This window comes from Cajanus cajan, chromosome 7, assembly GCF_000230855.2.
Source record: "Cajanus cajan strain Asha chromosome 7, NIPB_CcT2T_4, whole genome shotgun sequence".
NCBI classification, from domain to species: Eukaryota; Viridiplantae; Streptophyta; class Magnoliopsida; order Fabales; family Fabaceae; genus Cajanus; species Cajanus cajan.
In genome coordinates, this window is record NC_138523.1 from 50056943 (window position 1) to 50201121 (window position 144179).

The following is a 144179-nucleotide window of genomic DNA, read 5'->3' on the forward strand; positions in this document are numbered from 1 at the left end:
AATTAAATTAATAAAAAATTATTTGATGCATCCACTAAATTAATTGATTAATATCGCAAAATTAATTGATTGATTACTACAGTATGCATGATCATTCTGTTTTGGTGATTTAAATTTGATATGACATTTTTATAATTATACCGATACCATTTTATTTTTTCCTATTTCTAAAACATCATATACATTTATTTTTATTTTTATTTATAGTTTCATTGTCTTTATCAAATATATAATTTAACTTATATAGTTAAAAATAAGAAAAGTGAAATAAAATAAATAATAGACAAGAAAAATAAAAATAAAAATATTATAATTACAAAAAGAATTATATAATATGACTTTAATTTTTAGTAATATTGAACAGTATTAGAAAAGTGTTAATAGTATTTATGAAAACCATTTTGTAATGTAATTTGGACATGAAAGTGATAACGTAAAATAAGAGCCGCCGCTGACTTTGTCAACATAAAAAAATGAATTGACAGTTTCCTATTTTGTAGTGCAAACACAGAAAGATTTGTTGGTGAAGTTTCTGACATTTGTCACAACCCTACACTTTAGTTTCCACCTTTTGACCATATATAACACAGAGACCCACACGTCACCGTTTCACTTTCAATTTCAACGTCCTCACTCCACGACACAAAACAGGCCGTTTATTTTCCTTCCATTAATCTCATTCACGGTTTCTACACTTCCCTCACCGCCATGACACGCCTCAGAAAACTCGGCGCCGTCGTCGCCACCGCCATCGCCACCGCCTACGGCACCACCGTCATCCTGCACGAGCCTCTCGTCTCCTTCAGTGACTACGGAGGCGGTTCCCGCCTCGAGGCCCTCCGGAAGCGGCTGCACGCCCCCGACGCCATCGTGCCGTCCAGGGAGGTGCAGCAGGAGGCGCTCCTCGCCGCCGGAAAGTCCAATCCTCTCGACGTTCTCGTCATCGGCGGCGGCGCCACCGGTTCCGGCGCCGCGCTCGACGCCGTCACACGAGGACTCCGCGTCGGACTCGTGGAGCGGGAGGATTTTGCCGCCGGAACTTCGTCTCGATCCACGAAGCTCCTTCATGGAGGTACATTGCGTAATGAATTATGATTTTGTGTTACTGATGCTTTTAGCAGTGATAGATATATATATATTTTTTTCGTTATTTTGCCTGTTAAATGACTTCATATTGCGCTGTGCGATCCTTAGTTTACAAGCAGCATACAATCCTTTATATTGCGGCTGCAATTGCAGTTGCGATGAACCTTGACGTGGTGGCCGTGTCATGGATCGATTTCCGAAACCTTGGTTATAAGTTCAACATGTTTTTTTTTTTTAAATTGTCATTTGGTTGTTTGGTTAAGTGTGATGATATCATCAATGCCTATTATATTATCTATCTCTATCTATTCTTTCTATCTATATATACTAATAGATAAAATGGAATATTTCTTTCCATAATTCTTTTTCATCGACTGTATCCTTAATTTTTAAGAAAAAATAAATATTTTTAGTAATCATGATTAATCAATTCTAAATAACCATTTACACTATTATATATATATATTTTTATTTTACTTTTAAAAATATTTAAAGGTACAAAGTGTGCCTTATCCCTAATACCTATAAAGAAAATATATTTTGATAATCATCTTTTTGATTTTCACTTTTTAGTGGACCATTATATCTCTTGGATGTAAAAAAAAAGAATTTATATCTTTTCCAAATAACTATCTGCAAATTATAATATTTGTCTATGTATAATTATTAGAGTCACGAAGTACCTCAGCCATTCTAATACCTATTATAAAGGAATAGGTTTTCATAACCCCCCTTTTAGTTTTCATTTTTATATTATATTGGACCCTATTATCCTTAGATTTAACAAAAAAATTTCTTTCAAATTTTTTTCAAAAATAAATATATATAGAGGCAGAAAATGTCTCTTTCCCTACTAGTCTATACATCTATACATATTATAAACGGATACCGGAGATATATAACTACTTTTGGTCTCCACTTTTTAGTGAAACATTATATTCCTCAAATATAAAAAAAAAAATAAAAATTTCTTATATCCTTTCTGAATAATTATATGCAATCTTCTAATAATTTTGTTTATATATAAGTATTAGAGATACGAAGTGCCTCTACCTCTTTAGTCTATTATAAATTCTATTATAAAGGAAATATATTTTGGTCTCCACTTTTTAGTGGACTATTATACCCCTTGAATATATTAAAAAAAATCTTATATCTTCTCTGAATAACTATCCGCAACTTTTAATATTTGTTTGTGTATAACTGTTAGAGGCACAAAGTGCCTCCCCCTCTAGTCCATCATAAAGGGAATAAGTTTTGGTAATCATCCTTTTGTTTTTCATTTTTGAAGTGCATCTTTCCCTGCTAGTGTATGAATAATGTATTTTGATGATTGATAATGTTGAAAATGAATCTCGTAAAGAAAATGATAAAACTAACTGTATGCACATGGAACAGCATCAAGCTGTTTGGCCCGGGTATATTCCAGATTGGACATTGGTGCAGATTGGACATTGGTGTCATGTTGTTTTTTAATTGGCTAAAATACATTTTTGGCCCTTTATTTTATTTTAATAATTCCTTTTCATCTTTTATCTTTCAAAGAATTCCTTTTAATACTTTAATATTTTAACGTTGTCCTTCCAAAATATGATCATTTCAGTTTTGGGATGCTATTTTGAACCTTTTTTTTTTCTTTACTGATTTAAGACATTAAATTTGTCCTATTTACTTGAATTAAGAAGGACTATGGACATAGTGAAAACCACCTGAAAAGTAAGTCTCAATTAACCCAAAAAAGAATATGATATCAGATTCAATTTTTTGATTGAAAGAATTTTACTTCTTTTTTCCTCTGGCCTTCAACTGCAACTAATCAAAGTGATGTTTTCGTAATTAAGCACTTGTTTTTCCTTTTTTGCTGAGATTAAGAAGCATACAGGGGTTAAGCCCTTGAAAATGGGGAAAGAAGGGAAGAGACAGAAGATATAACATGCAAAAGTGATTGACATTAAAAAATTGTTAAAATCTAAACACTTGCATCATAATTTATAAAATCTCTTACGGATAAAGTTGGCTACTGCCTTCAGATATTTTTAAGAACATCCTAAGCGTAGGTTCTCAGTTGGAGTTCTTCCATGTGTTGATCTGTGATTTTGTTCTCTAGGTAGTTTTTTTATTTATTATTTTTAAATACATCCATAAATATTGATGCAGTTCTTTGAAAGGAAGTTTGGGTAGAACTATGATTTTGAATTAGTATTTTGCAAGTGAAAGATAACGAATGAAATGTAATTAGTAAACTAGAAATATGTAACCCACTTTAGGATTTTAAGTTTACAGATACCCAAATCAAAGGTGATTGTGGTTCCCTTTTTGTAGAGGTTTGAGAAGCGTCTTTGGTTATGAGTCTTAACTTTTAACATAAGATTTGCAAAGGCCTGTTTGCATCTTAACTATGTAGATACCGAACTGCCAGAGTTCATTTATCTTGGGACAACAGTTTATTAAATTTATACACTGCTTTATTTTTTTAGATTAACTTTTCTAAACGCTTGATCTAAACCTAATATGTCAGTGTTTTTATGAACTATTAGGTGTTCGATACCTGGAGAAAGCTGTCTTTAACCTTGACTATGGGCAATTCAAGTTAGTGCTTCATGCACTTGAAGAGCGTAAACAGGTTATTGAAAATGCACCACACCTTTGTCATGCATTGCCGTGCATGACGCCATGTTTTAGCTGGTTTGAAGTAGTGTACTACTGGATGGGCTTGAAAATGTATGATTTGGTCGCAGGAAGACAACTGTTGCACTTATCAAGATATTATTCTACAAAAGAGTCTGTTGAGCTCTTTCCCACTCTGGCAAGGGAGGTCAAAGATAGAAGCCTAAGGGGCACAGTTGTTTACTATGATGGACAGATGAATGATGCACGACTTAATGTTGGATTGGCTTGCACTGCTGCTTTAGCTGGTGCAGCAGTGCTGAATCATGCGGAAGTTGTATCCTTACTGAAGGATGATGATGGAAAACGGATAATTGGTGCACGAATTCGGGACAATTTAAATGGTAAAACTTCCTTTTATTTCTCTGTTCTGGAGACACTGAAGGATTGCACTGTACTTTTAAAACATAATTTAGGATAATATATGAATAGTTTAAGGAGACTTAGATGTTACATGTAATACACATGCAATCTGAAGCATTATTGTCCCACGTGGATTTTTAGATTGAACCACCTTCACAGTGAGGGTCCCCCCTCCCTTAAAGGAGTAAACTGTTAAAATCTCTGCAGCTGGAGTAGAAGTATTGATCTTAGATAAGTCAAGTGTGAAGCTCTAGATTTTGCATCATGGAACAGTTTTTACTTGAAGTTTCCTATGCTGTTATTTTTATGCACACAGTTGATTCACTTACTGAGCAATTAATCAATGTCAACTATTTATCATGAATTGAAAGATGAAATATTATTTAATAGAAATTGAAAGACAAATGACTTGCCTCTGTGTGTGGGATGTATGTTAAAACAAATACATTACAGTTTTGGGAGCACATCTTTATCTTTGAGTTTTAAGAATCAAAATTAAATATTAATTATTTGTAGCATGATAGTTAATTACGTTTATTTATTATTTTACATGATGCAGGCAAAGAGTTTGATACATACGCAAAAGTAATTGTGAATGCCGGTGGACCATTTTGTGACTCTATAAGGAAAATGGCCAACAAAAATGCACAGGAAATGATTTCTCCAAGCAGCGGGGTGCATATCATACTCCCTGATTATTATTCCCCTGATGGAATGGGCCTAATTGTCCCTAAAACTAAGGATGGACGCGTTGTTTTTATGCTGCCATGGCTAGGAAGAACAGTTGCTGGAACTACAGATTCTAGTACTAACATTACTTATCTCCCAGAACCACATGAAGATGAAATACAATTTATATTAGAGGCCATCTCCGATTATCTTAATGTTAAAGTATGTTATACTTGCCATAGATGACTATTTTTACTAGTTATTTCCCCCCCTTATATTTTCTGAAAAATTGGTGCGGACAGAACTCAATGATGTCATGTTTGATTCACGAAATTCCCACCCACTAGGAAAAGGATTTGGTTGATGTTATTGTGTTTTTCCTCTCTCTTATTTCTGATGTTAGATTCGGAATTAAAAGATCTCATAGATATTGCTTGTTTGGAAATATGTTGGATTGTCTCAGCAAAAAAAGACTATTTAACATCATATATATGTTGGTTCCATTTTTAAATAATTTAATTTGGTCATTGTGGGAACCACCTCCCTGTTCTTTCATTGTTAATTGGGTTTTTCCTTGTAATTATTGATTAAATGCAAGCAAAATGATACTAAAGAGTAGCCATTCAATCTAGATGTCTTTTGTTGTCTTTGAAAAAATTAACAATTGCATTTTCCATATTACACTGTTTTAGGTACGCCGTAGTGATGTTCTTTCTGCTTGGAGCGGCATTCGCCCATTAGCAGTGGATCCAACAGCCAAAAATACTGAGAGTATCTCAAGGGATCATGTTGTCTGCGAGGATTACCCTGGTTTGGTCACCATCACTGGTGGCAAGTGGACTACCTATCGTAGGTAACTATTTAATGGGCAGCTGAAGTTGCTTTGTTGAAGTCTGTTCAGATGTTGTTTCACTAGCCAGTCATATTGTAAATCATGTTTGCAATCTATTTACTCTATCTAATGAGTAATAATATTCAAATATAATTTAGCTTATACGGTTTTAACTCAGTGTTGCCTTTCTTTCTCATCAGCATTCCAGCAACATCAGTTTTTTTCTGACTACAATGTGTTTTCAGCATGGCAGAAGATGCTGTTAATGCAGCTATAAAGTCTGGAAAGCTGACCCCCACTAGTGGATGTGTGACCAACAATCTCCGCATTGTTGGTGGTGAAGGGTGGGAGCCTTCTTCTTTTACAGTTCTTGCTCAGCAATATAAGCGCATGAAAAGTACACATGGCGGTAAGGTTGTTCCCGGTGTAATGGATTCTGCTGCTGCAAAACACTTGTCTGGTGCATATGGATCATTGGCTGAGCGTGTGGCTGCCATTGCTCAGGTTTGCTTGTATTACTTTATATTTCATATTGTTAATTTCATTGAGCAACAAATATATACAAATGCATCTTAATGTAAAATAGAATGTGTGATTGTTACCATCTGTGATCCGGTGTCATGTTAGCAAGTAGCAACTTTTCCATTTAAATAATACCACAATGCTCTGCTTTGTATGTTTTCTTTCCATTTGTTTTTTTATGTAGTAAGCCTTACGGCTGTACATTTTTTCTTGAAAATACTATGATGGTGTTTCATTTTGGATTAGTTTGTTATTTCAGAATTTTAAAGATTGAGCCCGATTTTGTCTGAATATGACACCATCTGTACCTATTAGGGATATATGAGATTATGGTCCAAATAGAAAACGCTCTTGTATGTAACTCGATTTCTTGAACATGTACCAGAGCAGACATTGGAACATGAGCATAGGGTGTTTTCTTATTATTTATTTATTTATTTTTCCGTTGTGGTTATTCTGTTATTATCCAAAGTATACATCAGTTTGTGCATATATTTAGTCTTACAAGTATGACATAAAATTATGAACTGATGTCTATTTTGATTCTGTATTGTTTTTGTTTTCTTCTTTTAGAATGAAGGTTTGGGTAAACGACTTGCCCACGGTTACCCTTATCTGGAGGCAGAAGTGGCCTACTGTGCTCGTAATGAGTATTGTGAATCTGCTATTGATTTCATTGCAAGGAGGACTCGTCTTGCTTTCCTTGAAACTGACGCAGCACGAAAGGCATTGCCTCGTGTGATTGAAATATTGGCAAATGAGCACAAGTGGGAGAGTTCAAAGCAGAAGGAAGAGTTGGAGAAGGCTACAGAATTTTTGAAGACTTTTAAATCCTCAAAAAATGCTCAGTTCCATGATGGGAAACACAATTAGCATTGTACCTCTCTCTGCCACAGTCATCAATCAATTTAAGGAATCAAGGGCCACATTTTAGTTTACCCCTCAATCTCATATTCGGATTCTGTTTTCTGCTTTCCATTCCCACGCCCCAGTAATATTTTATATTTATTTGTTCTTTTAACAATTCAGGTTATACAAAATAGAATTGACTTAAGTGAAGCAGTTTCGCACAGTAATTTTATCAGTTGTGTTAATATCTGTAAAAAATGATACCAGTTTTTATAGTTGATGAAGATACAGAAATGAAAAGTTCTTATTGAAAATAAATGAAATCATTTTTTATATATTTTATTTTCAAGATAATAAATGTTTTTAATAAAAAATTATGCTTTTGCATATTTAACGTAACCGGGCTTTTATTAGGATCACGATGATATCATCTTTAGTTTATCTTTAAGTATTAGAGGATAAACCAATTCAAAAGACTAGTTTCGTAGCTTAAGTACCTTGTTAAGTATTTTATTTTACTCAGGTTAAGAATTTCACATTAAGAGTTGATAACCAAGGCGTCCTCACTGTTTTTATTTTCTTGTTATTTTAATATTTAATTATAACATTTTTAAAAATAATGTAATATTTTAATGGAAGAAAGAACTTGTCCAAGGATTAATTTGCCGACTAGTATATTAAATTTAACTAATATAAACATAAGTTACCCATAAAACTATACAATCTTTTTCAAATGAGAAGGTTAAATTAGTTTTTAAGTCTTTTTCAATTACATATTTTAATTTAATCATTTAGTATAACATGTTTAATTTAATTTTTTTTAAAAATATTTAATGTTATACTTTTGTTTAAATTGACATTAATGATAATTGTGATTTTTTTTTGGTATGAATGAGAATCAATAGTAAAATTAGATTAAAGAATAACATCAGATGTATATTTTTTAAATTAGAAGACCAATTTAAATATTTTATAAATAAAGAAATCCAATTAAGTAATTTGAATAAAAATATATAAAAAAGTAATTTAATGTCCTATTTATAATCCTCTCATCTAACCTCATTTTTTTTCTGTTATATAAATGAATTTAATTTTTTGTTACCTATTTAACATTTCCTACTATTAGATAATTCCTTATTTTTTTCTTTTGTGATCTAGGCATCTTTAAGAATTAACCAAATCAATCTAAAATTGAAAAAATATTGTGGGGATATTTTTCAAAAAATTAAAAATTAAAACAATTTTAAGATAAATAAAAAACGATCATTATATATAAGTAAAAATTATTTTCTCAATTATTATTCAATTTGATTTCTCTATTTTTAAATATATAATTTGAACATAAGTGTAAGATTTAGTATTTTAAAAAATAAAACAAACCAAATTAAATAATGTAAATAGACTAAATCCGCATGCTTTTAAAATTGAAGAATGTTAATAAATGTTAATATTCTGTCTAACATTTTTTGTGACAATATTAATATTGACTGATATTTTTGAAAATAAAAATAAAATTCATTAAATTTTATGTCTTATTTAGTGAGTTTTTCCTTATTCAATGGTGTAACCCAATAAATTTGTAATTTCTAATAAAGTGTGTAAGTAAAAGAGTGTTGACAAAATTTTTCTTTAATTCGTTGATACCAAAATTACATAGACTTGACCACCCTTAATCCAAAGTTAAAGAATGGAAACATTTTATTTTCTTATTATTTAAATAACTAAAAAAAAACTCAAAAAATACACACTTAGGGGGGTGTATTGGATTAAGATTTTAAAGGACTTTTTTAGTTGAAAAAAATCATGTGGATTTTAAAAGACTTTGCAAGATTTTTATGACTTTTAAGATTTTGTAGGATTTCACAAGACTTTCAATCAGGATTTTAATGGATTATGCAAGACTTTAAGTTAGGATTTTAATGGATTCTGCGGGACTTTGTGAACTTTGCAGAATTTCATAAATTTTTGATATAAAATAAGAATTCAAGATATTTTTTCATACATTCAAATTTAAAAAGAATCAAATATAAAAATAAAAAAGAATAATAATGTATGGATAAATAATAATAATAATTTTTTATAATATCATGTCGTTCTAAATAGAATTCACTTACATATCCATAGCTATACCAGTCTTCCAAACATTAGTATACTCTTGCTCCTGTGTTTTAATAATATGCTCAAAATTATGATTTTATTAACCAGTAATGTTGAAGATGAAGGTTCGTCCATCACTTCAATTGAAAATTCATCATAATGACATTCTTTACGAAGAAAGTTATGTAGTCCCACACATTATAAAAATTATTCTAAACAACATTTCAAATTTTTTATAATTTATGATTTAAAATATTTTATTTATAATTTTATAAATGATTAAAAAAATAGTGGGACAATTACCCTACTCTCCTATAACTAAATATGTCCCTTCATTTTATATCGGTATTAAAGTAGAAATTTACAAACATCAATTGAGAGAAAAAAAATATCTGAAATTTTTTACAGGTACAAAATAATTTTTTTAATTTTTAATTGTTTTAAATTATTCACTCGTGAAAAAATATTGTTAGTATTAAATTCTAAGATAATGCAATGTCTTATATTAATTTTTTTAAAATATAAAAATCCTAATTTCATAATATAAAAATTAAAAAAATAAAATTCATAATAAAAAAAAGAAATAAAATAATTGTTAAGTCATAAAAGGAGAAGGATAATAATAACAAATTCAAGAGAGGGAGAGAGATCGCAGTTTTTATGTTGAGAGGGTTCTTCCCCCAACTAAGATATGTTATTATCTCATTCTTCTTACAGAAATCCTCACTCAAATTCATCCTTTACATATATATATATATATATATATATATATATATATATATATATTGTTCGAATAAATCTAAATTGATTACAAGGTCTTGAAGATCTATAGTTGATTATAGAGATTATAATATCAATTGTAGCTTTCACCTTTCCCTTTTCTTGACGTGTGTTAAAAATAATACTACTTAAAAGTTAAAATTTCAAGTGTTTTCTGTGTTATATAACTGAGGAACAATCTCAATTAAATAGACCAAAATAGAACAAGTCAATTAAAGAGAACGGAGAGAAAAATAAAGCAAGTTAATGACATTATCATTTATGTATAGAAGTTTCACCAAATAGGAGAATGGAATGAGAACAGTAGTACAATATTATATATAAGTAGTAATGCAATATTATTAACAAGAGAAAAAAAATGGAGAAGACATGAGCATAGAAAAAAAAAATAAAAAACTCACTTGAAAATTCTTGAAGCACTTGAAAAGTCACTTCAAACAATCCTCCAAAATCTTATGGGTTTGGATGAGATTGTTTTATGAATTTGGTATTTATAGATACCACTAAAAAGTCCATCAAAATCTCTCTAATACAACAATCCTTTAAAATCCCAATATTTTTAAATACCAATGGATTGTTTTTAAGTTGTAAAAAGTTTCAAATGAATATCAATAGATTTTAATGGACTCTTTAAAAAATCTTGAAAATCTTGATTAAATAGTACTAGATTATTTTTAAGTGACATAAAATCTTAATTGAATAACAACATATTTTTTTACTCAGAAATAATCTTTTAAAATCCTATGAAATCCTGGACCAGTACACCCGCTTATTGTTGTAACTCCTTTATCCTTCCCAGCAAACAAGAGAAAATTGTAACCCACTGCTTCACACAAAAATGGCCTCAACAACGGCCATTGCGGCACTGACTCTTCACTGCTTCTCCAAATCCAACACTCTTTCACCCTTCCGCACCCTCCCTCGCCTCACATGCTCCTTCTCTTCTTCCATCAAATTCAACATCTCCTTCGCCCCTCCCAAGCCCAAGCCCAAACCCAACCCCAAGCCCACTCCCGAGCCCCAAACCGACGCCCCTAACGAGCCCGATGGCCCGCTCCTCATCCCGTGGATCGTCCGCGGCGAGGACGGCAACCTCAGGCTCCAATCCGAGCCTCCCCCGAGCTTCCTCAAGGCCATGGCCACGGCCCAAACCGGAACCAAAAAGGACAAGAACCAAACCAAAACCACCGCCACCTCTAAGGCCCAAAAGCCTCGCGCGACGGCGCCGCCGCAGCATTCCAAGGCGGCGCGGAGGTTCTACAACGAAAACATCCGGAGCTCCTCCGCCGCGCGCCTCAGCAAGGTTCTCGCCGCTTCCGGAGGTGAGTTTGTTATAGCGGTTACAGAGTTTGTTATTGCCGGTGCGAGTTAGTTACTGTAACCGTTTTCAGTTGCGTCGAGGAGAAGCTGTGAAGAGCTTATCTTCGAAGGGAAAGTTACTGTGAATGGCTCCGTGTGTAATACTCCTCAGGTTTTTCTTTGTTTCCTGCGATGAATTTCATTTTCTTCAAATTACGTTGTGAATTTCGTGGTTTTTTTTTGATTTCGCGCGTGTGTGTGGCGGGGTTGCGTTTTGCAGACTAGAGTTGATCCTGCGAAGGATGTTATCTATGTCAATGGAAACCGGCTTCCGAAGAGGCAGCCTAAGAAGGTTTATCTTGCCTTGAACAAACCGAAAGGGTATGTTAATTGTTAAGGTTTTGTTCGGATAAATTTCTCCATAAGTAATGTTAGAAATGAAAACAAAAATGTAAAATGAATTGAACTTTTCTCGAAAGTGAAAATCAACTTATGCACTTCAGTTTTCGGAGAAGTTAGATAAGAGAACTCAGAACTTTTATTGAACTGAATTTGTAAGTGATGCAAATGCAATTGCATTTCTACAGGTATATATGCTCATCTGGGGAGAACGAGTCTAAATCTGTGATAAGTCTATTTGATGATTACTTAAAGAATTGGGTATGTGACATTTTGAGCTTTCTTAATTAATATTTGATTGATAGTAGAGTTTTTAATTCTTTTCTCTTTATTAGTTATGTGAAAGCATTGGATGACTCTTTTTTGAGATGTGATATATAGGATCTAGATCTGTACTTCACCACTTCTTTCTGCTGCTTATGTAGTCTTCTCTTCTCTATCACGTAAAAGCAATTTTTTTCTTTTTGCAGAGTAAAAAGCATGCAGGAGTACCCTTGCCACGGTTATTTACTGTAGGGCGCCTTGATGTTGCTACTACTGGGTTAATTATTGTGACTAATGATGGTACATGATTTGCTGTGAAAGCAGTTTTATCTCCACTGTGTTGATAAATTACTTATGCATGATAGTTTCATCTAATACTTTATGCAATGATGCATGTTTGCAGGAGATTTTGCTCAAAAGCTTTCACATCCTTCATCTAATTTAGCAAAAGAGTGAGTTGATGAGTTTGGTGCGTGTGTGTATGTGTTGTCAATGGAAAGACTTATGCTTCTCTAATGGTTCTTGGGCTGTGAACACAATTTGTACAGGAAGTTTGCTTCAAATATTTTAGATGCGGTTGTGTGTCATAGTGTTTTACTCTTTACTTGCATAGAATGATTGAAAATTGTTAGGTTCTCTCTATATCCCCAAGGCAATCCTAATCTAATGCTTTATTGTGTGATTTAATAACTATGATTTAATGTGTGGTTTATGTTATTTGCTTTTTTGGTATTTGTATTATTATTCCTGGGACCAAGAAAGTCCTTCATTCAAATTAATTGTCAATTCTCTGAAACACCCCGTTTGTTATATCAGATACATTGCAACAGTTGATGGTTTAGTTCACAAGAGGCACTTAATAGCCATAAGTGAGGGAACAACCATTGATGGTGTCCATTGTGTACCTGATGTTGTGGAGTTACTTCCACGTCAGCCAGATATGCAAAGAGCTCGTCTTCGCATTGTGGTAAATTTATCTGTTTTTGTCTGCTATATCAGTTACATTGCCCAATACAAGTTGTAAATTTGGTGTGTAAGGTTGACAAAGTTGCCTTTTTAATGCATTTTTTAGTTTTGTAGGCTGTGTGGTATAGCATAGGTATGGACCTATTGACTTTGTTTCAAATAATGCTACTTTGGATCAATCTTAGGAGAGTCTGGAAACATAATTGGATTTCTCTATCTAAAAAAAAATAAGAAATTATAAACTTCTCTGGCTGTAGTCTTGCTCATAAGTAGAAATGTTTTAGTTGGATAATACTGAATGATTTAATTTTTGCTCATCTTATAAAAACTTGTCAAAGTAATCAATAATGTAGGATATTGACATCCTCATTATCTCAAAATGGCTTCATTTTAGTTTGTTGAATTTTCTCTATCTACTTTTTAGGGCACGTGACATATATGATCAACGTGATCATGAAGAAAGTACAACTGACATTTTTGCTTCATTTAATTTGGACTCACACAGGTTCATGAAGGGAGAAAACATGAAGTTCGTGAACTTGTAAAAAATGCTGGACTTGAGGTTAGCTTAAATCATATAAATTAAATCCTAATATGCTCTGTCTAACTTTCCTCAGAAACCGAAAGTTACAATGCTTAGGCATATGCAATATGCGAAACACGAAATTTAGTGAACCCAATTCCAGTCAAACTGGACACTGTTTCTTTGCTTCAAATTTCTTAGGAGTTTATTTAATTTTGGTAATTGCTAGGCATAACTAATAGATATATAGTGGTGCGATTAGAATTTTTCATGTCAGTATTGTCCACTTTTGATGCACATGGGTTTTCTCACATACATCATCACATATTATCAAACATCCAAATGGTTAAATCTTCAACATAGTTTCATGCTTTCAGAGGAAGAATATATGCCAGGTGGACTTTCTTCACTTGATAGCACTTTCAAAATTTCTGTTATGATAATTTATCTCGGTTGGAAATGGAATAATTCTCTGACCTTAGTTGAATATAATACTCTGCGTGCTGTCTAACTTTCTGTTTTGTAATGTTGAGTAAATTCTTGTTATATGACCTTGCTTTATGTTAAATCCATCAGAAAAATCCCACCAGATTAAAGATTTTTGGTACAGCCTGATGTTGATTACTTTCCACCTTGTCTTTTGTGGTATCTGCTTATGTTTTGGGCTTCAACTTATGGGCATTTTAATTTTGGGAGAGTTTCTATGTATATGATATCTATAGATTGATAACATGCTAAATACTTTTATTTTACTCCATCAGGTAAATGGCTAACTACATGCATTGGTTTCTTGTTTCTGTTTCATATTTCAGATTCATTCATTAAAGCGGGTACGCATTGGTGGGTTTAGACTTCCACCAGACCTTGGGTAATTGTCATGAATCTAATTTCGTCAGTTCTTGAAGTAGTTTCTTCAGATCTAGTAGTAGCAGTATTCGAATACAATTCCTATAATATTTAAATTGAATTCCCTTGTAGTTAAGTGAATGAAAACATTTTTCAACTGTTGTATTTTCAGGCTAGGAAAGTATATCGAGTTAAATCCAACGAATCTTAACGCATTGGGGTGGAAGAGTTAACAAAGTTGCTTCTTAAATTATTTGAGCTAGAAATATTCCTCATTCTTATTAAAAGATTAGAACAGCTCTGAAGCTATTATGAAAATGTTGGTGAACACGTTTGATTTGAGCTGTTGAATTGTTATACCTGCTGCATTGCTTGGAAGAGTTTATGGAATAGTGGCAGCGCACACTACATTATGGACATGAAGCCAATTTGAGGCTATCGCAATCAAGTATCAACATATCTTTGTAGTCTAGAACTACTACTACTTAGAAGTGATAATGACCTTTTCCAATGAAAGTGAAGCCCGGGGATTGCTGGTATGTAAAATGATACAAGTTTAGCCAAGAGCGGTCTGTTCAGATTAGAGGATATGTTGACTACCAAGGGAAAAAGTCCCTAAAATAGAAACTGAAATTGCATGGGGAAAAATTTCTCAATGTAGCCTTATTTGCTATATTTAATGCAAATAGTTTCCTTCAATGCATTTTCTGATTTTCAGTACTTCTACTTTAAGCAAAAATGAATTTAATGTTTTAATTTCTCATCTTAAAATTTTAGTGATAATTTTCAATACTAATTTTCTTCCAGCCTAATCAAACATATAATTGTTCTAGAAATATTAGACGTTAGCACCCTTTTTGTTCGAAGGTATAATTTAGCCACATGGTCCACTTAATACCACGTATATCTCGCTATGTGGAACAAGGAACGATAATTGGGTTAGAACTTCATAAAATTTTAGGAAAATAATATGTTAACTCCTAAAATTTTATTTCTTATATAAATAGGCGTCTTAAATTTTAGGTTTTTTTATATTTAAACTTAATTTTGATTTCATCTCAATTCTTAAAATATACCTATTTTGTAAATAGTCACGAGATTAATAATTGCTTTTAAAAAGTGAAAGTTCAAAAAAAAAATCTGTGATCCATAAAAAAAATAATAATAAATTAAAAAGACGGCGGTGAAAGTTCAATTTAAGTGCAAGAGGATACGAGTCAGATATAAAAATAATCAAGCGGGCGTCCCTTCGACAAAATTTCAATTTTACACTAGAAAAGGCCACAAATACAATATTTTAGCATGAAAAATATACACGTGAATTTTCAGGTTGTTGAATGAAAATGCTCATCACACCCAAACTCAAGACCCCAAAAATAGAGATTAGAGAGCGAGCGAGCGAATTAACCCATAAGGAAAGCAGCGGCAACCAAAATTGACGGCACATTACATTACAAACAACTGGCATTGCCATCACCAATGACAGAATCAAAACCATCTTTTAACTACTCAGTTGTAACTTGCGGTAAGATCGGACATCTGCTTCGGCTTGTTGCATCAGCATTTTTCAGAAATATGAATTTAGCACCCCAACATTCCAAAAATTCTGGTACAGAAACTAAAGAGAATATTCTACATGGATAATATATCAGATACTCGATCTTGTGCGTCAGGAGGAATTTCTCGTCCTGGAACCTGGATATTAAGAAGGTTGGCATACCTGTAGAATATTTGTCAATATAATTCCGTAAAAGGGTATTATCAACTAAAATTTGCATAAACTTACTCAGCAGGTGTGAACAAGTGTATATGTTCTGTAATGAAGGCAACCAAGGCCTGCAACAGGAATAAATAAGAATACTTAGATAAGATGACGTGACAAAAATTACAACCAACATAGAACCATTAGTTGAATTGACTTGCCTCAAATGGCATGTTCAATAGTTCATAGTAGGTGCGGACTCGATCCAGTCTCTGTTGCACTGCTTCACTATCTATGGATGGAATGGCTGCCAGTGCCTGTACCACCATCCAAAATTGTTATGGCTGTAAAATTTCATTGTCTAATTCTTGAAAAGTTATATGCAACAAGCAATGTATATATATATATATATATGTATATATATAGACACACATACACACTCACATCACTGAGAAACAATAATTACCTGTTCCAATGCAATAGCATTTCGGCATATTTGCTGAACACCAAAAAGATTTATCGAGTTCATATCCACCAACGCCTAAAAAGTAAATAAGAGCACTCTATCATTAGCAGTGAAAGAAAGGAAGCGATAGAAGTGATTTAACTGAAATACAGTTCTAAACATACGAGCAAAAAATAAAAAACTGCAAAAAATATCACACCTTAATAGATGCATTTGCTGCAACCCCACATATTCCACCAAATATGTAATTCCGCTTTGCATTTGAAATAAAAGGAGCCATTTCCTCATCTCTTCGTGTTATCTGGGGATTCCATTTACAAGGTAAATATACAGAGTGACTTGCATAAGCATATCCTACATCCGAGACACTAAACATGAAGAGCAGACTCTGAAATTCGTCTGTACATTATAGTAGACTGTTTACTTTTGAAATTGGGATGAAAGTAATATTTCATAGTCTTCAGTACTAAATCAAATAATTTAGAATTTATGGATTAATTGGTTTAGTAAGATGGTATTACAATCTTATTCAGTTTAGCTTTAAAACCTTGTGATATCACGGTATTTAGTCATTCCTGCATTCCTTAGTCAAGGAATATACACCTTCTCCTAAATCCAATATTCAACTTGAATGTTCCGAAATAAATATGCCTATAGCCTATGTAAAGCTGTTAAATCTTGTATTACACATCCTCTATCCAAATTTGTGTCATACTTGACTTTATCTTCATCCTTTGACGCATTTACCTATCAGTTGTCAGGTATAGAAATTGAAAAAAAAAGTACTGGAAGCTCTATAGGTTCCGAAGTGAAAGGAAACAGTTCTTGAAGAGATGAGAGCTCATGAGAAGAAACATACTACAAGTATTATGCCACTACCAATTGGGAAGAATACTGTGGGTTATAAATAGGTTTTCACAGTGAAGTATAATTTTGATGGCATGGTGGAAAGATACAAGCCACGATTGGTGACTAAGGGATTCACTCAAGATATCTAAGCACCAACTTGGGGGTGTAGGAATTAAAGATATTGCAGATTTCATCATTGTTATTTGTTTTTATTTGTTTCCTTCTATTATTTCTTGAATCAAGAAGTAGACCTCACTGCAAAATTTCTCTATAAGCAGTACATTTGCTGCAGAATAATATATGAAAGTTTCCCTATTACTTTCTAGTTTTTACAATAACTATCCTTAAATTTGAAGAATTCATTAACATAAGAAGGTTTATAAATCAGGATGATCATGAATCATCACAAGGCTACGCAGAAACTCAGAGAAAGTTACATGAGAATCTTCATGAAGACAAAGCAACATACAAATATAGAAAGACGCACCTGTGCAGTGAGTGAAATGATGAAATCATCTGGCTCTTCGGCATCTTGGTCATCCAAGTATTCTGTATTTGCCATTTCCTGCTCAAAATTGTGATGCTCAGTTAAATTTGGACATGATTAACTACCAAATATTTATTCCTTACACAACAAAGACAAATAAACTCACAAGTGACAAACCTGCATATGGAATATTGTTTCCAATTGCATCTCTATACGTAACACCTTGAGGCAATCAATTGCCAGTTTCCTATAATCTTGAGCAAATGAAGCTAGACTCCTTGTAGGTGCACTATCTGAACGACTGTGATGGTATTTTCCTCCAACATGATTTGATGTTCTTTGAGTTGTCTGTCCAAGCCTGCAAGTTTATAAAGAATTTTAAGTTCCACAATTATGCTCTAAAATTTTGATAAGAGGGGTCTTGAGCATATGATGCTCAATATCTCTCGTTAATGAAACCAGTAAAACGAACCCAGCTCCATACTGCTCATTAAGGAAAGAAAATGGTATGATGCTGATTATATTATATCATTCAAACATGTTATAGGTGGGATATCAGTATCAGTAACATGGATTTACAGAGGAAACATAGATCAGAAATTTGGAAAATAAATGTAGATTGTTCCAAGTTGGTCTCACTCTCCTATGTCTCTCTACTAAGTCCTCCCCACCTCCTTTTCCTTTAATCCCACTCCTAACTGAATCTGCCCCCTTGGCCTACCTGCCAATGGCCAGGTTGTTACAATGTGAACCCACCTCTTTTTATCACATTTCTTTGTCCGCCACTTTCCACATGAATTGTGGCCCAACATATGGGGGGCATCTATCAGAGATCCAAGGAGAAGAAATAGAGAAAATAAGATCTTAATACTCTGAATGTGTGTTACATTGACTAACACAACATCCTTATAAAGAGTATGAGTATGAAAAGCAGCTTATACCCTTTACTTAGAGTGCACCACATGTAAATCTTATATTGGCTACGACACAATAAAATAAAAGCTATTTCAACAGTCATCATCCCATTTTTCCCCATTTGCCCCATCATGAAGGAAATGAATAATATATGATACAAGATTTAAAAAACAACAGAGGAGAACAAGATCTCTTCTAGACAAAAGAAAAAGAAAGCCAGTAAACAAATATTTAACACAAAGCCCCAACCTTATTACTGTATGCTAGAGGAACTTTCCTCAAAAAGAAGGTATGCCAAGCACCATTGAGCAGCCAAGTGAGGAAATGTCTCAGGGTTAATGAGGCCAACATTTCATTAATAAAGATTGCAGAATTCTTTAACTGAAAATACCACACTATAGAGAAAGCACTGCACAACTCAGATAAAATTGACTTCTTTCGAGCAACACCTTAATCAATTATAAGAAGTTGAAGAACAGACTCTCCGCTATTAGAAGGCAATAGCCCACAAACTCCTGGTCACAGAACAGCACACAAGACAAACATTCTGAAAATATTTGGATCTCTTCATGAAATAACACACTCCTAACTCCTTCTAATTTTATTGTGTTGAGGTTGGAATCTACTATTGAACAAAAAACAAAAACATCATCAAAAGGTTCAACTTGTGCACTTTGCTCTGTTATACCCTCCCCAAAATGCATGGATATCCCACCAGAAAATACATACAAGGTTTGCCTAACTCATAAATCTTGCCATCAAATAATCTTGTCAATCAAATAGGGGAGGTAAACATGTAAAATGTGAGATTGTAACTTGAAAAGCAAGATTTACCCATAAAACAATAATATTCAAGAATAAAAACACAACAAATACATAAAAATAACACATGACCATAATAACATTTTCCAATTCAAAATGTATATTAGATGGAACTTGTGATTTAGTAAGAAAGTACAACTTGTCTAACAAACGAGTAGAAATTGTAGAAGCAGTGCAAATCAAAACTCCATAGAAACAGCTTAGAGGCCTAGCTAAAATGCAAGCCGAGTAGTCACAAACCTTTGAAACTTTTGAACCAAATCAGAATGGTTGGTATGCAAGCCAGAGGCTCAGGAAGCAGAGTCATCCACAAGTATAAACCCTATTGAGAAAAACTTATGTCCTGCTTATCCTAGATCATTTAAAAAGGATCACTCACCAATTATTCAAACACCAAGCCCAAAAGTGCTGACCATTTGGGTAATCCTCACCTTACAAGCAGATTTTGTAAGTCTGAGTTAGCCCCAACCCACATTCTAAAATGGTATCAAAATTATTCTAAATCTATTTAAAAAGGATCACCCACAATTTATATAAGCACCAAGCCTAATAGTGTTAGGCATAACAATACTAGGCGTGAGGAGGTATATTGAAAAAAAATTCAAATACTACATTGACTAGAGATAAGGCCAACTAAGAACATATAAATGGAGCATATCTCTCACCTTACAAGTCGGATTTGTAAGATTGAGTTAGGCTAAAACTCACATTCTAAGATAGTATTAGAGCTAAGTTACTAACCATTTAAACACGCACCAAGCTTAATAGTGTTAGGTGTGAGGAGGTGTATTGGAAAAAACTGAAATCCTTCCTTTCCTAGATCATTTAAAAAGGGTCACTCGTCATTTATTTATGCATTAAGTCCAATAGTACCGGATGAGTGTATTGGAAAAATTCAAGTTCCACATTGACTAGAGATAAGGCCTATATATAATATATAAGTGGAAGATAACTATCACCTTACAAGTCAGTTTTGTAGGGTTGAGTTAGGTGTAAATCAACATTCTAAGAAACCCAATTGGATCAAAGGAAAACATCAAACCCAAGGGATGTTCTCACAAATAGAGTAGCTCGTTAGCAAAGGGCAGGGTTTCTTGGCTGCTTTTGTTTTGGAGGGGCGGGGGAGATCCCAACAAAGCAAGTTTCTTTCTAGGAAAAGGATTGTTCCGCCACCCATAACCTCCAAATCATGGAATCTACAATCTAAATTGCAACTCTGACAGCATTGCATGTTTATTTGCTTTATGCACAATTTAAAACATTATCGAGATTGCAAGCATGAAGAAAACCGACCTTTCAATAGAGTCTGCAACATACTCCAACGAGTCACTAAGGGATGCCAACAAAATAAGTTTGTTGTCATCATGGATTAGGTTTTCCTGAAACAAACATGCAACAGTCACTAGAGAAGCATAATAAATAGGAGGGGGGACCCCCCAGGCAAGGAAGCTTCAGTAAAATTCAATACTAAAAAATATGAATAAAATTATTATATCCTCAATGAATAGTATTCTGTTAGTATACACAAAAAAATAAACCTGCTTTATGGGACGCAAATTTAGCAGTAATTCACTTAGTTCTAATTCAGCCTCAATTGTTTCAGCATCAGATGAATTACTTTCCACATTAGACTGACCAAGCGGATTTGGTAAATATACACTTGAGGGTTCAAGCCTCATCAATTTCTCAATATCATGCCTCCCAATAAGCATATAACTCTGCTTCTCAAGAACAGCCTGTAATATAATTGAGGGAAAAAAATGTTAAAAAATAAGCAAGTGTAGACAACTATTTATAGATACGTCAATGATCAACTAGCAAAAATGCTTCAGCAGTTAGGTGCAGGTACATAAACAGATATATATCTAACAGTCTCAGGAACATACATAACCCAAAAGCTTCAGCTATTGGATGCTGGCTGAGGTGTAACCAGACAATAGTTTGGGGAGAGGAGTGGGACTATAAATATCAAGGGCTTTTGAGATCCTACATTGACTATAGATATGGTTAATGAAGATCTTATAAAGACTTGAACAATCTTCACCTAAAGAGTTAACTTTTGAGGTTATATTTGACCCATCCCAAATTCAGGATGATATCTAATGGAAAGCCACCTTAATTGCTGATTATAAGAGTTGGTGGCCGATGTCTTGAAAATGGTTACCTATGAAGGAGCAGACCAGAAAAGTTAAGTGAATTGTCGTAGTGTGCAGTCGTTGGAACGTCAAGGAGTGGATCCTACATCGACTAACAGATAAGGCCTATGTAGTACTTATAAAGTTTGGACCATTCTTATCATACAAGCCAGTTTTGAGGTTGAGTTGACCCTAAGTCCAAATTCTAAAATGACATCAGAGCTATCCTAGACCATAGCCCTAAACATGAGGGTGTGTGTTGGACAGTCACCTCTAGCCCACCTTATTTGTGGCCTATCTGAGTAAGTGGCCTATGTCTAAAAAAAATGGCTACCTACAAAGGGCTAAGTTAAGCTTCATAGTGTTCAGTTATCAAGATGTTGAGTTAGACCCTAAACCCAAATTCTAAGAGTATCAAAGTCTATCATAGACATGATATTAGGTCATCCTCAATTGTCCAAAAATCTACCTGACTCTGCAGTTCTTCCAGTGCAATCTACTTGACACTGTAGCTATCCCAGTACAAAATAAATAAATAAAAAATCAGTCCTAATGTCCAACTCTGGGTGTCTAGCTTTTAAGGTTGTGTTAGGCTCAACCCGAATTCAAGATGTTTAAATTATATTCTAAAGAAAAAGAAAAAAAAAAGTTATGTTGTTTATTGAATTTTAGAAAGTTTTGGAGGGTGCTACCATACCCATGTAACAAATTAGTATGGCCTGTTGATTATACCTTTGACCCCAGAGGGATAATCACCAGATCATACTTTAGAAACTTATTTCAATTAACAAACAACACCAGCAACAAGGATCAAACTCCTGACCATTTGGTCATAGAATTGTGTTAGCTTCTTTATGATGCTAAGCCAGTGGTTGTTTCAAACAGGTGACTTTGTCCAGTACCATGAGGATTTGGCATATTTCTAACAATTCTGCTGTTTGTGACCGTATTCTCTGATTTTGTTTATATACCTTGAGAAGATTGGATATCCTTCATAGTTGGGTAGTTGCCTTTCATCTTATTGAAACTTTTTTATCCAAAAAAGGAAGAAAAAAAATACCTCCATGTATGCAGTTCGACATCTTTCATAAGTCCTTTCCAGAAAAGTTTGCACATACTTCACAAGATCATTAGCAAACTTGGGCATAGCTTGTGCCCAACCAAGCACCTACAATAAATTAGATGTGAAAGTCAGGGAACACATCCATGTTCTCTTACCATCAAATGAAAAACAAATCATCAAAGTACAGTTAATAAAACAATGTCCAAACTCAGAAACAATTAGTCCAGGAATTATATAGGAGAATAGAACATGATATCTTAGTAAGATTATTATCCAGGTAAAATTCACCTCCTTTGTCAAGTGATCTATGGCCAATAATCCTTGTAACACAGGTCGACCCTTCTCAATTGATGGAGTGTAAGTAGTAGCCACATGTGCCCTTGGACGAAATGCAGCTGGACCTAAAAGTTTATATGTAGAGATCAAATCTTAAAACAAACTTGTGATGGAGCCATCTGATGATAATTTAAATACTAATCTCAATCAGTCATCAAAACACATTCCATTTTTTAATATGAAAGGAGAATTAGACTAATGACTCTAATAAATTTATTTTGTTTTGTTTTTGAATAACATGCCTATAAACCAAATGAAGTATGTTATCATATAAAGTTGTGAAACTTCTTTAGCTTTTAAATTTTAGATTGAATGGTTCTACCAACTTCAAACATCACTATACTACAGTATGGGGAAGCAACAATAATAAAGGCAATGAGGAAAGACAGGTCCTTTGGACAGTTGATTCACCACTCTATGACAAGTTTAACCTTTTTTATTTGCAAGAATTTTTACAAACTGATCCTCTATATTAATTCTCCAAACAAATTAACATGTATTAGTAAGTCCCTGCTTACAAGAATATAATTACTGTTATATTTCATCTTTAAATCAACTGACATTAAGTGAATTTTCCTAATAAATATATAACCTGCACCCCAAGAATTGAAACAGACAATGTAAAACTCTCTAACACCCCCTACCCTCCACAGATGCCTAACAGAATAGGTGATTCATGAAGAATGGCTACAAGCTCTGCTACCATGTTATATTTCATCTTAAAACCAATTGAAATTAAATGAAATTGCCAAAAATATATATCATATATAACTGCACCCCAAGAATTGAGGCAAGCGATGTAAGACTCTAATGCTGCAAAACTCCAACACCTAAAACACTAAACAAACTCAGATGCATGCTCCATTTTTTGTGTCTGAGAATGGAATTGCCTTAGGACAGGATAATCCAGCAAGGGAACAAGTCTTGGGAAATGATAACTAGAACTATGGTAGATATAACTTGGAATTACTTAATTTACACCCACAGTTGAGCAATACCAACTTGTTTAGACTGGGATACAGAAAATCTAAAGGAAACCAAATTTGCTACAGTCATTTTTTTTTTATGTTTTGGGATGGATAATATTTATCACACAAGTAATTGTCAATAAGACCTTCAATTGAGAATAAGCATTTACATCAAACATTTCAGACAAAGCTAACTTCAATACTCTTTAACACATAATTGACATAATGCAACTTAGATGTTTCAAAAAAAATAATTAAGATGCACAATAGACCAAAATAGGAGCCAAGCCTAGTGCTCAAATAAGAGATACAGAATGAACAGTATAAAGACTTGCTCGATATGGCTTGCTGTACGCCTTTTCGGTAGTCCACAAACATAGTTGGTAAAAAGTGGTCTTTCACAAAGTTCTCCACGAAAGCTTGCAACCCATCATTGCTGCAATTTACAAAGTGGACAACCCCAATTAACATTAATGAGTTAGAAAGCAACAAAATTTGAGCTTGAAAAGAAGTATCATTGTTGTTCAGAATCAATTAGCAAGAGATTTACAGTAGAAAGAAATACATTCAAGCACAGTAATCCAAAACCAGATATAAAATTTAACATCAAACTAATGGAGAAGCAATCACAGGGGTAGCTTCCTAATTTCATTCTATTACCTTAATTTATTAGAGTTATAAGTCCATTTGATGGTTAGGGTCAAAAGTCCATTGGATTCTTGGCCTAGTACTAACAGAGTTACACTAGTATCCGACTTGAACACAACAAACCAATCCAATCTCACATTATTTAGAGCACTGGTATGATGGTCTTTGTATCCTTGACCACTAATCCATAGGGAGATGTCAAAAGCCCATGTGGAGTAGTTAAAACCATCTAATTTTTCAGTTGATAGTGGGAAATTCAAAAGCTGGCAGCTTTGGGCTTAGGTGGATCTGGGTTAGAGGATGACATGGTCAAAAATGAAAGAAACAAGCCAAGTAAATGAAACTGTAAGGAAAAAACAAATGGACAAAAACAAAAGTCTCTGGATCACGATGGGGGCTTGGGGTTAGGTTCCCAGGATAGGGTGACACCAGCACAGAAAAACACAGACAGAACAGCAGCCACACATGGCGGCTGCAGAGGTTTTTTGGTTGGACAGAGTTGATGTGCGTAAAGGTGCATCTGAACTCTAACCAGGAAGATTACCAAGTTACAAAGTTACTTTCAATAATTACCTCCATAAATTACTCAAATCATTCTGCACTTAAAATTTGGCTTCAACTAGAGTGCATATCATATGTTAAACATGCTACCACAAAATATTTGATGTAGAAACCAACAATGTGCCACAATCAATGAAAGATAAAATAAAATGAGCATGTCACTTCACACAGCTACATTTTAATTTCACACAATTTTTTGTAACAAAAAACTGAACAAGAAAGCAGCATTTTGGTTTAACAAACATGAAATCAGAAAATAATATAAAAAAATTGAACAGACAAAGACCAAAATGTTGTTAGCTCACCCAAGTTGTGAATACTTTGTTGGCAGCATTGAAGCAAGTTTATCCGTGAACTGCACAATGAATCGGGTCAGGAACAAACACAATAAGGAAATGATCAAAACTTTACATCAGGGAGTATAGCAATCCAATATGCAACACCTGAATCACAGGTCGGTATATGGATGCTGCTAAATATATGCCTTCCTCAGGCAAAACTGCTGCAGAACCATAACCCTCTTGTAGCACATTGGGGCCCTTCCTATTCCAACCTTGGCGAACAAGATCAACTCCTGAATATTAATGCAACCAGCCATAAATGTTCAAAATGAAAGAAATTAGCAGCTGAATAAACAAGTGAATGATAAAGAAAAACATGAGTCTGTATCATATGCTATAAACTATGGTGTTTTAGGGACAATGACTCGTCATTAGATCATAAACTGCTAGTAGAGAATAAAAATAACATCAAGAAGTAAAGCTATTACAGACATGAACCAGGTCAGAAAAATTGTACCATAGAAATGGAGTATCTTCATAAAGTGAGGGAATAACAATATACGATTGTAGGCACAAATAGCCAGAAGGCAAATGTTCTCTAATATCAGCACTTGCTCATTTGTGTTCTATCACAAATTACTAGCAGTCTTAAATATAAATAATTTTCTTATCCAGATCAAGACAAAAGATTCATACTGTATATCATGCTTATTGGACAGCAGCTTTAATCATCCCAAATGTTTAACAATTAAAAAGAAACTTGGGAAACAGAACAGACTCTCAAAATGATGAAAATGCTGAACAGAAAAACATGCTGACAAACACCCCTGCACAAATATTCATTATTTCCATTTCCGACATTGCTTCGTGCCATCAAATAAACCATATAAAATGCCCAACAGGCTCTTTTTCTATTTAAAAATAGAAATTTTATACAGAAACAAAAAAAGAAAAAGAACAGCCATTGCATGGAAAAAATCCTCCAAAAATGAAATCTAAACAAGGAATGCGAGAAACTAAAAAATGCAGCAAGGCTGTCCAATCTCTCAGCATGTAAGAAGCACTGATATCAACTGAAGAACTAATTTGTCCTGTAAGATCAAGTTATTAGGTAACTAAAATAATGTATAAAAATAATGCAAAAAAAGGTAATAGTATACTGTAGATGAGGTGAAAGCCTCAACCCAAATGATACTATGATACATTCATCAGAGTTACTTGTGAGTTGTGATATTTTGCAAATTCAAAGTGCATCATTTCAGACTTTACCCAGCACTAATCACATGTTCATCCAGTGGATGATAACAATCTTCTGCCACAGAAAGGCATTAACATATTTTTAATTTTTTTTCATGTTAATAATGAGCAGCACAAAGCTACAAAATAATGCCACTCGTACAAAATTTATTCTCAGACTCCTAAGCAGACTCAACTGGATCATTCAGAAAAAAATTTATAGAGGGACCCAGGTGTTATCCACATCCAAGAATCTAAAATATGACTCATCTGGACTATGCAAGCATAATTCCAAAGCTCAATTATCAGTTCTGTCAATGAATTTAACTAAATCCATCAAGGAGAGCCTTCTTTTATAAAGTCATTGGTACATCTCTAGTGTGCATAATATGTGTACAAATTATGCGAGTTTCATCAAAATTGTATAGCATGTCTTAAAAATAACCATTTAAACCTATAGCAACATGGTTCTTTCATCTGTTATAAATTGAAAATTCATTTTACTTGTTGTGTAGAATTTATCATACCCTGGTTAGGAATAGATATTGTAGCATCTGTAAAGCGAAATGCAAAGGTAAGACCATCTTCTGATCCATCCCTGCAATCAATAAGAAATGTTAATCATCAATACGTCATAATTTGACTCAAGGTGGTGTTTGGTATAAATTACATACCACTAAATTCAAAATAAATAACAATTTCAAATTGAGCAAAGATTGCTGTTAAATCTCATATTAAAGAACAGTATAGATTCAATTCACTTGCTTTTTATTTTTGGAAGGGACTTTGCTCGCAAGCCTAGCTGTTTGCACAGCAGCATCAGCAGATGCAGCTTCAGGAGTGGCCCGCAGAATTTCACATATAAGTTGTTGGCATTCGCTCTATAGAAACATGGGAAAGGGATATCAGACGAAAGATTAAATAAAAATTAAACAACATAATATTGGTCTTGCCAGTCTCATAAATTAGCGCCCCTGCCATTAACTGAAACAGAAACTTAATGTGTTTTCGCCACAAATGATCAAACAGAACATGAAAGTAGAACACAATGCTACACTACCCACATTAGAGTCATCAAAAAATTCATGCCTTAATATTAATCAAATAGGACATGAGGGGGTAAAAAGCAAGACCACATATGTGTGTGTTGCAACATAAAGGCAAAAACCATCAGGAAGTGTAATATTTTATAATTGTGTCTAGAAAGTTGGCACTCGCCAACATGCATGTCAATACACTGGTAAATTTGTCAGATATAAAACCATTCATATTAAACCTTTACTAAAAACTTTAAGGCCTGTTTATTTAGAGAATATGGTTTCTATTTGATTTTTTGTTTCCATTAATAATTACAAAAAGGTCACCTTGTTTTATTTTGTTTTCTTTTCAAGGATAATGGGTAAAAAATGGTGAAAACAACATTTACTACGCAAGTCTTTGAATACAAGACACAAAGTAAAAACAAATTGACATCTTCATAACTATTACTGAAAGTAGGAAACATTTTCCCAAGTCAAATAGGTCCAATGCTTTTATGTTTTAACAAAGTTGGTTGCTGAAGTGGTAGCAAAGTTACAAAGCCTCTACAACCAAGTAGTCAACGGTTCAATACTTGTGGATCTTACTGGCTTATTCATCATCTATATAGAAATTGGATTCAAGCACAAGGACAAGGTAAGCCAGAGCATACCTTGTGCATTGTCCACACTTCAAACTCAAAGGTCTCTCGCATAAAGGGGGTATTTTAGAAATAAAACCACTCATCACCTATCACTTAACAGCATAAGCTTTTTAGGAAAATTGGTCGCTGATAGTGTCTGATTTATTTAGAGTACAGAGAAAATTTAAGTGTACTAAAACTTCTATAAGCTATCCAACAACCAATATCTCTCTTATATTGTTAAGGGTTTGTATCTTAGACCAAGATACCAACCATCATAGCCATACTAAATTGTTGTTGATATTTTTTTGAACTTCTATCATCAAATATCTTGCAACTAAATTTGCCAACACATATTCTACCTGTAACACTGTCAGTGAGAAACCTATGCTGTATCCTCCGGTGACTTGAGATGCTTCAGAATCAGGGTTCCAATTTATATCTACTGGCAATGATTTTGGGGTATTCATTTCAGCATGCTGACTGGCTTTTGCCTCCAAAAGCTCCCCAACAATGACATGATTCTCTAAAAAGTGACACGTGAAATGGAAAAATTTTAACTTTAAAGAATAATGACTAACCTAGAAAGGAGAATACATAAAATTATTGCATCTCACCAAATATTCGAACAACAGCATCCAAAATTGAATCAAGAAGCTCCTTAGCAGCAACCTGTGCTTTCCCACCAGGAGCCATAAGAGGTGATACGGGGCTCACAGCCAACAGAGTCCCAGAAATAGATATTCCATTCTTACGCTTCTGTTTTGGCAACTGATAACTTTCCAGTTGACCTTTTATGAAGTGTAGATTACCTGTTCCAGCCTGGGAACCCTGACCAATGCTAGACCTTGTTGAATTCAAAAGCTCTGCATGTGCTTTAATCTTGGATGTAATTATCTCGTGAATTGTTGGCCGCAATCTTTGGCTGGGTATACAATAAAACCAGCACAGCTTATACACCAACATAAGCAAATACAGCAAAAAGGATAAAAATAAAATAAGGTGAGACATAGACAATACACACACCCCAAAGACAGATAATGGTAATATGGAAATAATAACAGAAGAAAAATTTAAAAATTCAAACATCCTTATTCATTTCAGCAGCATGTTATCACAACAATATTTAGATTACCAATAATTAGTTGTCAATAGACTCAATACAAAATTATTTCCTTGTTCATGTTGATTCGTTGTAGGAAGCATATACAGATATAATCAGAACTGCCACATTCTTGATCATATAATGGGCATGTAAGACTAGAGCTCCAAATGTGCGAAACAAGAGAATGCAACTATTTTTTGTTGTCAGAATTGAAGATTGAACAATCAAGTAGAAGAGAGGATTGATGTATCCAGTAACATGCAGACATGTGAACCACTGTATAATGCACTTTAAAGATGTAATGGGAAAATCTGACTATGATACGCATTGAGTATAGTTCTATTGTGCCAATAAGGTGATTTGTATTTTAACTTCATGTTTGTCCCAAAACAAAACCACTAGAAGTCTAGAACATATACAGTTATACACAACGGAAAGAAACCCCAACAAGTATCAATCAGGATTGCACCAAATTCTCTTTCCAGACATCTGAAGACTATTGCACAAAATTCAACATATATCTTTCATATTCCTTCAGTAGCAGCATTCTTAGACTTACAAACGCTACTAGCATCAGATATCACCATTATGTTGAGCATAATGTAAAAATACCAAAATAGTTCTTCATAAAAAGCAAAGAATAACATTATCATATTAGGTCCACCGTTATTTAATTTGAAGAGAATATAGGAGACTGACACCTACAAATTCACAACACTTCTAATTGGGAGTGTACCAGCATCTATAATGTATGATTTGCGTGAATTAATATGTCATTGTTTGGGATAAAAGGAATAATGTTATTAAAGTGATAAAAAGCTTTTAAAAAAACAAATAACAACAGATCACTTGTTTTAAATAGGATTAATGGAAAATAAATTTGCGAAAGTGGTATTGATGATTGAACATATATAAAATATAAACACAGATGGAGTGCAGAGATCAAGCTAGCAACAAAAGTTTGCAAGTTAGTTTGAATAGGTGCTTAGTTTAAAAAAGCATTCCAAATATTAGGGTTCAAGCTTTGAGAGAAACCTTTTAAAACAAAACTGTAAACTTTGTATTATTGATTAGATCAATTGCTAATACAAGAGAGAGGAATATATATACAGTTGTAACTAACCAACCCAAACCCAACTAACTCTCCATATAGAGAAGGACACGTGTCCAAAGAATAACAGAGAAACAGAAACAAAGATATACTCGTACACCAAATCTTCAAAGTTGTAATAATGAAATGCAGTTAGAGAAAAAATACAAATGCAGGGTATGTGCAAAATAATGCAATATTGAAGCTTATGTTAGAAACGCCTGTTGATAAAATTACAAGAATAAAATATTATGAAGATAACAAACCATATAATAGCACCAGCAGCTGCAACTTTGCCAAGCATGCAAAGGCACTCAACCATGGTCTGTAGATACTTCACATGAAGCGGAGCATCACTCTTTCTAATTGTTTCCTATCCACAAGAATCTCAGAACGTCAATTCAAAAGAGTACAAGTCACTATAACTCAAGAAGCATTGTGAATTCAATACAATTAAGTGGCTCTTACAAGAAATTCATCAGGTGTCGAATTCAAAAGCCATGTTGGCATTTGATGAAGAGCATTGTTGGAATCCTTTGGTACATCACTACCATTGATTCTTGTTGTTTCCTCATTTGAATCTGCCTCATCATGGCCATCAAAAGACCTGAAACACACATTTGACGGTATTTAATACATGTATAAATGTGTATTCAGCAACCAGAATCCCAAAACAGGCTAAAGATACATACTGGGGAAAAAATGGGAGATTATCTCTCTAAATTAATATGCTATTGGGAAAACAGAGTTACATCAACCTCAAACAGTAACGAGCCAGGGGAAAAAAAAGTAATAACATACCAAATCACACTATCAAAGATAGCATGGAATAGTATTATCAGTATACCAAAATAACATGGAATAAAATCACAAGTTCACATTACCAACATTTCTCATCATGTACTGTGGGAATTAGCTTGCTTAGTTTTTGTGAGAGAACTCTGTCAGCAATCTTTTCCATTTGTGATAAGTAAGACAATGTGATAGTAATTGCATAAAATTTGTCTATGTACTATAAAAGAAATCTTGGCCATCAACAGTAATGTACAATAATTTAAACAAAAAAAAAAAGTATGAAGCTTCAATAGAAAATCAATACATGATTTATGTAGTACAAAACAAGTAGAAAAATAGTATAAATATGGTTAAATTCAATTAACTAGTATTACCCTCCATCCACTGATCCTGGCCTATACGATCCATCGATCTGGAGACTATTCTGACTGTCACCTTTGAGTAATCTTGTTCTTCGAGACAGGGGTTGTGAATTATGTGCAGCAAGTGCAACAGCAGTGGTGGTTGGTACTTCGTCATCATTCTCTAACAAAGTTGAGCCAGCAACACTGCATAAATAAAGTTCAAAATACATTTTTCACAAAATAAATAAATAACACAACTTAAAACTCAAGTTTAAATACTTTAAACTACTCAACCAGATTAAAAATTTGCTGAAATTGTACATTCCAGGAACATCCTCCATGACATCAAAATGTTTCCACACAAAAACACATGCAAACAAATATAAACAAAAATAACTAAAGAGAAAATAGAGCTTCAGAGTCTGCATGTAAATAGCATGACAAAAAATATGCAGCAAATATGAGCTACAGCTAAAAAAGCATTTCAGAAATGTATAATCTAATATCTCATAGCATGATGATTAAATATAGACATCAGACAGGAAAAACAAATATACCTATATTCACCCTTATTGTATAAATGGGCATGCAAATCCTCCAAAACCTTAAAAAAAAGGACTCCACGTAACTTTGTTAAATCAGAACGGACATCTTGAAGTGCCCCAACCTGGGTCACACATAAAAATCATTATGACATACAAAAAGCACATAGAAATGTTCATAAAAAAGAAAAATAAATAAATGAGAAAATATGAACAGTGAGAAAATTCTCTAAGGAAAAAAAATCAAGCAACAATAATCTATACATGAGATATAGAATAGTCACACTGGGTATAAGTTCAAGACAAACTAAACAAATAGAATTTTTAAAGCCTTCCTTTGCCCTTTGTCAGAATCTCTGAGGATAGGCCAGAATAGAATATTTCCTTGTATGGACAGAACTAAATACTATAATTAAGAGATTAGGCCACCTGACAGATTTGTATTTATTGAACGGAAATCATTAACCCTTAATAGTAGGAACTAACTGTATACGCAGCAGTTTAAGAATTTCCTTGACTAGACCCTTTTTATTCTATTTAAAAATAACTGCACTAGTGCACTTGTAATCAGATTATCAGAAAACATTTATCTGACACCTTAACATGTTAGAAGAAAGGATTATTGTTATCATCTCTCTAGTGTTTTGCTCCCAGAGTTACAGCCATGTTCGTTTTAAGGGAATATTCATTTTTTATATGCAGATAGGTGTCACAGCTTTGCTGTATACTTATATCTTGTAAGGTCTGCTTGGTTACATGTCCTGTTTTCACTAATAATTACAAAAAATGCCACCTTGTTTTCATCATTTCCTGAAATATTTGAAAACAGAAAATAAAATGAAAACAAGGTGACATTTTTGTAATAACAATAAATATTTTATAAAAAAAAAAAAAAAAAAACTCAAACCTAAGCCTTTTTGGGTCATTGTTTAATTTTTGGCTTTAAGATACAGTATCCTCCCCCTACTTGTACATTCCCCTTTACTGTGTGTTAGGGTATATGTTGCTAGATCTACATATATTTTGTATTATATATATTTTTTGCCTCTGTACAAGACTGCTGTACCAAGGGAGATGTTGTCATCCCTTTCACCTTTCTTTTGTATTTTATCTCTCATATATATAATATTCAGATGTGGAGGTGTGTAAGACACACCCGATTTTTATTCAAACTTTCAAACCTCAATTCCCTTTACTATGAAAAAAAAACTGCGTTTAACAAGAAACTAAAAATGGAAGCCCTTTTTGCAAAGCACTCTAAAAATAGGAATATGATAGTAAGTTAAAATCTTACATTTTGGAGACCTCGCTCTAGCATAAGTATTGATTGCACATGCAATTGAATTGCGGCATAAAATTGCTTCTCTGTAATGAGTTTCTCGATGCGAGCCGGAACCTGCAGGTTAGATCTTCAGAATCAAAACCATCTATTAAACTGATAATTTTAAACAGAGTAATTGAAAAGAAAGCATGTGTTAAATTATTATCAAACGAAAAACTTGGACAGAAATCTCCGTATCCATGCAAAATGAATACAAGCACACAGATAATTTGCTCTCATCAAATATTTTTCAAACAGATATTGGCTCTTCGGTGCTTGAGCATTCAAGTCAAGTAGTTATTTGATTCAGTATTAAAACACAGTTGACCAAATGTCCATAGTTCTTTGTCATCATCAGTCAAATAATTAGAATTTCAATGCATAACAGTACTAAGTTTTAGTAACATACGCATTAGCCACTATTTTAACCTCATTCCAAACCAATTGGCTTTCACATGGGTTGTCATGTTCAAAGCAAGCAATTACTGTCCTCGGACTTAAGGAATTGAGTTTTAAGGTCAAGTGGTTCTTTGGCAGTTGAAAATCACAAGATTTCAGATAAAGAATTCTATATAACGACTTATTCTTTTGCAGTTAAAGGAAAAGTTTATATAAATGTCAAAACTGCACATACAATCATGCACAAACTGCATAAGTAGCCCAAAGCAACTCCAGCTCAGGGCATAAAAAATCAGAGCAAGCAAGCATAAATTTAAATGGTGGAAATGAGATTGCCTTATTCTCATCAACTGACAAAGTCACAAATGGATCAGAAATGTCTAAAATAAAGGATGGACCTTAGCAATGTCTTCAATTTGATCCAATAAGGATATTATATGTCGCAATGTAACTGATCGATACCATAGTTGATGCAATTGCTTATTGCGGGCACTAAGGCGCTTCTTGGCCTCTGACAAATCTACTTTTAAGACAGATATACTTTCAGTGGATTCACTGAAGAGCTTCAAGATCTGGGGAGAAACAAAATATTTATCAAACAGAAATTTGTAATGATGGACTAGTAGTCAGAATTCAGCTACAATTAAGATTTAAACAAGGTGAAAAGGGGAAGAAGCTGAAGAAACCCAATTTCCATTGAAACTGTTTCAAGTTTTTCAAACAGAAAAATTAGGAACACAAACAGTTTCAATTTGTTATTAAAATATTAAAATAAAATGTCCTTCATTCTATTTACATCTAATAATTCCTTCCCAACTTTACTTTCTCAAAATACAAGAAATCCCAGTTAAGATTGTTTCTTTGTTTCTCTTATTTTAAGCTTAAATTCTAGACCTTATAAAAGAAAGCATCCTAATATTGTAATTATACAGAATCAATTAAAAAAAACCTAGACTAAGTGTTCATAAACAAGGCAGGAAAAATAAAAAAGCAATTTTACATAATACATTAAAAAACAACCGTAAACATGAGCAGTGGAATTAAAAACAAGTGTGACCTACAAATGCTTGAAATAAAGCCAAGTATAAAATGTCATTATTATAATTAAGTATATAATTTGACCTTTTCCTACTAAAAAATTTATGAGAAAGAATGATGCTGACAAAATTTTTAAAATTGAACAAAGCACCAGCTGCTATGCCAATTATCTAAACTCGACATTGGGGGGAAAACTTTATTCTGTAGAGGATCTAGACATGAATACACATAATCAAACACCCAGTACTTTCAATGGCAAAAGACCCACTTGCCCCTGGTTCAATGTATATTAATTGAAGTGATCAGAGAAAATGAAATTTAAAGAAACCTGGGAATAGTTTTGGATAGCTCTGTTGAAGCCACTATGATAGGAATGTACTACTTCATCCACAACATCCTCAATAATATCACTTTGCTCCTTCAAAAACTGGGCAGCAGCATCACGATCTTTTGATGTCAAAATGTGAACAACATGAGGTAGTGAATCAAAACGAGCAGCAACCCAACTCTCATCTATTCTAGAGAGGTCTTCTCTCAAATACTGCATTCAAATGGAGCATGGAGACTCGGATTACCATGAATAAGAATAGAGTGTATGCATGACTTGGTGCAGAAGAAATACCATAGGTCTATAACAACAAAAGCTTCAGAGCAAATAAGTTAGACTTCTAATTTATAAGTTTACAGTCAAGACATCTTTGGTGTGCATAACAATAAACCATTCATAGAATGCTAAAAACATGACACATTGTTAATATACGTACAGATAAATAGATAGACCATTTTCAATAGAATGATCCCACATTCAAATTGTAATTGTAAATTGAAGTTATCCTGAGGTATCTATTCCATTATCCAGTAGATATTTAGGGTAAAATGCTTGATTTATATCATTGTTTTGAACTGAAACATGTGGGCGAATACAAGATTACAAGAAAAAAGAAAAATAATAATTGCATCAAAAGAATACTGGATACATGTCTCTTCTAGGATCCTGGGAAATGGGAATACAAGATTACACGAAAAAAGAAAAAGATAATAATTCCATCAAAGATTTATTTATCTACAGTCTAGCATACTACAATATAGAGATTTATAGACAAATGACTTCATCATTCGGAAAGATAGTTGGGTTTATTGAATGAGGTTATGAAGACAAAAGGTTTGGTCACCAATGGCATTTTCTCTTGTTAACAATGATCAACCAAAAATGAGAAGTTCAAAAAGGGAATCTCATTCCTTTCTTGTTTAATTCAATTGTTGACAATTGAGTTGGATGATGCTGCAAGGAGCAAAGTCTGGATTGATGTCTTGGTCAAGCATTGAATGTAGTACCAAGCAGTGAGGTTTGGCACTTGCAATTTGCATATGATGTTATTCTTTTCCTCCTATGCAGGATAGATACTCCTGTTAATGTGTTTTCCATGCTTCAGAACTTTTGAACTAGTTTGGCATACACATTAACTTGAGTTATTTTACTGGTATAGCAGGTTCTTCCAAATGTAACAAATATAGCAGTGTGAACCATTTTGCAACAGCTTCTCCTCTTTGGGGTTCCTTTGGGAGGAAACACATAATCAAGTTCATTAAATGTTAAAAGAAAAAATTGAGAAGACTGTTAAAAGACTTTCTCGAGTCAGGTGTGGATGGCTCCAAAAAAGTTCATTTTTTAGTTGGAAGTTTACGTTGACTTTTGAAACTATGAAGAAAGGGCGGAATATGGGTATCTAGCTTCAAACAATATTGCTTTAGACAATAAATGGTCGTGGCATCTTCCACCAAAACCATATTCTAATAGGCAAAGGGTGATCAAGACTCAAGAGTATGTGTTGTCGACAACATCAAAATGGTGTGGATATCAAGCCTAAGAAGGCTGCCACTCACTTGAGCCCTTGGAAATTTATTTCCCAGGTATATGACTCTTTCCTAAGCTAATTAAATTATGGATGTCTCATTTCCATTTCAAGAACAACCATTGGCAACTCCAAATGGAATGCACAAGAAGAAAGTTTCCCCATTTAGAGAGTAAGTTGGGAACAGAAAGAGGATTATCAGCAAAAGACTTAAGAGAAGTCTAAAGTCCAAATTCTACTATAGACAAAAAAAAAACAACTAATAGAAACCAAGAAGAGATTTTACTTCCAAAGCTTCTCTGTCAGTATGATTTCAAGCAAAATAGAAATTCCAAGAGATGGAAGAATTTGGTAGAGAATAGATGCTGGTAATAGGATGGCAATGCAAAGGAGACAAATGATAGAGGACTAGGAGGGGGAATGAATTGTAACAAAGATGATCCCTGACACATAAACCTTCACAAAATCCAATATAAAATCCCAAAATCTTAAAGAAACCAAAAGCAGGAATTAAACATACAATCTGAGATGATATCCAGGAATAAAATGTGTTACACTGACTGATTCCCAGCATCACCCTATTCTTTTGCATCGTATAACAGGTCCACATTACATGATGCCCAAGGGAGCTTTTGTGTTGATCACAAATGTTATCATCATGTAAAGCATTAGAACTTAACATGTAATGGAGTACATCATCATGAAAAAATTTCTATTAAACCAAGTCATAAAATGTGAAACAGCAAGAGTTGAAGGGTTCTATCATCTATGACACCATATTATTCACAAGACTCAAAGCCAACTAGCTAGATAAAAATAGGATGCAGGTACAACAGGCCACTTATTAAAGGTTATCAAATCTCTCAAGAAAAAAGCCCATTCGTTTGAAATACCTCAGAAAGGTTGTTGGAAGCATGGAATGGGATAAGGTGCATGGGCCATTGGAACTGATGGTTTTACTGTTCCATTTTTGGAGCTGTTTAAGCTTGGGATATTATTTGAAAGGGGAGAAGAAGTCTTTAAAAACATTGTTGCTGTGCTCTGTTAAGAACCAAGATGAAATAAATTGAAAATAGAACCTTGGACAAAAATTCCTCTTCCTTCCGCCTTTATATTGCAAGGACCTTATCATGGAAACATAAAGGAATTTTGTTCACGCTAAACTATGGTAGCACACCAAACAAGTGAAATTTTCCCACAACACGTACAATTATATCAGTCATCTATGAGCACCACAGCAGTAAGCCCAAAAGATATTAAAATTGGACACTTGCAGAAAATCCCTCAGCCAAGAAGGCTGCTAATCTCATCATGAATACAAATCTCAGAAGGAACAAAGTATAGCTTACATCTTTGTCAGCAGGCAAAGGTAACTCGTCAAAGATTCCCATATTGAGTCTTCAATGTCTCCACACACCATGAAGATAAAGGATCCAGCAAACCCACAATTTTAACTGCCATGCATGAATATGAGTTAAAAGAATTAAAAAATTAAAAAAAAATCCTTTAATATAAAAGTCAGGCACTATCTACTAAAAAACCACAATTGCACTCTAATAAATAATAAGAATTTGCTTGACTTTAACTATAAATGAGTCATCAAAATTCTTAAGCAAAATTACACTATTAAACAATAAGACTTCGATATATGCACCAGTCTCTTGACGATAGAACATAGTTTAAAACAAAATTGGAATAACAAAGACATAAAATAACAATGGAAAATATAAGAATTATCGGAAACTTTTCCTACAAAAGGCTTTTTTGAAGCAAATCATAAGGTCTTAAAATCCAAATAAAAGATAGTTTCAACTTTAAAAAATAATGAACATTCTTCTGAATTCATGAAGTTGAGACTAAATAAATAAATAAATAGAAATATATATATATGTATATATATATATTATATAACAAAACATTATTGTTCCACCACACAGAATAATGTGTAAAAATAAAAAGCAACTAAAAGAAGAATATTGCCAACTTATAATTGTTTATCAAGTATAACAAATTTAACAGCCCAATTTAGTTCCACCAAAACACAATCGATTGAAAAAGTTGTCCCCAGGCCCCTGCCCCGACTCAGAGTTAAAAACTTCACAAGAAAACAGCCAGGTCTAAGAAGCCAGACAAAATACTCGTATACTTAAAACTCCAAGCCACCAGACCCAAGATTGGTGATTACAAAAGAATACCTCTAAATCCAACTTTCGTAGCATCCAATAGTAATCCGCATATTTGCTTGAACTTCAGATAACCTGAAATTAACAAAATCACAGTATAACAAACAACAGCAAATGAATTTCAAATTCAATGCAAGTAAAATAGCATTCGAAGTTTAGTACTTTGCACTTACAGTATCAACTCTCAAATATTTATAAGAGTTAAATTTCCATACATTGTCGATGTAAAAATTATTACACTATTAAATAACCAGAATTTTGTCAAGTATGACTTTTAAAGCAATTATTATAAAATTGAATAAACTTACCAGGAAATATGTGATTGGATGTCAGATTACACTATCATAACATTCTAATTAAATATTATTTTAAAATGCCTATATCAAAAAAATAATATACGCACAACATAACAACAACTCTCAGTCATTTCGCAACAACTAAAAAACCTCAGCAACAAAATGTTTGAGAGTAACAATAATTATTTGCAGCGCAGTTTCTGACAATAATTAATATTCAATCAGCAGCAAACTCCTAACAAAACTCAATCCAGCATAACATTGAAACGACCTAATAATCAACGTACAATTAGTCTCCATTACTACGGCGATATTAACTAAAACACCAAAAACACGATTCAACTACTACGAACAGGAGCAGATCCCTGATTTCCGCTCACGCGCGCACTTCAGTTGAGCTCTCTAGCAATTCACTCACACGAAACAAACGAGGCGGTGTAATAACACAAAAGCATTCGACAATTCAGAGTGAAAAACTATGGAAAGAAGCGTTGGTAAGAATTCGGAATATGCATTAAGAGTTGGAAGATCTTGACAAAATTAAGCTCGAAATCGAGATTGAGTGTGCGTGCTCGGTGAATCGAAGGTTTTGCGAATCGAACCTGGAGCTGGAGGTGCGAGAAGAATGAATCAAAGGCGAAGAATTGAGAGTGACGAGGAGGACGCAGAGAAGGTGGAGGAAGCGCGTGAGGAACAGACACTGAACCTACGGAAAGAAAAGGAGGAATGATTTGATTGACTGGTATGAATATTGGGAATAATAAAACACGCTTCAGGAATCATAGCAATTTTTCCTTTTTATATATTTTTTTCGTTATTATTTAATTATAAAAAAAATGAAAATGTCAATAACGTGTGCCATGCCACTATGCGTGAGTTTCGAAATAAAAGAAAGATTCAAAATATTTACGCAGAGTTTTTATTTAACTATTTTATGCAGAGTTTTAAAATGGTTTAAATCCACTTTTAATTTATGTATTTTTTGTGTGTAAATTTAGTTTTTTAAAAAATACTATAAATTTAGTTTCTTAATTTTCAAGCAATTTTGATCTTATAATAATGTATTATCTAAAATTTAACAAAAATATTAAGGTGAAACATAATGATACTACCTACCACAAATACATAGCTACTTACGAATGAAAATAATAATATTAAAAAAATATTTTAATAGATTATAAAAAATATTTTTAAAAAACAACTCACCAACACTTTGGCATTTGACAATTATCGATAGATAATCATAAAATAAAATAAAATAAAATGAATGTGAATTTTTTTTATTGTGATGAATCAAAATTTACTCAATATATAACATATTTTTAACAATACATCTGCATGATATTAATAAAATTTGAGTGGAATTACAATGATTTTGAAACTTCTGACGTTGTGTGTAGAATTTAGTATGCTTTACTGATTGATATCCATGAAAATAAAATAAAATATGTATTAGTAGTAGTAATAATACGATAATTATTTGCACAATCTCTGGAATTGGGTTTGAACGTTTGGTACTGGTGATACATAATCCCGTTGCTCGTCATTACTCATTAGTTAGTATAACTAATTTTTTTTGTCTTCCTTCTATAGTAATCTAATGATCAAATGTACAAAACAAATGTCTTTGTGCCAAAAATAAAAGTCAAGCGTGAAACTCAATTACAAGAGAACAAAAGTTTTGTATGGAGATTAATTTAAATATGATTTGTTCAAAATTAAATCAATAATAATAGATCAATGTGTTATTTATCAGATATCTAATGATATATTAGAGATCAAATAAATATAATATTTTAATAAACAAATAAAGAGTAAAATATGTTTTTCATTTCTAAAATAAAATTCAATTATACTCTTTTCCAAAAAATAAAGTGTACTATTATATTTTCTCTAATTTTAAGAATATATCACTTTTGATTTGTAAAATAATTTAAATAACACTTAAAAACAATTATTAAAGTATTTTATAAACTATTTTTAAAATTAAAAGCGATGTATTTTTAAATTAAATAAATTAAAATAGAAACAAATTGAGAAACTAAATCATAAATTAAATTTATTAGAAATACAAAAAAAGTTTTTTGCCTGTCGATAAAATAAAAACTTAATTTATTTATTTTTTGTCATTTTTCCTTTTAATGTCTCTTTTTTTTCTTTTATTGTCGGAAAATGAAGATTCAAAATTTCAATTTTCAATCTCTTTGTTTTGGTAGTGAAACCATCAAGGTGGCTTGTTAAAGAAAACGTGGTGGCGTTGAGTATAAGCTGGTGGAGCGACTGTTCAGATTTCATCGTCAACGAAGCACCCAAATGAAATATTTAATATATAAATTATAAAAATAAATAACTAAATTATTAAAAAAAAATAGAGAAAATAAATTATTTATGAATAATTAATTAATAATCAATTTTTTATTAGTAAAAACAAATCTACCAATAATTTTAAAAATAAAAAAATTGTTGATATTAAATATATAAAAAATGTGATATGTTATTGATTTTTTTTTTCTTGTCTCATAGCACTGTATCATTTAGTTAATTATTGTGTCTTACCAGTAATCATGTATTGTGGTATTTGAGGTGTGTTGTTGAAAGACTTTAAAAATTAAAGAACTCCTATAAAAGGTTTTTAGGTGTTTAGAGAATTTATTTTGGCAGAGGTTCAATTTGACCCTAAAAAACAAGTATATAAAATATATTTTCAAATTGGAGTTTCGTGAGCCTATTTATCGGAGAACTTAGAAAGACAAACTATAAAAAAAATGGCTTTAGAACTCTAACTCATCTCTTCTTCTTTTTAGACTCCTTTATGGCATAAAAAAATCTATATTGAACATCTAGTTGGTGATTCAAGGTTGTTGGGGGCAAAGAATCAACATTAGTGCGAAGTCTCAAAGTTACTCAAAGCTTAACTTCTACTTACTCTTCTTCTTCTTTTTCCTCAATCCTCTTCAGATTCAAGGTGAGGAAAGTTAGAATTAATTTTTGATTTAGTCTTGAAGTTGCATGTTGCTTGATTTCACTTACAAATGTGTTGTGTTGATTATTTTGGATTGAATAAGTGAAATTGAAGTTTTGGCATGTGAAACATGTGTGAGATAAATTTTGATGATTTTAATCAATTGTGATTACAAGTAGTTATATTGGTTGAATTCGAGTTATTTATGATGCATATGTATGTTTGAATGCAATGCATGTTGAGTTCCTAATTTTTAGGTAAGAGAATGGCTAATTCATGAGTATATTATATGCAAAACTCATCATCGTGTCGGGCGTAGCTTTATGACCTTGGACGTGGCTCTAATTAGGAAGTTTTTGTCTCACTTATGTTGGGTGCAAGATTGGTGGTATTGGATGTGAGGGGGGAGAATAGCCTTTGCCTTGGTCATTCTAGACATAGTTTGAATGGTGTTGAAAGGTGAGAGAATTGTCTTTGCCTGCACTAATGTCAGACACTAATAGAATAACGTTGAACATGAGAAGAGAGAATTATCTTTTAATGCAATGGGATTGAACATGGGTTTTTCTATATCGAGCACAAGTTGAATGACATCAGACATGGATGAGATAGAGTGATTTTTGTCTTGATGGCGTTGGGCGCAAGGTTTGTAGCATCGGGCATGGTTGTAATGAAAACTTGTTGTTTGAATGATTATATGGTGAACATTAATATGTTAGGCGAATCTATTGTATGTTGTGTGTTGACGAGTGATATTTGTTCTATGTATATTTACATGAAATAATATATATATATATACGTCGCGATCTCGGTTGCGATGCGAGATCGCGACGATATATATATATATATATACACACATATACATACACTATTGAGTGTGTATTATGGTGCAAATATATATGTATTGTGTTAAATTTTGAAATCAAATTATAAACTTTCAATTCCTTGTCATGAATTTCTTTGTGACATACTATCATTATTGCTCCATTTTTTCGTTACATAATGATCTTTAGTGATAAGTCATAGTTTCATACGAATATATTATATATTTAGTTATTTTTTTATGCAATTGTGTATTTAATTATCTATTTATACTCTTAGGTTTGAGAATTAAGTTCATAAGTAATATTCTAGTATTTATTAGAATATTATTTTTCTAATTTGTTTAGGACACCAAAAAATTTAGAATCAACCCTAAAGAAAAAAAAAATCGACAAAAATGATAAAGAGAACAAAGTTACAAATGGTTGAGTAAAAATCATGTCACACTCACATATAAACGTTTGGGGTTGAACATTGGGAGAAATCGATTGTTCCACGATGTCAAGAGACAAAATGTTGCATAACTTTTGTAAAACGATTGCATCAGTAACATGTTGCATCATTCCGTAAAACGATTTTATGAGGCTATTAGCTAAGTTATGTGAATTCGTACAACTTTTGGTTATTAGTAACATATTGCATTATTGGGTGTTTGTAATTGTAGTGAGGTGCACTATTCTTTGTGTTTCATTGTCTCCTAATTGAAAAAAAATAAATAAAAATACAATTTAGTTTTATATGTATATGAACAAGGGAACCTTTTAAATCTCTTAGCACCAGACACGATACCGAATTCAAAAAAAATATTTTGCCACCATGCTTGTGTCGCATAAGGCAAAGGTTTAGAGATAGATTATGCAAATCCTCGTAAGGATAGTTTTAACAAGGATTGGAAATGATATATAACATACCAAAACACCAATAAATTGTTGATTGGAGTAATGATTAATTCATGGTGAGGTTTGGAGTTTTAACTTTAATCTTTGAATAGAAAAAAAAATATAGAAGAAACAACTCATTTATGAGTGCTTTTATATTATTTTTACACAATGTTTGATTGGAAGAGAATGATATAAGAAGAACAAAATATTTGTAATATTATGTCTAAAATATTTTTACTTATATTTTTAAATTTAAAATTATAAGAATATAAAGATAAATTAATTTTTAAAATCTCCTATATTTCCTCATGAATTTAACAAGAAAATAATTATTTTTTTCTCTTTTTTTAATCAAACAAAATTTTTAACTCCTTCTTTCCCCTCCCTTCCATTCCCTCCACTGAATAAGAAACTCTTAAAAAAATATATTCTCATTGTGAATAAGAAATGTACCAATAAATCAAACTCTAAAGGAGCATAGTTCAAGCAATGGAGATTATTGGTGGTGATCATTTGCAAACATTCTAATGCCCACATTACTCAATGTTTTATAAGAGTAATAATATAAAAATGAGATAAGATGTGAACATGTGACATGAGATTCTTTGTATATATTTAAGAAAGAGAAAGTTGTTATCTTATGTTAACAATTTGTTAGTCAATTTTAGCATAATCAAGTCAGTCCAGACATAATTAAGTTAGTTCACATGTGATTGAGTCGATCTTCACGTGATCACGTTAAGATGATCATGAAGAAATTGATCAGAGTGTGATGAAGTTGACAAAGAACTTCTCCAAAATAATAGTTTCCCAAATCAACATTATGTTATAGCACAATATTGACTTTTTTGAGCAAGTTGATTGTTTAATGGCTTCTCCATAATAATAATCCTAACATTATGTCAACTTTTTTCTAGAGAAAAAGTAGTAACATGTGGTTTCTTAAACCAATATAATGTTTTGAATATTTTTTTTTAATTCCCTAAGCCACTAAGACATTGGGAAAATCCCCTCACACATTGGAAATTAAATGGTATGGAGACATAAATAATAACACAAGTATAAATGGTGAAGACATAAATTTATTGTGGTTTAACACCTCTTACCTATGTCCATAAGAACATTTTATCATATACTCATTATCACAAAATACATTATAAGTTATTTCATGAGAAGCTCTCCCATTACACACTTCCTTCTTAAGTAGAGTGATAACCCCTCTATTTTTACAATGGGTGGTCACCTCTCTTAATTGGTGGTGTCTATTCTCATCACAACATTTTCTTTTACAATATAAATTTAAGACTACATTTATAAATATCTCACCTCTCACCTGCATCTCATTATAATAATGATTTTTTTAAAAAGAATCATGTCTCATTGAATTTACCTTTTAACTTTTTACATACATACATACTGATAAAAAAATTTAAATATTATTTTCAAAAATACTCAAATAATTAACAAATGAATATAAGCCAAAATTATTTTAAAATGTGTAAAAATCAACACAACGCATGCAAATACATGAATTGCTATTTGGTTTCTGTTCCACATTTCAATGGAATCACAAAACACTAATAGCAATATGAGTTAAAGGTTACTTAATTATAAAAGTTATTTAAAAATACATAACAATTACCCAACTAATGATTATGCAATAAAAAAAAATCATTTTTCATTAAAATATAATATTTAAGATTATGTTCTATAACTTATAACTACTTAAGATAATGATTATTTCAATTTAATTAGTAATTTAAGAGTAGATGTTCTTCAAATAATTAATTCACTTCATCCTTTTAAATAAGTTATTTAAGTCATTTTAATTTTAAATAATTAACTTAATTTTTACTCCAATAATTTTTTTTATAATATTTAACTCACAAATTTTTTTATCTCTAATATAATATATTATTTTCTTACATTAATACATACAAATGATAAACAAGTTACGAAGAATAAATGTTTATGTAAACGACTTTTATAATTTTAAACAATAAAAAATCATATACATTATATTAAAATAATATTTTATAGTTAGTTAGCTCTTAAATAACTCCAATTAGACATAAACTAAAAGTTGAGTATTAGGTAAATTATAATAAAAATATTTGAATTTTATCCTTTCCGATGATTCTATCTTATTTGAACAATTTTTTTTTGGTGAATTTGTTTTAACAAAATTATTTATACACCAGAACATTGTAACTTTATAATAATTTTTTACTTATTATTTTCTTAACTATACTTTTAAATTTAAATGTTAGCATTACTTTAGTTTAAGTTTAAGTTTTTTTATAACAGTAATTTTTAATTTTTTTCCCATAAAAAAATGACATAAAACCCAACCAATTGAGTTAACACTTAGCGGAGGCAGAAGTTGAACCTAGCAGAAGCAATTATGATTCTCCTCTGAATCGAACTTTCCGCGAAAACGTAAATTGCTTAGTGTTGTTGCAGAGCTACAGCTACCTCAATGGCTCAGATTCCCAATCTAGACAACGCTCCCGTCAATCTCACATCCGTTAGGTCGAATCCCCACTCTTCTCAAATTCATTCTCAAGTTCTCGCCATTCACAATTTTAATTTCAACTATTTTTTTCTCTCGTTACGTTCAGGGAGCAGTCACAAAAGGAGCTCGTCAACATCCTCCGGAATGTAATTTTTGCTTCTGAATTTTTTCACCATTTCTTTTTGTTCGTAGAAGAAAATTGAAGTTCTGTGCCGCTATGTGATTTCAAATTATGATTTGATGTTCGATTATCGACTGTTCCGTCTGTTTTGATTTTGCTTGCTTTTGCTATAATGGCACTTAGTATTGAGTTGGTAAGTGATTGTGATTTTTCATCTCGTGTTCTTGTAGATTCGAGGAAAGAAGTGTTTGGTCATTGACCCGAAGCTCGGGGACTCCCTATCGGTTATCATACAGACATCCATTCTCAAGGCATTTTTCCTATTCTTAGTCATGTGCTGGGTTTGCTTATTTCATAGATTATCAATCCATGAATAATCTGTCATAATTATATTTTTCTAACGTTTTAATACAATGCTAGTTGGTTGTTTAATTGAATTTGTTTAAACTTCAACGTTTCTGTGTACCTATGCCTGCACGCCCATATACATTCAGAAGATCATCTTTCTTTTTCCCATAGACCGTTGTGTACCTATTTTCACTTTTTGATAATATTGAGAGGTCACACTGAATTACAAACAGGAGCATGGAGTTGAATTGCGGCATCTTTCTGGAGAGCCAATTCAAACTGACAGCGGCAAAGTGGTTTACCTTGTTCATGCTCAGCCTAAGTTGATGAGATTCATATGCTCTAATATTCACAATGATGTATCAAAAGGACTGCAAAGAGAATATCATGTTTATTTTGTCCCCCGCCGCACTGTTGCTTGTGAGAAAGTAAGCTTTCGTTGGAAATGAATCTATTTCCATTAACTTGAACATAATGCTTTTTATTTCTAAACATGATATCTCTATGTCTACAGCATAATTTTTTTTTTCTTGTGTAGGTTCTTGAGGAAGAGAAGTTACATCATATGATCACAATTGGGGAGTATCCCTTGTATACTGTACCAATGGATGAGGATGTATTATCATTTGAACTTGATCTCTCTTACAAAGTGAGCTGTGCATATTACTACTTCTGCTCTGTGCTCTTGCTGATTTATTTATTGAGTTTCTTTTAGTGTTCTTAGAATTTGGGTTTGGACCAAACTGAATCTCACAAAACTGGCTTGTAAGATCATGATTGTTTAAGGTTTTATAAGCTCTACTTAGGTCATATCTTTTAATTTATGTGGGACTAAACCGCCTAAGAGTCACATCCCACTGGTTGCACTCTACAACGTCTAAATTAGCCTTTGTAGTCAGCCCCTTCGTAGGTAGCCCTTCCTGGCTTAGGGGTAACCATAATTAAGACACTTCCCAACAATTGTAATTTATTGAATTTATAATTTTATGGTTAGTATTTGCTTTGACTAATTACTGATTCTTGTTTTCCTTCTCTTTTTTATAGGAATGCCAAGTTGATGGTGATACAAGTTCACTCTGGCACATTGCTAAAGCCATTCACAAACTTGAGGTTGTAGTTTTGAATGCATATGTCCTTGTTGATTTTATTTAGATTTAGAACAATTAGCAATTTAGCATCTAACAAAAATGGAGATAATCCCTTTGTCCGTTTATGTAATATCATTATCATCATTATTAACATGAAATCTGACATGATCTTGATCTGTGTGTTACGTACTTGTAATTATTTCATTTGATCTTATTGTAGTATTCTTTTGGAGTGATACCAAATGTGAGGGCAAAAGGAAAAGCATCTGTGCGTATTGCTGACATCCTAAACCGAATGCAAGCTGAGGAACCAGTCAACTCATCTGATGTAATTATGCTCTACTCTTTTTTTGTCTTCAAGTTAGAATAGAAGAACAAACAAAAATAATGTTTAAGTTGTATTGAATTTAAAACACACCATTTAATCCTCTGATTATCTTCTCTATTGTACAGATGGTTGTTCCAGAGATAAATACACTAGTCCTTTTAGATAGAGAGGTACATCCTGTTTTCCATCTCATCCCTATTATTCATAATTTTTAGTGTCTTTGGGGATTTTATGATAGGTGCCCTTGTACTGTGTGATTTATGAATTTGTTTGTTACTGCTTAAAGAGAGCATCTCCTGTCCAATTCATTTATTGTTCATTACTTCATAAAGTTTTGTTCATTACAGATTTTTGTCCAAAAGTGAGCTGAAAATTTGGAAGTTAAACAAATCATTACCAGTTCTTGTTACATCCATTCTTAATTTTCTATTTGAACATTAACTTGCAATTCTCTTTTTGAGGTCCTACTATTTCAGTTGTTTGGATATGAGTTGTTTCCACATGGATGATGGTAATTGAATTTGGGTATGCTTTGATGCAGGTGGACATGGTTACTCCTTTGTGTTCCCAATTAACATATGAAGGGCTACTTGATGAGGCAAGTTAATACAGAAGCAGCCTACATTTTTATGAATGAATATCTATTGCATAAAAGATTTGGTTGTGTTGTTATTTGATATTTGATCAGGCTTTTGTTTTGAGGATATCCCCAAAACATGTTCGGTCAGCTATTACGTTGTGGATTTTCTAACGCATGTTTCGGTGATTTTGTCAAGTAGCTTTAGAATTATACGTAAACTTCATGAATTGTTATAGTACCATGTCTTACAAAGTGGATTTGGGTCTAACTTAACCTTACAAAATCAACTTGTAAGGTGAGGGTTACCCCCCACTCATAAATTCTTTATTTCCCTTATCTCTAATCGGTATGAAACTTGAGTTTTTTCCAATATGCGCTTTCATGTCCAACATTATTGGACTTGGTATGTAGATAAATGAGGAGTGATCCTTTTTAATGATCTAGGATAGCTAAAACTTGGGTTTTTTCTAAAACACTCTCTCATGCCAAACACTATTGGGCTTGGTGCATGTATTAATGGTAGATGACCCTTTTAGAGTGGATCTAGAATAGTTTTGATACCATCTTAGAAAGTGGATTTGGGTCTAACTCAACCTTACAAAACCATGTTGTAAGGTGAGGGTTGTTCCCTACTTATAAACTTGGGTTTTTTCTAATACCATGAATTGGTCTTCAGCAAAAATATCACTATTGTATTATGTGTGAATAGGTTTGAAGTGATGACAGCTATTTTTATTTCTATTTTCTTGAATTTGTATAATTGCAGTTTCTGCACATCAACAATGGCTCTGTAGAGCTTGATGCATCCATTATGGGTCTTCAACAAGAAGGGAAAAAAACTAAAGTTCCACTTAATTCAAGGTAAGTTACATTTTCACTTGCCCTATCTAGTTAGCAATACAATGAGACTGTTTTTCTATGACACGATTACATGAATGGTTTGTATCATGTTTTTTGTCACTTTTCCAATCTGTTCTTCTTTGCCGGGAACTTTTCAATCTGTTAGTGAGTAGGGTAATTTGCCAAATATTCATATTATCTCTCCTTTTAGATATTTTCTGATACCCATATACTGACTTGATTCATAATGGTTTTCTGCGTGATTAATTGAAGTAGATCATATATTTTTATATTTTGGAAGAATGAGAAACAAAATTTTCTGAATATGCTTGTGTGCTTTTCACCCAGCAAAATGGTCTTATTCACATTAAAGAGTATTACTAAGATAATTAATGTCAAAACAGTTTACAAGAGTGCTATTTATATACCACTACTTAAGATGTGTTGAACTAGCTATACCAAGTATCTAGGCTACTTGGAAAAATAAACATTTAAGAAGCTCATTTGCATATATGTTACAGAAAGTAACTCAAACAAAACAAAAGGGACTACTACTTGTTGCATTCTCTTTTTAGTATCATTTTAATGTACACATTGGCATCAATTGATCCCTGTTTCCAACTTCACATAATGGTTTTGGGTTATTGTGATTGTTGTTGTAAACATGATCTCAACTCCAAGAAGGTTTCCCTTTCATTCTTTCCTTTGTTAATTTGATTGAAGGAATCTCAATTTATTGGTATCACATGATATTCGGTAAATACATGGTACTAAGGACTTGATTTTTTATTAAGCAATATTTGAGTTTTGTTGGAATTGAAACTCTTGCTTAGTGGGTACCTTGAATATCTGTTTGCATATAATCAAAGTTGTTAGAGGGTGTAAACCTTGAATGACGCTTATATTACAATAATTTCTTTTATCTGTTATGCTGTAGCAAAAAGAAATATCTTTTCTGGATGCCCATTTTCTCCGAAACCTCTTTTTAGCCATAGTTCAGACATCCATTTTCCATTTCTTTACACTTCTTTTGTTGTTCATTTTCCTTTTGCTCATAGTATTTCTTTAAATAACATTTCCTTGTATGGATTGTGTTAGTGACAAGCTTTTTAAGGAGATACGGGATCTCAACTTTGAAGTTGTTGTCCAGGTTGATTCATTTTTTACCACTTATAGCGTAGTTATCATTTAATAATCTCTCTCTTTCTCTCTCCCACACACAGAGAGGAGTATAGATAAAAAAGTCTTTGGCTCTCTTGTAGTTCCATTTTCTTAGTTGCTGTCTGCAGTATTGCAGATTTTACGTCAAAAAGCTACTTCCATGAAGCAAGACTACACAGAAATGACAACTACTGTAAGTAGATGGTCTTTTACTTGGACATTTATTTTACTGCCAATTTTGCAAAAGTATCTGTTTTTGTAACCAAACTTTTCATGTGATAGTAATAGCAGTGAATCCACTGATGTCCTGTTGTTTCCTTTTATTTCTTTGAAATTATAATACACTAAATTTTCCAAGTAGTTTTGCTGCTATGCTTTATGGTCAGAGGTAATTTTAAAGTTGGATGCTTGTTTGATAGATGCAATAAAATTACAGCTTTAATAAATTGTGTTGAAAAATTTTCAGAAGCACTTTATAAAGTTTTTATATAATTGGGAAAATTAAAATAGATTTGTAAAGACTTTATAATATATTGCTTTCCATGACATCCAGACACAGACAGTTTCCGAGTTGAAGGACTTTGTGAAAAAGCTGAACTCATTGCCAGAGATGACTGTAAGAACATTTTTGTTGTAATTTTGATACTTCATTGAGACATTTTCAAGATTCTCTTTATCAAATCATAATATGCTTTAAATTATTTCCCCAGAGGCACATTAATCTTGCTCAGCATCTTTCAACATTCACATCAAAGCCTTCATTTCTAGGGCAGCTTGACATGGAACATACAATTGTGGAGGCCCAAAGTTATGACATGTGAGTTTATTTTGAATGCAGAGTATTTAGTATACTTGATGGTATTATATTTTAAATTAATATAATTTCTCCATGTATATGAATTAAGTAGGTTGTGATATCCTGTATTTTGGAGGTGGCTAATGCTAAGGTTTATAACGGGAATTTGTTCTAGCTAGAGCCCCTTGCTTTTGACTTGCTGGCCTCAAAATTTTGTGGGGGTAATTATAAAACATAAATTTCATACGATCATTTGCAACAAGTACCGTTTATTGACTTGTATTTAATTGCCCAAGATAGGAACTAGTAGTTTAGTATTGTTGTTTGGAACATATAGCTTTATAGCTTCTTCTACTTGAAAACTTAATGTTTCTGTTTGAGGTATATATTTTGTGCCCTTTTCTTGTTCACCATGAAAATTTGAGGAACATTCAGCTGAGCCCAACATTTATGCCCAAAATTTCATTCAATATCAACTTTCACTGTCAAAACTTACAAACCAAGATTTTAGTAAACTTTGTGGACTGGCATTTTACACGTGAATAAAATCTAAAATGCCATTTGGGAATCGTATCATCAGAGACATCATTTGGAAATTGCCATTGGGATACTGCAATCCAAGCTTTGTTTTACTTGTAAACAATAAGGTAGTGCATCAGGTATCTGTTATCCTGAACTGCTAATAGTAATTTGTTAATTAAGACTTAAAATTGGTTGTATGTGCATAATGTCGTATTATAGTTTTGGTTATAAAAGACAATTGAGCTTTATTTGGTGTTCATAATATTTGACTCCATATAATTTAAAGCTTAAGATACATGTGAAGCAGCTTATACTTTTTGGATGAACTTCAAATGACAAGGAATGAACTTAGAATACAAATGATTCATTTGCAAAATCAAATTAAAATGGTATTGTTTGCTGGGCCATTGTCTGCAATTGACTTGCTGTTGATGCATTACAATCACAGTTTGCTGCATGCCTGCATGTCCATAACTTGAGGTTTTTATAATGTAAACTTAGGCTGTTCATATATGCAGATGTTTTGATTATATTGAAGAACTGATCCATAAGCAAGAGCCTTTGACAACAGTCCTACGCCTTCTAATCTTATTTTCTATTACTAATTCTGGGTTGCCAAAGAAGCATTTTGACTACTTCAGGCAAGCTTGCATGTTTCATTGATATTTATCCTGTTTCATTTTTCATTTTGTTACTTATGTAGATCCTTGGGACTCACTAACCTGATATTATTCCCATTTTTTCCTTTCGTACAAGATACTATCAGATTTTATTTTGGACTACTAAGTGTTTTCTTGTATATTTTTAACTTCCAATTTAGGAGAGAACTACTCCACAGCTATGGATTTGAGCACATAGCAATGCTAAACAATTTAGAGAAAGCTGGACTATTCAAAAAGCAGGTATAATACACTAGGTGTTTAGTTGCAAATGCAAATAGATTATGTGTTTGTTATTTAATAATTAACTCTTATTGTGCATGTGATCATTTTAGGAGTCAAAAAGCAATTGGCTTACTATAAAACGTGCTCTGCAACTTGTGGTTGAAGACACTGATACGGCCAAGTAATTTCTTCTAAATGATGTGATCCTTAGGCATTTGTTTTTTTTTTTTTTAAATTATATCAAGTTCGCGGTCTCAATTTAGATCTTCTATGTGAACATGGTAATGGGTATGTTTGTGAAAGAAATAAAATATGCTATACATATTTTCATTAAATGATAAAAATATAGAATAAGCATCCCAAATCCTTAATATATGCCCATCATTTTAAGGTTAATTTGTTGTTGCAGGCTTCAAGCAATAATTGTCCCAGTTTCATTACCAAAAAAAATAATCCTAGTTTTCTAACCATTGTTGTGATTCAGGAATTGTGTGTATTGTTGTACACATACCAATCTTATTTATAGAGTGAATACAATAAATGATAGAGATACTAATCTCTAATATTATGGAAACTAATCTAATCGTATCCCTAATTGATAGTGAGGATAATAACCATAATATATGTATCCATGTCAAAACCGTGATTGGCGTTGTGTATTTTAGGAAGTTTTATATTTGCTATGCTGTATTTCTGTAACAGTCTTATGCTGCCATTATTAGATTTATTTATGCAAGATTAATCCCGTAATCATAGGGATTTGTCTCCTTAGAATTAACTGTCCATATTTCCTAAAATAGGCTGCAGATTCATGTATATATATAGAGGTTTAATAACCTCATAAATCAATAAGAGAGAATATTATTTCTTCTAAATTTGAGATGGTATCAGAGCTCCCGATCCTTGGGAGTCTCTGACCGTGCCTTTAAACCTAAGTCGCAGCCTTCATTGCTGCGCTATCTTTAACCTAAGCTGCAGTCTTCATTGCTGCGCTACCTTTAAGCCTTGTTGCAGCCTTCATTGCAGCGCAACCCTCTCTACCTTGATTATACCTGGTTATGGCTGAGGTCGTGAATCTGGAAACTGGGGACAGACCCCAGATTGCTGGAGAATTGCAGAATGTTCATTCCGCTTATCGGTTAAATGGGAAGAATTACCTCAAATGGTCTCAACTCATTAGGACCATCTTGAAAGGAAAAGGAAAGATCAGTCACCTGACTGGTAATGCACCTGATGAAACAGATCCCAAATTCAAATCATGGGATGAAGAAGACTCCATGATCATGGCGTGGCTGTGGAATTCGATGGTCCCAGAAATCAGTGATACCTGCATGTTCCTTAAATCAGCAAAAGAAATCTGGGAGGCAGTCGAACAAACTTACTCTAAGGCCAAGGATGCTGCTCAAATTTATGATGTAAAGGTGAAAACCGTGGCTGCCAAACAAGGAAATAGATCAGTTACAGAATATGCCAATCAACTCAAGTCTCTATGGATGGAATTGGATCACTATCGAGTTATAAAAGCAAAGTGTTCAGAAGACTCAGCAATTCTAAAAGAATATATTGAACAAGATAGGGTCTATGATTTTTTGGTAGGCCTAAATCCTGAATATGACCAGGCCCGAATCCAAATTCTGGGAAAAGAGAAAGTCCCAGGGCTTAATGAAGTGGTAGCCATTATCCGAAGTGAAGAAAGCAGGAGAGGGCTGATGCTGGAAACCTCAACCACTGAAAGCTTGGCAATGATAGCTGAAGGAGGAACAATCATGGTTGCTAACCAGAGGAAAAACTGGGTTCCCAGTATGGAGAAAAAACATGAGGAGGTTTGGTGTACCCACTGTAACAAGCCGCGCCACACAAGGGAAAAGTGCTGGAAATTACATGGAAAGCCCCCAAGCCGAGAATGGGGGCTAAAAGATGGAAAAACCTCAAGCCGAGAATGGGGGCCGAAAGGAGGTCCTCCCAAAAAAGGAGGGCAAGGGCAAGCATTCATTGCTAATGGACAAGGTGAAGAATCTGTCCAGCTGAACCATGAAGAGATAGAACGGGTAAGATCCATCCTCAGTAAATTGGAGAAGCCCACAGGTACATGCTCCTTAACATATTCTGGTATGTTTCCACTTTCTTTTGGGCTTAATGCTTCAGATACACCATTTACACATTACTGGATATTAGACTCTGGAGCCACCGACCATATGACCCCTCTACCCAAATACTTCTCCACATATTCCCCATGTCCTAGCAACAAGAAAATTTCCACAGCAGATGGAACTCTTATAACTGCAGCTGGACAAGGAGAGGTCCAAATAAGCCCATCCATGACATTAAAAAATGTCCTTCATGTCCCTAAACTCTCCACCAACCTGATTTCTATACAAAAACTCACAAAAGATCTTTCATGTAATGTTGTTTTTTATAGCAACTCTTGTATATTGCAGGACAAGAACTCGGGGAGGACGATTGGACATGCTAGAGAATGGAATGGCCTATACTACATGGAGGACCCTAATCTGCCTACCAAGAGTCTCATCTCTCTATCCACCATGACCAACAAAGAGAAAGCTCAACTATACCATTGTCGGCTAGGACATCCTTCATTTCGAGTTATAAAAGTGCTTTTCCCTTCTTTGTTTAAAAATTTAAATGTGGAGAGTCTCCATTGTGAGGTGTGTGAGTTTGCAAAACACAAGCGTGTACCTTTTCCCATTAGCAATAAGATGAGTTCTTTCCCTTTTTTTCTTGTTCACACTGATGTATGGGGTCCTGCTCATGTTCCTAATATCTCAGGTGCTAAATGGTTTTTAACCTTCATTGATGATTGTACCCGGGTGACTTGGGTTTTTTTATTGAAACAAAAATCTGAAGTTAGCTCCGTGTTTGTTCAGTTTATCTCAATGATTAAAAATCAATTTGGGGTCGGTATTAAAAGAATTAGGTCTGACAATGCCAAGGACTACTTTAATCTTGTACTAAACTCTTTTTGCCAAAAAGAAGGGATAATCCATGAGTCCTCATGTGTGAATACGCCCCAACAGAATGGGATTGCAGAAAGGAAGAATGGGCACCTATTAGATCAAACTAGAGCTCTACTTTTTCAAAACCATGTTCCTAAGAGATTTTGGGGAGAAGCCCTCCTTACTGCCACCTACCTAATCAATAGGTTACCCACTAAAATCTTAAACTTAAAAAGCCCCATGGAAGTTCTATCCTCATTCTACCCACACTTACATCCTACAAATAAACTCCAACCTAGAATATTTGGGTGTGTATCCTTTGTGCATGTTCATAGTAATGAAAGGGGAAAATTGGACCCTAGGGCTGTCAAATGTGTTTTCTTAGGGTACTCTACCACACAAAAGGGATACAAATGTTTTCACCCCATTTCAAAAAGATTCTGTGTCAAGAGATGTCACCTTCAACGAACAAGAGAGCTACTTCAAACAGCCTCATCTTCAGGGGGAGAATGTAAGAGAGGAAGATGAGACTCTCATGTTTCCAAATATGACATTTGGACCTGAAATTGGGACTAATGGCATTGCTGTCCCTGAAATTGAGGGAAGAACAGAACCTGCACCTGAACCAGCGCCTCCAGCACCTAATGGCGGAAAATTTGGAAAAAATCTGGTATATTCAAGGAGAGAAAAGGCCATTCTAGAATCTGGCAATGTCCAAGAATCCAACCCACCATCATTGCATGAGGTAACACCTTCGAACCCTATAAACTCCAATGATTCTAATGAGTTTGTTTCTGAAAATCTAGAAGCACAGGTGGACCAAACTCTTGATCTACCCATTGCCCTTAGAAAGGGAACTAGAACATGTACCCAACAACCACTTTACCCACTATCAAATTTCTTATCCTTTGAAAAATTCTCACCTACCCATAAAACTTTTCTCACTAATCTCAACTCCACACAAACACCTTCCTCTGTATCTGAAGCATTATCTGACAGCAAATGGAAACATGCCATGGATGTGGAAATGGAGGCGTTAAACAAAAATAGGACCTGGGAACTTGTCACTCTACCTCCTGGAAAAAAACCAGTAGGATGTAAGTGGGTATATGCAGTAAAGTACAGGGCTAATGGGACCATCGAACGTTACAAGGCAAGGTTAGTGGCCAAAGGCTTCACTCAAACCTATGGAGTTGATTACTTAGAGACATTTGCCCCGGTTGTTAAGATGAACACGGTCAGAGTAATATTGTCATTAGCAGCAAGTTATGATTGGGATCTGCAGCAGTTTGATGTGAAGAATGCATTTTTGCATGGAGACCTTGAAGAAGAAATATACATGGAGTTGCCCCCTGGATACAATGGACAGGTTGCTGCTGGAACTGTTTGCAAATTAAGAAAGGCTCTATATGGGCTGAAACAATCCCCAAGAGCATGGTTTGGAAGATTCACCAAAGTTATGACAAGTCTGGGCTACAAACAGAGCCAAGGAGATCACACATTATTTATCAAACATTCAGTTTCAGGGGGAGTAACAATTGTATTAGTGTATGTAGATGATATTATAGTAAGTGGGGATGACAAAAGGGAACAACAATTGTTAAGTGAATGCCTTGCCACGGAATTTGAGATCAAGACACTAGGGAGGCTTAAATATTTTTTAGGAATTGAAGTGGCTCACTCCAAGAAAGGAATCTTCATATCTCAACAAAAGTATATTACTGACTTGCTTAAAGAAACAAGGAAGACAGGCTGCAGACCAGCAAGTACTCCAGTTGACCCAAATATAAAGTTGGGAAGTATGGAGGAGGATATTGCCGTGGACAAGGAAATGTATCAAAGACTTGTGGGCAGGCTTATTTACTTATCTCACACTAGACCAGACATTGCTTTTGCTGTGAGTCTAGTCAGCCAGTTTATGCATCAACCAAAGGAAGCACATTTACAAGCTGCTCTTAGAATTGTCCAGTACTTGAAAGGGACCCCCGGAAGAGGGATTTTGTTCAAACGAAATAAGAGTGTAAGTCTTGAAGCATATACGGATGCGGACTATGCAGGGTCAGTGGTAGATAGGAGATCAACTACTGGATACTGCACCTTCCTTGGTGGAAACTTAGTGACTTGGAAGAGTAAAAAACAGAGTGTAGTGGCTAGATCAAGTGCTGAAGCAGAATTTCGAGCAATGGCCCACGGAATATGTGAACTTCTATGGCTGAAGATTATATTGGAAGATTTGAAGATAAAGTGGGATGAACCTATGAGGTTATATTGTGACAATAAATCTGCAATTAGCATAGCCCACAACCCGGTGCAGCATGATAGAACTAAACATATCGAGGTTGACAGACACTTTATCAAGGAAAAACTTGACAGTGGCATGATTTGCACACCATATGTATCCACTCAGAATCAACTTGCAGACATACTCACCAAGGGGCTGAACTGCACTCACTTTGAAAGAATTATATCCAAGCTGGGAATGGAAAACACCTATTCACCAGCTTGAGGGGGAGTGTCAAAACCGTGATTGGCGTTGTGTATTTTAGGAAGTTTTATATTTTCTATGCTGTATTTCTGTAACAGTCTTATGCTGCCATTATTAGATTTAGTTATGCAAGATTAATCCCGTAATCATAGGGATTTGTCTCCTTAGAATTAACTGTCCATATTTCCTAAAATAGGCTGCAGATTCATGTATATATATAGAGGTTTAATAACCTCATAAATCAATAAGAGAGAATATTATTTCTTCTAAATTTGAGAATCCACAATATCTGTAATATATTCACAATATCTGTAACACTCCCCCTCAAACTGGAGCATATATATCATATGCACCAAGCTTGTTACAAACGTAATCAATCCGAGGTCCTTTAAGCGATTTTGTGAACACATCCGCTAACTGGTCACCGAAGGCAGTTGGAGGCAGCGGTCGGAGGCGGCGACCGGAGACGGTGGTCGGAGTCAGCGACCGGAGACGGCGGTCGGAGTCAGCGACCGGAGACGGCGGTCGGAGTTGGCGGTCGGAGGCGGCGACCGGAAGCGGCGGTCGGAGACGGCTATCAAAAGCGACAGTCAGAGTCGGTGACCGGAAGTGAGTTTGGAGGCGGCTGTCGTTGACGGCGTGGCGACCAGAGGTGGCGGTCAGAGGCGACAACTAGAGGCAGCGGTCGGCGGCGCGGTGACCAGAGGCGGCGGTTGCTAGCACGGCGACCCGAGGCAGCGACCAGTGGTGGCGGTCGGCGGCGCGGCAACCGGCGACACGACGACCGGAGGCTGCGGTTGGAGGTAGCAACTGAAGGAGGCAATCAGCTGTGCGACGACTGGAGGCAGCAGCCGCCGGCCGGAGGTGGCAGCGAGGGCCTTTGCAAGAAGAGAGAAAAATATATTCTAAAAGAAAAGAACCTAAGCTCTGATACCATGTTGTGATTCAGGAATTGTGTGTATTGTTGTACACATACCAATCTTATTTATAGATTGAATACAATAAATGATAGAGATACTAATCTCTAATATTATGGAAACTAATCTAATCATATCCCTAATTGATAGTGAGGATAGTAACCATAATATATGTATCCACAATATCTGTAATATATTTACAATATCTGTAACACTAGTATTGGTATTCTGTTTCTTTTGTTTATTTATTTATTCTGTGATTATACAATCAGAATTTCTCTGTTGTTCAACATTATAATTTGTTTTGCAGTAGCAATTAATGACACTTCTAGTATTGGTATTCTGTTTCTTAATTTGGCTTTGTGTATATAGTGCTCGGTTCATAAGCAGATATATGCATGAAATTCTTGCAAATCTCATGGGGTTCTATTAAGTTGTCATTGTTAATTGTTGATAAGCAACTGTTATACAATTATCTACTTATTATAGTTCTGTTTCACTACTTACTATTAAAATGGTTTCCTACTAGGACAGCCCCAATGATATTTCTTACGTCTTCTCTGGATATGCACCACTTAGCATTCGACTGGTCCAGCATGCCATTCGATCTGGATGGTAAATCTGAATCTCTAATAGTGAAGGTCTCCCTAGTTCTTGTTGAACATGACAATTACCTTTCTTATTCTGTTATTTACCTAAATACGTAATTGTAAATAAATTTTATACAGAAGTTAATGGAACTGTAAATTTCATCACATGCATATTTATATCTGACGTGGCTTTTGTTGAATGCTTTACTTGTTAGACATAGTTTAAAATGCTAAACGTCCTGCTCTGTTGCAAGACATTAGTTTTTTGCTCTGTTGCAGGATATTTTATGTAGAAAACATAATATTACTAGAACATTTTTTTTCGTTTTTTTAAAGAAATAATTTTCATTGAGACAGAAATAGTAAGTTTAAAAAAAAAGGATAAGACATTCTCACAATAAAATACAAAAGAAACACCTAGAAACAAAGTTTGAGACATGTAACAAGGCATGCCAATCTCCCTACATATCTAGCAATGAAACCCCTCTAAAGTCTAAGCAGTCCATATGAATATGATAAAAATGAAGGTTGTTTGATATTAAACAGCTATTTATACCCAATTAGAGTTTCTTAAAGCTTCTCATTTTCCCTTTTGGTGCATTATTGCATGCAATGCATTCGCTTTTGCTTGAATATATCATTGATCGGTTGAGTGATTATATTAAATTTTAAAGTGAATTTATTTGCTTGGGTAGTGAATTAAGCTTAGTTGTTGACCAACTGATACATTACTGAATGTCATTGATATTTTAGGCGTCCTGTTGAAGAAATTTTGAAGCTACTGCCTGGACCTCATTTGGAAACAAAGAGGGTTAGTACTTGTCAAGTTGACCCACTGAATTTTGTTTTAACTCATGTTATAGTTCTCAACTCTTACTGAATGTGTTTTGTCATGTCATGTTTCCAAGTTCTTTAACTGTTTGAATCAAAATCACATAATTACTAATTTTCCATTCACCTTTTTTAATAGTTATATTTTAAATTCTTGCTCTATTGCTTGTACAGGGTGGATTCTCAAATAGCCCATCATTTGACACTTTATCAGGGGTTTCAACCAGCATAGCTAAGTATGCTTACATCAGTGCTAGTTTTTAAAATTCTGCATCCTTTCCTTTATCATTAGTAAAATGCTATCAAAAGAAATGTTATAAATTCCAGGTAGTTGAATGCTAACCATTTCATGTAATGGTTAAGTCACTACAATAAACATTTTGAAATTATGGCTTTAATAATGTTCAGTCAGATTTTGTTATATATGCTATATTATACCCACAATCGTTTACTTGTGGTTATGGATGATATCAATTAGCCCCTAAGCTGTGCTTTAAGACCTTGCAAAATCTACTAACTGTAGGGGGGATTTCAACACACTTCTATTTGTTTTAGTTTTTGGTGATAGGTTCTTAAAAAAGAAAGCTGTTACTGTTAGAACTGGATGGTTTACATTTGACATTGGTGTGTCAAAACTTATTGAAATTTGGAGTCTTCAAGGAATCATTTCTTAACCTTTTTTTTCTCTGGCACTTCACATATTTCAGAGTACCTGATGGAAGGCGTGCCCTGGTGCTTGTTGTCTTTGTTGGGGGCGTTACATTTGCAGAGATTTCTGCACTTCGATTTTTGAGTGCTCAGGTGTGTCATAACTAATGCCTATTTTTGAATGTCTCCTAGACACTATGTTAACCAATACAATGAATACACTTTTCCTATAATTTAAATCTAATTTTTTGAATAGGGTTATCAGTTCATAATATATCAGTTAAACAGACTTCCGTGCTTGGTAAATTTGTGTGGCCTAGCCTGGTGGATGAACAATTTATTTTTTATTTTTGATGGGGGTTCTCTAATTATGGAAATCTGTGGTTGGTGCTCTTTTATCTTCATTCTTCATTGAGCACAGGAGAATAGTGGACAGATATCAGGATAATTGTCTTCAAGACCTTATTTGTGATAACATGACTCCAAGAATGGTACAACGGGTAATCTAATAAGGATCAAATTGTTAAGTTCAAATAATTAAAGTTAAAATAATATCAAAGCCAATCAAAGTTGAGTGGATTTCTAAATACACACTACTTAAAAGGATTTCAAAATCAATTCCTATTTTATAACTTACCAAACACAATTTCTTTTTTGATTCAAATTAATTCTTAACATTTGTTTTCCAAACACATTCTCAGAGACTTCTAGACTCTAATGAATTATTGACACGACTCTCTATGATGCGATATACTCATGCAAAAGGTCTCAAATGTCTGAAACACCGAGTCTTGGAATGTGGAACCACGGAGTTTTAACTGAAAAGACTATGGAGATAACGATTTGGATACAATAATTAGAACTAGAGGAAGGATAAATATAGTGGCTGCAAGAAACAAATGGGTTCTAGAAAAAAGTTGGTCTTTAGATTTACTAGCTTGGCTATCAAGAAGAGATCAACCAAGGTAAATATGGATCTGATATGGTGCATAATGTTAAGTCTGATGTGGGAAGAATAATAGTTGGCCAGCATAATGAAAGACCTTCCATTTGGATGGTTTATTCTAGAAGGAATAGGCAGGACCCCAGTGTAGTTAGTTAGTAGTAGTGTGAGCTAATTCACATTCAGAGTATGTAAGAGGAATGGTGTGCGCATGAAGAGGGGGATTAAGGGGGAAGAAGTCTGTCTAGATCATTAAGTTGGTCGGCGAGAATATAATCAATATATCTCTTAGAAGCTGTTGCCCTGTTTACCTATTTGTACTTACTCTGGGATTTGTTTCCCATTCAAAAATACTTCTCGAGACTATATCCTTTATTCTGGTTTTTAATTTGGTCTGACCTGCTGGATCTAAAGGAGGATTTCATTCCTTAGTGATGGTTGCTGTCCATGCCACTGAAATATTTTTACCATACCCCTCAAATTGGACTAGATACTTGTATCGAATTTGATTTTTTGGTGGATCCAGAAGGGATTATTCAAACCATCCCAATAGGATAAAAGAACTGGTTGGGAGAGAAGCAAAATACAGTCCATAGGGGATACGGTGTTGGAAAAAGAAACGAGGGAAAGCAGGAAAGACAATTTTGGACTTGAGTAGAATATTTGATGGTTAGTACTTTCAAAAATAGGATGAACATGTTATTACTTTCAAAAGCCGAACCTCAGGAACATAAAGATAGGGATAAAAATATATATTTTCAAATGTACCATTATTCAAATCGTATTTCCAATAGTGTGGTGGTGTGGAATGCAGAGTGGACAAGTTGTTTTCATAACGTTTAATATATACGTATTTGATTTGGTTCAATGTTGGACTGTACTGGGGAATTTATTTTGTCTCTTCCTTATATCCTGCTTTATCCAATTAACCGGGCATTGGGAATAAATCTTCTTGATAGGGTCTTATCCCCTAATTCTTGATGTGGTTTATTTTGCAGGAGGGCATGGCATATGATTTAATTATTGCAACAACAAAAATAGTCAATGGCCAAACCTTGGTTGAAACATTTATGGAAAAGCTAGGTTGATGAATGAGTGTGCTTTTGTCATTGTATCATCTGGGTATCTGTTTGTTTGTGATGGTGAGTTTATCTTGATGATGCCTTACCAATGCTGTGCCTAAGCGAGTTACTTTTGGACGATGCTGAACTGATGCTGTGTAGAAAGCTTTATTGATGCTATAAAATCCTCCTCTGTTGATTTTCTTAGAGAGACAATTAGGGGGACAGGAACCTAGTCTTTTGAGGGCTGTCTGGAATTAATGGTATGAGCGCTATTTTTCTCTGTGCTCTATTTCTATGTGGCAAATGATCGAGCATTGTGTGCAATGGGTTTGCCCACTATATTAGTAGTGTTATTCTTCGTTTTAGTTGAATTTGTTAAGTGACACAAGTCCTTTTCCCCCATGGAAATTTAAATGGCGGCAATATCAATTCTAGACCTTGAAATCTCACTTTTGATTTTTTTTTTTACCAATTATACTTTTGGTATGAGAGCTTAAATTTTATACACATTTTGGTTTGACTGTTAAAGTGCTTTTGTACATGGTGGGGATCAACCACTTTAAAACATTTATGTATTATTTACTTGTTTATTTCCCTTTTTTGGTTAATTTTTTCATTTACTTGATATGTATGAAATATGAATATACCTTTGACGCATTATAAATAGTCCGAGGACTTTTGTTCACCTATTTTAAAAATAGTCCACTTTTAGTCCTTATTAGGGAGGCTAACATGATATAAAAAAATTAAGATTCTAAATATTTTCAGATTAGTGGGAAAAACGATCACTTTTAAATTGGGGAACCAAAAGAAAACTATATCCAAAATTTGAAGACAAAAGATATTCAAGCATTAATTAAACTATGCAAATGTATCTTAATTAATTTTTGGTGCACCTACATGATATGATTAACTTATTCTCTCATTGGATTATTGTATCTTTTTATATCATAAACGGGAATAATAGATTTAATTAACACACAATACACAAGGAAATAATCAGATATAATATATATTTTTCTTAACTATAGTATTTGTATGAAGTATTTGTTATTGAAAGAAGTGACTAATCTTTGGTGGGAGATTGTGTGTGTACACAAGGTAGATATCTTCTTCCAAGCATAATTTATTTCAAGTTTAAGATTAGAATTCAAACATTAGACAACTTAGTTAAATAAAATAATTTGTTATCATTTATGTTAATTAATATTGGTCAAATAATAATTTATATAATATATTTTGTAATGAGCATTTTTTTTTTGAGAAATAAGGAGTTGCACTTTTTGTGGGTGCTTGTTTTTCTTGTATTACTGAGTGCTTGTGTACAAATAATATTTTTGACAATTGTATGTGTAATTTCTTTGGTTTGAACTTTATATGATTTTAGTGTCGTAAATTTCTCAAGCTAAGTAAGCTTTTTTTATTTTATAAATTAACTAAATTTAGTCTCCCATCTTCTACCTAAAATCTTCTATTAAAATTTATAGACTAAAACATTAAATTCCATCACAAAATAAAATCTCAAAATTTTCGGTTATCAAACCCTAATCTCATACCTTATAAAATCCTTTAAACTTTATAGAACTTTCACGAACTTTCTTAGTTCTAAATTTTTAAAATTATTAAATATCTCAAATACATCATAAACCCCTAAATATTTAGGTAAAATAATCAATTGAGAGTTTTAAGTAGAAAAATACTAATAAGGGGACAAAATTCACTAAATTTTAAAATTAGAGGCACTTAATTAACTAAAAAAAACTTAGGAGATTAAAATTGCACATAGGATAAATTAGAAAGACATAAGTGACAATCAAACATTTTTCTTAATATTCCATTCATGTCATAATTAAGACACATTTGGATAAATAACAAAGTCAAGGACTTATTTAATAAGAGTTAAAGTGCTTAATTAAATAAACTTATTTCACGATGCTTCACCTTAAAACTCATTGAAATGAGTTTTAAGAAACACTTTTATAAACTTGACCAAACACCTTCAATTTTTCACCTAAGTACTTATATGTGACAAGTGAAAAGAAAATTCTATAAGATCTCTTTCAAATGTCCCTTTAATTGAGAAATTTGAAAATTGTTTCTTTTTTTCTAATATATTTTTTATATATTGGACTAATTTATATATGCATATAAGATTATTTCAATTTAATGATTAATTTTAAGTTTAAATCTTAAATATGTAATTACATTAAATATTTATAAATAAAAAAACTCATTATTCATAATAGCCTTATTTGACTCGAGTAAAATTATTTCTTTTAAAGACACATGCAGTCTCCTCGAAAAAGAAAAAAAGAAAAAAAGAAAAAAAAAAGACACAAGTAATACTGTTAATGAACTAGTTAATTCCAAGGTAAGTTTAGTTTGATCAGAGCTTGGAATCGGTTCCTGGCTTGGTGTATATTAATTGAACAAAAGCATAAGAATACCATAGCTCCAGTCTGGTTGTTTACAGCCTTAAATTTTGGCTTTTACTACAACAGTAAGTTCCAAGAATTACAAACTTCGCTATGAAAGACAATGGCAGAAACTTATTCCATCTATAATCCTCGCGTGACATCTTCAATACACAATTTACAGCATTCCCTATACAGACAAATAAAAACATAATACAAAATTTCACAGTTTACATATGAAAGATGAATACAGTATTATCTCGTGCCAATGGTTTATAATACATAATTCTCTGACCATCTATGAGCTATATAATAAAATAACACCGAGACTAAGAATTTCGCAGGTTATCATCCCCTTCCATTCGTTGCAAGAGTTCCAATATGCTACCAGCTTTTCTCTTAGCTCTATCAGTTCCATTTTCTAATAACTCCTGCAGTGCAGCTTCTGCACCATGTTCTTTTGCTAGTTTTAATTGCAGTGGATCTCCAGTGCATAGCGACCACAAGACAGCGACAGCATTCTCGCGGTTGCGTGGAGAGCCGGTTCGTATAACCTCAACTAGAGTAGGGATTGGCTCCGCCTGACCGATCGCTACCCTGCCTTCATGGTGGTTTACAAGGATTGCCAATATAGCTAGTGCTTCATCTACCATGCCACCCCCAGCATCCTTCAGAAATTGTATCAGAGGGGCTACTATACCAGCTTTTATAGCTCTTGCTTTGTTTCCCTGGTAAATAGATAGATTAAAGATAGCAGTAGCAGCATCCTTCTTACCTCTAGGAGTACCTTCACAAAGTAACTTTATAAGAGCAGGAATAGCTCCGGCAGCACCTATTTGCACCTTGTTCTCGTCTAGAACAGATAAACTGAAGAGAGTTGCAGCTGCATTTTCTCTAGCCTCCATGCTTCCATTTTTCAGTACATCTACAATATCTGGTATGGCTCCGGCATTTACTATGGTCCCTTTGTTACTGTCATTGATCGAAAGATTGAGAAGTGCAGTAACAGCGTGCTCCTGAGTTCGAGGATCTGAAGAAGACAACAAGTCTACAAGAGGTGGTATTGCTCCTGCCTCAGCAATGCATACTCGGTTATCTGCATTCCTCTTAGCCAGCAACCGGAGCTCACCAGCAGCTGCCCTTTGCTGTTCTATGTCGCTACTCATTAGTTTATACAATAAAGCACTAATAGCATTTCGATCACAATCTGAAAGACTGCTTGGACCACACTTCTTTGTTCTACAGCTCCCTTGCTTCTTGGGTAGCTCGATGCCATTGCTTTCGCACCACAAAGCAATCAGACTCTTTAAAACATAGTTAGGGGTGAGGGCTGTATGTACAAGTGTTTGCTGTGTCTTGGGGCAGGTTTTGTGACCAGCATCAAGCCATTTTTGAATGCAAGATCTTTCATATGTCTGCAAAAGAAGGCATTAAGTTAATGAATAATCATAACTTACTGTAGAAAGTGCTACATATGAGGATAATTTCAGATTATACCTGACCGGTAGAGACAATTACAGGATCTTTCATTAGTTCAAGAGATATAGGACATCGAAAATCATCTGGGATCACAGGAGACCTGTGCTTAACTGACAATTTTTCACATTCACTGGTGTCAACTTCTGGATTTTCTTTGAGCACACAATCCCTCAGTTTGCTAAGAAGGGATGTGATCATTTCAAAAGAGTCTCCTACTTCACCGTTTGTGATCAACAATTCATGCAATTCAGTAGACTCTTTCCTTAGGTCATTTATTGTCTTCAGATGCAACTTCTCAGAAAGTCTTTTGAGTATAGCAGGCTCAGGGTCTTTTTCTTTTTGTGCTAATGCCATATCCAGGTCTAGTTGAATATCAACAAATTCTGTTTGAGCTTTGGCTCTTTTGAATTGAGCATGCACCAGTTCAATCTGAAAAGGATTAAAATAGTTGTGAAAAATATGGCACATAAGATGCTGCCCTTTCTCTTTGCCAAAGCATCACTCACAGAAATTTAAAAGCACGTCGGCAATCAAGTATGATTCCTAGAAATGGTAAAAAAAAAGTTGATACGTGGTATTGCCGATCTCCTTCCAATATATGATAAAGGTTTACCTGTTCTCGAACTTCCTCTGATATCTCAAGTTTGTTGTAAGGAATTTCACTGAGCACAGCTTCAATTTTTTCGGTTACTTTTTGGAACTTATCTGCTGTATCATTCCTCTGCAAAGCCTGAGACATGTAAACAATAATTAGATTAAAATTAACAGTAAGGACTCAGGATCAACTAACATGTTTGGTAACAAAATTGAACTAGCAGGCATAGAGCATCTGCAGATTTTATATTGTCTTGCCCGAATTTTAATGATATTCATCAACAATGAAAAATGAAATAGTCAGCTAATGCAATGTACATATGGAAGGAAGAAACTTGCTCAGGTAATTTAAACTTCAAGCATCTGTTCTGTTCAGTTCATAGGTTTTCCTATGCGCTATATAGATTAAAGAAAATAATAGATGAACATTACATATAGAAATAGGAGTACCAATATATATACACATATATACATATTATGAACACACACACACTTCACGGACATGCTTCAAATTCAAGAAACAACATCCACTTAAGTAATAGGACTATCCTGCCATTAAATTTGGGAATTTGTGTCTACATATATTAACACCTTATAATTGAAGAAAGTAGAAATTCTCTTCAACAAAGTCCATCAAGAAAGATACTGGTAGAAAGTTTTGGCATGTCACATACAAATATACAATCCAACACATGAAAAGTTCTGCCAAATATGGTATTAGAGAGCATTGGCGTCCACCATGAAAAGAGGTTTTCCCCTTCGTTGCACAGGGTTCGCAAAGCTTGCCCATCAAGGCATATGATAAAATCTTCACCCCCAACATAGCATCCATATGCAAAAAGATAGATGCATATGATATATACACTCAAGCTTGAGGAGACGTGTTAAAAATATGTTAAAATTCCATCTTGATTCTGTTTCCCCGTTTACTTCGTTTCTCTATTGTAATTTAGTTTTCTTAGATAACTTAACCATATTTAGTTTTTCATAAAAAAAATGACCATAATCCCTAAACTTTAAGGATTGATTTAGATTTTGTGCATATAAATAATAATAATACAAATCGCTAAAAAATATATACAATCACCTACAAAACTGAGTTAACTCATTCCTTTTCGAGAAAACACCAAAACTACACAAAATTCAACCCTCGAGAAGATTTACCAAAACCAGAAAGCCATACATACCTGATAAAGCTTACTCCCTTGGTTCACAGCCTTTAAAAGGGTCTTAGCTGAATCCAAAGCAACCAAAAGAGACTCAAAGCTTTGAAGCTGTTCATCGCTTAGGGACTCATCACTATCCTTCAATTCCTCGAAGAGAGGACTCAACAGCTTCACTCTACGAACCAAATTCCCATACACCCTCTTGCAAAAGTTCTGACACTCTGGCAACCCAGAAATCTCCTTCACGCACTCAACCAAACGACCCATAACCACACCCTTCGAGCTCTCGCTCCCACCCATGTTGAGAAAAAGTCAAAGCTGCAAACTTTGACCACAAGATCGAAGGTGAATCAGAGTTGGAAGGTGATTGAGGATACCCAGATGAGGGAACTGTGGGAAATAATGGACTAAAACGGAGAATTGGAACCCACCATGGAGCTGAAAGAGAAGCTTGTGTTGTGTTAGTTGATAGAGAGAGAATTTGAGAAAGGGAAAAGGAATTGGAAAATTATAGAGGATGAAATGAAAGTGTGGGAATGGAATTGAAATTGCAGAGGATTGAAGAAGAAGCGTTTGTTTAAGACATTGAGGTTTTGGTTTTGCGTTTGACCTTTTGAAAAGGTCATTTGCTTGCCTCGCTCGTAGGTAAGACACAGACTATGAGAGAACCAACGCTGTTCTTTTTCTCTCCTTTGACCAAATTCTTGTTTTGCAACTTTTTTTCTTCTTTCCTTTTTACTCCTAAATTTTATTTTTTTTTATGAATAGAAAATATTACATTGATGGTAAGGAATATCCAACATAAATTTTTATTCATTTATTTCCATCTTTATTATTAAACAAACTCTAAAATTTAAACATAAAATTTTATGACGGTGAAAAAAAAAGACTCTACTTAAAATAAAATTAATAATTTATATACTTATTAAAAATTGTGTATAATTATTAAAAATATAATAAACAAGATAATGATAGACACCAAATAGAAATTTTCACTTTATTAATATATAGATTTTCACTATTAGAATTATTTCAGTAATTCAATTTTTATTTTTCAAATTTCGGGCGACAAAACCAACTAAGATGGACAAAGACAAAGTTGTCAGGTTGAACATTTATGTTGCGTGTATAGAAAATAAATTATAAAAAGATAAAGTTTACCCTAATATTTTGTACTTCTTGAAATAGATTGGATTTGAATATAGAAAAATAATTTATAGTTAAGTAACCATATGGCTATAAATAGTTATAGATACTTATGCTTTTTTTAGACGTAAGTATACATTTTTTAAGTATAATATTTACAGCTGTAAAAAAAAGTATAATATTTACAGAGATGGTTATAATCATAAATTTTTAGACGTTTATGCACTTCTAGAAAATTTAAAGCATTTGTAATTTGAAATTCACCAAATATTTATTTTAAATAATTAATAAATGACAATAGTTATAAAAATAAAAATTAACGGACTAAGAGATAATCTACTTTAAATATGAGATTGACCTAGTATTCTTTGTTATTTGTCCGTGTTAAAATAATGTTTAATCGGTGAAAGTCATGCTTTGTGAGCGCAAATTAATCTTTAATTATCAGTTTTAAAACACTATATGAATTATGTTCATGAATACAAAATATCTTATTAGTTAGTCATTAGAGAGCATGAAATTGATTAATGATGAGTGTTTGAAGGTAAATTACTATTTACAAGTAAAAATAATACAGTAATGTTACACATACAATGAAATTTATACAACTTGTACATTATTACTTTTATATTTATCTCTCTCGATCATTAATAATATATCTTCTATAATAAATGAAGTGATGAAAAAAGATAGATATAAAAGTAATGTTATATAAATCATTATATGTCTAAAAAATTATAATTTTTTTTTTCATAAAATAATTTTGATATTTTTTATTATACTTTTTTTATTTTTCTTTACTCCACAATAATAACATATTAATTGTCAAGGATTAAATTACTTAAAATTTAGATAGAAAATAAGAGTATAATCAAATATGAGGGATCTACTTACTCTACTCAATAAATCATATTTTAATTATTATATATTTTATGCACACTCAAGATCTTCAATAAAAATTAACAATTTATTATTTTAAAAACTGAATCAACTCAAATTCATCATATATATTTCAATATTAATTTAAAATTATATTCAACAAAAAATACTAACATTTCAATTAAAAAAATACAAGTTTTTTTTTAAGCTCCATTGAATTAAACTCGATTAATTTCAAAAACAGTCATCGACATTTGATAATTGAAGGGTTTTAGGTGAGTTATCAGTCGTAAATATTTTGTCGAAACTGTGTCAATAATGATTTTAAAAATTTCATACCAAACGGCAGTTTGAAAAATTCTAATACTTTGCCAACATGTTGCACGATGCAGTCAAATGCGTATTATTATATAAAGACGCGTAGCCAGCAAATTAAATAAAAACCGAAATCTTAGCAGCCTTGCATTTTTATTTTCTTTAATCAAAACAAAAGTGAATAGAAAAGAAGTATTGTATGCGTCATTTTCCATTTGACTTTTGACATGCCTTTACTCATTACTCATCCTTCCCTACCATCACTTCACTTGGTTGCGTAAAGGAAATGCAACTTACATTCTATTATAAATAAATCCTGCTATTTTTAAAAATATTTAATCCCGTTATGTATTACATAATTTTCTTAAATTGCATTTAATCACACCCAAGAATAAATGTTTAGTCTAAAGTAAGAAGCATAATAAACTTTATAGAATCCAAATACGTTAAATTTAGGCATGATTTGTGGTTCCACAACAACCAAATGCCTTGATATCATAGCCTTAATTAGGCATACCAGTCAATAAGATACGAAATGATTCATTTTTGTGGGTCTCACAAAGCATAGACTAATATATATCATCTATCTCACATGATATTATTAAAATCATCACAATATACATAAAAATAAAAATAAAAAAAATACATAACCCATAATACATTACAGTTTTGAAGGATCCAAAGCTAATGCAGATCCTTTACCGGACTGCAATCTGGCTACATCAACTAACTGGTGGGCGAGGCAGTCTTTTCGCAATTTCCTGTTAAAACAAAAATTTCAATGCTTCAGCCTAAATCATATATCAAAATAAGGGCGTGTACATAAAAGAAGATACACATAACCTTAATCAAATACTGCACAAACACCTTCTTTATCTACTACCATACTAGAGGTTGTCTACACAAATATGCAACCATGATTATAGAAACTAGATATTGGTGTTTAGATTTTTATCCCACTGAGGCATTATAGTGATAGTAATACAAAGATGTTTGAAGACAAGTTAACTAACAAATCAAGCATGCTGCCATGAATTACAATTTTAGATGCACTTACAGCACAACAAGACATTATTGACAAGGACACGCAAGAAATGACTCGATTCCAGTTCCAGGATACTAATAACCCAGTATTAAATCTTTGCCATAAAACATCAAAGACCTCCTTTTAAGCCGCAAAAAGGGAAATGAAAAACAAGTTAGAGATCCTAATCAGAACTCCACAAGGCATTCATGGATCAGCAACACAATTAACTAATCTGTATCAAATGTTATATAGGTCTTGTTTAGATAAATTTCTCCATAAGCACATACAGAAGAAAACAAAATGAATTGAACTTCTCTCAAAAACTGAACTCAACTTATGCACCCTCAAGTTAAATAAGAGGACTTCTATATGTGCATAAGTTGACTTTAGCTTAAGAGAGAAACTCAATTCGTTTTTTTTTCCTTCTATAAATTTTTATAGAGATGTTTATCCAAATAGTGTTATAGCCTAAATAGAGACAACAACCGAATTCCAGAGTCCCTCTCAACAAATTTTAATTATTATAGGACAGAAACAGCAAGTACTTTAGAATAATACATCCACAAATTTTTGTTAATTAATTGTTATTTTCATACCAAAAAATCATGCTTGGTTGCAAACTACAATCTTTATCTTTCTATCCTCGGTGTTTAATCCATCAGGCCTCCAATGGTTGTGGTTCTTGAGAGGCTGGGTCCTTTTCATATGTAGGAGGCTACCTAGAAGTTGGTGCTTCTCTACAGGTAGAAATCTAGCATAACCTTAAGATGTAGCCTGGGCCATTCTATTTCTGTTTCTCTAACCTAAAATACAATTTATCAGTTAACTCCCTTATGTATTCCAAGACCAAGATATTACCTTTGTCAGAAAAGACTCAATCTTGGATTTTTGTAGGACGGGATTCCTATTCCAAGATCATCTTTAGCCCCTCCAATAGGTCTCTATGAGTTTGCTACAACTATCTTCAGGCAGCAAGAACAGCTTGGGGAAGCTTGCTAGTAGCATAGTCAACAATGTCCTAAGAGACCAAAGATCAGAGTTAAAACCAAAAATTCACTACTAGCATTGCCTCCGGAAAATCCTAAAGATCTTTTAAGTCAATATCAAACAGTTCCTAACACTTGAGCATGCTTTTGACTTAAGCTTCTTGTAGCCTGAGTGTACTGTAGAACTAAAATTAAACAGACTAACCTTCGGATCATATCATTGATTTCAAATTAAACAGACAAGTATCAGAAAAGGACCATATCATTTTGGCACCTTATTTTCAATTAGAAGAGACATATATTTCCAAGTTATTTTATGATACTTATTTTTTGTACAGATGATAAAACTGCGATCATGGATATTTAATACAGGTCAAAATAATTGTAGGGTACCCAAGGTAAGATGTGATCATGTCCAATTCTAGTTGCCCTAACAATCACAACAGCTAACTATTGTTCATACATTTTCATCTTGCTTGACAAAAACAAAATGTTATGATTAAATTTATAGCCTAATAAAACGTACCTCAAACAGTTCATTAATATTATCTGCGGTCTTTGCAGATGTCTCTATGAAAAACATACCATTCTTGTCTGCATAGTCAATGCCATCCTTCATTGAAACAGTAAAGCATACTATATGAGAAAAACAAATGATTATTTTGTTTATAAGACAGACATATACTGGAGTGTTGCAATACCTGTACAGCCACTTCCCGCTTCTCTAGAAGATCAGCTTTATTACCAACCAATGCCATCACTATATCGGGACTCCCATGTTTTTGTAGCTCCTAAAAAATTATTAATATTTCAGTTGCTAAAACAAAATAGACAGGAAACATAGCTCCTAACAAAATAGCTCCTATCTAATAACTTTTATAACATATAAGAGATATTTAACAGCATAATGATCAAAGAGATGCCAATTATGAGTAGGTCAGAGGACTATTTGTAATTCCTTTTATTCTTCAGATAGCTTTTTTAACAGCTTATTATTCCATAATAATAGCGATTATATTTTTTTTCCAACTCCAAAAGAAGCCAATAAATGCAACCTCGTGCAAAATAAAGAATAAGGGAAAGCACTCCATTGCAATATTAAGAACATATTAAGCCAATTATGAGTAGTCCATTACGTGCAAATATAAAAAATTTATTGTGTTTTTCTATACACAAGAACAACAAAAATCTGTAAAATATCTGTGTTTTGTCAAAAACTAGGGTTTAGAGAGGCCATTTATTTGTTAAGTCCTTCTTAATAGTTTCACCAAGAGTTTTTCTAAGTCTTTCCCTGTAACTAATGGGCTATTCTCTAATCAACTTTTTTTAAATAAGGCAGCTATTGATTTTCTCACATGATCTTAGGTGCAATTCTACCATTTTTTCCTTTATGTGCTACTCCTACTTTTCTTCTAATACATTTGTCCTATGCTTATCTTGTATAACCACCCATCCTTCTCAATATTCACATCTCATACAACAAATAGCTTATGCTCTTTTTGGCACTTCAATGCCCAACATAACATAACTCATTGCTGGATATAACTATGCAATAAAAGTTCTCTTCAAACTTAAGTGGCGCCTTTTAATCATACAGAACACATCATTGAAATTCCACCTAACTAGCTTGAATCTAATACTTTACATCTCCCTCTCTGTCTCTGTTACTTTGTATGATTGATCCAATTGATCCAAGATACCTAAATTGTAACTTGTGGAATGCCTCAATGCCACAATTACATTTTCACCCTCCAGGCCATACTAAGCACAGGACTTGCAGAAGTTACATCTCATATTCTCTGGCTTCTACTAAAACAAAGACCATGTGATTCCAAATCTTCTCTCCACAATTGTGTTTACCATTTATTCCCTCTCTTAATCCTCCCACTAGGATATAACATCTGCAAAAAAATGCAGTGAAAACTGACTTTCTACAAACACAAAAAAAATGATTCATGACTAGAATTTATGGTAATTAATCTATAATATATTGCCAACTTTAGATAGTCATCTATGCATGAGTACTCTTAATGGTCGTCATACTTGTACACAATTGGTATGTAACTGTTGCTAGTACTTGTCAGGTATACAGAGGTATGTACCTGATTTAAATTCTAACAAATTGCATTATTAAATATATTTCTATATATCTTGGTTAAAGCATTGCAGATTTAATTGGAATTCCAATTTTACTTAATTAAGACCCATAGCTTTCTACAGTCTACTACAACAAATTTTAAGTGATTTGCCTGTCAAGTGACAATAAGCCTCTGAAACAGAAAAAAAAAATGCGGCACCATTGTTTAAAGGTAAATAACACTGCATCAGTGCACATTTCATTCTGTCTCTTACCCTATCTCTCATCTACCAAAATATAAAACCTTGTAGTACAAGTACACTTTCAAACCTTGCACATCCTAGCTCACTTAATTATTATCCAATTCCAGATCAAAGACACAGCATCAATGTCTTTAACTTCCTTGTTACCTGCTGTTAGGTAAGAGTATTGCTATCAAGTCATGATAACATCAACCTGGTGACTTTCAATAACTTAATTATGAAGATTATAAATGAAGAAAATGGATTAAAATAGAACTGTATGCAATTCATGATTCCACATTTCCAGACTAATATATAGGGAATTGTTTCTTACTCATGTCACTCAAAATTTCAAATAAGAAATGGCAATATAAAACCATGCAATAACTGCAAATCTACCTTAACCCAGTACTGTGCTTTGCTGAAAGATTCTGGGCATGTTATATCATAGACAATAACTGCAACTGCAGCACCACGGTAATAGAGCGGTGCTAATGCAGCGTACCTGAATTATATAATTAGCAAACAGATTTTACTTCAGAAAGTATTTGCTGTTGATGTAAGTAACAGGGGGAATGTCATCAGAAACAGAATGCATAGTTGAGCTCTCCTAATGGTTTTGTACAATAGATCATGCATAATCTGAAAAGATAAATGACAGTTACCTCTCTTGACCAGCAGTATCCCATATTTCAAACTTGACTGTTGTAGAGTCTTGCAGAGCTATTGTTTGCGACAAAAAAGAGGCTCCAACAGTTACCTTACATTACAAAGTCAAAAACATATAAGAACAATTCCGTAGTATAATTATCATATCAAGACAAGAAATTTATATCATAGACCATATTAAGAAAGTTTACATTAAAAAATAAAATACAAGTACTAAGTAACATTTTCACCTTGGATGTTGGATCAAACTGACCACGAACAAAGCGTAGAACAATACAGCTTTTACCAACACCAGAATCACCTAAGAGAACAAGCTGTTTTCAGTGACATTTAAAGGTTAGTCACGGTTTCATTTAAAGGTTACACAAGAAAATACTGGCAGTATAACAAAATTTGTTATGACTTATGACTAATTTCAACTAAATCCCTTCATCCTTCAATGACTTATTAAAGTTAAAAATGCTATCATATATAGAAATTCCTGTGAACTATCTCAATATTCATTCTATCTGGTTTTCCATAAACACTAACACTAATTGGTGTCCAAATCCATCATCTGTATCATCTATAAACTCGTATTCTAACAATTGATTGTAAATTTGCAGATAAACAGAATGAGAAGGATACATGACTACTATTTGTTTGTAAATGGTACTGCTTGCACATAATCCAGTACTTGAAAGACCCAGATAGCTTGACGCAAAGGTTACAAAAATAGTAAAGTTTCATCTATGACCATATTTCCCATTCACTCTTCTTTGGATGTTGATCAAATTGCAGTTTAGTAAGTAAAGACATAAAAGTTACACCAAACACTAGATTTTCATCCATTTCCCATTCGTTCAACATTTGTCACTAATTAAAGTATCAAAACTTGCAACAACTCACATATAACAATTCACAACCAAAACAAGACTTGTATGACAGAATCAAGATATATATGGTTCTCAAGCTTTTAGTCACCTATATAATTAACAACAATGTTATGTTCTCTTTCTGCTTTCTGTAGCTTCCTTTAATAAACAAGATGGGTATGTATATATTTTTACGAGGAATGTTAAAATATAAGAGGAAATGTTTCAGACGCTTTTTTATGGATGTTATTGGGAAATACTTGCAGTTTTCAGTAGATGAGTATTTCTGGTAATATTAGTAATGTATGGTTCCAGAGTGAAATCAGATTCTGTATAATGTCTGGCTTCACCTTGTACACATTTTCATGACTAAGTTTTACAAGAGACTGGTTATGGGTGAAAACCGAAAACGAAACAGTATTGCTACATATACACATGGTTTTGTTACAATGCTTCTGTGGATAGTTGCAGACTTTAAATAAAAGCATCATGACATGGTTGGTCTCTACCACATGATATATATTCCATGACACAGAAACTCCAAATGTGATTCTTTTTTACAGTATTGGCAATGGCAATTACTTACAGCAGATCTACAACAGAGTTCAGTTTATAGAAATGAAAGTAAATGAACTAAATTATTGATTTCATTCCAATGAAACAAAAATGAACAGAATTGGGGCAGTGTATTGAACTTGGTGTTTATTTTAATAAAAATGTTTTTTTTGAAAATAATCGTTCAAATCAATCATCCAAACAGAAGCTAGACTAATTATTCATCAAATATAAAGCCTGCTCAACAAATAAAGGGTCTTTAAACAGTATTGCACCAAACCATTCAACAAACACAAGCCCCATGTCATACAGCAGAGTATCACAATTACTCAAAATCATTTGAAAACAAAGTGAAACAAAATCCAGGGAATTTATCATTTGTAACAAAAAACCGAAATCTCCCCAGCCTCCCTCTCCTTCCTCATTCAACAACATATCCAAAACTTGCAGAGACAGGTAAATGTGTGACACCATATTGATAAAAAAAAAATAAATAAAAAAAAAAAAACTTTTTTCTTAATTATATATTAAAAAAAAAAACAAAGAATTTAGCAAAACATGATCAATCAAAGGAACTGAGCGCACAAATACCTTGACTCTTAGATTCTTGGCGTCCTGCCCTCCACCATTCTCGGAAGTGGGTCGACCCAACAGCCTTGAATCCCTATCTGCAAACACAAAATCAATTTCCCCAAAGCCCCATCAGAGCCAAAACTCAATAATAGCCTCTAACAACGAAACCCCATTAAACCATAACCTCAAAAACACAAATCAAAGCCACAACCAATCAAAAAATATAAATTTTTTTTCAACCCCTTTTGAGCTCCAGAGCTAAATCAACAACAAAACATAAAACTGAACGAAGAAAAAAAGGCAACAGGGGAATAATTTGATTACCTGGAAGGGAGGAGCCGCAACCCATAGCGAGAGGAGAAGATTTGGCACAGATGGGGATGCTTTGATGAATAAGAATGGGTTATGTCAAAAAAAAAATTAGACCCTTTTTGTTTTGTTTTGTTTATTGTTTCCCACGAAAATTGGTGGTGTACCAACTCGGGGGATTTGAGCGTTGGTAAGTTAATGGAAGCTCCGAATTGGAAATAATGAAATTCTGGCGTGGTTTGCACAAATGTTGGGTCTTAAATCTTAATCCTTGTATCGTGCTTTCCTTTGGGACCAGGATTTCCACTTCCCACTCCTCAAAATGGAATTTTTTTAATTAATTTATTTATTTGTACCTTTTTTTTACATTTTTTTTATTAAATGAGAGTTTTTAACAAATTCATTTAAACTTGTAAAATAATTTGTTGGTTTTATAATTTTTTTAAAGACATTTCAGTTGATTTCAGAAAAAAAAAATATATATATATTTTCAGCTTCTTTCTTACTTCTTTTAACGAAATTTATGGATTTATTCATGTGAACACTTTAAATAAACAAAAATGAAAATGAAAGTTTAAGAGATAAGAGATTCTTTTCCTGATTTAAAGTAAAGAAATGATATGTCATGCTAGAGACAAAAATCTACACAACTTTTTTAATTCTTTTCCAAAGCTGATTTATGTATCTTGTAGTGGAGTTGAACAACTTTGTGATTTTATATATTTTTATTTAAAAATAATAAAAATTATATTATGGAAATCAAGATAATATATAATTAAAAAAGATAAATTAATTTAAAATAAAAGTAATTACAAAATAAAATGATATTTATTATTATAAAGTGGACTACAATTAAATTGTTATATACATTTTTCTATTTTATTATATTAAAAAATATGATAATGAAAAAATATATAATAAATAAGTATAAATGTCAAAATGAAATTATAAAAAACAAAATAAGATATCCTATATTTGATAATTAAGTGGCATATATATATATATATATATATATATATATATATATATATATATATATATATATATATATATCATATACATGTTTACCGATGGTGAAGGTTCACCGCCCCATCCTACATTGGATTGGACTTAGGTGACAAAATATTGGGTCCAAGCCCAACCCAATGTATCCCAAGCATTGCGGTTTTGCAGACATCATGTTTGAAGAAATATTCGGATAGTTTTGAATCCCAACATTCCTTTTTTTTTATGATATGTAATTAAATATATTTTTTTAAATTAAAATACATATTGTGTAGATATGAGAATAAAAATCTGAGAGGTAATTAGGATTATCATTACGACATGAAAGATTTATATTCTACAACCAATATAAATCAACTTAGTACCATCAATCCAATTATTACATTCTTTTGCTTTTTATTCGAGCTAGAGATGCCTTCTGACACGCAATAAATCAACTCAAGAATGCAATATCAGAATAAAAAAACAGAGGTAATTTATATTTTCATTTTTTTTTCAAAATTCTAAAGTCACGAACACAAAGGAGGTTTTGACACGAGCAAGAGTTGTATAAGAGTGTTAGGATGAAGAATGGAGATGGTGGATGGTGATGAAGGAAAGCACTATTGTGATGCTCACCTATAAAGGCTATAAAAAAGTGTGTATTGTGATGAGGGTGTGTACCTACTAATGTAATTACCACTTTCTATATGTGATTATTTTTCATAGATTTTAAAATGTTTTTAAATGAAAATTTTAGATAACTTTTTTATAAAAAAATTTAACACTTTGATGTGAAATATTTTACTTAAATGAAAAGTTTACAAATAATTTACATTCAAACATTTCTAAAATTATTTAAAATACTATAATTTTAAATTCTTATGAAAAAGTAAGAATTTGAAATTCTTCTTTCTCTTTTTTTTCTATCTCCATCTTTTTCTCTTTTAAAGTTACATAAAAAAATACTAATATTTTTAATTACTAAATATTTTAAAAAAATTATTAAATATTTAAAAATAACTAATATTTAATTTTATAAAATTAATCTTTATATATTAAACACAAACCTCCATTTTGTGGGAGAGCATTTTTGGGAACTTTTCTTCAATGAAAGGATTTTAGGAATTTTTTAACAGCTTATTGTATTCAATTTTTTATTTATCATAATTATTTAGATTTAAATATATTTTTAGTCTCTCAAATTTAAAGTAAATTTGTTTTTAGTCTTGTAATTTTTAAAAACTTTATTTTAGTCTTTATATTCAAATTTTATTAAAAAATATGTCAAATATTATTGCATAAAATTTACCTACTAGTATCTTTATTAGTAAAAGTATCACATTAAATTCAACTAATGTCTAATAATATATAATTGTCTCAATTTGTCACTTTTAGATATGTTATTAGTGACTTGAGGAACTAAAACAAGATTTTTAAAAATTACTAGACTAAAAAATAAATTTAAATTTAAAAAATTAAAAATATATTTAATTCAATTATTTATTAATTAAATTTTAACATTGTAAAATAAATTATTAATAAATAAAAATAATATTATACTGCAATGTAAATTATTTATTATAAATCTAAAAATATAATTTATATATTGTTGTAAAAAAATATACAATTTATATATTTAATATATATTGTATGATTACATATTCGAGGGTGATTTTAAACTGTATTTATTAACTTCATTTTAACACAACTGCACAAACAGAGAGAAACAAGTTTTCTGTATTTTTTAATGTTAGATGTGTTTCGTTTGGTACTTTTCAGCATTGCAAGCTTATTAATATATATCCATATTCATCAGCCCTGAAAAAAGGTCTGAGTTTTAAGATATTTTATGGTAAAATATCTTCAATTTGTTGATTGGCTTTAACAGAAACTATTTCATAAACTTAAGGTAAAGGTATTAGATGAGTCACATCGTCAATTAATGCATATTATCACAATGAATTAACATTAATTATATATCATAATTAATTATGTGGTGATTTTAGTTTCAATGGTTGCTTGACATGACTGTGTGACATAAAATGTATTTTTTGAAACTAAGTTTGGGAATATAATAAAGCAGAAGAAGAAAAATTGATTAGGAATGGTGGCATAATTAAGATAAAAGATTGTGGCAGCAGAAGCTGAAAACACTTATGGGATATGATTAGACAAACCAACCTCTTGCTCTTGGGAGACAATCCCACCTGCAGATGAGATGGAAATCATGAATTTTTAAGAAACGGTGTTATACAAATGGTAGGCAAAAAATTGACTCATACCTCGTGTGCATTCTTAGTCTTTGCCAAACTTTGATATGTCTCAATCTTGTCAAATTCATGGTCAAACTCAACTGATTTTAACCAATGTGAGTTTAAATTCGAATTTAGATTATACAATACACAAATTTACAAGTATAGATTATTATTTGTGTTCCACGTGCTTATTCGTCATTACATCTTTGTTTAAACTTATTTATCTAGTTAAATAACTTTAAGTTAAATTCAAAATTTATAGACACGGGCACGTTTGTTAAAATCACTTAATTAAAATATTTTGATAAATTATTATTATAAGAATTTATATTATAAAAATTTAAAGAATTATTTACACACACACACATATATATATATATATATATATATATATATATATATATATATATATTAATAAATACTAACATAATTTATAAGTATTTAAATATATTATTACATAAAAACTGTGAAATGTTGTCTCATTTAAAAAAAAAAATCATTATTATAAATAAATAAAAACATAATTATATTATTGATATGAATTATTCACCAATTTTATCAATGACTAATCTCTATCAAAAAATTTAATTAGTCATATTTAGTGTGCTCTCTATCCAACCACTTTTTTTTATACATAATACTCAAATTAATGTATAAATTATAATATAAAGGATAATATATATATATATATATATATATATTATGAAAAAAAAATTAAATATATAATATACTTTTAAATATAAATTATAATATTTTTTATCAATAAAATGGTAGACAAAAAATAACACCATATGACTACAAAGAATAAAACTAATGAAATGTTAGAAATTCTCATAACATTAGTTACCGTCGAATATATAACCTTGTTTCAACATATTAACTCGTTTTTAGAAATAAAAAAGGTATCTCTAATTGGAATTCCACAATGAAAATAATTGAATCCCGTTCATTACCACAAATATCTAGTAACTTATTGTAATAACAATATTAAATTTTTTAAACCACTACCATTATACTATTGGCACGCATTTCGATTAGAATATGTGGAATATGATTCTCCAAGATTTAGAGGTCCATTTATTCTCTTTCTCATCATGTTAATTCTATGGTATATTGACCTATATATATATAGGAGGATACCTAAATAGCTGCGCATGGCCAAAAAAACAAAAGGCAACAGTAAATAGCTTATAATAGCTGCGAACAAGCTGTTTGCCATTAATTGTTTTGGATGATGTTTTTGTGTTTGATTCCTCTTTCTTGTTGCTACTCCCACTTTGCTGGAAATACATGCACATATCAATGGTTCAATGAACCAGCGTCTGATTATTCAATATTCAGTGCCCTTTCCTTTTTTTTCCTGAATTATCATTTCACCTAACACTTGGACTTGGACTGTTTTATTCGGACACCTTTATGGAATATTTATCAAAACCCAAAAACCATGCTTAAGGGAAAACATTTGATACCCACATCTTTTTTCTTCTCAAGGTTATATAATTTTCAGTTTTTACGTTCAAGAGATTGATTAAGCCATTTCACACACTGTGAAAATGGTATATTTAGTGAAAAATTAATGTTCAATTATAATCAGATTACCATGAATACGATTAGTCTATAATTTAATGAGCTAAAATATATTAGGTATAAGACAAAATAAAAATACCAACACACATATATATATATATGTGGCACTTATCTATGCTTCTTTAATATGTAATCATTCATTCTTTAGCTCTATATATGTGTATAAACGTTTGCTTGCAATTGAAATTGTGATAATTATCAAAATGCCGAGTCTCCTAAAATTAACGATAGCATTAAACTTTATATTATAATTAACTTAAATTCTCTCCGGTTTAACTCACAGTAGGTAATGTGATCACGTGGAGTGGCTTATTTACTTCACTTATTTTCTTGTTGACAAGGTTCACATGTGTTGTGGGACACCTAAATTATTTGGTGTGAACGGTTGGAATATAATTAATGTCTAATTTTATTTCAAGGAAAAAGAGCTAGATAAGGTAATGAAAGTGAAACTCTTGTCATTTGAAATGAAAGAACGACGCAAAGTGAAGAAAAGGAAAATTAGTGTATAATTTAATCAGCTTCACTTTTAGATTAGGTAATAATGTTTTTCAAAACTTATAAATAAAATCATAACTTCCATCATGATTTATAAATATTGTTTTACTTTAAAGTGATTGATCAAACATAAAACTTTGTCATATATAATAAATTAGCTTCCTTACCATGTGAAAACTCATTAGTAATGTAATCACAAGCAGAACTAATTAATCTCTAACTCAATAAACTAAAAAATATTAATGACAGAAAAAGAATAACTCAAAAAAAAAATTTGTAGGTTAATTTAAAAAAGTTAGTTTGAATGGCGATAATGATGACATGGTTTGGAGTTAATCTTGATTCGTACTTCAAAGGTTCATAGCTTGCCACGTTCTCAAGGTCACCGGAAATCGAGACACTGCTTCTGAAATCTTCACTTTTTCTCTTCGATCTTCAACAATATTATTTGTCACTTCTGATTCTGAGGTTCATGGCCCATGCGATTCTGTGCCTGTTGTTTACAAATCACAATTACTCCATTCAAAATTTCAAATGCAAGTCGTTGCATGGGCCCTACCCATACACACGTTTACGTTCAAAATGCACCTCGTATGGACCCAAAAAAGTATAAAAAAGAAAAAGAAAATCAAAGAACTTTCATTTTAAACTACGAAAATTATAAATTTAGAACATTTAATAATAATGCTAAAATTTCAAAAATTAATTAATAATCATACAACCATTTTTGGTAAAAACAATTATATTTTTTTCATTTTCACAATAACTAAATATCCATTTGAATAACTTTCTTGTGTTTATTTATCTATCTATGCATGTTATTTTTAAAGTTTCTTTTTACGGAAGTTGGGGGAGTGAAACTCACGATTTAAAAATTAAATAAAAAATAAATTTGCTGTACCAATATGAAATATAACTAATTTCTCCATACAGATTAAATTAAAAACAAATGCATATTAATTAATTAATTTCTATCACAAAGTCCTGTGTTTTGAATATGACAGATTGATGAATGATTTAACCGATGGTTCCCGGATCCACCGACTGATATGATCTTTGAATTTCGTATCTGGAATGCAAGTGTGCAATTCGATCGATCAATCAAACTTTAAATTCTGTGGCTTATGCATTTTGCCTCTGTTTGTCTATAAAATCCCACAATCTTGTAGGAACACAAAAGAATACTTAGTAACGTGTCTGAAATCTGAATGTTTTTCATTAATCAAAATATGAACAAGATAAGTGCACGGGGATGGCAGAAAACAGAAGACAGGAAGAAAAGTACATCCAAGTCCAAGATTCTTTTTCCTTATTTCAAAAATTAAAAAAGAAACCAAGCCACAACTTTTTTATTCGAGAGAGTTAACTTATATTGAATTTTTAAGGTTTAAATATATTTTTGTTTTTTGTAAAATGATTTTTTTAGAATGTTTATTTTTTTTATTTATTATTATGTTGGTGATTTTTATTTTATTTTAGTCTTTATATTAATATTTATATTTTTAGTTGTATTCTCTATAATATATACGTATTTTTTTTAAAAAAAAAAATTGAGTTAAGCCTTTAGAGAGAAAAATCAGTAAGAACTGAAAATAAATTATTCAATATTATATATATAAAAAAAAAAGTATAATGATCCACTTTAATTAGTGTTGTTGGTAGACTTCAATGTTTGATCCACTTTTTATTTTCGCATATCAACTGATCAGTCACTACATTAACATGCATGTTATCCACAAAATTTGTTAAATTTGGAAGGACTTTATTGTAAATGGTAGTACATAAAAGACCAACAATATACAATTAAATGAAATATAAATTAACGAGATTATAAAGTATAGGGATTTGATTATAAACTTTTTAAAATATTTTTAATTAAAAGACTTACTTTAAAACTTCAAAACTATATACAAAGACTTTGTGATTAATTTATCCTTAAATATTCAATCAAACATAACTATTTTGTTTAATTAATTAAATAACTCTAAAATTAAGGTTAGATTTAATTATTTAAATGTGTTAAATGTAATCTCTATGGGTTTAATATTAGTAACCCACCAATAGTTCTGTGTATATGCATCACAAATAATGATATAATTTTATTTTTATCACGTTATCAGTGTGGCTGAGAAGTTTTCATTAATTTTGATTTAGAGTAGTCTATATTAGAGAACTTTTTCGACTATTTTTTAGTGTCTCTTTCATCCCATCTCAAATGATTGAAAAATATAAAATATTTACTATATTTAATTATTTTAACTTAACTTATTATTATTATTATTTGCATTTTAATTTTTTTTTACTAAGAAAAAGAGAAAAGCGTTCACCACTGTCCACATGAACATATATGATTGATGATGATGAACCTTTCACCTGTTTAAACAATTTGCCCATATTTTTTAATGATTAAAGGTATGGATGCATTGCATGAGTGGCTGGTGATGATATATACATGCAATGCAATTGTAACATGCATGATGCATGGCTATTACATTACAACTGTAAGTTAACTGGAATTTTAAGAGATCATCGTCAGTTTACGGGGAAAATTTAAGTCACATAAAGACTATTTTCTTTTCTTCTTTTTATGAATTATAATAGTGATAACATGATTAATATTTAAACTTTATAAATATTATTCGACTCTTATTACCTCTACACCCACCATGTATAATTGTTCTAGAGACCTCGTTTTGATTCACATTGGAAATTCTCTCAAAATCTTATCCACGTATACAGTGTCAATTGATCTCTTTGTTTTTATAAGTCAATACAGTTTATATATGATTCTAATTAAGGACATACCCATATTAAAAATACGTAACTAATATATATATTCTTTATGAAATATATTTTTAGTTTCTTACTTTCTCATAAAAAAAATTTCTCTCATTTGAGTCATTTCTAAGAAGTTTGTAAAACATTTGACACTACTAGAAAAGTGTTATTTTTTTACAAATTTTCTTGCAAAAAAATATTTGCAGAAAATTTTTGCGAATTTTCCTGCAAAAAAATATTTGCAGAAAATTTTTTGCGAATTTTCCTACAAAAAAATATTCGCAGAAATTTTTTGCGAATTTTCCTACAAAAAATAATTTACAGATATTTCTTACAAATTTTGCTACAATTTTAATAATCATGGAAAAAAAAAATTTCATGGTAAAAATTTGCAGAAAATTTTGTAAGAATTTTATTTTGTTTCTTGCATATTTTCTTGCAAAAATAAATTTGCAAGTAATGTTTACTAAATGGTAGAAAAATTTTGCAGGTAACTTTTCCTGCGGATTTTCTTGCAAATTTTAATTCGCAGGAAAAATAAAAAAATATATTTAAATTAATAAGATTAATATTTTAAAAAATCTTCAAGTCCCACATCGATTGAAAATAAAACAATTAAAGAGTATATAAGTTGGAATAACACTTACCTTACAAGTAGAATTGTATGGTTGAGTGTTAGACTTGTAATCTACAATCTTAGAATTTAAAAGATTATGTATGAGGCATGAAAATAAAAGATTATGAATTCTTAAAATATAGAATTTATAATAAATTTTTTTAATTTTTTCGTAAAAAATATTCCTGCAGAATTTCTTGCGAAAAAATTCGCAGGAAAGTTTCTTGCGAATTTTCCTGCGAATTTTTTTTTGCAGGAAAATTTCCTGCAAATTTTTTTTTGCAGGAAACTTTCCTGCGAATTTTTTTCGCAGGAAATTTCGCAGGAAAATTTCCTGCGAATTTTAAAATTCGCAAAAATATATTATCCACGAAGGTATTACCTGCGAATAAAATTTCGCAGAAAAATTTGCAGGAACAACGTCTCCTGCAAATTTTTATAAAAAATTCGCAGGAAAAGTTGCATGTAATAAGAGAAATTCTAGTAGTGTGATAATCATATTTATAAAGTACAAAAGTATAAATTATTAAAAATAATAACTGATATTCTTTTAAAGTACTTTTAAAATGAACAAATAAATAAAAACATTTTTTCTTTCAAAAGTTTAGGATTTAGGTTTGAACAATGTTATTTTTTATATTAATAAACAAACAATGTCTTAAATTGTGATATAGGATTATTTTTAATTATTAATAATTTATTTTAAAATATTAAAATTTAGAGTCTAAATATATTTTTAGTCTTTCTAAAATTAGTAAAATTTGATTTTGGTCCTTGTAATTTTTTTATTTTATTTTTTACTCTTATAAAGTTTATTAACATTGTTTTTAGTCTTTGTAAAATATTTTTTGTTCTTGTAAAATGAGTAAATTTTAATTTTAATTTTATAAGATATTTTTTCTTTGATTTCATCCCTCTAAATTATGAAATCATATTTTTTTTTATCTATTGATAATTTTAAAATATATAAATAACATTTATTTTGAGGACTTTTAATATTTTTTTAGAAGCGTCATACATTGATAATACATGAGAAGGTCAGTTAATCTTTTAATTAATAAATAAATAAGTAGTTAAAAATAATTTAGCTAAATTACACTTTTGGTCAATTTGCAATTTCAGTATTTCTATTATAAAATAAAGATATTTAGTTTTTTCAATTCTAAAAATACAAAATTTTGGTTATAGTATCAATTTAATTTTCGCTAATAATTAGGTTTTACATTGTTTGGTGCTCTACACCACTTAAGTGACATGATATTTATCAAAGTAACATATATAGATAAAAATTTTAAAATAGCATACAAAAAATCTTTGTTTGTATTTATTTTTACAAATTATTGATATTTGTTTTATTAATAAAAATATTATTTATATATTTATATTTTTTTTATTTTTAAATATCATGTTATTAAATTTCACGTCACCGAAATATGAATAAATGTTAAAATTAAAATTTAATGATTAGTAGATGTCAATTTAATGAGAGGGCAAAATTTTTATATTTTTAAAATTAGATAAACTAAATATATTTATTTAAAAATATAGAAATCAAAATTACAAATTTATAAAGGTAGAGAGAATAAAAATATAATTTAGCCAAATAATTTCATACACTACAAAAAAAATTGTTATATAGTGATTCACATTTTATAGTGATATAACGTATGTCACTAAAAATTACTTTTATAAACACAATAAATATAATATATATTGCTATATTATTAAAAGGTATGTAAATAGACTATAATGACATACAAAATATATTATTGAATCTCATTTAAAATCAACACTAAAATAATATATAATTATATGTTAAATAATAAATTAAAATAAATAAATAAAAATTCCTAAAAACATTTCCCCATGAAAATACCCTTAAATATGCTATTGCAAGACAGTGTTCAAGTTTAATATAGGGATATAGATCGCTAATATAAAAAAAACCATTAAACGGACAACCCAATTCATCAACGATTTTCATAATTGAAAAATAGACTGAGCCAATCAAAGACTTTCACATCAAGCTTTCAACTTTCGAGAGAAGAATTAATATTTTCTTAAGCATGGCTTTATATACGGCTTCTAAACTCTAATGATTGCTGGAATCTTATTTTTCCAGAAAAATGGAAATCTTAAAACTAAAAGTGTGTAAAAATAATTGTGCATCTAAATTATACTATTTAGATATCTACTGAAAAAGACGTCTACATTTAATATTGGACCATGCATTACACTACTAGAAAAGTGTCATTTTCTTGCAAATTTTCCTGTAAAAAAATATTCGCAGAAATTTTTTGCGAATTTTCTTGCAAAAAAATATTCGCAGAAATTTTTTGCGAATTTTCCTGTAAAAAAATATTTGCAGAAATTTTTTGCGAATTTATTTGCGAAAAATAATTTACAGATATTTCCTACAAATTTTGCTACAATTTTAATAATCATAGAAATTTTTTTCCATGGTAATAAAAATTTGCAGAAAATATTGTAAGAATTTCATTTTGTTTCTTGCAGATTTTCTTGCAAAAATAAATTCGCAAGTAATGTTTACTAAATGGTAGAAAAATTTTGCAGGTAACTTTTCCTACGAACTTTCTTGCAAATTTTAATCCGCAGGAAAAATTAAAAAAAAAATTAAAATTTATAAGTTTAATATTTTAAAAAAACTTCAAGTCCCACATCGATTGAAAATAAAGTAATTAAATAGTATATAAGTTGGGGCAACACTTACCTTACAAGTTGATTTATATGGTTGAGTATTAGACTTATAATCTACAATCTTAAAATTTAAAAGATTATGTATCACATTCACATGTTGGAGGCATGGAAACAAATTCTTCGGATGAATTCATTGTGAGCATTTGAAAGTTGAAAAATTATTGATAGAATTTATAGTAATTTTTTTTAATTTTTTTCATAAAAAATATTCCTGCAAAATTTCTTGCGAAAAAATTTGCAGGAAACTTTCCTGCGAATTTTCCTACGAATTTTTTTTGCAGGAAACTTTGCTGCAATTTTTTTTTTGCAGGAAAGTTTCCTGCGAATTTTTTTCGCAAGAAATTTCGCAGGAAAATTTCCTACGAATTTTAAAATTCGCAAAAAAATATTATCCACGAAGGTATTACCTGCAGATAAAATTTCGCAGGAAAATTTGCAGAAACAACGTTTCCTGCGAATTTTTATGAAAAATTCGCAAGAAAAGTCGCATGTAATAAGAGAAATTCTAGTAGTGTTAAGATTTCTATAAAAATACACCTTAAAAAATTAAAATAAAAAACGTGACTTGTAAATTAAGACTGATGTCTCCATTGGTCATTTTTTTAGTCTATTTAGAAATCATTACTAGTAGGGACGAAGGGAGGCCCCTGCTTGCTGTGGCCAATTGCTGATGGCAAGCAATAATTAAGAGAACATTTTTTTTTTATAAATTATTTTATTTTATTTTTAATTTTCCATGAAATGCATCCAGATAATTCTCTGGCCTTCTACTGAGCGAAGAAGAAGAGCTTCTAAAGTCAAAATTAACAACACGTCACATGAGTTGGAGTTCGAGTTAAATTATGTTTTTTTCAAACTAGCTACTAAATATTAATGTTTCAAAATTCCAAGTTAATTATTTGATAATATTTATAAACAAAATATTTTGTTGTTCTTTATTAAAGAAAAAAGGCAAATTCAAGTTTGAGTTCAAAATATGCATGTTAAATATAGAATGAAAGTTCAGAACCAAACTCCTCTTTTAGCCTATTTACCTTAGTAGCCCAACTCAAAACTGAGATTTACACAAATATGCAGTCTACTTGAGTCACAATTGAAAGATTTATCTTGGATAAAGAAATAAAATTGAAATGTGAGATATGAGACATATTATGTACACATTGATAAGATTCCTAAGAATATACTGCAAATATTAGAAAAAAAAGAATATTAAAAATAACAATGAGAAATTAGATTAAATAGGGAGGTAAAAATCTTGAAGGATACACACATTTTTCACAACAACACCAGAGAGAAAGAGGAAGAAATTTTTGTACTTAGGTGCTTTAATAATAAGAGACCTTTTGTGGCCGGAAGAATAATAATTTTATCCGATTCATATATAATTACATTGAATAAAAAAAATCCGTGATATGTAAAAAGAAAGGAACAAAAGGCAAGTTAATTTGCATTCTTTATAATTATAATTACAACGTATCAAACAATTTTAAGAAAATACAAATTTACAAAATCAAGAGACAGTGGACAACTTTATATATAACGTTTTGGCAATAAATAGAACTACCTAGAGGAAAATCTGTTCTGTTTGACAAGTTCAGAATGTTAATTTATATAGAGTAGTTTAGGAAATAAACTCTTGATTTAAATGTATTTTTTAGTATATGTAAAATTTGGACTTTTCGTAAATATCTTGTTCTATAAATTTTATATTTAAAATATTAAATTTTTAATATAAGAAATTGTGTTAAAAATCTCATATCAATTAATGATAAAGCCTTAATAATATATATAATTGATGAAAAAACCTCCCAATACAAACTGATTTTGTTTGAGTTAGGCTCTTCCTTTCTGAAATATATTTCTCAAGAGAAACCCTTATTAAGAAAAGGAAAAAGCGACTATAATTAATGTAGAGAATTTGATGGTGGGGTCCAAACATTACTCATTCCATATTTCACTGATTAAAACGACACTAGCTTAGACACTCGGGGAAGAAATTATCACATAGATTCCCATAATCACATATTTACAGTTTTGATCAACTTCTATGTGACATGTAGTTGAATTTTTTAATTTCTAGAAAATATTTAATTAGGTGTCATATAAAAATTATTTAATTAAGATAATAAAAATTCCAAAACGTAATAATTTCTACGAGATTTGAGCATGAAGGAGTTGAAAAACTTGAAATATCTTGTCATAGCTTGTCAAACAAGGATGGGACATACACCAACCCGATTCTTTAGAATCCACCATTCTAGAGTTCAAATATTTCCTGAATTATGAATACTTTTTTCTCGGACTAATAATGTTTGTTTATTAGTTGGAGAAGTTTGTTGACATTGATGGACATAACACATTGAAAGCTATCCTTAAATACGATGGCTATGGACAATCCACTCATATTCTAACACATTGCTTGGCACTTTGTGGGGGTCATTCTTTCTGGCTATTTTGGTGTTCACACGTTATGCTAGAGAACTTCTTTTCTAATGGGGACCATGTTTCTCCAATTCTCTTTCACAAGCTGGCCAAATGTACCAGACACTATAATGAAGTTCACAATTTAGGCAATTTTAGCTTCATGGATTCTATTAGTTACATTAATTCCTCATAGGATAACTTAAAAGGGTTTTGTTTCCAATAATTAATCTAAAAGATACATTGTACCAATTCAAAAATTACCACATGGGAAAAAAAAGACCAGAACTAATTAAGTCTTGGTAGATTGAACAAAAGTGGAGAATCATTGACATGGCATATTAACATTAATTGTAATATACTAAGAATTGTCAGAAAATAATGAGTTTCTGCAAAACCAGTTGAATGAATTTTAGAGGGGTAACGTAACTATATATGGTTATCAAAAGCCAATTTGTATACATGAACTAGTCAAAATCTGTCAAGTCATTCATGAGTTAAAACTAAACAAATTTGTTGAAAGCACCAAAAGTTGCAATCCCCTTCACAAGCATTCAAATATAGGAAGAGGAAGAACTAGAAACAAAGACATGAAGAAGAAGTAGAAGAAGAAGAAAACCTTTGATTAAGTACTTATAGTAAAAAGCAAAAACACTAATATGATTACAATTGAGTTACTATTTGAAAAAGAGCCCGTGACCAAAACTCTATTCTACTGTACAAGAGAAGGAGAAAGTTTGTAGAAAGTAATAATAGTTTTATTCTTTCCAGCAGAGAAGCATTGTGATGCACCTCCGAAGAATATAGAACCTTGCCCTTTGCTCCTTAGCGAGCCTAGAGCATCTTCTTCCAAAGGATTTGAAGGGTTGAGACACATGTTTAGTGCAGGAGTTCATATCTTCTTGCGTCATGATTCGTGTCACTTTGGACAAAGAGAGAGAATAAGAAACAATTAAGGGAAAGCTGAAGTTTCCAATTGGTTTGGTTTGTGAGGGGAGTTTATGCTTTATAGGTGTGGCACAGGCGCACGAGGGAACGTATTTCGCCTTTCCCATACTTTATCATATTTACCTTTTACAGATATCTTTTGATAATTTTTTTTATAAAAAATAAATGTAAATTCAAAGATTTTGATAAGCTGATACGTAAAAAGTTTTGTAAATTAATTTATATTATAAAACTCTTATTTGGTCTCTTATAATATTTTTTTGTTTCAACTTAGTCTCACTTTAATTTTTTGTTTCAATTTGGTCTCTAATAATTTAATTTATTGCAATTTGGGACTTCCGTCCAAATGATTTAAACGGAGTTAACTTTTGGCCACGTGGATGTCACTTGGATGCATAGGTGGACGCTAAATTTCATGAATACACCTGGAATCAGAACAGTCCGTTCTGAAAACAGAACGGCCCGTTCCGCATGCACATGATATGTGTTAATTTTGCAATTGGAACGGACTGTTCTGAAAACAGAACAGCCCGTTCCGCATGCACATGATATGTGTTAATTTTGCAATTGGAACGGGCCGTTCTGAAACCAGAACGACTCGTTCTGGTGTTAGAACGGGTCGTTCTGGATTCAGAAAGTCCCGTTTCAGATTCTAAATTTACACACCAATAGTGTAACCAGAATAACCCGTTCTAGTTTCAGAACAGACCGTTCTGGTTTCAAGTGTATTCGAGAAATTTGGCATCCATCTACGTGGCATTCACCTGTCATCCACGTAGTCAATAGTTAACTCCGTTTAAATCATTTGGACGAAAGTACCAAATTACAATAATTTAAATTATTAAGGACCAAATTGATACTAAAAATTAAAATAGGACTAAATTAAAACAAAAAAATATTATAAATGACCAAATAAGGGTTTTAACCTTAATTTATGTATAATTTAAGTTTAACTTGTGATAAAGTTTTTTTTTCTATTAGAATATATATATTTTTTTAAATATCCAAACAAAAGGTATGATGTCAGACAGCCTATGTGGATTCATAAACCAATCACATTGCTTGTTTCGATGAATTCGTAACATCCATTCCGCACGCACCCCATCTTATCTTCAGCCACAATTATTGATAGGTCAAGTTATTTAATTTTGTTGTTCTGTTATATTTTAAGTTTAAATTATTTAATTAGTTCTATACAATTGTTGTTTTTATTATGTTTTATAGATTTATTTAGATAATTTTTTTAAAAAATACTTTTAAAAGAATAAATAAATAACTTTTTATGAAATAAAATTAGTTGGTGTAATTTAAATTTGGATAAATTAATCAACTCTTATATATTAAATACGAACATTTATCTTGTGCGTAGGGATTATTCTTCAACAAGAGAAATTTTAAATTTTTATCTAATTCAATTTTTTTTTGTGGATAAAAAATAAGTACTATATCAAAAACTCATGTTTTTTTTTGTATAAATATTCTTTCAACCAATCACTTTTAACTCAATCTCAGGTATTCTTTGACTTATCTCTTCAAGCAGTCATTAAAGTATTTTTTTAAAAATAAGTTTCTTCAAGCTTAACGACCAAATATTTTTTTACAAAATCAATTATCAATCTTCTTTAAAAAATTTATGCATAATATATATATATATATATAGTTAGTTAGTTAGTTAGTTAGTTAGTTAGTATTTAATATTATATATATATATATATATTAATTCAAGATGATTTGATACTTCATTCTCATAAAAGAAAATTGACGTAATATATTCATTTCAAAATATATTAAAATATGAACATTTTGATCACCTTCAAGTTGTTGTTCAATTTTAACAAAATTTGATATATATGATCTAAGAGATATGAACTTTCAATCTAACGGTTGGATTTTTAAAATTCACATTTAATATAAAGTTATTGAGCGGTGTAACACTTAGTAAAAGTTATTTCGGTGTCGTTTGAACCTTCATCTCTCTCTATATATATATATAAATGAAGTAAACTAACAAAATTTCATTATTAGACTTTTTTTATATATGTTACAAGTAAAAATTATGATTACTAAAAGTTTTTTCAATTTTTTAATATTTTTTTAATTTTGTTATTATGGTTGAATCATGTTGGCCAAAAATAAGCAGTTTTATATAAGTTTTATAATATTGTATATCAATTATTCAAATAAATTACTTATCTCTCATGTAATTTTACATAAATAATTTGTTTTATCTATAGCAAAAATGTATGTTTAAAAAGAAAGAAGATTTTTTTATAGAAGTCCATTTATTATATATAACTACTTCATTTGTGTTATTTTATTTTATTTTTTTCTATATATTTTCATAATTTAACTTTTAAAATAGTTAGTGACTTCAATTATTTTGTGGACAAAATTATACAATTCATTTGTCTTATTGCATAGAGTATGATGTTTCCATTTTGTGTAATATTATATATTCTTCAATTAAATGATTTTGACTAAAGGAAGAATGACTAATTAAATGAATTTCATTTGTGTTTGATATAAAATTTGCATCATATTTTTGTTGGGATACAAACAAGTCTCACATCGATAAAATAAAATAACAAATAACAACTTATATAATACAAACATACTTCGATGATTGAGAGGCCTTTTGGGTGATGACCAAAAGTAAAACCGTGAGGGCTAAGGCCCAAAGCGGACAATATCTCATCATTGTGGAGTATGTTTGTGTAATAACCTTATAAAAATAATTCATAAAATATTCTCTCAGACAAATATCACAATATAACCCCATCAGTGGTATCAAAGCCGCAGGTTGGATTCGGTGACAACCAATAACCCTATAACCCCTCATAACTCATAAAATATAATGTGCCATATAAAGACAGATTCCGCTGCATGAAAGGTTAGGTCCCTTGTTTGAAAGGATTCGGTGACAACTCACAACCAATAACCCTATAACCCCTCATAACTCAAAATATAATGTGCTATATAAAGACAGGAGGATTGTTGGGATACAAACAAGTCCCACATCGATAAAATAAAATAACAAATAACAACTTATATAATACAAACATACTTCGATGATTGAGAGGCCTTTTGGGTGATGACCAAAAGTAAAACCCTGAGGGCTAAGGCCCAAAGCAGACAATATCTCATCATTGTGGAGTATGTTTGTGTAATAACCTTATAAAAATAATTCATAAAATATCATCTCAGACAAATACCATAAAAATAACCCCATCAATTTTCTTCTTTTTTACATGTTTTCATCCTATTGTTTTATTCTAATTTAATAAAAAATTATTTCATAAATAATCATAAAAAAATATATCTATGCATACTCACAGGTTATTTACTAGTTATATATATAATAATAATAATTTTTTTATAAGCTAAAATTTGTATAAGCTAATTTATTTTTAAATTTTATAAGATCATCATAGTCCAGAAAATTAGCCCTACCCTGTCAAAAATTGGGATCTGTCTTTCTCACAGAGGAGAAGGAAAGTTGAGAGCACAACTCCACCAGTCCACCCTCTCTCTTCCAATGAACAATAAATTCAGAAGCATTTCATAAATTTTAAGAGTCGAAAGAAAATGAATGAGATTTTTGGAAGAAGAAACACATGCAATGTGTTGAGAGAGAAAATGAATTCTACCCTTTGTCTCTGCGTCAACTCACTAAATCTAACGGCTAATATTTGTGCAACACTCCCAGCCGCACGATCTCACTTCTCTACCTTTACAGGTGTTGAGCAAGCGGGCTTCCAGCCCAACTAGAAAAGCAAATCTGACAGGTATTGGGCTTATGAAGATTTGCGTGGCCAAATAAAGAGAGGAAAGAAGAAGAATAAAATACTCATCTTACAACCAATAGCTTTTGTGGCTTGGGCTTCAGAAAAGAGATGAAAAGAATCTCAGTCGACCCAACTAAACTATTACTAACACAAATATTTAATTATTTTATTTAACTTTTCATTAATTACTCTCATGCACATCCCATACTTATTTTATTTTTAATTAATTACTTTTATATCCAAAAACATGTTACTCATTAGTACAAGTGGTTTGATATTTATATTCTTTAACTAATGACCAGTGTTTCCTAATTTAGACATGAAGTTATGAATTAGCACTAATATAGGGGAAAAGAATAAAAGATGAGCTCTGCTAGGGTTTCGGAAGACAAGGAAGAAGATGTGGTTCAACGCTGCACCAAGAAAGTGAAAACGAAGAATGGAGAAGTGATAGTGGATTCAACTATGATTGACCAATCGGCTTCCTCGCCGACAGGTGATGCTCCAAAACGATCATACGCTGAAAGCGTTCTGGCCACTGACGGGGGAAGACTCTTCACAGACTATAAAGCCTTGCTGAAGGAGATGGAGGATTTTGAAGAGGTGCTTGCTGAAGACGAGGTTCAACCGAAGGAGGAGGCTTTTGAGCACGATCCGTGTTCGACCATTAACATCTCCTAAGAGGAGTTCGAAGAGTGGTGCTCTCCATGGAAGAACGCGCTAATCGTTTACGTTTTGGGTAAACGCATATCCTTCAAGGCCTTAGAAAACAAGATCAACCGAGACTGGATCAAGACAGGATCAATGCACATGATTGATATGCCAAACGACTTCTTCTTGGTCCAATTCACGTCGGAGGACGATTATAGACATGCCCTGTATGAAGGCCCCTGGATGATCACTGATCATTATATTTTGGTTCAACGTTGGAGACCTTTCTTCACTGCCTCCTCGACCCAGACAAGAAAGGTCGCTGCTTGGATAAGAATTCCCGGCTTACCCATTGAACTCTATAATGATCGTTTTCGGTGGCGAGTGGGAAACAAACTGGGTCAATGTTAAAAATAGACAAATTAACCTCTCTTCATTCCAGAGGAAAATTCGCAAGGATCTGTGTGGAGATCAACTTAAGTAGAAAGCTTGTCTCCATGATCAACGTCATGGGCCACATCATCAAACTAGAATATGAAGGGTTGCATGCGATATGTTTCAAATGTGGAAAATACGGGCATAAACAAGACCAATGTATCGCTCCAGTGGACAAGGTTTCAATTCACTCTACTGATAATAAAAAGCAATTTCTGAGTGCTATGGAAGTGGACATTAGCGAACAGAACGAATCATCACTAGCCGCAAAGGTCAGGGAGGAACACTCACGAGTTGTGGATGATGCAAAAATCACGGAGGAGAATACGCCTTTTCCAGATTCTGAGGCATCTTATGGACCTTGGATGATAGTAAAACGTGGGAAGAAATCGGGTAAGCATTACCACAATTCAAAAATTAAAAATGCTTTTATCCAATCACGGGACTCAAGGACCAACCCAGGTGCGGTTAATAACCAACCCCATAATACTTTGATGATGCCACCTCAGCAAGATGAGGTTTTCCTCTCTCCAGAGACTATTCACGTAGAAACTCCCATGCAACCCATGCATGTGGATGAGTACAATTCTAACGCCCCGGCCACGAGACAAATAACTAGAATTCGAAACCCCAAGGCGGGGAAAAATCCTCAACCTGCACCAGGCCATGGTAGCCATTCTAATGGAGGGCAAACGAAATTAAAAATAGGGCAGAGTAAGCTAGAAAAGAATCGACTAGCTGAGGAAAACCATAAGACTAAAATATTAACGTTGAATCCCAGTCCAGCAGTCACAAACTTAAACACTGCTAGACCCTTTGTCAAAGCCATGGATCAGCAAGTAAATTCCAGAAAAATTCTTGAGGGTCTACGGAACATAGAGACTATGTCAAACTCTAATCGTTTCATGGAAAATACCTTATCCCAGGTGGTTTTACCAGATGCCGAAACTCAAGCCTTTGCGAATGCAATGAGATTGCATCTCGACTTGTCGTATAGCAACAAGATTAATACTCCTAGCGCCTCTGGCTTAAGTGCGAAGGATTGTGACGAGGCGAAAGGGATTTCAAATCCAAACAACCCCAACATGTCCTCATGAATTGTTTAAGCTGGAATTGTAGGGGAGCTGGAAGTCGTGGTTTCTCAACTTTAATGAACGACATCATTAGAGAATACAATATTGGGCTACTTTGCCTTATGGAAACGCATATTAGTGGTGATAATGCACTAAAGGTAGTACGTAGAATTAATCTTGATAAATGCTGTATGAAACAAGTACAGGGACATGCAGGGGGATTATGGTGCTTGTGGGATTCAAGGAGATGGCAGGTTGAAGTTTTAAAGCAATCCAATCATTTTATTCATCTCCAGATCCAAGCCAAGCATTCAACTTGGTTTTGCACTATGGTCTACGCAAGCCCTCACCCTCAGGGTCGGGTGCAGCTTTGGAGAGACTTATGTGGCATTGCAGACCAGACGAAAGGCCCTTGGATGGTTATGGGGGATTTTAATGTTGTTCTTTATTCTCATGAAAGAGTAGGGGGAGTTGGTACTTCTTGCATACGAGGAGATAATGCATTTCGCGACTGGGTCAACCATTGCAATCTGGTAGACTTGGGATTTATTGGTGCTCCTTTCACATGGCGTCGAGGTAGACTATTTGAACGACTTGATAGAGCTTTGGCGTCCTATGATTGGCGCCTTTTATTCCCTGAGGCAACTCTCTCTCATCTAAATCTGTTGAAATCAGATCATTCCCCCATTTTGCTGAAGCTGCATCCCAATAGGTCTGAACGTCCCACTAGAAGACCCTTTTGCTTTGAAGCTGCATGGCTTACCCATGATGGATTTTCTTATATCATGCGACGAGAATGGAATGTCCACCAAGCTTGGAATCAACGAGTTAATCATACGAAGCAGTCCTTAATAGAGTGGAATAAAACTAAGTTCGGGAATATTTTCTATCTTAAGAGGAGACTACTTGGACGACTGCAAGGGATCACTCGTGAGCTTCTACGTGGCCCCAACAATTTTTTGGAAAAGCTACAAGTTGAGTTATGGGCAGAATTGGATCTTGTCCTTAAGCGGGAGGAAATTCTTTGGTTTCAGAAATCACGCTGCAAGTGGTTAAAGTTGGGGGATAAAAACACGCGCTATTTTCATGGAGCAACAATAGTACGGAGGAGGAAAAACAGGATTTTGAAGCTCAAGAATGATAATGATGAGTGGGTTACAGAAAAGGAAGAGCTGGAAAGTTTAGTTACGAGCTATTACAAAAATTTATTCACTGATATAGGAGAAGTTGAACCCTTCTGCCTATCAAATGCATTCCCTCAACTAAGGCATGACGAGATAAGTTTTATTGGTGCTGCTAGGGATGGCAACGGGGCGGGGCGGGTACGGGTTTCATGATACCCGTCCCCGTCCCCGCAAGTTAAACTCATCCTCATCCTCATCCCCGTCCCCATACCCGTCGGGTATCGGGTATAGATTTTCATCCCCATCCCCGTCCCCGTCGGGTATCGGGTATACCCGTACCCATACCCGTACCCGTAAATTTTTTTTATTTTTTATTTTTTGTAAAAAAAATGATATTTTTAAATTATTTTTTTATTATATTATAATTATAATTAGGTTATTTCTTTATCTCATATTATAATAAATAATCTCACATAAAAAAATATTAAATTTTTTTAATATAATTAAATTGAAAGTGAATATTAAATTAAAAATAAGAACGGGGACGGGTATGGGTACAGGTACGGGGCGGGTAAGTACATACCCGTACCCGTACCAGATTTAATATATCGGGTTTTACCCGTACCCGTACCCGGTCAAACCGGGTATTCCCCGTCAAAGTCGGGACGGGTTCGGGTATACCCGCGGGTACGTGTATATTTGTCATCCCTAGGTGTTGCTATTAGAGACGATGAGATACTCACTGCAGTCAAACGCATGGGAGGCCTTAAAGCTCCTGGCCCAGATGGATTACAGGCAATATTTTATCAGAATCAGTGGAACACTGTGGGCACTGCTGTTTTCCAACTTATTCATGAAATCGAAAAATATCCTAAGAAGGTGGAAGATATCAACGAAACTTTAATTGTTGTAATTCCTAAAGAAGATGCAGTAACTCACTTAAAACAAATGCGACCTATAGGTCTTTGTAATGTTTCCTACAAGATTTTGACCAAAGTCCTTGCTCAAAGATTAAGACAAGTGATCGGAAAATTAGTTCACCCTAACCAGTGCAGCTTTATTCCTCACCGGCATAACAAAGATAACATAATCATCTTCCAAGAAGTTATTCACTCCATGGGATACAAGTTGGGAAACAAAGGGTGGATGGCTATTAAAATTGATCTTGAGAAAGCTTATGACAGACTAAAGTGGAATTTCGTAAAAGACACACTGCAGGATATAGGTCTTCCCCAAACCTTTGTGAACCTTATATGGGCCTCCATATCATCTCCTAGATTGCGCATGGTTTGGAATGGAGAAGCTCTTGAGGAGTTTACTCCTTCTCGTGAAATTCGCCAAGGTGACCCAATTTCTCCGTACCTCTTCGTTTTATGTATGGAACGTTTATTCCAACTTATCTCAGCAGCAGCTAATTCAAATCAATGGAAACCAATTAAATTATCTAGAGATGGACCGCCTTTGTCACATCTGGCCTTTGCTGACGACCTAGTCTTATTTGCGGAAGCATCCATAAACCAAGTCGAGATCATAAAAACATGTTTGGACCTCTTTTGTGTCAGTTCTGGTCAAAAGGCAAGTCTGGAAAAAACCAAAATCTATTTTTCAAAAAATGTGAATCACTCTATTCGGGAAGAGATCAGCTCGGCTTTTGGCTACCAGCGCACAGACAACCTTGGGAAATTCTTAGGTATACCTGCCAATCATTCAAGAGTATGCCACCGTGACTACCAAGGCTTGATAGAGCGTGTAAGTAGAAGATTAAGTGGTTGGAAAACCTCTGCTCTCTCGTTTGCAGGACGACTCACGTTGTGTAAAACGGTGCTTTCAGCCATTCCTTCTTATACCATGCAATCTGTCTACCTTCCACGGAGGACGTGTGATGAGATAGATCGTATATGCCGAGACTTTCTATGGGGAGGAAGTAGAAATAACAGAAGATTCCATGCAATTGGCTGGAATAAGGTTTACATGGCTAAGGAATATGGTGGGTTGGGATTGCGGTCTATACATAATGTTAACACATCCTTCATGATGAAAAACTGCTGGAGCTTGATAACAGAACCTCACAAACTCTGGGTTCAAGTGGTAAGATCTAAATATAAGTGCCCCCAAGGAGCCATACCCCAGGTGGGAAAGAAAAACAAAATGTCAAATTTGTGGAAGGGGATATGTGCTACTTGGAACTTTGTAACACCTCATATCTGCTGGCGAGTGAAGAATGGTCAATCCACTAGATTTTGGTATGATGCGTGGCTACTGTCTCACACCTCGATTATTCAAAAAGCCTTAACCTTTGTACCCCTTACAGAACTCATGAGAACTGTTAGGAGCTACAGAACGTCCCAAGGGGCTTGGAACATCGAGCACCTTCATGCCTTTCTTCCAGTTACGACTTTAGAAACAATTAGGGACCAACACATTGGGAACGAGGATGAACCTGACGAAATAATATGGGGCCCTACATCTGATGGTGAGTTTACAATTAAGTCGGCCTATGAAGTAACTTTTACGTGTGTCGGGAACGTTAGACCCCCGATTTTCAGAGCTGTGTGGAAATGGACTGGCCTGGAGAGGATTCGCACTTTTCTTTGGCGGGTGGTGCACGACATCCTTTTAAATAACCTAGCCCGATTTGAACGGAACTTAGGACCAGACCCTACATGCCCTATTTGTTTACAGGGGATAGAAGATAGTATCCATGTGTTGCGAGATTGTCCTTTTGCAAGAGAAGTTTGGAACAAAATTCCTGGAGGAAGCACAACAGGCAACTCAACAATCAGAAGCATTTAGAACTGGATTATGGTTAACTTGTTAAAGAGACGTCTAGGAGCTGTAGATTGGTCGACCACGTTTGCGGTAACCCTCGACTCTATTTGGCATCGTCGAAACAAATTCATCTTCCAGAATTCTTCTATCTCAGCTGACCAAATGGCTTCGGAGATAAGAGCTAGAGTTTCATCGATTACTTCAGGCTCACCATGTTTAGTCACAAGGATTGATCACCCAGCCGACCACTCTGATGGAGTCTGGAGGTGCCCCCCAGCAGGGTACATTAAGCTTAATGGGGATGGAGCGGTAGCCAATAACGGCCATGGCTACTGCGAAGGAATTGTTCGGGATTCAGAGGGCAAATTCATTATTGCCTTTGCAAGAGCTCTAGGACAATGCTCGGTTATCCAGTTTGAATTATGGGCCATACTTCAAGGGATTCGTATGATTCAAGCTCATAACTTAGGCTGGCAAGTGCTAGTTGAAACAGACTCCGTGGAGGCAGTTAGATTGATCGAAGAAGGTTGTGATAGAGACTAGGGGTGAGCATAAAATCGAGACCCGAACCGAACCTGAAAAACCCGATAAAAAATATTACTTTTGGGTGGGTTCGGGCGGGTTTTACGGGTAAGTCGGGTTAAAATTTTGATTTTATACGGGTTATATTGGGTGGGTTTGGTTTTAAATTTTTAAACCCGCTAAAAATCGAACCCAACCGAAAATGAGATAAGTTTATATTTTTATTATTTTTGTATAACTAAACAACAATGGTCCAAACTCAAAAGTCTTTATTTCAAGTATAATATAGCCATCAATTTGTAACTTTTTTTTTTCTTTTTCTCATAACCTAGATATTTCTTTTGTCTTCTCCTTCCTCATCCAATTTCTCAATACACTAGTCTACTTTTAGATTTTTCTTTTTGTTTCTTTCTTTATCTTTCTTTTCCATCTTCCTATCTCCATTTTGAGTACAACTTGTGTGACAGTGGTTTCTTATAGATTTTGTAATCTAACTTTAGATTTCTTTTGCATGTAACAACTATGAATTTTGTTATCTTTTATTTTTGCTTCTTTAGTTTGTAAATGTTTTATTTACGAATCTACTTACATCATCTATTGTTACCTTCATTCTATTTTTGTACACTGTTTTAAAAATATTTTTTTACCGTTTTAAGCTTCACCCTCGTTAAAATAACTTGATCCACAAAAAATCTCAAACCCGATTGTACCCACCCGCCCAAATCCGAATCCGTTGCAACCCAAACCGCCTCAAACCGAAAGCTCAGTCGGTCGGATATGGGTCACATTTTTTCAAAGTCGATTTACAACGGGTTGAACATTTTTCACCTGAACCCGACCAAACCCGCCCGTTGCTCACCCCTAATAGAGACCATCCTTGCCACGAGCTCGTCCATGACATTAAAGACCTAGCTATACGCTTCATTGCCTTTTCCTGTTCCCACATTGTTAGAGAAGCTAATGTAGTGGCAGATAAATTAACAAGAAACAGAACCTGACTAGGAGAGGAGTTTATTATTTATAATTCTCCTCATGATTTCTTACATCCCTTGCTAGCTGTTGATAGGCTAGGTGTTTTCTGATTCTTCTTTTGTGTTGGGCTTTTAAGCCCCCCCTCTTAGCAAAAAAAAAAGAAAAAAAAGACATGAAGTTATGATTGAAGATATTATTTTACTTTTATAAAAATTGACCCAATAGAAATTCTTAAATTTCTACTAATATATCTTATTAATATTTTATATATTTACTTTTTTAATTTTAATTTATCCAAATATATGATATTTTCTCAAAACTAATTTATTATAAGTTCTTTTAATTATCCAAGTTTAATTTAAATATAATTTTACAATTAATTGCAAACACCATTATAAATAGCATTGCAAACTCAACTAGGAAAATAACAAACAAGTATTGAGAAAAAGATTAAAAAAATATTTTTTTAAAGATTGTTCGAATATATGAATATACAATTATTTTTATTTTACTTTTTCTTTTAGCAAAGCGATATATTCAAAATTCAAAATTGACAAACAAAAAATAATTAAAAAATAATATTGATAAATAAAAATGACCAAATCATAAAAAGATAAAAAAATCAAATTCAAGACTTATATTTTAAGTAAAATAAATATAAGCTTTTAACTTAAACTGTTTAAAAGAAGATTGAAAAAAAGTAAATAAAAGAGGGTATCGCTTAGAACTTTATTCCTTTGTTGAGACTACCATTTCACCTTTTTTTTTTGTCAACCACAAATGTAACTTTTGAAAAAACTAAATGGGCTATCTTCATTCTTCAACTAAACTGAGGAAACGTTTGGGCCTGGTACAACATTTGTCGGCGGCTATAAATCAAGTAAAGTAAAGGTTTTCACAGTGAAGGTTATAGTTTTAATTTTAATATTTATTTCATTTTATAAATAATATTTTTTTGGGTCAAAATTTAAAAAGTCTGGGTCTGGTACAACATTTTTCAGCTATCAATCATTAATAGAGTGCGTGTTGAAAAAAAAAATACTCATTCCAATGATCTTTTGCGAATAAAAATGCTAAAAATAAAAAGAGTAAAATAAAAAATATACAAAAACGATTTTCATTCTCCCTCAATCGTCGTCAGAAGAAAAGGATTAGAGAACACAACAATTTTTTTTTCCACATCATTCTTATCCTTATTAATAATAATATTAAATTTAAATATATTTCTAGTTTTTTAAATATCAAAGATTAAGTAAATTTATTTTTATCTCTCAAAATTAAAATTAATTTTTTAGTTTCTATAATTAAAAAAAAAATACTTATTTCAATCCTTTGCTTAAACGTAGTAATCAACCAAACAAAAATTATTTATTATTAAATTTATTCGCACAAAATTTATTTATCACTAATTTTATTAGTAAAATTATCTTATTAGTTATACAACTAATTGAGTCAATTACAAAAGTCAGTAATCCTAGAAGATTATAGGCTAAAACCTTATTTTGGTCCCTTATAATTTTTTTATTTCAATGTAGTCCCACTTTTATTTTTGGTCTCAATTTGGTCCCAAATTAATTAATTAATTTCAATTTAATCCCATTTTAATTAATTGGTTTCAATGTGGGACTTCCATCCAAATTATTTAAACGGAGTTAACTTCTGGGCACGTGGATATGCATACGTGGATGCCACGTGGATGACATTTTTTTGAAAACATCTGGACCCAGAACGGCCCGTTCTAAAACCAGAACGGGCCGTTCTGGTTGCACTCTTCGTGTGTTAATTTTGCACCTGAAACGGGCCGTTCCAGATGCAAAAATTAACACACCACCAGTGCATCAGAACGGGCCGTTCTGAAAGCAGAATGAGACATTCTGATTTCAGAACGGGCCGTTCTGGATTCAGAACGGCCCGTTCCAAAACTGAGAATAGAATATTCTTTGCTTAATTGTGTTTTTGATCGCTCAAGTATTATAATTATGCAATTTTGATCCCTAAGATTTTAATTGAGTAATTTCAGTCCTTAAAAGATTTTAGTTGTGTAATTTTAGTCTCACAATTTTTAATTGAACAATTTTAATCTCTCAAATATCATAATTGTGCAATTTTAGTCTTTCTCATTAAAAATTTAATAATTTTAAAATTTTAATATATATATATATATATAATGTTTAAAAACTATATAATTGTTTGCTTATTTAAATTACCGTATATTATAATTTTTTTTAATGTATCAAATGATATATATTTATTATTAATTTTTAATGGGAGAAACTAAAATCATACTATTATGATATTTGAGGGACTAAAATTGTTCAATTAAAAATTGAAAGACCAAAATCGCGAATTGCAATTCTTTAAGGACTAAAATTACCCAATTAAAATCTTATGGATCAAAACTGCACAATTGTAATACTTGAGGATAAAAAATGCAATTAAACCAATATTCTTTATTAATTTTATTAAAAAATATAATAATTTTGAAAAATATTTTTTTATAATAAAAATTTTAAAATTACTTATTTTTATAAAATACAATTGTCTTATAAATAGAGTAATAATTTTTTCTTTTTCTCTTTCTGTTTGAAAAAATATTTAAGTATCACTTTATAATTTTTTGCAACTTATTTAAAATTAGAGGAATAAAATGATAAAAATTAATAAGATAAATATAATAAAATAAAATATAAAAAAATATTAATATATTTATTTTATTAGATATAACAACATAATTAAAATATAATTAATAATATATTTTATAAAATTATTAATATTTTATATATAAAAAAAGGAACCGGAACAGCCCGTTCTGAAACTGGAACGGGCCGTTCTGGTTTCAGAACAGGCCGTTCTGGGTCCAGGTGTTTTAAAAAAATTGTTATCCACGTGGCATCCATGTATGCATCTACGTGGCATCCACGTGCCCAAAAGTTAACTCCGTTTAAATAATTTGGACGGAAAGTCCCACATTGAAATCAATTAATTAATTTGGGACTAAATTGAAACCAATTAATTAGTTTGAGACCAAATTGAGACAAAAAATAAAAATGGGACTACATTAAAACAAAAAAAGATTATAAAGGACTAAAATAAGTATTTAACCAAGATTATAACACACTATCTTAAAATTGCTGAAAATATAAAGTATTTATAAATTTAAGAAATGAAAAATAAATTTATTCATGTAAAAAAATAAAAACATATTTATACCTTAATATTATTATCTTTACCTATGATTGTACTGTCAAGTCTTTTGGGAGACAGTCAGCTTGAAGTTCGGATCTAGCAAGGTAGAGGGGATTTATCAATCATATTTAATCAACAGAAACATCATCTTCTTGCATACAAAATCATCATATAACATAAATTTACTGCACGTGTTAGGTCATCATAAAGTATTCATCATTATCTTATCACATTTTTTGGGTGCATTGTGACCTGAGTCTTAATTACACGTCATTTTTTTCTTCTACTTTTTCTTTCTTTATTTATTTTGTAAAACACGTTTTATCAATCTCTATATTAGTTAAATTAATTCGGATGTTCTTCTTATTATTTCAATTCTAAATATCTCTTGATTTAAATGATATTAAGTTTTCTTATTCAAGATATTATGTAATACTTTAAATTTTTCTATTATTAATTTTTTAGTAATAATTATGTATCTAGTACTTAGAGTATGTTGTAGAGTTCTAAGAGTTGAGGAACTCTCAAGAGTTTGGATAATTTTTAAGGTGTTTGATTAAATGTTTAGTTAATCTTGAGAGACGAAGATATATAAAGATTTTGTTTAGGACTAAGCTTCACAAGTTCATGTCTCTTAAAACCTTAGGGAGAGAGAGTTTTAGAGGTAAGAGCTTTGACCTAAAGTTGTCTTCTTCTCTTCTTCCTTCTAGGTTCCTCTAAAGAGTGAGGATCATAACTGAGTTGTAGAGTTGAAGCTTGAAGTTAATTTGAAGCTTAGTGGTTTGGTGTGGAACTTCCCTAAAACTTGGGGTTTTCTACTTTCCTCTTCCTTTTTTTTGATTTGATAGCGAGGTAAGGAAAACTACAAGTGTTTTGTTGATTTTGGCTGAATTGTTTGTTGATTTATATTTTGAATGGATTTGGATTAAATGTTGTGTTGGATGAGTTTTGGTATAAGAGTGGATAAATGATGAATTAGTGAATTGATAATTTTTTATGGTTGTATGTTTGTTTTGGACATGGAATTGGATTGTTTAGAGTAGTTATGTGCTTGTTTATATGTTACATGCTGAAGATTCTTGTGTTTCTGGTGGATTGAGACAATTTTCAAAGTCTATAATTGTAGATTCTTCAAATCATGCTGATTATGCCTTTATTGCATCGGGCGCAATTCCAACCAAGGGTTTGTATCTTGTTCACTTCAGGCACATGATCGATGGTGCTAAACATTAAGATAGAGACTCGTTTTAAGTTGGGATGGTGTCAAAACTAGTTTGAATGACGTCGAGCATGAGAGCCTTGGAAAGTCTTTGACTTGGTGACGTTGGCCTCAAATTGCGTGACACCAAGCGTGATCAAGACTGAGATTCTTTGCCTAAACAACGTTGTGTGTCAGTGAAGTGGCGTTGGGCGTGAGTCAGGCAAAGAGGTCAGACGTGAATTTTGTCATGTCATACGTGAAATCCCAACAATACCCTACCTCAATCACGCTGGACACGAGTTGAGTGGTGTCGTTGGTAAATGCATGACGACACATTAGTAGTGGAGTATGCATATGATGTAATGTGAGTTGTTAGTTATTCATATGCATTGGATGTGCATATTGTTGTGCTATGTGGTTATGGGGAATGTTTGAATTGCTTGGGTGCTTAGTTTTCAAACATGTAGACTATTATATGTTGTAAACCATGTGGTGATTTTTGGTTGGTTTACATGTTGGAGAGTAATATAGATGTTCCTATCTATACTTGTATGTTTTTGGAATCTAGTTTATCCTTGCATGTTTTCCACGTTGATGAATTGTGATGATTATACTTTGTATGAGAATAGAGTAGGGATAGGTTGACAAAGGCGAGCAGTGGATGATGATATTTTTGGATCTTTTGGGCCATCCCATGTGATAGTTATATATAATTATATTAGACCGACACTTTAGGATTTTATACTAGATGATTGTACATGTACTTTAAACATTTAAAGTTGTTTTAGTTGCTTGTATTTATAAATATGTTATCGTGTGCATATCCAATTATTTGGAGTATAAATTCTTCAATATGAGATAGTTTTGATGTTGTCGCGATTTTTTTTTTATATTTGGTTTATCATTTACAAAATAATATTTTTGGAAACATTATTTTATGGGAATGATTTCTTCATAAGTTTACTCACGAAATTATTTTGATGAGAACATGAGAAACTAACTTTCTGTATGTAAAATTAAAATTTTAATGCGATAAAAATGTTATGTTACTTTGTTAGCTTATTAATGCAGTAAATTAAAACATTTCTAAAAATATTTATGACTAAGCAATGCAAGTCTAAACATTTTGTATAATATAAATTTAACCGATCTAACCGTTGAATCATGTGATATTATGCTCAAAATCATGTATATCAAATTTCACATTATTTGAATTTTTTTTGATATGTGATATCCAAAAATTGATATTTACACATATTTTAAATATCATATTATACGTTAAAATAAAATTTAATGAATTACTAAATAATTTTGAAATCATATGGCATTTGATATATATGATCCTAAGAATAATATTACATAATTCAAAGATAGTATTGGTAAAATTTTCATTATACAAAAAATTTATTGAAGGTATAAAATTTAGTGTAAGTGTTTCAACTTATATTTAATAACAACGAATCTTAACTCACACACATATATGTTTTGATGACTAAGGAGATATTGCTAACGAAACACTCAATAATTCCCTTTTCTTTGTTCTGTTTATATATTTTTTTTCTTCTCAAAAATGAATTCATGCCTTTACTTTGAGGTATCTCCTCCTTTTTAACCTAGTAGTAGGGCTTTCTAGCCCTAATCTTGCGGGTTATTTCTTAATCTTGATCTCAATATTTTTACATTATGTTTACGATTATTGAGTTCTGTGTATCTTGATATTTATCTTATCAAGTGGTGATTCCTATTTTTATCTGCATTTTAATTGAATTATTATAATTGAAGCAATATATCGACTAATTACTCTTTTTAGACGAATTTTCCACACTAGATAACACAATATATATAATAATACTATATATATTATTTATGTCGGCCTAAACGTGATTGAACTAGTTAGAGTATGGTAAATTTCCAAAATAATTATCCTAAGTCGATAGCACGTAACAGAAATAATGAATATCAACTTGATAGTTTTGAAAACCAAAATACACTTCTAGGACGATATATATTAAAAAAAAAAAATCTGTTTGAAGTGTTATTCCTAAAATGATATTATCTTCTCCCGTGTTGATTCTAAGTTGATGTCAACCTCAATAGCTGTTTATCAGGTACTTTTTCCCCCTTTTTCCTTTAACTTCTATTTTTCACACTAGCTGTCTTTGATTGTGAATATTCTGGATTTGCACTTTTCCTTCATTCTTCTTGCCTCCTGCCACTTTTTGTTGCCTATGCTTCTGCATCATCAATAATAGCTAGACCTTTATTAAAATTCATCCTTTCAATTACTTCCAAATTTATATTTGTTAAATAAATATTAGAGTTTTTTGTCTTGATGAATACGGAATTTTTTTCATAAATATAGTGTATACAGTGCTTCGAAACTGATAATAAAAACTAATTTATATTTATATAATAATATAATTTCCGTTTACCAAACATCATTTTAATGTAAATAAGAATCAAATAAAAATTAAACATAAGAGTAACATCAATTATTGAATTTGAAGTATTCTAAAAGTTATATATATATATATATATGTATATATTTTATAAAAAAAATTCAACTTCAACGAACATATATTAATTATGACTGGCTTTTCTTTTGGGTGAAATTTCATTCCATGCGACATGTGGACACTTAATGTTTTTGGGGCAACTACAAATTTCATTCCCTTTATAGTAGCATGTTATCATAAAACACGCTTCATATCAATCATTCGGATCACTTTTTTATTTTATTTTATTTATAATTTCTTCATCTCAAGATACGATTTGATTCTTATAATTATTAACTAAGACAAGGTTGGGTTTCAGCTTTTATTACGGGAAAGCTTGGGTTAAACACAATTTTTGTCTCATTTTCATCCTTAATCACTTGTAATTTAATTAGAGATTGGACCCTATCCTCAATTGGGTATTAGGGAAGAGAGAATTTAGCGTTATATCGACTTACAATTTTTATAACATGACTTGTGATTCTTCGATTTGAATGGTCACTTTGGTGATTGGCATGTGACATGAGTCACTGTTAACATGTTTCATTTGAATAGTCACTTTGCAGGCTGAATTGATTGACAGGAGGCGGTAAAGATCAATTTGACTTCGTCAAATGATTTAATCAATTCAACTATAACTAATTTATAAAACGAGTTAACATTAATTTTGGAATTGGATTGTGAATTCTTTAATCAAGTTTTTTAAACTTTTTGTGACTAATAATATAAATGTAGTTTTTATTTTATTATTTGATTTACTTATGTATTCTTTAAAGTCTTTTAATTCAACAATTGAATTATTGGGCGAAATAATTTTATTCAAATTTATTTTTGATACAAGTGAATTTCAATTATTTTAAGAGAGTGTTTGGTAGGAAATTTTTTTTTTCATACCTATAAACTATGATTCTTGATAATTATAAATCTCGTAAATCATAATTTCTATGAATAGTTAAATTATGTTTGGTTACTTATAAAAATTTCTGAAAATGCTCATATAAGATTTTTAATAATTAAGTATTTTTATATTTGGTTATAATAGTGTATTCTTGGGTATATGAATTTTTTTTTACAAAAATACCCTTTATTAAAATAAACTCATTAGATATATTTATTTACACAAATACTATTACAAATATGACATTAAACTATTTTAAAAAGTTGAAAAACTTATTAAAATTATTTAAATACATGAATATTTAAAAAAATAAAAAATGTTAAATTATAATTAAGAAGAATAGAAATATATTATTTCATTTCATTCAAATAAAAAAATAAAAAAGTGTTAACAAATACCATTCAAATATTAAAAAAGTAAAATAAAACTTTAATAATATTATTAAAATTGAAAATGTTAAAAAATAATGAAATACAAGAAATAAAAATATAAAGATATGAGAGGAAGAAAAGGGGGAATAAGAGTGAGAGAGACTAAGATAGAGAGCAAAAAAGAGAAGGAGAAAGAGGGAAAGCGAGAGGGACAAAGAGAGAAACAAAGAGAGAGTGGAAGAGAGGAAAAGAGACGGAGAGTGAGAGAGATACTGTGATCTTTTTATATACATAAAATTTTTCTTTTAACTTGAAAAAGTTGAATTTTCACCCTTCCTCGTGAAAATATTTTTATGAGAAAGTTAGATAAAAATGAATTTTAAGAAACTATATTCTTAAGAATCGTTTTTTTTAAGCTACCAAACATGGGAAACTAAGGGGGTGTATTGGATTAGGATTTTAAAGGACTTTTTTAGTTAAAAAAAATCCTGCGGATTTTAAAAGACTTTGCAGGATTTTCATGACTTTTAAGATTTTGCAAGATTTTACAAGACTTGAAATCAGGATTTTAATGGATTCTGCAAGACTTTTAAATCAGGATTTTAATGGATTCTGTGGGATTTTGTAGCATTTTCGTGGATTTTTGACATTTGATAAGATTTCAAAAAAAAGATTCGTACATTCAAATTTAAAAAGAGTCAAAGAAAAAAATAATAAAAAAATAATAATGTCTAGATAAATAATAATAATAATAATTCTCCATAATATCTTATCCTCTTAAATAACATTCACCCACATATCCAGAGGTATACTAGTCCTCCAAGTATTAACATCTTTTCGCTTTTGTTCCTGGGTTTGAATAATATGTTCAAAAGTATGATTTTCATTAATTGGTAACGTTGAAGATGAAGGTTCATCTACCGCTTCTATTGGAAATTCATCAGAACGACATACTTTACGTAGAAAGTTATGTAGTGCTACACATACTAACACAAGTTCTACTTGTGTCTTAAATAGAAATGGAGGTGCTGACTTAAAAATTGTGAACCTTGATTTAAAAATACCAAATATTTTCTCGATCACATTCCTTAAAGACGCATGACGAAGATTGAACAATTCTTTATCATTTTCAAGGTCATTACCCTAACTTGCAAAATCTTGTAGATGATATCTTACACCTCGAAATGGAACTTAAAATTGGCGTCGATTAGGAAATCCACAATCCACCGAAAAAATATTTACCTAATTACATATGCAATATATATAATATTAGTATTATAATAATAATAATAATAATTATTATAATTATTATTATTATTTAAAGAATAAGCATTTAGATATATAAAAAAAAAATATATATATATATATATATATATTATTTTAGTTATATATTATATGATAATTTTTAACAATATTTATGAATGTAAATTATTCTCACAAATATTTTAACAATATTTCCTCTTTTAAAAAATAAGTTAATGAAGACATAAATCTTAAACCCTAAAAAATTAAATACTGCAACATCTTTTTTAAAATATATAATTTTAATTTTCTTTTTTTAAAATATAAAAAAGTCCTAATTTCACAATATAAAAATAAAAAGAAAAATTCATAGTAAAAAAAATAAAATAATTGTTGAGTCATAAAAGGAGGGGAAAAATAGTAACAAACTTAAGGAAATGAGATAAATTGCAATTTTTATGCTGAGAGGGTTCTTCCCCCAACTAAGATCAATTTTCATCTCATTCTACTCACAGAAATCCTAACAAATTCATCTTATATATATATATATATATTGTAGAGATTATGATATCAATTTCATCTTTCACTTTTTTCTTTGCTTGACGTGTATTATAAAAAAAATTACCACTTAAAAGTTAAAATTTTAAGCATTTTTTTTGTGTTATATAAAGGAACAAATTCAATTACATAGAATAAAATAAAGCAAGTCAATTAAAGAGAACGAACAGAAAAATAGAGCAAATCAATGACACTATCATTTACATATCGGAGTTTCACAAAATAGGGGAATGAGATGAGAATAATACTACAATATTATATATGAGCAATGAACAATAGTGCAATATTATTAGCAGAGAAAAAATGGAGAAGACAGGAACATAAAAAAGAAAAAGATGAAAAATTCACTTGAAATTTTTTGAAAAGTCACTTCAAACAATCCTTCAAAATCCGATGGGTTTGGATGGGATTGTTTTATGAATTTGGTATTTATAGAAAACACTAGAAAGTCTTTCAAAATCCCTCTCACACAACAATCCTTTAAAATCCTTATATTTTTTAATACCAATGGATTATTTTTAAGTTGTAAAAAATCTCAAATGAATACCAATGGATTTTAATGGACTCTTTAAAAAATATTGAAAATCTTGATTGAATACCACTGGATTGTTTTTAAGTGACATAAAATCCTGTTTGAATACCTACGAAATCCTAAACCAATACACCCCCTAAGATTTTTAGGAAAGTAAAAATATTTTACGTAATAAACGTCCTTAAGAGTAAGTTTTAATAAACTTATTCTATTTAATAACTTATTTTTTTAAAATTAAATTTCAACGATCTATTTGTTAAATTAAAGCTTTAATGTTAGATTAAGTTTACAAACTTTTTAAAAACTTGAAAATTTTATAAAACTTCGTTATATAGACTCAAATTAATATATAAGATATTTTTATGATTAACTGTTAATTTGAATTAATGGAACAAGTTTCAAATAATTTTCAAATTTTTTAAAAATTTGTAAACTTGATTTATATATTAAAATCTTTTAATTTGACGGTTAGATCGTTAAAATTTGATGAAAAACATAATTTATTGAATGAAATAATTTTATCAAGACTTCCTCTTAAAATAAGTGAATTCCTCTTTTCACACACACACACACACACATATATATATATATATATATATATTTATATATATATATATATTTATATATATATATATACTATTAAATTCAAATAGGATTGAAAAAAAATAAATTAACACACTAATAATTCTTGTAAATAATTATTCAATCGAATAATTTAATCATTTAATTTAAATTCATTAGTATTTTAAAATAAAATATGTTAAAAATTAATATAATTGTATATATTTTACTATTTAATACCAAAAACAATGTATAAAAAGTAATTTAATAGCAATTTTTATAATTAATATATTTTAACAATATTTTTAAGAATATTATTTTTCTTTATCTCTTTATTATACCAATTGTCTTATCACACTTTTCTGTTATCTTCATATTAATTTTTATCATACAAAAATTATCCTAGAATAATTTCATTTTGTCGTCACACATTTATATAACCGCAGTACTAGTGAACAGAACAAATAATGTCTAAAGCATATCGTCCATTTATAATCATTTTGTCCATTTTTAAGAACATTACTTCATTATCTTAAAAAAAAAAAATTACTTCAAAATTTATATTGTCCTTCTTCTTGGATGTGCCATATGCGTCAATCATCACAGCAATTTTTAACGTACAAGCACAATTGGTTTCTCATTATATTAAAATTAGTCCTAATTAGATATAATTTATCAAAAGTAATAAAATTATTATTTAGCAAGTGTAAAGTTACCTGAATCGTTATAGAATTATAATTATCTTTAAATATATTTGTATATATTTGTTTTATTGCTTAAGAGAGAAACTATATTTGTATATAATTTTATAAAAATTATACAAGAAAAAAGCATTGGCCAAACAATGTCGAAAACACGTGCAGAAACATTTTGCAGAAGTTGCGCACGATGGGATAGAATTTAAAGTACTAAACTTTCTCCCGAATCTCCATCTCTTGGTTTTATGTAACATTATTTCAGTATTTATTCCATTTCCTTTGAAGAGTGACGTAAAATTAAATTGAGCTCGAATGTATATATAACCATGCGTACGTCATGCATGTATATATTATTTTTAATTGAGAATATTTATGCAGTACTTCAAAGTTCACAATTAAAAAATAATTTATAATTAAAAAATAATTTATATTTGTAAGATGTAATTTTTGCTAATTACAGAATGATCAATCTCATGTTCTAAAACAGATCTTTTATAAATAAAAAATTGTTAGGAGTGATAAAATTTATATATATATATATATATATATATATTTTTTTTTTTTTTAATATTTTGACAGAAATTAATCTCTGGCAGTAAATTAAAGAAAATCTAAATATATAAGAAACTTATGAGTCTAATGTTAACAGTAGTGAGAAAAACAATGAGTTTATGCAGAACCAGTAGAAAACTAGAAATCGGCACCCATAGATCCATTAATTATTGGACGTTAAACAGCTCGAAACACATACGTTGAAATGCAAATACGTAAAGTTCGTCGCAATTATATATACTAACACATTTTTTTTGGTGAATGCAGTCCATCATATATATCACATATACTTTAAGAACACCTATCATATATACACTCTCGCAAACATTACATTAGATGCATCCCACACAAAACATACAACTTCATATATACATGATTATGTTAATATTAAATCAAGCTAAAGCTAGTATATATTCTTTAAAAACTTGAAATCTTGATTGTTGACTCTAATTTTACATATGATATCTGTCTTATTCTAATATGAACTTTTAATATATATACATATTTATATTTATATACTTAAAATACTTGATAAAAGTTTGGTGAACACCAAACTCTATCATGCATGCACCAACACCCAGAGAAGAAAAAGGAACGGAGAAGAGAGAGTGCATGTATAATAAGCAATATTTTCAATAGTCATCAGAATTATCTTGCCAGCAAATAAGCATTGTGACACAGCGTCGAAGGATATAGAACCTGGCCCTATGCTCCTTGACCAGCATGGTGCATCTTCTTCTGAAGGATTTAAAGGGTCCACAAATCTGTGCTTTGTTCAAGCTCTTCTCTTCTATTTGCTTCATCACTCTACCTTGTGACATATTGTCTTGCTGCTACCTGCTTCTGAAGTTGATATATATACTATAGTGCTTTAATACATGTAAAAGAGTGATAGGTAGGTTAGCAAGAAATAAAAGAACTTCAAGAACAAGATGCTGAGAGATCCTACAGTTTCCAATTCTAGTTTTAATGAATATGAATGTGAAGGTATATATATGCTTATTATATGATATCTACCTATATATATAAGGATTTAGAAGTGCAAGTGGTTTTGGTACTGCAAAATTTAGGAATAAGAGAAATGCTACTTCACTCTAAGCATGACATGTATGATTGATAACAATTCTACATTTATAGAAGTATTTAAGCATGTTTTTAATGACATAAAAAATATTAATAAAGTTGGTGAAACTTTTAAGTGTTGAGATTTCTGTGAAATATCTTTCACAATTATATGAATCTTTTCCTGTTTGCTTGAATTGACATACGATATTATTTCAATATCTACAATCACTTTCTTTATTGTTCTATAGGTAGAATTATTGACGGGTTAAACTTTATCGTTTTGCTTCCCTATTAATTTTAATTGTTTTAATATATGTTTTTCCTGTTTTAATTTCTGCAATAATATTCAATCGAAGAAATCAATTAATATAGACGAAGTATTATCAAATTACAAACATAATGATTTCTGCTTGTCAAGAGACTTTTCTTTCAACTAAGTTTCCCAACTATTCTTAAAAAGTACTTAGTTGAAAAAATGAATACTTCTAGAAGTTTGGAAAGAACGGTAAATGAAATATGTACAGACAATCAAGTTAATGAAAGATCGTAAATAAGAAAATATATAAATTAAAAGGCTATTGGAAATAAATGAGTAAAAGCTAATTAATAAAAATGTAAAAGGCTTGTGTTTAATTAGAGGCTTTATAATTTATTTTTTTTGTATACACGCGATATTTTTAAGTCTAAATTACTTGTTGACCCCAGATTACCTTCCATATATGTTTGTAATTATCTGGTCGTTGATTACAAACTATTTTTATTATATGTTAACTTTGATTACAAATTAACTTCATGTAAAGCATTAATTTAAGACATGATATTTGTACGGGTAGGGAGGTCGGCCACCATCCTGTCGGCCATTGAATGACAGAACCAGGCAGCCGAATGCCAATCGGCCACCTGGATCGGCCTATCGTCACTTATTACCTTTAATCAAGTAATTAGGGGTTAATTAGTTGATTAGGGTGTATTACCTAATACAGTAAGTATGCTGCGAGGCCCATGGGGTCCGGGGCCCATAAATGACAGTATAAATAGCTCAGGACAAAAGGTAACGTCACTGTTCATTAATTATCCTAGAGATTCGAGCTTGTCCTGACTTGAGCGTTGGAGTGCCTTTTGCAGGTACCAACCCCCTCTTCAGCGTATCGGATTACTAGGTCGGGAGTCTCGTTCGGCCTTCGGATTACTAGAAGACTTAGTGTGCCCTTCAGACAGGTACATTTGGCGCCCACCGTGGGGCCGAACCGAGACGATCTTAGAGATTAATCGAGCAAGACAATGGCGATAACAAGGAGGACGAACACGGTAGATCAGGAACACGAAGAAGAACATGTCGAGGTGGTGGATGAAACCAACCTTTCTGAAACCGTCCGTCTATTGAAACAAGAGATGGAGGCTATGAAACAACAGCGAGAAAAAGATGCTAGGGAGCTTTCGGCCTTGAAAGCTAAGAATGAGGCACTAAGGAATCAAGACACCTCATGGAAACCTACTCAGGTCACCAATACGCAAACTCAAGGGTCGCACCAGTCCCATACGATCCATACATCGGTCCCTCGTGCCTTGGCAGTAGCACCTGAAAAGCACCCTTCGGCCTTACCCACTGTCGGTCGGCCCGCAGATTTGACAACTATATCGGCTCACACCGACACCCTTTCACCCCCTCCATAATGCAACTCTCTCTTTTGGACAATTGGAAATCTTTACCCATTGATAAATATGATGGTACCACTGATCCTGATGAACATCTTGATGTTTTTCTTACGCAGGTAACCCTGAGTACTACGGATGATGCTGCATTGTGTCGCATTTTCCCCACATCCCTCAAGGGTAGGGCGTTGAGCTGGTTCACTCGGCTACCCCCTAACTCGATCGACTCGTTCAATACTCTGTCATCTCAATTCACAGTTCAGTTTGCAACAAGCCGTCCTCATAGCTTGACATCTTTGTCGTTGGTTAGCCTTCGGCAAGATAAGAAAGAATTGCTTCGAACTTTCATGGATCGGTTCAACAAGGCAGCCTTGGAAATCCGAGATCTTAACCCAGCGGTAACACTTCATCACCTGACGACGGCTTTAAAACCAGGGCCATTCGTCAATAGCCTATGCAAGAAGCCTCCTTCAGATATGAATGATCTGCGCAGGAGAGCGGATAAATATATGCAAATGGAGGAGTTGGCCGAATTTCGAAATCAGGTCCGGGCTGACCAGTCGGCCAAGCCCGAGAAGCCAATCGAACAGACATACAGGGGGCGAGGCAAAGAAATAGCTCTTCGGGATCGACCCGTGCGAGGTCCCAAATACTCCAATTACACCCCTCTTAATGCAAGCTGGGCCGCGATACTGGAGCAAGCTTTGGCAGCAGAAGTGTTGGCGGTTCCAAAAGAGCTTCCACTCCGCCACACGCCGATACCAGCAAAACCTGCAGGTATCACCGAAATCGCGGACACTCAACTGAAGAGTGTGCCGCCTTAAAAGATAAAATTGAAGATTTGGTCAAGCAAGGCAAGTTGCACAATTTTGTGGATCGGCCAGCTTCATATCGTCCCCGCTCCTCGCCTCAGTATTGACACAATGATCGGCATGCGCAGGATCGGTCTGATAGACCTCGGCGCGAGCGAAGTAGGTCGCAAGAAAAGAAAGATGATTCGGCACCTTCACGTCGGAGGGTCATAAACACAATCGCAGGTGGATTTGCGGGTGGCGGCTCGACATCTTCTGCCCGAAAGAGACACCTTAGAGCTATTCGTTCGGCAAATAATGTGGATAGGCAACCTCCCCGACGATTACCAACAATAACTTTCACTGATGCTAATTTTCAAGGCATCGATCCTAAGCAAGATGATCCAATGGTGATTAGCGTGGAAATTCACAACTGTATAGTAAAGAAAACGCTGGTGGATCAAGGCAGTTCGACAGATATTTTGTATTGGAATACCTTTAAACAATTGGGTATTTCCGAAAGAGAATTGGTCCCATATGACGATCCTTTGGTCGGTTTTGCAGGGGAGAGGGTGAACACCAAAGGGTATATTAAGCTTTTCACTCGTTTTTGTTTTGACGAACATGAAAGCAGGGAGATTCAGATAAAATACATCGTGGTAGACGCTCACACATCTTACAACATTCTCTTGGGACGACCATCGTTGAACATGCTAGGCGCTGTTGTGTCAACTCCGCACCTAGCAATGAAGTTCCCTTCTGACAAGGGGAAAATCATCACCATCCACGCCGACCAAAAAGCTGCTCGGGAATGTTATTTTGCTAGCTTGCAAGTAGCTCCAATAGAAAGAAAATCAAAGTCCAAAAGGGTTCATGTTGTCAACTCTTCGGCATCAGTTGAAGAACCAGTTTTGGATCTTGACCCAAGAATGAATGATGAGGAACGTGTAGAGCCGGTAGAGTCAAAAAGAGAGCTACAGATCGGCTCGAATTCGGCTCAAGTCACATACATCGGTGCCGACACATCTGAAGAAGACTGTTCTATCTTGCGCCGGGCGATAATGAAAAACAAAGACCTTTTTTGCATGGACACCTTCTGACATGCCCGACATAGACCCCAATATCATGTGTCATAAACTATCAATTTGTGCCGAAGCGAGACCGGTTGCCCAGCGTAAAAGGAAAATGGGAACCGAACGGAAGCAAGCAGTGGAAGCAGAGGTGACCAAGTTGCTAGCAGCGGGATTCATTCTGGAAGTTCACTACACCACTTGGCTAGCAAATGTGGTAATGGTGAAAAAGCCGAACGGAAAATGGAGAATGTGTACTGATTACACTAATCTCAATAAAGCATGTCCCAAGGATGCTTACCCACTCCCGAACATAGATCGGTTAGTTGACGGTGCCTCCGGCCACAGAATCCTCACCTTTCTCGATGCTTATTCGGGGTACAATCAAATCCCCATGCATCCCCACGACGAAGAAAAAACAACTTTCATAACTGATTCGACCAATTATTGCTGTTAGGTCATGCCCTTCGGGTTAAAAAATGCAGGTGCAACTTATCAGAGATTGATGAATAAAGTCTTCCGGCACCAAATCGGTCGAAGCATGGAGGTGCATGTTGACGACATGGTTGTTAAATCCCACGATATTGCCCGCCATGTAGTTGATCTTGCTGAAGTATTCCAACAATTGCGCCGGTATGACCTGCGTTTGAACCCTGAAAAGTGCGTGTTTGGGGTATCAAGTGGAAAATTCCTCGGGTTTATGTTGTCGGCAAGGGGCATAGAAGCCAACCCTGACAAATGCATGGCAATCGTCAACATGGTAAGTCCCAAGAACCTTAAGGAAGTCCAGAAGTTAGCAGGACGCCTTACTGCACTATCAAGATTCATCCCCTGTTTGGCCGAAGTAGCCAAACCCATTGTAGGATTGTTGAAGAAGATCAAGAAGTTCGAATGGTCTGAGACTTGTGAGGAGGCTTTCAAGACTTTGAAGGAGCGCCTCGGCTCGCCACCCATTCTTTCCAAGCCCGATCCCGCGATACCAATGGTGGTTTATTTGTGCGTATCAAACGACGCAATCAGCGCCGTTCTGATTCAGGAAAAGGAGGAGCAACAACCTATCTACTTCGTCAGTCGAATGTTACAGGAGGCCGAGACCAGGTATCAGCTTCTGGAGAAGATGGCGCTTGGGCTCATTCATACCGCTCGGCGCCTCAAGCAATATTTTCAGAGCCATCGTGTCATTATCCGAACTGATTGCCCGATAGCCAAGGTGTTGCGAAAGCCAAAACTAGCAGGACGGATGATGGCGTGGTCTGTTGAGCTATCAGAGTTTGATATCAGCTTTGAGCCATGAGGTCCGGTCAAGTCTCAATACTTGGTTGATTTTGTAAATGAATTGCAACCGAAAGGTCGTTTCGAGAATGACGTGTGGACCATGCACGTGGATGGCTCGTCAAACAGTCAAGGCAGTGGCGCAGGTATAATTCTTGAGGGACCGACAGGAGTGACCCTGGAACAGTCTTTACGATTCGCGTTTAAAGCGTCAAACAACCAGGCCGAATACGAGGCACTATTGGCAGGATTGAGACTCGCACAAGAAATCGGGGCTACACGATTGATATGTTGGACCGACTCGAAAGTCGTGTCAAAACAAGTGAATGACAATTTCCAGGTGAAAGATTCAGGCCTGCTGAAATATTACCACTTGTTTCACAGAATGTGCAGCACTTTTGAGGATGTCCAAGTGAAACACACGCCGAGAGAACATAATGAGAGGGCCGATCAGTTAGCTCGGTTAGCAAGTAGTAATTGGAAACCTGGACAGCTACGAACCACACTTCACCTTGATCTTGCTACTCCAAGTGTAACACCGATCGAATGTATGACGATCGAAGAGCCTACACACACCTGGACAACGAAAATAATAGACTACCTGGAGCTTGGCAAGGAACCATCTGACCATGCGGCTGCCAAAAAACTTCGAACTCAAGCGGCCAGGTATTCGGTTGTTGGGGAACAGTTGTATCGCAGGGGTTTCTCGGTGCCTCTTTTGAAATGCATCGATACAGCACAGGCGGATTATGTCTTGAGAGAAGTTCACGAGGGCATATGTGGATCTCATTCGGGAGGGAGGACGCTAGCTATGAAAGTGCTTAGAGCAGGTTTTTACTGGCCAACTCTCAAAAGCGATTGCATGCAGTTCGTCAAGCGTTGTCTTTCATGCCAAAAACATGGCAATCTTATCCATGCCTCGGCTGAAGAACTACACAGTATAAGCTCGCCATGGCTGTTTGCAATATGGGGAATGGATATACTCGGACCATTCCCGATAGCTAAAGGCCAATGCAAGTTTTTATTGGTCGCTGTGGATTATTTCACGAAATGGGTCGAGGCCGAACCACTCGCCAGCATCACAGCCGCTAATGTTCAGAAGTTCTTGTGGAAGAACATCATTACTCGTTTTGGCATTCCACATGCTCTCATAACCGACAATGGTTTGCAATTCACCGACCAGAAACTCAATTGATTTATCCAAGATCTCGGCATTCAACACAGATTTACATCAGTCGAACATCCGCAGTCCAATGGACAAGCCGAAGCAGCTAATAAGGTGATACTTACTGAATTAAAGAAGCGATTAGGGGACGCTAAGGGAGCTTGGGCCGAACAATTGTTAGAAGTCCTGTGGGCTTATCGGTGCATGCCTCAGTCCACAACTCAAGAAACACCTTTTAGGCTAACATATGGCACCGATGCCATGATCCCTGTTGAAGTCGGGGAACCTTCCTTTCGGCGGCAACATTTTGATGAGACAACCAATGAAGCATCGCTCTGAGCCGAAGTCGATATGATTGACGAAGTACGAACCAAAGCTCAGATCATAGCCGAAGCTTGCAAGCAACGAATGGCTCGTAGATTCAATTCCAATCTCACCAAGAGAAGCTTCAAGGAGGGAGACTTAGTCTGGAGAGTTCTGGGACCGGCAAGACGTAATCCACGGGAAGGCAAGTTGGCAGCAAATTGGGATGGCCCGTTTCGGGTCCGACATAGCCTTGATAACGGTGCCTACAAACTTGAAGAGCTTTCTGGCAAGATCATCCCCAGAACATGGAATTCATCTCACTTGAAGACATACTACAGCTAATCGTTGTAATCTGATCATAATGTAATTCCAAGTTGCACTCTTTTCCTTGATCGGTCTTTTCTCCCCTTGTAAAAAAGTGAAAAGGGGTTTTGGCCGACAAGGTTTTTAACAAGGCACATATCAATAAAGTACACTTTATCTCATTGTTTGTTGTTGCCCTCTTGGAAATTCACGCAAAAGGCTTCCCTCCCGAGTTAATCAACTCGGCCAAGGATGTGCCTCAGAAAATCGCGTTAAAGGCTTCCCTCCCGAGTTAATCAACTCGGCCAAGGATGTGCCTCGGAAAATCACGTAAAAGGCTTCCCTCCCGAGTTAATCAACTCAGCCAAGGATGTGCCTCAAAATCACGTAAAAGGCTTCCCTCCCGAGTTAATCAACTCGGCCAAGGATGTGCCTCGGAAAATCACGCAAAAGGCTTCCCTCCCGAGTTGATCAAGAAGCAACAAGAATCAATCCAATCCCGAGTGACCTCCACTCGGTCTTGCCCAAGAATCAATCCAATCCCGAGTGACCTCCACTCGGTTTTGCTAGCAAGACAAGGCAATTCCGAGTGACCTCTACTCGGTTTTTCCAGCAAATCAAGGTAAGTCTGAGTGAACTCCACTCGGTCTTGCTCAAAAAGCAAGGCAATCCCGAGTGACCTCCACTCGGTTTTGCTAGCAAGACAAGAAATTCCGAGTGAACTCTACTCGGTTTTGCCAGCAAATCAAGGTAAGTCCGAGTGACCTCCACTCGGTCTTGCTCAAAAAGCAAGGCAATTTCGAGTGACTCCACTCGGTTTTGCTAGCAAGACAAGCAATTCCGAGTGACCTCTACTCGGTTTTGCCAGCAAATCAAGGCAAGACCGATTGACCTCCACTCGGTCTTGCCACCAAATCAAGGTAAGTCCGAGTGACCTCTACTCGGTCTTGCTCAAAAAGCAAGGCAATTCCGAGTGACTCCACTCGGTTTTGCTAGCAAGACAAGCAATTCCGAGTGACCTCTACTCGGTTTTGCCAGCAAATCAAGGCAAGATCGATTGACCTCCACTCGGTCTTGCCACCAAATCAAGGTAAGTCCGAGTGACCTCCACTCGGTCTTGCTCAAAAAGCAAGGCAATTCCGAGTGACTCCACTCGGTTTTGCTAGCAAGACAAGCAATTTCGAGTGACCTCTACTCGGTTTTGCCAACAAATCAAGGAAAGACCGATTAACCTCCACTCGGTATTGCCAGTAAATCAAGGCAAGTCCGAGTGACCTCCACTCGGTCTTGCTCAAAAACAAGGCAATTCCGAGTGACTCCACTCGGTTTTGCTAGTAAGACAAGCAATTCCGAGTAACCTCTACTCGGTTTTGCTAGCAAGACAAGGCAATTTCGAGGGACTCCACTCGATCTTGCTCCAGAATACAAGTGTTTCTTTTGATTTTTACAAACAATAATACCGATTCGGCTACTTATTACTTGAGTCTTACGTGCAAATTTGACAAGTACTTCGAATGAAGAAGACGTATTAAAGACACAAGTCAAAACGAGACAATATCATTACATTCTAAAAAAGGAGGCTCTATCGGTCCCCAGTCTACACTTGTTCAAACAAAAGTTAAAAAGTACATAAGACCTATCAAGCACTAAACTACTCTTCCGGAGTTCGGGCTGCATCAACTTGAATGACAGATTTGGGATTTCCTTCGGCCTCATTCTCAGGTTCCGGGTTTCCCTCATCCATGGTGTTTTCCTCGGAAGAGGTTTCGGCATCTTCAGCCTGGGGGGCATCCTCTGGCTCTTCCCCATCGGGATTTGCCCCTTCAGGCATATCAGCAAAAGAAATCAATGACCCTTGGTAAAAATCTTGGGTCATATCAAACTCGAAGCCCTCTTCAAATTGGCCGAAGTGCTTGGCTTGCCGAACAGCGTGTTTAAACCCGGCTTCATGTTGAGCAACAATCTTCTCTTTCGCCTGCTCCTTTAGGCGGTTGTACTCGGCATGAGCCTCCTCCAGTCGGCGCCGCTCCTCATTAGCTGCTTTTTGAAGGTTCAGGCAAAGAGTATCATTGTCTCGCCGAACAACATCCAATTCGGTCGACAGCTCCCGATTTTTGGCTGTCACTTCTTCATTCACCGCGATAGCTTCGGCGGCAGTCCTCTCGGCCTCCTCTAAACTTTGTTTCAGATGCACCACCTCGCCGATGGGTTCCATGGCTAGGTGATGGGCTAAGGCCAATGAGCGAGTTTGCACCTCGCAGTAGAGTCTCCACTTGGCTCTTGCATCCAGGCTAGCCAAGAACTCCTGCCCGAAAGGAGACACAATGTCAGGCCGAATCAACGTCTCGGCCGACACATCGTCACCAAGAAAGGCACGAGACATTAGCTGAGGTGGCACCACAATCACAGTCCGATTGGGTGATGCCTCGGGCACTGACTTGGCCTTCTTAGCGCGTTCTGGATTTTCCTCAGCGCCTTTCCTTTTAGGACGTTCTCGACTGGTCTCCTTTCCCTTTTTTCCCTTCTTTTTCTTGCGTTCGGGAGAAGGAGGTGCTCGGTCATCATTATCTGGTCGGCGGGTGCGTGCAACTTCCGAAGTGCCTACACCCCCGGCTTGTCTGACTTGCTTCGCCCGAGCAGCAAGCAAGTTGCGAATATTCAGCTCATCGGCGCCGCTGGTAACCATGATTTCTGCAAAAAAGGTTAGGTAAACATCAATAGGAATTTAATTGACAATTGAAATAGGACAGATAACATACCTATCAGGTCATTCCACCAACGTGAAGATTCAACCAAGTTAATTAAAGACCTAGTCGGCAAGCGCCGAGGAAGACGAAGTAATAACTTCAGGTCATTCCGCTCTTCGGTCGTCAGCATCTTCTTCGGCACCACGTTGTAAGGCCGAGGGGCACGAGTCCAGTACAGCGGGAACATACTTTTATCATCCTCCCCAAAGAAGAAGCGCCGTCCATTCGGCCTGATAGTCACCCAGAAAAATCCCGCCTTAAAATTCTTATATGACGAGGTAAAACTGTCAGTAATCGATCACCCACTCGGCTCAAGGAGAGCCACTTCGCCAGTATAGTAGGTCGGGAAGAGTAAAAATATAGAAAAAGGAGTGGAGAAGGCTTGATGTGGATACACTTACACAAGTGCTTAAAACCTTGCAATTGCGCCCAGCTATTCAGATGCAATTGAGTAGGAGCAACGTTCAACACCTTCAACACCCCATGGTAAACTCATCAAACGCCAGCTTTACCTTCAGGTCCCGAACGAGGCAGTCGTACATATAAAATGACTCCATCTTTGCGCCACTTTGATCTAAACAAACAATGTCTGGGTTCGGGAAGGCGTTATTTTGGCAAGACCGAACTCCAATCGGATACGGCTCCTCCTTAGCGTCAAAACTTAAGCATTTTGTATAGTCCAGCATGTTTGTGATCATAGTTATGTCTCGGTAACGTGAATAGTAGGAAGTTACCTCCCCGTTGACCCACTCGTAACCGGGCACATCAGAGAGACCGTATCGTTGCCGATTCGAGACACGCTTCGTCTTTTCCTGAACCTCTTCACTCCCGCTAGTAGAGGTTTCCCCCGAAGAAGAAGCACCCTCATTCAGTCCATCGGCATCAATCGGCAGCCGAACGATACTTCGATGACTTGACTCGCTGGACGATGTCCCCTCGGATGACGACGACCGAGAGCTGTCGGCCGAAGAGCTCGTAGAAGTATCAACCATGATTATAAAAGCTTACCAATTTCTTTGTAGAACAATTCCTAGTCAGATCGGCTTTGGAGATCTTCGGCTACCCCAATTCGGTTGAGAGCAATACGTGCGAATGGCCCTACCACTCACCTATTTATAGGCTCATCAAATGGGCGGGAAAATGCAACTTTTGAATTTGTGTAACCGTTCAATTCACACGATCCAACGGTTACAAATGTGCAACCGTTCACCTTACTAGGGCCACTGTCTCCATTTTACCCTTAAAGAAAGATCCATCTTTCTTCAAGGTTGGGGGGCAGTGTACGGGTAGGGAGGTCGGCCACCACCCTGTCGGCCATTGAATGGCAGAACCAAGCAGCCGAATGCCAATCGGCCACCTGGATCGGCCTATCGTCACTTATTACCTTTAATCAAGTAATTAGGGGTTAATTAGTTGATTAGGGTGTATTACCTAATACGGTAAGTATGCTGCGAGGCCCATGGGGTCCGGGGCCCATAAATGACAGTATAAATAGCTCAGGACAAAAGGTAACGTCACTGTTCATTAATTATCCTAGAGATTCGAGCTTGTCCTGACTTGAGCGTTGGAGTGCCTTTTGCAGGTACCAACCCCCTCTTCAGCGTATCGGATTACTGGGTCGGGAGTCTCGTTCGGCCTTCGGACTACTAGAAGACTTAGTGTGCCCTTCAAACAGGTACAATATTGAATTTGATTTTTCTTGTGTCTCGTTTCTTAAAGAAGTTGATAATTGATTATGAATTTACACAGAGTCATACTTTACTTTAATATAATTTTTTTTGTAAAATAAAATTAAAATTAACTTCATGTAAGATATGGTATTATATCACCACTTTACTTAATCCTTTTCTTTCTTAAAAAAAAGTTGGATCAACATTACATTTAAATATCTTTATATATATATATATATATATATATATATATATATAAAATTGAAGGGTTATACATAAAAGATTGGAGGTAGGGGTGGGTATACGGACCGGTCAGGTCCGTTTAAGGCTCGGTCCGTAAAACCCACGTTTTATACGGGCCGGATAAGTCCGGTTCGTAAAATAAATGGACTTATTTTTTAAGTCCGTATCCGGCCCGCCAAAATCCGCGGATAACAAACCGGTCCGCGGGCCTAAATAATGGTTGAAAAAAATAAATTTTTAAAAAATAAAAATACATAAAATTAGAAGAAAAAATATATTTTTTATTTATAAGCTAAATTTTATCATGCTAAAGTTTATCAATAGTTAAAATGGTTTAAAATACTAAATATTAAAATATTAAAATATTAAAATAAAAATAATTACAAATACTTAAATAATAGTACCAAACTTTCAATAATAAAAGCATCAAAATGTCATAAAAGTAATTCAAATGACAAATACCTACCAACTAAACATAATTTTAATGTCATTGTAATTTAAAAAATTAAATACACAACTTAATATTAAAATCATAATATTTAAAAATATTAATTAGTGAAGTCCGTGGACTAGCCCGTGAGCCCGCGGATTAAATCCGCCAAGTCCGCGAACTTCACGGGCCGGGCTAAAAAATTAGACATAATCATACAGGTTTGAAAAAAATAGGTTCGATATCCGCGAAATTCGCGGACTTACGGACCAGTCCGCGGACCCGGGTCCGTCTACCCACCCCTAATTGGAGGGGCCTTGTAAAACAAAAAAACACCGGAGGGGAGGGGCCGGGAGAGTCGCTTTTTAAAAAAAGTAACTAAGTGCAATAACTTTTTAAAGAGTCATGATATTTTTCTCACTATTCGATATGTAAGACAAGAAAAAAAAATGAATTTTAAATAAAATTTTGAGCTAAAATTATATATAAAAAAATAACTTGAATTTTATTTTTATAGTTAGGTCAAAGTAAACAAATACAGTGATTGTCTAAAAATATATCATCAAACCTACATGATTGGAGTAACAAGACTAGCGGTTTGAGAATTGGAATTCATTTCACTATTTTTATTTAATCATTTTTTTATGATTTTTTTTTTGCTAAGCAAAATTGAATTAAATAAGAGAAATACAAGGGGTACTCCAACCCATATACACAACATAACCAAAGTAAGTAGTGCACCTTTGACAACAGGAGGTGTTTAATGAAAACAACACAATAACTACATACCTCCTAAAATCAATTTGCAAACATCATACAATAAAAGACCTTGCACTAATAGGTGGAACAACCAAACTAACAATCCAAAAAAAGACTATCAACTGCAAAGTGAAGCCAATCAACATTGTCAAAAGTATTGCCGCAACTATGTCGGAAACACACACCCAGATAGCAATAATCACCAACAAAATCACTTAATAAAAATTAAGGCATACGGCAGGGGACTCAGCCCAAGAAGAAAATGAGTATGAAAAAGAATTATCTCTCGCTTTTAACCATTTCCAAGTGCGCAGTTTTACCAATTCAAGCACGTCTAAAGTAGACAGCACCTTGTCAGAAAAAATAAGAGCATTTCTTGCTAGCCAAATACTCCAGATTACAGTCAACCAGATCACAACCCATCTATACCTCATTTTGGAAGGACAGAGAGGCAACCCAAGAAATTGATCAAAATGAGCAATGAGGCTATTTGACAGCACAGAAGTGAAGCCACACCATTCCAAGGAAAGCATCCAAACATGATATGCAAAATAGCACTCAAAGAATAGGTGTGAAGAAGTCTCCATCCTATATTGACACCATACACAGGAACTATCCGAATTAATAAGAACATGTCGCTTAACAAGATTAAATTTTGAGGGGAATCTATCTAACAATACCCTCCAGACAAAACAAGAGACCTTATAGGGCACCAAATGACACCAAATAAACCTGTGTAATGGTATTTCAGCAAAAAGAGAATCATTGACAATAACATGATAAGCTGACTTGACAGAATACTTGCCATCTGAATCAGCTTTCCATCTCCAAGAATCATGAGTATACTCTTGAACCTGAAAACCACAAAGATCAGAAACTAATAGATCCAACTATTCCAATTCCCACTGAAATAAAGACCTTCTCCACCTCCAATTCCACTCAACACCACCCCCTCTACCAAAGAACATGTCTGCCACGGTTGCCTCCGAGTTGATAGTAATAGAAAAGAGCCTACCATATCGAACACAAAAAGGAGTTGTAGTACACCAAGAATCCTTCCAAAAAGAAGTGTTTCGCCCATTACCCAAAACTCTTACACACATTATTGTAGAAAACCAATCCCAAGAGATACCATCACACACATCAATACTCCACAGATCTAACCACCACCTGGACACACTACCCATTCTACCTTCCAAAGTCAAGGATGACACTCCATATAAAGATGTTAACACTTTATTCCACAACCTATCTCTCTCAACTAATAAACGCCACCTCCACTTCCCTAATAGAGCAAAATTGAAAGCTCTCAAATCTCTCAAACCTAGTCCCCCATACTGTTTTTTATAATATATATCATTCCATCAATTTAGTTAAAAATATAGTTTTAATTCGATCCAATCTAATTTAATGTCATTTTATTTTCTTTTCTTGTAAAAAAAACTTTTAAAATTAAATAAAATCTTAAATATATTTTCAGTCCCTGTAAAATAAGATAATTTTGAATTTGATCATTGTATTTTTTTTTGTTTTTCATTCTTCTAAAATTTAATTTTTTAGTTTCTATTATTATATGACCCTTTTTAGCTACTTGTGTATTTATTTAAAGGTCAATACCGTTTTAAGTGATATCTACAACCGTTTGTAATATTTTGATAGTGTATGAAACTTATAACTTTTTTTTTACAAATTCATAAAAATAATGACTTTAAATTTTATAGGGCTGAAAAAATATAGGGACTAAAACAAACTTTGCCCATTTTGCAAGAATAAAAAAAATAATCGTTTACAAAATTTAGAAGGATGAAAAATAAAAATAAAATTTTACGGGACAAAAATCAAAACTCACTCATTTTATATAGACTAAAAACATATTTAAGTTTTAAACAAATTAAATGTGTTTAACAAATTTATAATAATGAAGAAAATCATAAAAAACAAAAACCTCAAAATGTTTTGGTGCTATTGTTTAAAAAATCTAAAATTTTACAAAATTAAAATAGTTTTATATTGTAATTTCTTTTTTCAAAGAGAAAAGGAACCTTGAATCAATTTGTGTATCATTTTAATTACTATTATTTTTTTTTCTTGATTCTCTTGGTCTTTTGATTCCCGACTATACTTTTTCCATTAGATTGGATTATTAGTTAAATGTTAAGTACCATTGTGTATTGTTGAGAATACATATAGTGAGAAAGCCATTTTTATGAGAATAAAGAGAAACAATTTTGGGTCGTATTAATGTATTGATCACTTGTATATTTTAATGGTAATCACTAATTATAACATTTAGTAGTACGTCAATGTTTTTTTTTTCTCTCACTCATATAAAAAAAAAGTCTTTTTAGTATTATATCTCCATGCATTAATAAGTCTAATTTCAGTTTAGAGCATCTTCAATGGAAGTTGCTTATAAGTAACTCCCTGTACCACATCATGTCACATCAACTTTTTTTTTTTTCACTTTATAGGTTGCTTAAATTTTAGCACGAGAATTTCTACAAACAACTTTACTAAAATTTAAGCAACTCATAAAGTGAAAAAGAGCTGATATAACATATGTGACACAAGAGGTTGCTTATAAGCAACCTCCACTACAAATACTCTTATACACTACAAATGCTCTTATACACTACACAATATTTATTATTAAAAATTATTTTTATCTAAATTATAAATACAATATATGTTATATTATTAAAAAGTACAAATATATATAATATATATTATTAAATCTCATTCAAAATTAATATTAATATTATATATATATATATATATATATATATATATATATATATATATAATCACACTTGTGTCACTATATATTATATAACATTTCAGTGACATTAAAAATTAAATAACTGACGTGTCTTTGTTGATTGAAATTAATGATCGAATCCATCACCATTCCAACAAAAGCTCCCAATATTGTCGGACAAAACAAAAAAATGATATATTTTTTTATATTCGGTTATTTATTATTTTATTTTGCAAACACTGATTGTAGGGGATGAAATGAATTGTGCAGATGTGGCGTTCTGCAGGTTTTCCTTGAACTCAATACAAATCAATAAACGAGTTATTTTGGATTAAATGACCCTCACATGACACATATGATTCCGTAATGGTTAATTTATTATGTGTTCCAAGACAACAACATTTATTAGAAAGTAAAATTGGAATAGACGTGTAAACATTTTATTAGAAATTAAAAGCGTCAATCTTTATATATAATTTTTTTTAAAATGGTAAAACGAGAATCAATTAGAAATTAAGAGAATAGATGTTCGAAGGTTTAAATATAATTGACATGCAATGTATATAGAGTGACAATCAACCAAACTAAATAAAAATAATTCAAAATTCATTTAATAATTAACTTGTTAAATTTGATTTATGAATCAAATGAGTTGAATTTGAGCTAATAATTGAATTTAATAAATAAATGAGTTAAACTTCAATAGTTACGAATAATTTAGTTTATTTGATTCATAAATTAGCTTGATATATAAATATATCAATTTTTTTTATTTAAGTTCAACTTATTAAAATTTGAAAGGATTTTCAAAATTTCATTATAGGTTAATAATAATAAAAGAAGTAAACACTTTAGACTTTCATAGTATAAATTGAATTTTCTATTATTTTATACAAGATGAAGTAGTTTCAATTTATGCAGACTTTAGTTGTAATTATATTTTTTTAGAGTCATATATCTTATAATCTTGCAAAGTTAATAGGACAAGTTATATTTTTACTTTTAAAAAATTAAAAAATAATTATTTTATCTAGAATCTATTATTAAATTAAAATTTTGAAATATATAAGATTAAAAAAAATTAAGTCTTGATTCATATGATTTGAGCTAATGAATTGAACCGAATAGTTAATAAGCACTACAACAAAATTTATTATTAACAATAATTACCTTTATTTTATTATCTAATAAAAAATATTAATGATTAATATATAATAATTACTAAAAATATATTTACATTACACTAAAATTTACTATTAATAATAATTATTTATTAAAAAAATTTAAGTCTTACATCAACTAGAGATAAGATAATTAAAAAGTATATAAGTGGATGATAAGTCTTACCTTACAAGTTGATTTTGTAGCATTGAGTTAGATTCATAAGTCACTATTCTAATTAAGTTACACTTGGAAATGTATTGAGAAAAATTCAAGTCTCAACAATGTATACAATGATTAATGTGAAAATGTTGATAAAAAATTCTATAGCCATTTTTATTGTCATTAAAAATCCATTTTGTTTGCTGTAAAATTTGAATTAAGTTAAATTTGAGTTGAAAAAAAAAATGTACATCAAACTGCAAAATAAGTCTAAGTTAAATTAAATTCAACTTATTTCCGATCCTAATTGCATTCATGCAAAGAAAAATAAAGAGCATGGGATAGAGGATTATGCAAAGAAAAAAGTATTGATAATACATATTGCTTGATTTTCATGAACTAGGTAATAGGTTTACATTATTCTTATTTCAGTCTCTATACCTGGCTATTATACACACATGTATATATGTTAAGTATATGACTTGACATTTTCACCAACACTCGAGAACATTTGCTCAGGCTCTAGGACCATTATTCACTACCTTGGTTGAAGAGCATGTGGATCCAAGAGGCTGATAGTTAATGTATCTGCTTGGTGCAGAAGATCGTCGAAACCCTTTTGGCATGCAAGCTTCCACGCTCCCTCCGTGGAACCCTCTTCTTCCAAATTTGCCTTTATCAGGCTTCTTCAAGTTTATGTATTTAGGAACATTATCATGTTCCAAGGGTCTTGCATCAGCCACACAAACGAATGTAGCAGAACACCCTTTGGTGTTGTTGGCATGAGGGTTCAAGAGTAGGATCATTAGAAGGAGTAGAAACTTGGAGAGAAAAATGGTAGACATTTTGGGATAGTATAGTGTTTGATCAATGCTGTGGTGCTTAGAATTTGTATAATGTTTGGATGAATGTTAAAGGGGAAGGAGGTAGGTCTTAAATAGGGTCATGAGGATTAGAAGCAGATATAGATATGACCAACTCATTGCTAGCTAGCGAGGCATCATGGCGCACAAAACTGTGACTTTCTTTACTTTTTCAACACTGCTCGTGCCTTTCATAACTATATCTTCTTTAATTACCTTTGACCATCCTAAATATTCTTCATGTTACAAATTTTTATAGTTTCTAATATTTTTATTCTCGTTATTTATAGACGAGCGATTGTTACGTGCTTTTGTTATTTTAAAATGAAAACGAAGCTTTAAAACTCACTATTATTCAACCAATGAAAAAAAGCCAGTTATATAATTTTTACTAATGGATCGTCTACATACTTCAAAGTAGCATTTTGCTTCTGTGGGAATTATCCCACTATTTTTTTTTTTATCAAAAGTATCAGGAATGTTCATTTGATAATTCTGCTATACAAAGATAAATTACTAGTGCTTAAAGTTGTTAAACTAGTTCACTACACAAAATTGAATTCCATTTCAAGTTTAGCACATGTGAATTTTAGTTGGAAACTTTTAAACCATAATTTGGACAAAAAAAGTTATAGGAGACACTTAAAATAGTTGTTTACAACTTACAAGCATATAGGAAAGGAAGAAATTAACCACTAAGCAGGGAAACTGAAGTGAAAGAAATCTTAGACCAAGTTGACTTTTCAACAACCCGATCTTGTCACATGGAAGCATGCTATTGGTCCAGGTGTTGTAGTAGTAGCTTACCTGTGATAAATTATTAGTTGTGGCCGGTCCTTTAACTATCTTGTATATTGTCTTACGTGTCTTCATTTTCTCTGCCACCTATTCTCTATCATATCGGATCTTAGAACTCACCAACCAGTTCACAGATATTCTAGGGGTTACACTTTTTTTTCTTCTTCTTCTTACTCACTGAGCTATTATTAACTATTATATGGTATGATTTAAGTGTGAACCTTTTGAAGAAACCCTCAGAAACGCATTTAGTTTAGATCCAATGTGGTGAAACCATCCTAGTAACTAAAGCCCAATACATTGACCCAGGCCCTTTTTCATACAAGCTAGTAATCTATAAACTGTATTTATAAGATAGAAAGAAATCAACACAGTAATGGGTTCCACAATTTGATTTGAAATTTCTAAGTAGTTGGAAGGGAGAATGACCATGTCCAGTTTTTATTTTGATTAAAAAAGAGACCATTTTAAGCTAAATTTAGTTTCTGGGTTGGACTTTCTGCCTTTAAATTTGGAAAATCTCTCATAATCCATTGGACCAGTTTACTTTCTGAACGTGGGCTTGTTCTGTGAGTCTTTTAAAAGAAAAAAACAAGACTAATCTACAATGATGCTTTTTGAGAGTTTTATAATTTATTTTAAAGTTTTTCTTTTATATAATTAAAAATATTAATTTATTTTTAAAATATTATTTCTCTTTTGATTTTTTTTATGCCGTAGGCTTTTGCTATGGCATTATTTGGTCTTTGAATTTGTCTTATATGAAGCATAATAGAAAGATTGTTAGAAGTGTTTATGAGACTGGTATTTGACCAACTTTTAAACCATGAGAATTTTTCATCGAGCTTTTCATGGTATTTGGTTGCTTAGAAATTTTTAATTTACTCGTCATAAGTCATTCCATGTCATAAGTCTTGACAATCAGTGAATCATATTGATTACTTATTTTTTGTCATTAAATATTATTTATTCTAGTATACAGCCATATACGGGCCTAGAGTGGTGGCTCAATACAAATGTCTACTAGGCTCAATAATTCTTTTATGAAATTAGTACTCTTTTAAAATTCATAATTATTGACTATTCTTAACATTGAATTAAGCGTTATGATGAAATTAATTAAGGAGCATATCTTACCATCCTAAAACCATAGTAAATTAAGGTACGTAACCTAAGATTGAGAGGTCTAAACCCTAATTCGCACACGGAGATAACACACCAACCAAATAAAAGACCATTAACTTAGTTCATATGTCATCACTATTTGATCGTGACTATTATTGAATAGCCTAACAATAGAGTGGGTTTAAAGAGCTATATATTAATTGCCATGGTTTAGGCTCTTGTTGTATGAAAGACAAAACACGACTGGGTTTTCGCTAAAAAAAATAAATTACGGTTATTGAATGTGTCTCATAAATTGTGTAACAACTCAGCCATTACATTTGCATAGAATGGTGAGACATTATAACTCAACATGAATGCAAACAAGCTGTTTAATCATTTTGAAAAAATGGTAGTGGAAACTCCTTAAAAGGAGAACGATGTAGAAAATTCTCTGGTCAAATGGTTCCCCACTTCCCCTTTATTTAGCAAAGCAGTATTTGGTATATTTTATATAAACACTAGTACAAAAGAAGTGTACTACGTCGGATATTTTAGGCTTTTTACGTCAGAAAACGTACCGACGTAGAAGCGGGAGACGTAAATTTTACGTCGGGGCTTCAAATCCGACGTAAATTTACGTCGGAAATTACGAAACCCGACGTAAAAAAGTCGTAAAAAAACAAAAAAAAAACTTAAGAACGCAGGCAGAACGGCCCGTTCTGCTTGGAGAACGGCCCGTTCTGCTTGGAGAACGGCCCGTTCTCCAAGCAGAACAGCCGTTCTGCTTGCAGAACAGGCCGTTCTGCTTGCAGAACAGGCCGTTCTGCTTGCAGAACAGGCCGTTCTGCTTGCAGAACAAGCCATTCTGCTTCGTAGAATAACAACAACAAAAACGTCCACTACCTACACAAATAAAACGACCAAAAAATCGAATAAAATAGATAACCAGAGTAGCAATGCTAAGTAGAAAAGTGCTAACGAAACCTTGTTTCATACCTGAGGAGCAGCAACAATGTGCAAATGAGTAACAAAGAGTTCATCCCTCTGCAAAAAACAAGAAAACGATTCAGTAACAAAGAAGAGGGAGAGGGCTTACAGAGAAAAAAATGAAAAGTGATGAAAAGTGAATGCGCGCGGTGTGCCTCGCGCTCTCTTATTCAAATTTGCGTCTTTTTTACGTCGGACCTGGTAGGGTGCGACGTAAATTGGACTTTTTACGTCTGACCTTCCCAGGTGCGACGTAGATTGGACTTTTTACGTCGGACCTTACCAGGTGCGACGTAAAAAAGTTCGCAAAAATTACAAAAATGCCACCGCATTTTTTTTACGTCGGATTTTCGTATTTCCGACGTAAAAGAGGTGACGTAATATGCTTATTTTCTACTAGTGAAAAAATTTACACCAATATATAATAATAAGGCTAACAAGCAGCTTGAAGGATTTTATTTATTTATTTTAGACTTTACTCTTTTTCTAAGCTAAATAATGCATCAATAGTTGAATTAATGTGGACTTTAAGATTAATGGTCTTGGAACTTGAAGTGATTAAGGGTTTTGTTATTATTTTCTTTGTTTGGGAGAGAAAGTGTTGTTTGTTGAATTGTTGTAGTTGCCAAATATGAGAGTATCTTACAAAAAGATATATGGGTTTTATTCATATTCTTAAATTTGCTTTTCTATCATCAGATTTATTAATTTTTAATTGCGTGTATTGAGTTAATTATACAATATTTAGTCATTCATCTTGCATTAAGTATTTAATAAATTTTGTTAATGTATCTCTAATTAAAGACATGACAGTTATCGTGATATTTGACACACATAATTTAATTACACCTCTAATCTTTTAAGTATCATGATAATGTTATTTGACCACTAAATTACAACCGTTTAGATGGGTTCTTGTAGTTCAACTCGACAAGAAAAAAATGACAAGGCAGGTAATTAAGAAAATGATGGGACATGCAAAAATAGTAAAGAAATTCACCACAAGGTGTTGGACTGAATTTGAAGCCCTACCTATAGAATCCACTAACAACACTTGAAAAACTATGCCAATAAACAATTTTGGTATATAAATGGAAATTAGACAATATATAAATTTAAACAAGAGATTAAAATTGCAAATGTGTTTATTACTACTAATAAACAATATTAATATTATATTATATATTAATAATATTAAAATTAATTAATATAAGTTACTATATATCTATTGGATATTAATAATATTTAAATTATATAACATGAGTAAGTACATAATAGTAATATTAAAACTAGTTATATATAAATTTTAAGTTTAAGTTTAATTTTGCATATTGACATGGCAGACAAAAATGAAAGACAAATTCACAAAGTGTTATAGAGTTCGGATTCAAATCCCCAACCCCAAGTCCCAACACTCAAAAGCTTGTAAAACAACCACTAAGTCAGTTTCATTTGTAATAATATATATAAATTAGAAAATAAAACACAAACCCACAGTTATATTTAAAAAAAAATGATAATTATCAACAAAAATTAAGAGATAAATTACATATATTTTTAAAAATTACTTTTATTATTAATAACAAACGAGTGCTAACAACATTCTTTTTATCGTTCAGTTTGTTTAAACTATTTTTTTTATATATAAAAATGTGTTTTAAAAAAAACAATTTTTAAGAAACATATAATTTACTTCTTAAAAAATTACTTATTTTTAAAGTAAGCAATTAATTAGACAAACATGTTAAAATAAAACTACTTATTTTATTAAAAAAATTTATAAAAAAAAATTAAACAAACGAGTTCAATATATTTCTTCCAACAATTTTTTTTTATCGTTTGAAATTTATTAAAAACTGTAAAACTATCGCCATGAGTAAGATGCATTAAATAAGAGATGAAAATCATACAATTTTGTGATTTTCAAACGAATACTATTTAATAGTACATTGAGCGTTAAGATTACTAATATTTTCTATAAGGAGACATTGAAAGTATAAAAAGAAAAAATTATTAATTATCTATATTTTCATATTTCGTTAAGCAATTAAATTCATTGGATCCTCATGTATAGAAGATTTAACAACATTTTCCACTATATCTAATAATTATTTTCACACACAATATATATATATATATATATATATATATATATATATATATTATAACAAATAATTTAGTTAAAATTTTAGTTATGAATAATATTTGATTCCATTCAAAATAATTATAGCAGAACATAAAAGGTAAAAAAAATTATTATCATTACCTAACAAAATTAATTTTAATATTTTTTTAGCATAAACTTTTATATAATAGTTTTAAATTCTTTAACATCTTACTAATACACTCAATAAAAAAAATCTTACTAATGCTTCTACGTATTTGATATAAAGAATATTAAATATGTTAATATATTCTTTATATTAAGCCCTATACTTTGAGGAGAAATAAGATATATTCATGAAGGTACCTCTCGCACCTTTCAGTCATCAACAAATTTAATATAAATGAAATATGTTGGTCTTGTCGATTATTAATAAGGTTGAGACCCTTTAAGTTAAAGAACCTCTAAGTGTACAAATCACGATTAATAAAAAATTGTAAACAAGATTAAGAGATAATTTATCATTAATAATCATATTACCTAATTGTAACAAGGTTCAAAGATCTAAATTCATTACAATGAATATAAATAGTCTTGAGATAAAATTATTATTCATTTATTATCCTATAATATCTTAAATCCGTTCTGACTTGGACGTTATCGGTGTGTCTTTATATAGATATTAATATTTTATAAAATATTTAACAAAATTGTAAGAATATTAATATAATACTACTCTTTTTATATGTCGTGGCTTAATGATGTATCCCTAAAACAATGTATAATTTTTTCCACAATAATTGAACGAGTCGAGTTTATAATGACGTGTGACTAGACATGATTGAATGGTATCCGGCAAGTGTAAAAAACTTGCAAATGAGTAAACCATTAAAATTAAATTTGTTTATTTGTAAACTTTAATCACCATAAGGGTTCTGTTGACTCAGGTCACAAAGGACAAAAATGATTTAAAAAAAATGGTCAATTAATTCTAGGCCATCATTAGAGACGCATCAACTGAGAATTTGAGCATCTTTCAATGATTATTATATGAATGTGTTGTGTGTGTGAATACATTAACAAGCAAAAAAAAATTAAGCACAATTTTTAATGGTTGAAACCGCCCACTGTTTCAAAGCCGAAAGCCCAAAACCACGGAGAAAGCATTATGTCATCCTAAAGTGTTGGATTAATTATCCTTAAGCATTTAAATAATTAAGGTTGAAGCATGTTCAAATATGTTTTGTTTCGTGTTTTCTTAATTACTAAATTAGGTTTGAGATCATCATTTAGGATTCGCTCATTAATTAATGTTCCCTGATTAAGTTGAATAACGTGATTTCACAATAGAAGTGAATAAAACAATTTATGCACAATACAATAGTAGGTTAATTAAATATTATATTCGTTGTTATGCATGCCATGTGAAATCGAAGATTGAACCTAATCTACATTGGATTTACCCTGTTGCGTGGTTTCAACATAAATATAAAAGTAGATCATACTGTCAACCTTTTCTGGTTTTTGTTATTATCTATGTTTTGGTCATCTGTACTTTCAAATCATAATGTGATATGGAAGTCATCGTGAATCTATTAAGAATACATCTACGTTTCCAGCAAATATGTTACCTCCGTAGAATTTTTTAACTGCATTATACTCTTTAAAAAAAATTAATTAACTTAATTAAAAATATGTCAATAATTTAAATTATTTTTTAAATTAATCTTCTTCTTTTCACTTAATTATTTTTTATCTAATTAATTAATATTCAGAAGAGAGAAATATCTGTGTTTATTTATCTTTTTCAATTCTAATAAGAGAAAAAAAATTATTCAATAAACTTCAAGTATTTAATTATTATCTTTTGTCTAAAATTAAATTAAGATATTTTAGAAAAAATGTAAATAATAAAATTGACAATTAGAAGGTGTTATAAACAAAGATAAAAAAATGAGGAGTTTAATTTATATATATAGACGAAAGTAATATAATAGCATATATAGTAGTTTTACCATCTCATATATATCGCACGAAAAATAATTGATATTACTTTAGCTTAAGTTTAGAAAAATAAAATAATCACTTATATTATTAATTTTTTTTTGGAAATCTATAAAAGAAATAAGTTATTATCTCTATACAATTAAGTTGAACCAAACGTATAACATTTTTGAAAAAGTGAAACGGAATATAAAAATTTTATATTTAGTAAAAGTAAATAAAGAAAATGTATCTAAAAACTTGTGAGATTGTTAATTTATGAATGAATGAGAATAAAACTTTTCTAACTTTATTGGTAAGTATTCTTACCAATTTCTGCATGTGCGTCAATGATGAGGGTTGTATCATTTATACTCCAATGTTCATGATAATGAAAAATACTTGTAAAGACACTTCATGCTCAAGTTATAAAAGAGTCTAGGTAAGTGTAAAATTAGATTAAAATGATACTTGATACTTTATATAGGTAATTAATCTTATATGTAGGTTTAGAGTTAACATTGTACAATATTTTAGAGATATATTTGGATAATTATATGAAGATATTGTTTATGATAATCAAAGATATTATTTTCAATAATGTGATTCCAAATTTTGAAAAATATGTAATGTAGATATACTCTTTGTGGATGAACTGTTTAAGATTTTGCTTTGTAACGCTCATATATTGGGATCCAATATGATTACAAAACTATTTTCATATAATTAACCATGTCCAAAATATTTTTAAGAAGATTAAATAATAACAACACATTTTTATAAATTTCCACACAAATTCCATTCGTAACAATCTTATTTTTCTTAGAAATGTGGTTTGATTGAAAATTTTAAAAAATGTTTTCGTACCGAACACCTCTCCATGAGGGAATAGATTCACTAATTGGAACAACATGTTTAGATTAATTGTTGAATTATATCTTATATATATATATATATATATATATATATATATATATATATAATCTCATTTAAAATTAACATATATATTTTGAAAAGTATAATATCCCTTTAAATGAAGTTTTGATTGATGAAATATCAAAAATTTCAAATTAGTAATACTATTTTAATCTAATAGGAGGATAATTAAGAATAAAATATTAATATAATAAACTATTAGAAAAAATTCAAGTTCCACATCACCTAAAGACAAGACAATTAAAAAATATATAAATAAAGAGCAATCCTATTACTTTACAAGTGAATTTTGTAAGATTGAATTAGTCTTAAATTCACTATTCTAAGATAATATCATATTTATATATAGATCCACTTTAAATGGGTCATCTACCATTGATACACTTTAAAGTCATCAAAACTAATTTTCATTTAGATATAATTTAAAAGAGACATGTATATGTTTTAAACACCCACAAGGCCATAACTAACCTAGTGTGAATTCTTAAAACAATATGTCATATATGCGCAATCCTTGTGTTTATATAGGATGTGTGAGTAGCCTGCTAGCTAACGATCTCCAACAGATTGAACCCTAATTCCTTTTCCTTT

The 144179-nt window shown here is 32.5% G+C and overlaps 10 protein-coding genes across 14 annotated transcripts; 6 read left to right on the forward strand and 4 right to left on the reverse strand.

Moving 5' to 3' along the window:
• Window positions 1–601: 601 nt before the first annotated feature.
• On the forward strand, window positions 602–7323 carry SDP6 (FAD-dependent oxidoreductase family protein). Its single transcript, XM_020374136.3, has 6 exons — window positions 602–1072; window positions 3624–4097; window positions 4676–5007; window positions 5478–5638; window positions 5863–6121; window positions 6713–7323. The coding sequence occupies exons 1-6, from the start codon at window positions 709–711 to the stop codon at window positions 7010–7012; spliced, it is 1890 nt and encodes a 629-aa protein (XP_020229725.2). The 5' UTR covers window positions 602–708; the 3' UTR covers window positions 7013–7323.
• A 3313-nt stretch (window positions 7324–10636) lies between these two features.
• Window positions 10637–14865, forward strand: SVR1 (pseudouridine synthase family protein). Of its 2 annotated transcripts, XM_020374168.3 has the most exons (10): window positions 10638–11187; window positions 11257–11336; window positions 11445–11545; window positions 11752–11824; window positions 12034–12127; window positions 12231–12279; window positions 12644–12794; window positions 13299–13355; window positions 14129–14184; window positions 14335–14865. In XM_020374168.3, the coding sequence occupies exons 1-10, from the start codon at window positions 10704–10706 to the stop codon at window positions 14393–14395; spliced, it is 1206 nt and encodes a 401-aa protein (XP_020229757.2). In that variant the 5' UTR covers window positions 10638–10703; the 3' UTR covers window positions 14396–14865. The 2 variants fall into 2 exon arrangements, with proteins under 2 accessions (XP_020229758.2, XP_020229757.2); XM_020374169.3 differs by lacking the exon at window positions 14335–14865 and having other exon boundaries at window positions 10637–11187; window positions 14129–14188.
• Window positions 14866–15386: 521 nt separating this feature from the next.
• On the reverse strand, window positions 15387–40030 carry SEC8 (subunit of exocyst complex 8). Its single transcript, XM_020374051.3, has 28 exons — window positions 39860–40030; window positions 38974–39036; window positions 38128–38232; window positions 35254–35466; window positions 34286–34459; window positions 33462–33563; window positions 32183–32292; window positions 31656–31829; window positions 30955–31093; window positions 30753–30859; window positions 28909–29216; window positions 28654–28817; window positions 27397–27512; window positions 27159–27229; window positions 25558–25688; window positions 25420–25469; window positions 24241–24341; window positions 22890–23002; window positions 22599–22706; window positions 20942–21139; window positions 20697–20782; window positions 17844–18024; window positions 17667–17744; window positions 16530–16631; window positions 16331–16405; window positions 16086–16181; window positions 15949–15998; window positions 15387–15882 (listed from the first exon to the last, which is right to left on the reverse strand). Exons 3-28 carry the CDS (start codon window positions 38167–38169, stop codon window positions 15795–15797), a joined length of 3177 nt encoding a protein of 1058 aa, XP_020229640.2. The 5' UTR covers window positions 38170–38232; window positions 38974–39036; window positions 39860–40030; the 3' UTR covers window positions 15387–15794.
• Window positions 40031–46274: 6244 nt separating this feature from the next.
• Window positions 46275–64127, forward strand: ATVPS33 (Sec1/munc18-like (SM) proteins superfamily). Of its 2 annotated transcripts, XM_020374067.3 has the most exons (22): window positions 46275–46454; window positions 46544–46583; window positions 46789–46869; window positions 47140–47334; window positions 47445–47555; window positions 47951–48016; window positions 48215–48322; window positions 48448–48492; window positions 48864–48920; window positions 49669–49763; window positions 50841–50892; window positions 51040–51096; window positions 51457–51519; window positions 51614–51720; window positions 52740–52862; window positions 53042–53123; window positions 53216–53286; window positions 59996–60076; window positions 60805–60862; window positions 61057–61118; window positions 61590–61683; window positions 63472–64127. In XM_020374067.3, the coding sequence occupies exons 1-22, from the start codon at window positions 46402–46404 to the stop codon at window positions 63559–63561; spliced, it is 1791 nt and encodes a 596-aa protein (XP_020229656.2). In that variant the 5' UTR covers window positions 46275–46401; the 3' UTR covers window positions 63562–64127. The 2 variants fall into 2 exon arrangements, 1 of the variants encoding a protein (XP_020229656.2); XR_003805222.2 differs by lacking the exon at window positions 63472–64127 and having other exon boundaries at window positions 59991–60076; window positions 61590–61669.
• LOC145949591 (uncharacterized) lies at window positions 53293–55681 on the forward strand. Of its 2 annotated transcripts, none has more exons than XM_083059982.1 (2): window positions 53293–55190; window positions 55544–55681. In XM_083059982.1, exons 1-2 carry the CDS (start codon window positions 54164–54166, stop codon window positions 55576–55578), a joined length of 1062 nt encoding a protein of 353 aa, XP_082916108.1. In that variant the 5' UTR covers window positions 53293–54163; the 3' UTR covers window positions 55579–55681. The 2 variants fall into 2 exon arrangements, with proteins under 2 accessions (XP_082916108.1, XP_082916107.1); XM_083059981.1 differs by having other exon boundaries at window positions 53293–55214; window positions 55544–55620.
• Window positions 64128–65962: 1835 nt separating the features above from the next.
• On the reverse strand, window positions 65963–69865 carry PUB14 (plant U-box 14). The gene is made up of 4 exons (XM_020374103.3): window positions 69212–69865; window positions 68044–68160; window positions 67449–67859; window positions 65963–67366 (listed from the first exon to the last, which is right to left on the reverse strand). Exons 1-4 carry the CDS (start codon window positions 69488–69490, stop codon window positions 66281–66283), a joined length of 1893 nt encoding a protein of 630 aa, XP_020229692.1. The 5' UTR covers window positions 69491–69865; the 3' UTR covers window positions 65963–66280.
• Window positions 69866–71972: 2107 nt separating this feature from the next.
• Window positions 71973–79099, reverse strand: ARA6 (Ras-related small GTP-binding family protein). 2 transcript variants are annotated; one of them, XM_020374109.3, is made up of 9 exons: window positions 78838–79099; window positions 78532–78608; window positions 76762–76845; window positions 76528–76622; window positions 76262–76367; window positions 74245–74334; window positions 74070–74156; window positions 73416–73575; window positions 71973–72291 (listed from the first exon to the last, which is right to left on the reverse strand). In XM_020374109.3, the coding sequence occupies exons 1-8, from the start codon at window positions 78860–78862 to the stop codon at window positions 73522–73524; spliced, it is 618 nt and encodes a 205-aa protein (XP_020229698.1). In that variant the 5' UTR covers window positions 78863–79099; the 3' UTR covers window positions 71973–72291; window positions 73416–73521. The 2 variants fall into 2 exon arrangements, with proteins under 2 accessions (XP_020229698.1, XP_020229699.1); XM_020374110.3 differs by lacking the exon at window positions 73416–73575 and having other exon boundaries at window positions 78838–79093.
• A 24401-nt stretch (window positions 79100–103500) lies between these two features.
• LOC109810621 (putative ribonuclease H protein At1g65750) lies at window positions 103501–104010 on the forward strand. The gene has a single exon (XM_020374130.1). It carries the CDS (start codon window positions 103501–103503, stop codon window positions 104008–104010), a length of 510 nt encoding a protein of 169 aa, XP_020229719.1.
• Window positions 104011–123209: 19199 nt separating this feature from the next.
• Window positions 123210–124301, forward strand: LOC145950063 (uncharacterized). The gene has a single exon (XM_083060989.1). The coding sequence runs from the start codon at window positions 123210–123212 to the stop codon at window positions 124299–124301; it is 1092 nt and encodes a 363-aa protein (XP_082917115.1).
• Window positions 124302–130644: 6343 nt separating this feature from the next.
• LOC145950064 (uncharacterized) lies at window positions 130645–131810 on the reverse strand. Its single transcript, XM_083060990.1, has 5 exons — window positions 131745–131810; window positions 131462–131583; window positions 130966–131317; window positions 130799–130851; window positions 130645–130711 (listed from the first exon to the last, which is right to left on the reverse strand). Exons 1-5 carry the CDS (start codon window positions 131808–131810, stop codon window positions 130645–130647), a joined length of 660 nt encoding a protein of 219 aa, XP_082917116.1.
• Window positions 131811–144179: the final 12369 nt, after the last annotated feature.

Coding starts and splice junctions, on each gene's coding strand:
- SDP6 (XM_020374136.3), top strand. CDS start 709: ATGACACGCCTCAGAAAACTCGGCGCCGTCGTCGCCACCGCCATCGCC. Junction 4,098..4,675: donor AATTCGGGACAATTTAAATG/GTAAAACTTCCT, acceptor TACATGATGCAG/GCAAAGAGTTTGATACATAC. Junction 5,639..5,862: donor AAGTGGACTACCTATCGTAG/GTAACTATTTAA, acceptor ATGTGTTTTCAG/CATGGCAGAAGATGCTGTTA.
- SVR1 (XM_020374168.3), top strand. CDS start 10,704: ATGGCCTCAACAACGGCCATTGCGGCACTGACTCTTCACTGCTTCTCC. Junction 12,128..12,230: donor AATTATTGTGACTAATGATG/GTACATGATTTG, acceptor GCATGTTTGCAG/GAGATTTTGCTCAAAAGCTT. Junction 14,185..14,334: donor AGACTTCCACCAGACCTTGG/GTAATTGTCATG, acceptor TTGTATTTTCAG/GCTAGGAAAGTATATCGAGT.
- SEC8 (XM_020374051.3), bottom strand. CDS start 38,169: ATGGGAATCTTTGACGAGTTACCTTTGCCTGCTGACAAAGAT. Junction 25,470..25,557: donor TATACCGACCTGTGATTCAG/GTGTTGCATATT, acceptor TTCATTGTGCAG/TTCACGGATAAACTTGCTTC. Junction 17,745..17,843: donor AAACAATATTCCATATGCAG/GTTTGTCACTTG, acceptor AATTTTGAGCAG/GAAATGGCAAATACAGAATA.
- ATVPS33 (XM_020374067.3), top strand. CDS start 46,402: ATGGCTCAGATTCCCAATCTAGACAACGCTCCCGTCAATCTCACATCC. Junction 61,119..61,589: donor GTTTCAACCAGCATAGCTAA/GTATGCTTACAT, acceptor CACATATTTCAG/AGTACCTGATGGAAGGCGTG. Junction 61,684..63,471: donor TTCGATTTTTGAGTGCTCAG/GTGTGTCATAAC, acceptor TTTATTTTGCAG/GAGGGCATGGCATATGATTT.
- LOC145949591 (XM_083059981.1), top strand. CDS start 54,164: ATGGCTGAGGTCGTGAATCTGGAAACTGGGGACAGACCCCAGATTGCT. Junction 55,215..55,543: donor ATGCTCCTTAACATATTCTG/GTATGTTTCCAC, acceptor TGTATATTGCAG/GACAAGAACTCGGGGAGGAC.
- PUB14 (XM_020374103.3), bottom strand. CDS start 69,490: ATGGGTGGGAGCGAGAGCTCGAAGGGTGTGGTTATGGGTCGTTTGGTT. Junction 67,860..68,043: donor CAGAGGAAGTTCGAGAACAG/GTAAACCTTTAT, acceptor AATCCTTTTCAG/ATTGAACTGGTGCATGCTCA. Junction 67,367..67,448: donor TAATTGTCTCTACCGGTCAG/GTATAATCTGAA, acceptor CTTCTTTTGCAG/ACATATGAAAGATCTTGCAT.
- ARA6 (XM_020374109.3), bottom strand. CDS start 78,862: ATGGGTTGCGGCTCCTCCCTTCCAG. Junction 76,368..76,527: donor GATACTGCTGGTCAAGAGAG/GTAACTGTCATT, acceptor TATATAATTCAG/GTACGCTGCATTAGCACCGC. Junction 74,335..76,261: donor AAGCACAGTACTGGGTTAAG/GTAGATTTGCAG, acceptor ATAATTTTTTAG/GAGCTACAAAAACATGGGAG.
- LOC109810621 (XM_020374130.1), top strand. CDS start 103,501: ATGGTTAACTTGTTAAAGAGACGTCTAGGAGCTGTAGATTGGTCGACC.
- LOC145950063 (XM_083060989.1), top strand. CDS start 123,210: ATGCACGTGGATGGCTCGTCAAACAGTCAAGGCAGTGGCGCAGGTATA.
- LOC145950064 (XM_083060990.1), bottom strand. CDS start 131,810: ATGGGCGAAACACTTCTTTTTGGAAGGATTCTTGGTGTACTACAACTC. Junction 131,584..131,744: donor TCCTTTTTGTGTTCGATATG/GTAGGCTCTTTT, acceptor TGTGGTTTTCAG/GTTCAAGAGTATACTCATGA. Junction 131,318..131,461: donor GCTGAAATACCATTACACAG/GTTTATTTGGTG, acceptor GTGTCAATATAG/GATGGAGACTTCTTCACACC.